We start from the raw sequence: 144,179 nt of genomic DNA on the forward strand, positions 1-144,179 counted from the left end.
TATATAGAGTTCGCCAGGCCCCTCCAGCCCTCAGTAATGCAAGGTTTAAAGTACATTAAGACTGGGGGTTACTGGTAACGCCCCTAATAAAGTGCTAGGATGACCATAAAAGCTACTTAATGATCGACCGTTTGCGTGCAGGGTGACTTTAGATCTCCTGGCAGTCGAGTGGTTGGAATTTGGTCGAGTGATTGCTTCGTGGTCTAGTGTCTTGAATCTGTCGAGTGGGATACCTCCAAGTCGATTGAAAGGTGACTTCTTCTAGGGATGTCCTTGGGTAGGGTACTTAGGACAGGTCCATGCCCCTATCCTAGGTACATAGCTTCATCAGCAGCCACGTAAAACTTGCAACAACAAAGTAGAGGATATCTAACTTGTTTTTATAGGGCATGTTGTGATGTGATATGGTCAAGACATGATGCTAAATTTTATTGTATGAGATGATCATGTTTTGTAACACAGTTATCGACAACTGGCAGGAGCCATATGGTTGTCGCTTTATTGTATGAAATGCAATCGCCATGTAATTGCTTTACTTTATCACTAAGCGGTAGCGATAGTCGTAGAGGCAATAGTTGGCGAGATGACAACGATGCTTCCATAGAGATCAAGGTGTCAAGCCAGTGACGATGGTGATCATGACGGTGCTTTGGAGATGGAGATCAAAGGCATGAGATGATGATGGCCATATCATATCACTTATATTGACTGCATGTGATGTTTATCCTTTATGCATCTTATTTTGCCTAGTTCGGCAGTAGCATTATAAGATGATCTCTCACTAAATTTCAAGGTATAAGTGTTCTCCCTGAGTATGCACCATTGCTACAGTTCGTCGTGCCGAGACACCACATGATAATCGGGTGTGATAAGCTCTACGTTCACATACAACGGGTGCAAGCCAGTTTTGCACACGCAGAATACTCAGGTTAAACTTGACGAGCCTAGCATATGCAGATATGGCCTCGAAACATTGGAGATCGAAAGATCGAGCATGAATCATATAGTAGATATGATCAACATAGTGATGTTCACCATTGAAAACTACTCCATCTCACGTGATGGTCGGACATGGTTTAGTTGATATGGATCACGTGATCACTTAGATGATTAGAGAGATGTCTATCTAAGTGGGAGTTCTTAAGTAATTTGATTAATTGAACTTTAATTTATCATGAACTTAGTACCTGATAGTATTTTGCATGTCTATGTTGTTGTAGATAGATGGCCCATGCTGTTGTTCCATTGAATTTTAATGTGTTCCTAGAGAAAGCTAAGTTGAAAGATGGTGGTAGCAACTACACGGACTGGGTCCGTAACTTGAGGATTATCCTCATTGCTGCATAGAAGAATTACATCCTGGAAGTACCGCTAGGTGACAAACCCGCTACAGGAGCAACGCCAGATGTTATGAACACCTGGCAGAGCAAAGCTGATGACTACTCGATAGTTCAGTGTGCCATGCTTTACGGCTTAGAATCGGGACTTCAACGACGTTTTGAACGTCATGGAGCATATGAGATGTTCCAGGAGTTGAAGTTAATATTTCAAGCAAATGCCCAGATTGAGAGATATGAAGTCTCCAATAAGTTCTACAGCTACAAGATGGGGGAGAATAGTTCTGTCAGTGAACATATACTCAGAATGTCTGGGTACCACAACCACTTGAATCCACTGGGAGTTAATCTTCCTGATGATAGTGTCATTGACAGAGTTCTTCAATCACTACCACCAAGCTACAAGAGCTTCGTGATGAACTATAATATGCAAGGGATGTGTAAGACAATTCACGAGCTCTTCGCAATGCTAAAGGCTGCAGAGGTAGAAATCAAGAAGGAGCATCAAGTGTTGATGGTCAACAAGACCACCAGTTTCAAGAAAAAGGGTAAAGGAAAGAAGGGGAACTTCAAGAACAACAGCAAGCCAGTTGTTGCTCAAGTGAAGAAACCCAAATTTGGACCTAAGCCTGAGACTGAGTGCTTCTACTAGAAAGGAACTGGTCACTGGAAGCGGAACTGCCCCAAGTATTTGGCGGAGAAGAAGGATGGCAAAGTGAAAGGTATATTTGATATACATGTTATTGATGCGTACCTTATTAATGCTCGTAGTAGTGCATGGGTATTTGATATTGGTTCAGTTGCTAACATTTGCAACTCGAAAGAGGGGCTACGGATTAAGCGAAGATCGGCTAAGGACGAGGTGACGATGTGCGTGGGAAATGGTTCCAAAGTCGATGTGATCGCCGTCAGCACGCTACCTCTACATCTACCTTCGGGATTAGTATTAGACCTAAATAATTGTTATTTGGTGCCAGGGTTGAGCATGAACATTATATCTGGATCTTGTTTGATGCGAGGCGGTTATTCATTTAAATGAGAGAATAATGGTTGTTCTATTTATATGAGTAATATCTTTTATGGTCATGCACCCCTGATGAGTGGTCTATTTTTACTAAATCTTGATAGTAGTGATACACATGTTCATAGTATTGAAGCCAAAAGATGCAGAGTTGATAATGATAGTGCAACTTATTTGTGGCACTTCCGTTTAGGTCATATTGGTGTAAAGCGCATGAAGAAACTCCATTCTGATGGACTTCTGGAATCACTTGATTATGAATCACTTGGTACTTGCGAACCATGCCTCATGGGCAAGATGACTAAAAGGCCATTCTTCGGAACAATGGAGCGAGCAACAGATTTGTTGGAAATCATACATACTGATGTATGTGGTCTGATGAATATTGAGGCTCCCGGCGGGTATCGTTATTTTCCCACCTTCACAGATGATTTGAGCAGATATGGGTATATCTACTTAATGAAACATAAGTCTGAAACATTTGAAAAGTTCAAAGAACTTCAGAGTGAAGTGGAAAATCATCATAACAAGAAAATCAAGTTTCTATGATTTGATCGTGGAGGCGAATATTTGAGTTATGAGTTTGGACTTCATTTGAGACAAGCGGAATAGTTTCGCAACTCACGCCACCTAGAACACCACAGATTAATGGTGTGTCCGAACATCGTAATCGTACTTTACTAGATATGGTGCGATCTATGATGTCTCTCACTGATTTACCGCTATCGTTTTGGGGTTATGCTTTAGGGACAACTGCATTCACGTTAAATAGGGCACCATCTAAATCCGTCAAGACGAAAATTTATGAACTGTGGTTTGGCAAGAAACCCAAGTTGTCGTTTCTTAAAGTTTGGGGCTGCGATGCTTATGTGAAAAAGCTTCAACCTGATAAGCTCGAACCCAAATCAGAGAAATGTGTCTTCATAGGATACCCAAAGGAGACTGTTGGGTATACCTTCTATCACAGATCCGAAGGCAAGGTATTCGTTTCTAAGAATGGATCCTTTCTAGAGAAGGAGTTTCTCTCGAAAGAAGTGAGTGGGAGGAAAGTAGAACTTGACAAGGTAATTGTACCTTCTCCCTTATTGGAAAGTAGTTCATCACTGAAATCAGTTCCAGTGATTCCTACACCAATAAGTGAGGAAGCTAATGATGATGATGATCATGAAACTTCTGATCAAGTTACCACCAAACCTCGTAGGTCAACCAGAGTAAGATCCGCACTAGAGTGGTACGGTAATCCTGTTCTCGAAGTCATGTTACTTGACCATGACGAATCTACGAACTATGAGGAAGCGATGATGAGCCCAGATTCCGCAAAATGGCTTGAAGCCATGAAATCTGAGATGGGATCCATGTATGAGAACAAAGTGTGGACTTTGGTTGACTTGCCCGATGATCGGCAGGCCATAGAGAATAAATGGATCTTCAAGAAGAAGACCGACGCTGATGGTAATGTTACTGTCTACAAAGCTCGACTTGTTGCGAAAGGTTTTCGACAAGTTTAAGGAGTTGACTACGATGAGACCTTCTCACCCATAGCGATGCTTAAGTCCGTCCGAATCATGTTAGCAATTGCCGCATTTTATGATTATGAAACTTGGCAAATGGATGTCAAAACTGCATTCTGTAATGGATATCTTAAAGAAGAGTTGTATATGATGCAACCAGAAGGTTTTGTCAATCCAAAAGGTGCTAACAAAGTGTGCAAGCTCCAGCGGTCCATTTATCGACTGGTGCAAGCCTCTCGGAGTTGGAATATACGCTTTGATAGTGTGATCAAAGAATATGGTTTTATACAGACTTTTGGAGAAGCCTGTATTTACTAGAAAGTGAGTGGGAGCTCCGTAGTATTTCTGATATTATATGTAGATGACATATTGTTAATCGGAAATGATACTGAATTTCTGAATAGCATAAAGGATACTTGAATAAGAGTTTTTCAATGAAAGACCTCGGTGAAGCTACTTATATATTGGGCATCAAGATCTATAGAGATAGATCAAGACGCTTAATTGGACTTTCACAAAGCACATATCTTGATAAAGTTTTGAAGAAGTTCAAAATGGATCAGGCAAAGAAAGGGTTCTTGCATGTATTACAAGGTGTGAAGTTGAGTCAGACTCAATGCCCGACCACTGCAGAAGATAGAGAGAAAATGAAAGGTGTTCCCTATGCTTCAGCCATAGGCTCTATCATGTATGCAATGTCGTGTACCAAAGCTGATGTGTGCCTTGCTATAAGTTTAGCAAGGAGGTACCAAAGTAATCCAGGAGGGGATCACTGGACAGCGGTCAAGAACATCCTGAAATTCCTGAAAAGGACTAAGGATATGTTTCTCGTATATGGAAGTGACAAAGAGCTCATCGTAAATGGTTACGTTGATGCAAGCTTTGACACTGATCCGGATGACTCTAAGTCACAAACCGGATACGTGTTTTTATTAAATGGTGGAGCTGTCAGTTGGTGCAGTTCCAAGCAGAGCGTCATGGCGGGATATACGTGTGAAGCAAAATACATAGCTGCTTCGGAAGCAGCAAATGAAGGAGTCTGGATGGAGGAGTTCATATCCGATCTAGGTGTCATACCTAGTGCATCGGGTCCAATGAAAATCTTTTGTGACAATACTGGAGCAATTGCCTTGGCAAAGGAATCCAGATTTCACAAGAGAACCAAGCACATCAAGAGACACTTCAATTCCATCCGCGATCAAGTCAAGGAGGAAGACATAGAGATTTGCAAGATACATATGGATCTGAATGTTGCAGACCCGTTGACTAGGCCTCTCTTATGAGCAAAATATGATCAACACCAAGACTCCATGGGTCTTAGAATCATTACAATGTAATCTAGATTATTGACTCTAGTGCAAGTGGGAGACTGAAGGAAATATGCCCTAGAGGCAATAATAAAGTTGTTATTTATATTTCCTTATATCATGATAAATGTTTATTATTCATTCTAGAATTGTATTAACCGGAAACTTAGTACATGTGTGAATACATAGACAAACAGAGTGTCACTAGTTTGCCTCTACTTCACTAGCTCGTTGAATCAATGATGGTTATGTTTCCTAACCATAGACATGAGTTGTCATTTGATTAACGGGATCACATCATTAGAGAATGATGTGATTGACTTGACCCATCCGTTATCTTAGCACGATGGTCGTTTAGTTTGTTGCTATTGCTTTCTCCATAACTATACATGTTCCTATGACTATGAGATCATGCAACTCCCGAATACCGGAGGAACACTTTGTGTGCTACCAAACGTCACAATGTAACTGGGTGATTATAAAGGTGCTCTACAGGTGTCTCCGATGGTGTTTGTTGAGTTGGCATGGATCAAGATTAGGATTTGTCACTCTGATTGTCGGAGAGGTATCTCTGGTCCCTCTCGGTAATGCACATCACTATAAGCCTTGCAAGCAATGTAGCTAATGAGTTAGTTACGGAATGTAGCATTACGGAACGAGTAAAGAGACTTGTCGGTAATGAGATTGAACTAGTTATTGAGATACCGACGATCGAATCTAGGGCAAGTAACATACCGATGATAAAGGGAACAACGTATACCGTTATGCGGTTTGACCGATAAAGATCTTCATAGAATATGTAGGAACCAACATGAGCATCCAGGTTCCGCTATTGGTTATTGACCGGAGATGAGTCTCAGTCATGTCTACATAGTTCTCGAACGCGTAGCGTCTGCACGCTTAACGTTCGGTGACGATCGGTATTACGAGCTTACGTGTTTTGATGTACCAAAGTTAGTTTGGAGTCCCTGATTTGATCACGAACATGACGAGGAGTCTCGAAATGGTCGAGACGTAAAGATAGATATATTGGAAGCCTATATTTGGACATCGGAATGGTTCCGAGTGGTTCGAGCATTTTTCCGAAGTACTGGGAGGTTACCGGAACCCCTCGGGGAGTATATGGGCCTTATTGGGCCTTAGTGGAATAGAGGAGAGGGAAGGGAGGGGGGCGCGCCCCCAAGCCCAATCCGAATTGGGAGGGGGGTCGGCCCCCCTTTCCTTCCTCCCTCTCCCCTCCTTCCTTCCTCTCCTACTCCTACTTGGAAGGGCTCCTACTTCTACTAGGAAAGGGGTGAATCCTACTCCCAGAGGGAGTAGGACTCCCCCAGGGCGCGCCATAGAGAGGGTCAGTCCTCCCCTCCTCCACTCCTTTATATACGGGGGAGGGGGCACCCCATGGACACACAAGTTGATCATTGATCTTTTAGCCATGTGCGGTGCCCCCCTCCACCTTAATCCACCTCAGTTATATCGTAGTGGTGCTTTGTCGAAGCCCTGTTCCGGTAGCATCATCATCACCATCATCATGCCGTCGTGCTGACAAAACTCTCCCTTGAAGCTCTACTAGATCGTGAGTTCACGGGACGTCACCGAGCTGAACGTGTGCAGATCACGGAGGTGTCGTACATTCGGTACTAGGGATTGATCGATCATGAAGACGTACAAGTACATCAATCGCGTTGTCATAACGCTTCCCCTTACGGTCTACGAGGGTACGTGGACGACACTCTTCCCTCTCGTTGCTATGCATCACCGTGATCTTGCGTGTGCGTAGGAATTTTTTTGAAATTACTGCGTTCCCCCACACCCAGAAGGGTTTAAACCCGTGAACATCGAATCATATGATGGCACAATAGATCCTGCAGTATGGATCGAGGATTTTCTTCTCCACATTCACATGGGTCGCGGCGATGTTCTACATGCCATCAAATACCCCCCCTCCTAAAACTTAAAGGACCAACTCGGCACTGGTTAAATAGCCTCCCAGAAAAATCTATTGGAAGCTGGGAAGACTTGGAAGCCGCCTTTAGAGACAACTTCCAAGGCACGTATATCCGGCTCCCAGACGCCGATGACCTTAGTCATATAGTCCAGCAGCCTGGAGAGTCGGCCAGGAAATTCTGGACCAGGTTCCTAATTAAAAAGAACCAGATTGTCGACTGTCCGGACGCCGAAGCCCTAGCAGCCTTTAAACACAGCATGGGCGACAAATGGCTTGCCCGGCACCTCGGCCAAGAAAATTCGAAGTCCATGGAAGCTCTTACAGCACTAATGACCCCACTTTTGCGCGGGCGAAGATAGCTGCCTAGCCCATAGTAGCAACAGTACTAGCGACCCCGGCACTTCTGAAGCCAGAAACGACAACGGAAGGCCCCGACGCAACAAACATAAGCGTCGAAGCAACAATGATAATACAGAGGATACGTCGGTCAACGCCGGATTCAGTGGCTCCAAATCCGGTCAACGGAGGAAGCCATTCAAAAGAAACAAAGATGGTTCATCACGCCTAGACTGAATACTTGATCGACCTTGCCAGATCCACGGCACTCCGGACAAGCCTGCCAACCATAACAACAGAAGCTGTTGGGTCTTCAAACATGCCGGCAAGTTAAAAGCCGAACACAAGGAGAAAGGGTCGCCCAGCGAGGAGGACAATGAGGAGCCTCCCCACCGAACATAGGGGGCAGAAGAAATTTCCCCTCGAGGTCAAAATGGTGAATATGATATACGTTACTCACATCTCCAAGCGGGAGCACAAACGCGCGTTAAGGGACGTCTACGCGATCGAGCCAGTCGCCCCAAAATTCAATCCATGGTCATCCTGCCCAATCACTTTTGATCGCAGAGACCATCCGACCAGTATCTATCACGGAGGCTCGACCGCACTAGTCCTCGACCCAATTATTGATGGATTCCACCTCATGCGGGTCCTCATGGACGGCGGCAGTAGCCTTAACCTTCTCTATCAGGACACAGTCCGCAAAATGGGTATTGATCCTTCAAGAATCAAGCCAACAAAAACCACCTTTAAGGGAGTAATACCTAGTGTAGAGGCCCGTTGCACGGGCTCAATCACACTGGAGGTTGTCTTCGGTTTGCCGGAAAACTTCCGAAGCGAAGACTTGATCTTCGACATCGTCCCTTTCCGCAATGGCTACCACGCGCTGCTCGGACGAACCGCGTTTGCTTGCTTCAACACGGTCCCACATTATGCCTATCTCAAACTCAAGATGCCCGGACCCTGCGGTGTTATAACAGTCAATGGAAACAGAGAACGCTCCCTCCGCACTGAGGAGCACACCGCGGCCCTGGCAGCGGAAGTACAGAGCTGCCTTATCATACCAAAAAATGCATCAGCAGTCAAGCCCCCGGACACTATCAAATGAGTCTAGACTACCCTGCAGCACGACAGTCCAGCTCGTCAGGGGCTCGACTAGCAATTCGGCCTCCGTCCCAGACCCAACCAAATTGCGCCACATGTACCACACATACATCATTACGCGTTGAAGATACCATGGGCAAAGATGGAGGCATAGTAAAGATAAAGTCCAGAATACGGCTCGACCCTATCGGCACCCTCATATTTCTTTTTTCTTATTTTTATTTTTCCAGGTTCCTTACAACCCACATCACCTTTCGACGGTACCAAGGGCCCATTTTCTAAGCCCCTCATGAAAACCCGATCGTTGAATCCTTTCAAAGGACAATACGCCAAGGAGAAAAGCAGTGTAGACATGTGGCAGAATATCTAAAGGATCTTTAAAGATCACTGCTTCCTTCTTTAGGACCCGTACACAGCTTTCCCTTGTGCTCGGCATGTAAAATAGCCTCGATGCTTACCGCATTATTTGTAAAAATACGTTTTGACATATCAATCAGACTATAATGGAAACAGTTTCTCGCCCAACCTATTCGATACTGGCTTATTTCTTAACCTGTATTCCCTTTTCTTCGTCTGATCGCCATGTACACCTCGGTACAACTTAAATCTCCAGGGGCTCTATCCGGCCATGTACACTCCTTTAAAATAATTCTGAACACCTCTATAGTACAATTCGGCGTCACGAATATAGCACTATATGCATCGGCCCCGAATCGTGTCTTTGGTCAATAGTTGGGTTGTTCAACTCCTGTGGTTGCTGCCTTACGTTCCGCTCGTTCGGCTAAGGCAGTAAAGGGAGAACTACTGCAATTGTATTTCCGGTTTATCTGGATAAACACCTCAGTAGAGAAATCCAAAAACTGACTGTCATGGTGCGGCGAGAGCTGGTCAGCTATTCGGAGACCAATTACAAATCTCTTACATTTTTCCCCTTTACGCGAAGGACCGGTCTTCACCCGGTCAAGCATCTACAACACCCAAGTTCGGATAATCGAATAATACCAGGAGCTGCGCCTACAATCTCATTGTAAAACTCTTATGGCTAAGTGAGAGCGATAAATCCACATAGTCTGATTGCCTGGTTCGCTGCACTAACACCTCCTTCAAGGACCAAATTGATGGGTTGAAAGTGCGTTATATCGACTAGAGGGGGGGGGTGAATAGGCGATTTTTATGAAAGTCTTCAGAACATAGAAGTTTTGAAGATAAACGATAAAATTAAACCTATTACCATGCAACGGAAGGTAGACTACACTAGGCAAACCATAGTCAAGTATTCAATGAAGTGAAAGCATAAAGACTAATAGCAGCTAGGTAGTAAGGATCAGGTAGGAAGATATGGTGAAGCCAAACAGAACATGCAGTCACTCAGTGAAGACAAATGATAGTGCAAACATACAATGACTTCACAAGGAGTAACAGTAAGTAAAGTGAAGTGAAGATGAGACCAGTGACTCATTGAAGACAATGATTTGTTGGACCAGTTCCAGTTGCTATGACAACTGTACATCTGGTTGGAGCGGCTAGGTATTTAAACCTTAGGACACACAGTCCCGGACACCCACTCCTCACCGTATTCTCCTTGAGCTAAGGTCACATAGACCTCGCCCAATCACTCTGGTAAGTCTTCAAGGTAGACTCCCAAACCTTCACAGACTTCGTTCACTGGCAATCCACAATGTCTCTTGGATGCTCAGAACGCGACGCCTAGCCAGCTGGAGGATGCACAGTCCTCAAGTGTAATAAGTCTTCAGATCACACAGACAAGAAGACTTAAGTGATGCCCAATTCTCTCTGGCTCTGGTGGTTAGGGATTTATCCTCGCAAGGAATTCTCTCTCAAAGGCTTCGAGGTGGGTTGCTCTCAAATGACAAAAGCCGTACTTTCAATCTAAGCAGCCAACCATTTATGGTTGTAGGGGTTGGCTATTTATAGCCACTTGGCAACCCGACCCTATTTGTCTGAAATGACCCTGGGTCACTAAGGAACTGACACGTGTTCCAACGGTCAGATTTCAAACTCACACGGCAACTTTACTTGGGCTACAAGCAAAGCTGACTTGTCCGACTCTGGACAAGATCTGCTCTCATAGTCTTCACTCGAAGACATAGGTTTTTGGTTTAGGCATCACTTCAGTCATTCTGACTGGTTCTCTTGGACCCCACTTAGCAGTATGGTGGTTCCTATGACTCAACACAAAAGAAAAAGAACTACGAAAGATCTAAGTCTTCGAGCTCCATAGGCTTCATATAGTGTCTTCACTTGTCATAGTTTTCAATGTGAATATCTTCATATACCACCTTTGACTTCAATGTCTTCATACATTTTTAGGGGTCATCTCTGGTAGTAAAACCGAATCAATGAGGGACTTCTACCTGTGTTATCCTGCAATTCTCACAAACACATTAGTCCCTCAACTAGGTTTGTCGTCAATACTCCAAAACCAACTAGGGCTGGCATTAGATGCACTTACAATCTCCCCCTTTCTGGTGATTGATGACAAACTAGTTGAAGTTTTCAACGGGGAATATAATCTGTGAAATTGTAAAGGATAAGTAATTGTCTTCATAAGTTGCAAGGGCTCCCCCTGAAGATGTGCATATAAGTTAATTTGCTTTTGGAATGCAAATGCACATGGCAGGTTGTACTTGTGGAGATCCACTTCAACTTATGATGACAATCCACTATGCATGTGAAAGTATATGAAGATAATGACATGCATAATGGAAAATGGACGTCTGCAGAATGAGCTAAGTGCGGAATTTATCGTCGCACATGCGGAATTTATCTTCGCAAAACAAGGTGGCAAATAAGTAGCAGACGACCATCTAGTTTAAGTGTTACAACTCATAAGAACCAAATGTAGCAAAAACGAGAGTTGTAAGCACGAAGAAAAATATAAGGCACCCGACCATATGGACCCGCTTGAAGACTATCAATCTCATATGCTTCTCCCCCTTTTGTCAGTAATGACCAAAAAGGTTTGAAGACATAGAGCCTCTACTCGTTCCCATGAGGAGTAGGTGAAGTAGCAGGGTTGTTGGTGTTGTTTGGCGGTGCAGAAGAGCTTGGAGGTGCTGAAGGAGGTGGCGGTGAAGTAGCATCGTCTTCTTCCTCAATAATTCTGGCAGTCACTATGGCAGCAGAGGAAGAGAACTCAGAGTCTTCAAGGGATGGAGTTCCTAGCAGCACAGCCCTTCGAGGAGGTGTGGAGTCAAACTTGAATCTCTCAGTGAAGCCATCCTCTTGAAGATCAGCTTCAGAACACATCATTGTGAGCCCTTTCCATGTGCGGCGACAGGTTTCATGGGCAACGAAAGCATTCTTGGTGGCAAGATTTCGAGTGCGATTAACATCCACCAAGAGGCTTTTCATCTGACGCTTAAGCCAGTCATGATGCCTATCCTGTTTCTGATGTAGAGCCACAAGAAGCTCTCGGTCGTTGAGAACACGAGTGCGCTTCTTGGGTCTTGGAGCAGTGGCACTGTCAGTGGCTTCAGTGGAAGCAGGGTGTGGTGCACGTGTAGTGCCAGCCAAAGGATACACCCGAGAAACTGCTTCAGCGCCTTCAACGTTCTGAGTAAAACTCTGATGTTCTGCATTCTGAAGACTTAGAGGTTGCTTGGCAGGCTCAGAATAAATGGCTTCAGTAGACATGTCCACGTCAGGCAAGAAGATCCGACGGTTGAGGGCTGAGGGCTGATACGAGATGGCGGAGTGTAGCTTGATCAGCCGCATGACCCAAGGGGCGTAGAACTTCAAACCAAACAGATCAATGCCTGATGCAGCAAGTTGGCGTATGAAGAAGTCCTGTGCATTGAAGCATTTTCCATGAAGTATATAGAAGACCATAGTCTTCATTGCACCCTGAAGCTTGGCATTTGGAGAGTGCCCTTTGATAGGCCAGAGAGTTTGCCTGATGATGTGATAGATGGTTCTTGGCAGATACTCAAGGTCTTCAACGAAGAACTCTGTGGGATAAGCAGCATCTTGGGGCAATGGCTTCATCATGCTGAGCATCTGACTCATATCAGGTTCTGGCCGCTGAAAGATGCTCTCAATAGCTTCAGCATGCAGCTGACAGCCTTGCTCGAAGAGATCGCCAGGAGTGGGCAAGCCAGTGAGCTCAGTGACGTCAAATGCATTGGCTTCATGATGAACGTTGCCAGTCATCCACTCCAGGACCCAAGTCTTTGGATCTCTGCTATACCCTCTGATGTGAAGTGTGGCATAGAATTGAAGCAGCAGCTCTTCATTCCAATGCTCTTCGTCAGTAATGAACGGCAGCAGTCCAACTTCCTTGAAGCAATCTAAAGCTTCTTCCAGACAGGGCAGACTAGCTATAGCTTCAACGTCAAGGCGCTTGTGTGGGAAGATGCGACCTTGGTTGTACAGAATGCAAGAGTAATAGCTTCGCTGAGGATAGCTCCAGAACAGATCAGATGATATCCTTTCCCTTGAGTAGGGGTTCCTGGAGCTATTGAAGAACGTGTTGTCTGCCCTGAAGCCATTGATGTTGAAGGAGCCAGGTGCTGATGCAGGACCTGGAAACCTTGGTAGTCTTGGGATTGGCTTCTGGACCTGAGGCCTGTGCTCAACATGATAGTTGAATTGGGGACCGGCAGCAGACTCAGGAACAGAAGTGGCGGGATCAGTGGCTTCGCTGTCTTCTGAAGCTTTTGCCGGGGAGGGCTCCACATTATCTTCATTGGTGGTTGTGGCAGCCTCACGATTTTCATCCTCCACTTGACTAGCTGGAGGGTCGGCCACAAGCACATTCTCCTAGAGAACTGCTTCTTGATGGGACAGGGGAGTGGGATTTTGTGGGACTCCTTCTTCTGCGGCTGATGCAGCCGGAATGTCTTCAGCAGAGACTTGAGGTCTTGTACCTTTGCGAAGCCTGCGGAACGCAGGCGACGCCTGTGGAGTTGGTGTGGGCTAGGACTCATAGTCTTCTTCCTCTTGTGGGCGATCCGCCCATGAAGCATCCTGTGCAATTGGCGTCAGTGGACGACCAATGCTGATGAGTTCACTGTTTTCATGCTGAGGAAGGACTGCATCATCTTCTACATTGTCATGTTGACCAATGTCTTCAGCAGCGATGGGATCAGCTGCTGGAATGTCTTCAGCTTCATGAGCCTCTGTCGAAGCAGGCTCATGAATTGTCAGTTGTCGTTCCGCTTCAGGATAGACCATAGAAATGGGTTCAACTACCAAGGGCTCTGTGGAAGCAGCCCGAGCTTTCTTGGTCTTCCTCTTCTTCTTGGAGGGGGCAGTAGGAGAGGCTTCAGAGTGTTTCCTCTTCCTGGCTTCAGCCTTAGCAGTCCTTGTCTTCTTGAGCTTTGAAGCTGTTGACCGGCTTTTTGGCTTCGAGCCAGTCAGTCTAGTTGGGAAGACAATCGGAACTGCTTCTTGCCTTGGTGCATCAGGTTCAGCCGTAGTAGGCTTCTTCTTCTTCTTTGCGGCCATCCTGGGGTCGATGCCAGGACGCCCAAGTGCCTTGCGCTTCTCAGCCTCATTATAGGCATGCACACATCTGTCAGCCAGAGTCTTCATGCGCTCACGCGAACCCTGAGCTTCTGCACGCTTCTTCACAAAGGCTTCCTTGAGCTCGTGCATCATTGTCTTGAAGTTCTTCACTTCTTGCACGCTGAGCTTGTCCATATGCTTCTTGAACTGAGCCTTTTCATAGTCAATCTTCTGCTTCAGTTCAACAATGCGCTGGGCAATAGCAAGTTCTGAAGCAATGGCGCCTTGGAAGGCGACACTGAGGCCAATGGGTAGCTGCAGATCTTCAAAGCTGATGTTTGGCGTGTCAAACCACTTGTCAATGAAGTTGTGGATGATGGTGACATCAAAGAGAGGCAGATCATTGAAGATTTCTGCTTCTTCTTTGCTCTTGATGAGTTGCTCAAGAGCATCATCTGCAAGATCTTCATCACTTGACAAATCAATGTCGTCATTGCGCAGAATGGCAGCAGCTGTTAGCTCTTTGCCAGTGTGAGACAGAGGCATCTTGGCCTTCTGGGGCTTGGAGACGCGTGATAAGTCTTCAGACTACACACTGTCTTCAGGAGGTGCGGTTGCCAGTGGCTTCGCCCTTGAGACTTTTGGTGAAGGGGCAGGCTTTGAATCTTTTGGCTTCTTCAACTGCTTTGGCTTCGGCACTGCAGGTGCGTCATCAGACTCAGTGTCAGCTGCAGGCTCATTTACTGCAGTCCCTTGAACCAAGATGTAGGTGATGAGGCCTTCCAGGTTGGCGAAAGGACCAATGACATTGGGTTCTGCATGTCATGTGCCATCTGCCCTTGGAGATGAGGGACCAGGGTTGAAGTCTAACCCAAAAGTCTTCTTGTTCTGCTTCGCTGAGTTCTAAGCAAACTGGAAGTTGCGCTTGAACAGATTGTCGTCATGACACCATAGCAGTGACGACGAGTGTGCATCAGCAGGCTGTGGTCCACGGACCATGCATGGATAGAAGCCTTGAGCAATGGCTTCATCTCTGGACCTGGGTAGAAGATTCTTGAATAGGATGTCTCCCCACGGTCTCTTGATGGCGTTTTTCTCAGCATACTCCTGGGTCACAAATCTGTATTTGAACCATTGTTCTGCCCAATATCTTCGAATCCATTGGATTCGGGTCTTGCGCTGACTGTAATCCTCTTCAGGATCTGTCTTGTACATTTCTGAGAGTTCATCTGGCAGATCTCTGGAGGTCTCGCCACGACGCTTTCTGCCACCCTTCCTTGCTGCTTTCTCTGAAGCCATAAACTTTAACTTGAAAGGCTTCAAGAAGTTCAAAGGCTTCAAAGGTTTTCGTTTGCTGGACCAACAGGAACTGGCTTCGGGAGAATTTATGTGATGCTGTAAGAATTCTGCAAATGAATGCAGACTATGAGAACCAAAGGATTCTCCCACAGACATGTACCTGTGACAGCATTAAGGTGCAAGGGAAGGGGAAGAGGTCATATGCATTCTCAGAAGATTTTGAAGATAAATTAGTTTAGAAGACATTGACCTCATCGTGCGAAGACATTCACTCATAGATAAGAAGTTGGTTCCAGATTTGTATGAATCCACAGATCAGTACAAGTGAGGAATCTAACTACTTTGTGAAGCACAAGTGAATATACTAGGCATGTTATGAGATGCAGTATGAGAGAGATCTAGCTTGTGTGAAGAAACTGCCTGTGGTAGAAAGTGACAAATCCATAGGATCAGTGGTGCTGTAAAAAGAGGAAGTTTTATTTACCACACTAAGAACTGCTAGACGGAGTGTAAGATGAGGCCGAGCAGTTCGATCTTCTGTGCCCTAACTTGGCGATGGAGGACACCTACGGCGACGGCGGAGAGGACGATGTCCGCGGTCGGTGTGAAGACGGCGTCGGAGAGGTTGCGACAGCGAAGCGCTTCGTCGCCGACGTCGTCGAGGGCTAGCAGTGGCGCTAAGGTTCATGCGAGGGTGGAAGAAGAGATAATGACTGCTGTGAGTGTGTATTTATAGGCACAGGGGCGGCACTGTGCTATTACACAGGTGCCCCTGGCGATTCGCATCTGAGGAACACGTGGCCATTATGCGGAATTTTGGGGTTTGTTCCACGTCCCACGCACGCCTGGATTGTTGGGTGGTCGTTCCTACTTCTCCGGATTTCATGTGGAGGAATGAGCATTAAACACGGACTTAATGGTTGTCTCTGTATCTTCTGCTGACAAGGACGCAGAGAAGACATTCGACAGTTTCAATAGAATGCATATGACTTGGGGAGATAGAGTTTGAGATAGAAAGAATAGAGAGGTTAGGGTCCGATCACATTCACTTAGTTCAAAAGATTCAACACGAAGACATAGCTATAAGTGAATGCTGTAGAGGACAAAACACTAGCATATATATATATATATATATATCTATAATCAACATAGTGAAGATAATCATGAAAATATGTTGAGATCGAAGCCAAACCAAATGTGAAGACATTGCAAGGTAACGCCATGAGTGAAACACTTCAAAATAAAATGTTTGGTGGTGGCGTTACCCTCCGTATAGGAAGTATTAGACCCAGACACGGTGCACAATTATCGTGGTGCTCCCAAGTCAAATTACACATTAATGTATTCACACTTAGAATGTATGTCTTCATTGATTGAAGATATACTTTACTTCATGTGTTGCACATCTAAGTCATCAATATGCATAAGGGTTAGGATGCGTGCCTGATCACAGGACATTTGAGGATTCCAGGATATTTAGCTCACACCGTAACTTGCAAAACCTATTCTCATCCAAGGGCTTGGTGAAGATATCTGCCAATTGCTCTTCAGTGTTGACGTGTATGATATCAATGTCTTCCTCCACAACATGATCTCTGAGAAAGTGATGACGAATTTCAATGTGCTTTGTCTTCGAGTGCTGAACTGGGTTGTTGGCAATCTTGATGGTGCTTTCGTTGTCGCAGTAAAGTGGCACTTGCTTCAGATGAATGCCATAGTCCTTGAGTGTTTGCTTCATCCACAGAAGCTGAGCGCAGCAAGATCCAGCAGCAATGTATTCAGATTCAGCAGTGGAGAGAGATACACAGTTCTGCTTCTTTGAAGACCAACAGACAAGTGATCGTCCCAGAAAGTGACATGTGCCTAATGTAGACTTGCGATCAACTTTGTCACCAGCATAATCAGCATCCGAGAATCCAACCAGATCAAACTCTGAGCCCTTTGGATACCATAATCCTAGAGTTGGGGTGTGAGCCAAATATCGAAGAATTCGCTTCACAGCTAAGTGATGCGACTCCTTTGGTGCCGCTTGAAATCGAGCACACATACAAACACTAAGCATAATATCTGGCCTAGATGCACATAGATAAAGTAAAGAACCAATCATGGAGCGGTATACCTTTTGATCGAACTCTTTACCATTGTCGTCAGGACCCAGATGATGTTTGGCTGGCATTGGTGTTGTGAAGCCTTTGCAGTCTTGCATACCAAACTTCTTCAGGCAATCTTTGAGATACTTCTCTTGAGATATGAAGATGCCCTTGCGTTGTTGTCGTATTTGAAGACCGAGGAAGAACTTCAGCTCCCCCATCATGGACATCTGATATTGCTCTTGCATCATATATCCAAACTCTTCACTATACTTCTGATTAGTGCAGCTGAAGATAATGTCATCCACATATATTTGGCACACAAACAGTTCACCATCATATGTCTTTGTGAAAAGAGTGGGATCTAGGGAACCAGGTATGAAGCCTTTGCTCTTCAGGAAGTATTTGAGTGTGTCATACCAGGCCCGAGGGGCTTGTTTGAGGCCATATAGTGCCTTGTTGAGCTTGTATACCATGTTAGGATGTTTTGGATCTTCAAAGCCAGGTGGTTGTGCAACATACACTTCTTCTTCAATCTTGCCATTGAGAAAGGCACTCTTCACATCCATTTGATATAGAAGTATGTTATGATGATTTGCATAGGCCAGCAGTATGCGTATGGCTTCAAGTCTAGCCACAGGAGCAAATGTTTCATCGAAGTCAATGCCTTCCACTTGAGTATATCCTTGAGCAACGAGACAAGCTTTGTTTCTGACAACTTGACCATGCTCATCTTGCTTGTTGCGGTATATCCATTTGGTGCCTATTATATTGTGCTTCCGTGGATCAGGACGCTTAACCAGTTCCCATATATTATTCAGCTCAAACTGTTGAAGCTCTTCTTGCATAGCTTGAATCCATTCAGGTTTCATGAAGGCTTCTTCAACTTTCTTGGGTTCTGCAATTGAGACGAATGCGAAGTGCCCATAGAAATTTGCTAGCTGAGTTGCCGTTGAATGAGTGAGTGGACCAGGTGCATTGATGCTATCAATTATTCTTTCAATCTGCACTTCATTGGCAACACGAGGATGTACAGGGTGAAGACTTTGCTCTTGCTGTTCATTGTCGTTGTTGGAAGGAATGTCTTCAGGCTGAGCTTTGTCTTCATGTTGATCAGGTGCTGAAATGATAAGTTCTTCTTCAGGATGAGCTTCAGAAGGTATAATTTCTCCAGTTCCCATTAGCTTGATTGATTCACTGGATGGAACTTCATCTAGCACATTTGGCAGCTGCTCTCTTTGTGAACCGTTGGTCTCATCGAACCGCACATCCACTGTTTCAACCACTTTGTAATGAAAGAGATTGAAGACTCTGTAGGAGTGCGAATCCTTTCCATATCCAAGCATAAAACCCTCATGTGCTTTTGGTGCAAATTTTGAGGTGTGATGTGGGTCCTTGATCCAGCACCTTGCGCCAAATACTCTGAAGTAACTGACATTTGGCTTCTTGCCAGTAAGGAGCTCATAAGATGTCTTGTTCAGTAGGTTGTGAAGATAAACACGATTGATTTTATGGCATGCTGTATCAATGGCTTCGGGCCAGAATTTTCTTGGGGTCTTGTATTCATCTAGCATCGTTCTGGCCATCTCAATTAGTGTTCTGTTCTTGCGTTCGACGACGCCATTCTGCTGTGGCGTGTACGGGGCTGAGAATTCATGTGTGATGCCCAAGGTATCAAGATATGTATCAAGGCCAGTGTTCTTGAATTCAGTGCCATTGTCACTTCTGATGTGCTTTATCTTGGCGCCAAAATTGTTCATAGCTCGATTGGCGAAGCGTCTGAATACATCCCGCACTTCAGTCTTGTAAAGGATTATGTGCACCCAAGTATATCTAGAATAATCATCAACAATAACGAAGCCATGGAGGCAAGCAGTAGTAGTTAGAGTTGAGTAATGAGTGGGACCGAAAAGATCCATGTGAAGCAGTTCGAAGGGTCGAGTAGTGGTCATGATTGTCTTCGAGGGATGTTTGGCCCTCGTCATATTCCCTGCTTCACAGGCACCGCATAAGTGGTCTTTCTTGAACTTGACGCCCTCGATGCCTATGACATGCTTCTTCTTCGCAAGGGTGTGGAGGTTCCTCATGCCAGCATGTCCAAGCCTCCGATGCCAGAGCCAGCATTCTGAAGCCTTTGCTAGAAGACATACTGCAAGCTGTGACCCTGCTGAGAAATCTACCATGTACAAATCATCTTTTCGATACCCTTCAAACACTAGAGACTTGTCAGATTCCATTAGTACAAGGCAACGATATTTTCCAAACATTACGATCATGTCCAAATCGCAAAGCATTGAGACAGACATTAAGTTGAAGCCAAGGGATTCAACAAGCATGACTTTATCCATGTGTTGATCCCTTGAGATTGCAGCTCTACCTAGACCCAATACCTTACTTTTACCAGTGTCAGCAAATGTGATGTGGCTCTTGTCGGATGGACGTAAGGTTGAGTCCATAAGAAGACTTCTTTTGCCAGTCATGTGATTTGTACACCCACTGTCAATAATCCATTCTGAAGACGCTGGTGTCGTACCCTACAGTGCAGTTAGGGGGATAGGCTTCACCAAGAGCATTGTGAAGCAAAAACATTTGACGAACCAGTGGGTTATGAAAGCTTAGATCCAGGTTAGGACTAATAGGGAGAGTAGCAAGCGATTCAGGTACGAAGTACATAGTAAGACCATTTGGGCATTTGATCTTGCGCCCTACAAGATGTTTAAGGTCCCCAGCAATAGCGTCAGACGATTTTGGCTTTCTGCTGGAGACCTTTCCTTGCAAAAGAGAGTTAAGCTTTCTTAGCCACCCACATCTTCAAGGGTGGCTTAGAAGCAATAAGTCCAAGTGCAGCATCTGAGAATTTTGGCTTTGAAGCCCTAGCAATCAGTCTTGCAGGCGGACAATAGAACTCATAAGAATAAGCAAAATAGTTCTTGGTCTTATGAACATGGCGGTTTGATGAACCGCTCTCATATTCATATGCCTGAGTATGGTTTCCCTACAAAACATTTGCGTTAGTGCGACTCAGGTGAGTCCTCTGTCTGTATGAAGCCTTTGGACCGTATGAAGCCTTTGGTCTGAGGTTTGTCTTCTTCACGTGAGGTGTCATGATGACATTCACAGGAAGACTCTCCAGACACCTTTTCGGAACCCAGATCTTCTTCATAGGCGGTCCATTTCTACAGTTAGTACCAATGTACCTGGCAAATACTTCACCATTCTGATTCTTAAACAGTATATAGTTTGCATCAAAGGATTCATCAATGATAATGGGGTTAGCACAAGTGAAGCCAGATAGATTGGATGGATCTGCCGAAGGTTCCTTTGCAGCAACCCACATGGTTTTGGGGTACTGCTCAGGTTTCCAGTAAGAGCCATCTGCATTCATTTTCCTTATGAACCCTACACCCTCTTTCCTAGGGTTTCGGTTCAGAATCTGCTTTTTCAGGACATCACATAGCGTCTGATGCCCTTTAAGACTTTTGTACATCCCTGTTTCAAGCAATGTCTTCAACCTAGCATTCTCATCAGCAATAGCGGTGGTATCCTCAGCAGAGGGGTTAGTACCACATCAACAGTTGAGGATATTGCAACAGCAGTAGCAGTAGAACATTCAGCAACAGAAATAGCATTATCACGCTCAATGCATTTAATACATGGTGGTTCAAATCCTTCCTGAGCGGGACTGATCTGTTTGGCGCGAAGTGACTCGTTTTCCGTTTGAAGATCTTCATGAACCGCTCTCAATTTCTCAAGATCTTGCTTCCTTTGAAGATAATCATAGGAAAGATTTTCATGAGTTGTTGAGAGAGTTTCATGACGACTTTCAAGTTCCTGATACTTAACGTGAAGATTTTTTATGTCTTCAATTAAGGATTCAGATCGAGTCATTTCAGCACCTAACAGATCATCGCTTCTGTCTAACAGTTTTTGAATATGTTCCATAGCTTTCTGTTGTTCAGTTGCAATTTTAGCAAGTGTTTTGTAGCTAGGTTTTGAACCACAATCAGAGTCATCGTCACTAGATGTTTGATAGTGAGTAGTGTGTGTGTTTACCTTGGCACCGCGTGCCATGAAGCAGTATGTAGAAGCGGAGTAGTCCTTGTCATTTGCATCGGTGTCGGTGATGAAGTCATTGTCTTTAGTGTTGAAGATGGACTTGGCAACGTATGCTGTAGCCAGACTTGCGACGCCTGAGTCGGATTCCTCCTCAGACTCCACCTCCGCCTCCTTAGAAGCAGACTCCTCCTCTGAATCCATTTCCTTGCCAACAAACGCACGTGCCTTGCCAGATGAGCTCTTCTTATGTGATGAAGACTTTGAGGAAGACTTGGAAGAAGACTTTGAGTATTTCTTCTTCTTCTTCTTGTCGTCAGAGTCATATTCCTTGCTCTTCTTCTTCTTTTTGTTCTCATTGTTCCACTGTGGACACTCAGAGATGAAGTGGCCAAGTTTCTTGCACTTGTGACATGTTTTCTTCTTGTAGTCATGAGCAAGAGATTCATCATTCCTTGAACTTGATCGGGAAGACTTTCTGAAGCCTTTCTTCTTGGTGAATTTTTGGAACTTCTTAACAAGCATAGCAAGTTCCCTTCCAATGTCTTCAGGATCATCAGAACTACTGTCAGATTCTTCTTCAGATGAGGAGACAGCTTTTGCCTTCAAGGCACGAGTTCGCCCATAGTTTGGACTGTAGATATCTCTTTTCTCCGAAAGCTGAAACTCATGTGTGTTGAGCCTCTCAAGTATGTCAGACGGATCGAGTGTCTTGAAATCAGGACGTTCTTGAATCATCAGGGCCAGGATGTCAAACGAACTATCAAGTGATCTCAGAAGCGTCTTGACAACTTCATGTTTGGTAATCTCAGTGGCGCCGAGGGCTTGAAGCTCATTTGTGATGTCAGTGAGTCGGTCAAATGTGTGCTGGACATTCTCATTGTCATTTCGCTTGAAGCGGTTGAAGAGGTTGCGAAGGACACTGATTCTCTGATCTCTCTGGGTTGAGATGCCTTCATTGACCTTGGAGAGCCAGTCCCAGACCAGCTTGGATGTCTTCAAAGCACTCACACGGCCATACTGTCCTTTGGTCAGATGACCACAGATGATATTCTTGGCAGTAGAGTCCAGTTGAACGAATTTCTTGACATCAGCAGCAGTGACACCTTCTCCAGCCTTGGGAACGTCGTTCTCGACGACATACCATAGGTCGACGTCAATGGCTTCAAGATGCATGCGCATGTTATTCTTCTAGTAGGGATATTCAGTTCCATTGAAGACGGGGCACGCAGCGAAGACTTTAATTATCCCTGCAGTCGACATAGCTAAAACTCCAGGTGGTTAAACCGAATCACACAGAACAAGGGAGCACCTTGCTCTGATACCAATTGAAAGTGCGTTATATCGACTAGAGGGGGGGGTGAATAGGCAATTTTTATGAAAGTCTTCAGAACATAGAAGTTTTGAAGATAAACGATAAAATTAAACCTATTACCATGCAGCGTAAGGTAGACTACACTAGGCAAACCATAGTCAAGTATTCAATGAAGTGAAAGCACAAAGACTAATAGCAGCTAGGTAGTAAGGATCAGGTAGGAAGATATGGTGAAGCCAAACAGAACATGCAGTCACTCAGTGAAGACAAATGATAGTGCAAACATACAATGACTTCACAAGGAGTAACAGTAAGTAAAGTGAAGTGAAGATGAGACCAGTGACTCGTTGAAGACAATGATTTGTTGGACCAGTTCTAGTTGCTGTGACAACTGTACGTCTGGTTGGAGCGGCTAGGTATTTAAACCTTAGGACACACAGTCCCGGACACCCAGTCCTCACCGTATTCTCCTTGAGCTAAGGTCACATAGACCTCGCCCAATCACTCTGGTAAGTCTTCAAGGTAGACTCCCAAACCTTCACAGACTTCGTTCACCGGCAATCCACAATGTCTCTTGGATGCTCAGAATGCGACGCCTAACCGGCTGGAGGATGCACAGTCCTCAAGTGTAATAAGTCTTCAGATCACACAGACAAGAAGACTTAAGTGATGCCCAATTCTCTCTGGCTCTGGTGGTTAGGGCTTTATCCTCGCAAGGAATTCTCTCTCAAAGGCTTCGAGGTGGGTTGCTCTCAAACGACAAAAGCCGTACTTTCAATCTGAGCAGCCAACCATTTATGGTTGTAGGGGGTGGGCTATTTATAGCCACTTGGCAACCCGACATGATTTGTCCGAAATGACCCTGGGTCACTAAGGAACTGACACGTGTTCCAACGGTCAGATTTCAAACTCACACGGCAACTTTACTTGGGCTACAAGCAAAGCTGACTTGTCCGACTCTGGACAAGATTCGCTCTCATAGTCTTCACTCGAAGACATAGGTTTTTGGTTTAGGCATCACTTCAGTCATTCTGACTGGTTCTCTTGGACCCCACTTAGCAGTATGGTGGTTCCTATGACTCAACACAAAAGAAAAAGAACTATGAAAGATCTAAGTCTTCGAGCTCCATAGGCTTCATATAGTGTCTTCACTTGTCATAGTCTTCAATGTGAATATCTTCATATACCACCTTTGACTTCAATGTCTTCATACATTTTTAGGGGTCATCTCTGGTAGTAAAACCGAATCAATGAGGGACTTCTACCTGTGTTATCCTGCAATTCTCACAAACACATTAGTCCCTCAACTAGGTTTGTCGTCAATACTCCAAAGCCAACTAGGGGTGGCACTAGATGCACTTACATGGGTCAAGTGTGTTCAGATGCTTTTCTGAATACCCGAGTACTACCTATGTGGGCGCTGAAGCCGACGACTGGCTGATACGTCTCCAATGTATCTATAATTATTGATTGTTCCATGCTATTATATTACCTATTTTGGATGTTTATGGGCTTTATTATACACTTTTATATTATTTTTGGGACTAACCTATTAACCGAAAGCACAGTGCAAATTGCTGTTTTTTTCCTATTTCAGTGTCTCACAGAAAAGGAATATCAAACAATCCAAACGGAATGAAACCTTCATGAGGATATTTTTTGGAATAAACATGATCCAGGAGACTTGGAGTGGATGTCAAGGAAGCAGCGAGGCGACCACGAGGTAGGGCGGCGCGCCCCCCACCCTCGTGGGCCCCTCGCAGCTCCACCGACCTACTTCTTTCACCTATATATACTCTTATACCCTGAAAACATCCAGGGGAGCCACAAAACCACTTTTCCACCGCCGCAACCTTCTATACCCGTGAGATCCCATCTAGGGACCTTTTCCGGCGATCTGCCGGAGGGGGATTCGGTCACGGAGGGCTTCTACATCAACACCATAGCCTCTCCGATGATGTGTGAGTAGTTTACCACAGACCTGCGGGTCCATAGTTATTAGCTAGATGGCTTCTTGTCTCTCTTTGGATCTCAATACAAAGTTCTCCTCGATGTTCTTGGAGATCTATTCGATATAATTCTTTTTGCGGTGTGTTTGCCGAGATCCGATGAATTGTGGGTTTATGATTAAAGATTATCTATGAACAATATTTGATTCTTCTCTGAATTCTTATATGCATGATTTGATATCTTTGCAAGTCTCTTCGAATTATCAGTTTGGTTTGGCCTACTAGATTGATCTTTCTTGCAATGCGAGAAGTGCTTAGCTTTGGGTTCAATCTTGCGGTGTCCTTTCCCAGTGACAGCAGGGGCAGCAAGGCACGTATTGTATTGTTTCCAACGAGGATAAAAAGATGGGGTTTATATCATATTTCTTGAGTTTATCCCTCTACATCATGTCATCTTGCCTAATGCCCTACTTTATTCTTATGAACTTAATACTCTAGATGCATGCTAGATAGCGGTCGATGTGTGGAGTAATAGCAGTAGATGCAGAATCGTTCCGGTCTACTTGACACGGACGTGATGCCTATGTTCATGATCATGCCTAGATATCATCATTGCTATGCGCTTTTCTATCAATTTCTCGGCAGTAATTTGTTCACCCACCGTAATATATGCTATCTTGAGAGAAGCCACTAGTGAAACCTATGGCCCCCGGGTCTACTTTACATCATATAAGTTTCTGATCTACAATTCTAGTTTACTATTTATTTTGCAATCTTTACTTTTCAATCTATACAACAAAAATACCAAAAATATTTATCTTATTATCTCTATCAGATCTCACTTTCGTAAGTGACCGTGAAGGGATTGACAACCCCTTTATCGCGTTGGTTGCGAGGTTCTTGTTTGTTTGTGCAGGTACTAGGTGACTTGCATGTAGTCTCCTACTAGATTGATACCTTGGTTCTCAAAAACTGAGGGAAATACTTACGCTACTTTGCTGCATCACCATTTCGTCTTCAAGGGAAAACCTACACATGCTCAAGAGGTAGCAAGAAGGATTTCTGGTGCCGTTGCCGGGGAGATTTGCACCAAGTCAAGTCAAGATTTGGTCTCCTGTCAACTAGCCATTTCTGGCGCCGTTGCCGGGGAGATCTACGCCCAAGTCAAGACATACCAAGTACCCATCACAAACTCTTATCCCTCGCATTATATTATTTGCCATTTGCCTCTCGCTTTCCTCTCCCCTACTTCACCCTTGCCGTTTCATTTACCTCTTTTCCGTTTGCCCTTTTTCCGTTCGTCTCTTTTTGCTTGCCTCTTGTGTGTCTGGTTTCCCTGATGGACTTGCCTAAAAACGTTGATCCTCACCTTAGAAGGTTGGAAGAAATTCAGAACAACGTTAGAAGCTTTATGTCTTTGCAATTTGAGCATAATAATTTCTTCAGAAACAAGCTTAAAGAACAAAAAAGTTTTATGGAGTACATGAATAAAGAGCTAGATGATATGTCTAAGGAATTTTATGGTTTGAAATCTCTGTTTGCCAATATGAATCTTAATAAAGATGGGACTGGAGATGAGTCAAATTTAGTTAGAAGGCATCCCAATGATTCGGAGTTTTTAGATCTTGATGCAAAAATTGATAAAAGTGGGATTGAAGAGGTCAAAAATTTACATAGCAATGAACCCACTATTTTGGATTTCAAGGAATTTAATTATGATAATTGCTCTTTGATAGATTGTATTTCCGTGTTGCAATCCGTGCTAAATTCTCCTCATGATTATGACCAAAACAAAGCTTTTACTAAACACATCATTGATGCTTTAATGCAATCCCATAGAGAAAATCTTGAACTAGAAGTTTCTGTTCCTAGAAAACTTTATGATGAGTGGGAACCTACTATTAAAATTAAGATTAAAGATCATGAATGCTATGCTTTATGTGATTTGGGTTCTAGTGTTTCCACGATTCCAAAAACTTTGTGTGATGTGTTAGGTTTCCGTGAATTTGATGATTGTTCTTTAAATTTGCATCTTACGGATTCCACCATTAAGAAACTGCTACCTCTTGAGCACTGCGTTGGTTTTCCCTTGAAGAGGAAAGGGTGATGTAGTAAAGTAGCGTAAGTATTTCCCTCAGCTTTTGAGAACCAAGGTATCAATCCAGTAGGAGACTACACGCAAGTCCCTCGTACCTACACAAACAAATAAGAACCTCGCAACCAACGCGATAAAGGGGTTGTCAATCCCTTCACGGTCACTTACGAGAGTGAGATCTGATAGAGATAATAATAATAAGATAAATATTTTTGGTATTTTTATGATGTAGATTTCAAGTAAAGATTGCGAAAAAAATAGATTGGAAACTTATATGATAAAAGATAGACCCGGGGGCCATATGTTTCACTAGTGGCTTCTCTCAAGATAGCATAAGTATTACGGTGGGTGAATAAATTACTGTCGAGCAATTGATAGAAAAGTGCATAATTATGATAATATCTAGGCATGATCATGTATATAGGCATCACGTCCACGACAAGTAGACCAAAACGATTCTGCATCTACTACTATTACTCCACACATCAACCGCTATCCAGCATGCATCTAGAGTATTAAGTTCATAAGAACAAAGTAATGCATTAAGCAAGAGGACATGATGTAGAGGGATAAACTCAAGCAATATGATATAAACCCCATCTTTTTATCCTTGATGGCAACAATACAATACGTGCCTTGCTGCCCTTGCTGTCACTAGGAAAGGACACCGCAAGATTGAACCCAAAGCTAAGCACTTCTCCCATTGCACGAAAGATCAATGTAGTAGGCCAAACCAAACTGATAATTCGAAGAGGCTTGCAAAGATAATTAAATCATGCATATAAGAATTTAGAGAAGAACCAAATATTGTTCATAAATAGTCTTGATCATAAACCCACAATTCATCGGATCTCGACAAACACACCGCAAAAAGAGTTACATCGAATAGATCTCCAAGAAGATCGAGGAGAACTTTGTATTGAGATCCAAAGAGAGAGAAGAAGCCGTCTAGCTAATAACTATGGACCCGAAGGTCTAAGGTAAACTACTCACACATCATAGGAGAGGCTATGGTGTTGATGTAGAAGCCCTCCGTGATCGATTCCCCCTCCGGCGAAGCTCCGGAAAGGCCCCAAGATGGGATTCCTTGGGTACAGAAGGTTGCGGCAGTGGAAATAGGGTTTGGTGGTGCTCCTGGATGTTTTCGGGGCATATGGGTATATATAGGAGGAAGAAGTAGGTCGGTGGAGCTACGAGGGGCCCACGAGGGTGGGGGGCACGCCCATGGGGGGAAGGCGCACCTCCCTGCCTCATGGCCTCCTCGTTGATTTCTTGCCGTCTACTCCAAGTCCCCTGGATCATGTTTGTTCAAAAAATAACTCTCCCGAAGGTTTCATTCCGTTTGGATTCCGTTTGATATTCCTTTTCTACGAAACACTGAAATAGGCAAAAAAACAACAATTTGCACTGGGCCTTGGGTTAGTAGGTTAGTCCCAAAAAATAATATAAAAGTATATAAATAAGCCCATTAACATCCAAAACAGATAATATAATAGCATGGAACAATAAAAAATTATAGATACGTTGGAGACGTATCAAGCATCCCCAAGCTTAATTCCTGCTCGTCCTCGAGTAGGTAAATGATAAAAATAGATTTTTTTGATGTGGAATGCTACCTAGCATAATTCTCAATGTAATTTTCTTTATTATGGCATGAATATTCAGATCCGAAAGATTCAAGACAAAAATTTAATATTGACATAAAAACAATAATACTTCATGCATACTAACTAAGCAATCATGTCTTCTCAAAATAACATGGCAAAAGAAAGTTCATCCCTACAAAATCATATAGTTTGGTCATGCTCCATTTTCGTCACACAAGAATGCTCTCATCTTGCACAACCCCGATGACAAGCCAAGCAATTGTTTCATACTTTAGGTATCTCAAACTTTTTTCAACTTTCACGCAATACATGAGCGTGAGCCATGGATATAGCACTACGGGTGGAATATAATAATTATGATGGGGGTTATCTGGAGAAGACAAAAAGGAGAAAGTCTCACATTGACGCGACTAATCAACGGGCTAGGGAGATTCCCATCAATTGATGTCAATGCAAGGAGTAGGGATTGCCATGCAACGGATGCACTAGAGCTATAAATGTATGAAAGCACAACAAAAGAAACTAAGTGGGTGTGCATCCAACTTGCTTGCTCACGAAGACCTAGGGAATTTGAAGAAGCCCATTGTTGGAATATACAAGCCAAGTTCTATAATGAAAAATTCCCACTAGTATATGAAAGTGACAAAACAAGAGACTCTTTATCATAAAGATCCTGGTGCTACTTTAAAGCACAAGTGTGGAAAAAGAGGATAGTAGCATTGTCCCTTTTTATTTTTATTTTTGGGCATTTTTTATTTGGCCTTTATTTTATTTATTTATTTGGGACAATGCTCTATTAATGATGATCATCACACTTCTATTTATTTACAATTCAATGATTACAACTCGATACTAGAACAAAATATGACTCTATATGAATGCCTCCGGCGGCGTACTGGGAAAGGCAATGAATCAAGAGTGACATGTATGATAAATTATGCATGGTGGCTTTGCCACAAATACGATGTCAACTACATGATCATGCAAAGCACTGTGACAATGATGAAGTGTGTCATAAATGAAACGGTGGAAAGTTGCATGGCAATATATCTCGGAATGGATATGGAAATGCCATACTAGGTAGGCATGGTGGCTGTTTTGATGAAGATATAAGGAGGTTTATGTGTGATAGAGCGTATCATATCATGGGGTTTGGATGCATAGGTGAAGTTTGCACCAACTCTCAAGGTGAGAAAGGGCAATGCACGGTACCGAAGAGGCTAGCAATGATGGAAGGGTGAAAGTGCGTATAATCCATGAACTCAACATTAGTCATAAAGAACTCATATACTTATTGCAAAAATATGCAAGTCATCAAAAACCAAGCACTACGCGCATTCTCTTAGGGGGATAGATTGGTAGAAAAAGACCATCGCTTGTCCCCGACCGCCACTCATAAGGAAGACAATCAAAGAACACCTCATGTTTCAAATTTGTTACACAACGGTTACCATACGTGCATGCTATGGGACTTGCAAACATCAACACAAGTATTTCTCAAATTCACAACTACTCAACTAGCACAACTTTAATATCACCATCCTCATATCTCAAAATAATTATCAAGTATCCAACTTCTCATAGTATTCAACACACTTTTTATGCAAGTTTTTATTATACCGATCTTGGATGCCTATCATATTAGGACCAATTTTATAACCAAAGAAAATTACCATGTTGTTCTAAAGGACTCAAAATAATATAAGTGAAGCATTAGAGACCAATAATTTCTATAAAATAAAACCACCACCGAGCTCTAAAAGATATAAGTGAAGCACTAGAGCAAAATTATCTAGCTCAAAAGATATAAGTGAAGCACATAGAGTATTCTAATAAATTCCAATTCATGTGTGTCTCTCCCAAAAGGTGTGTACAGCAAGGATGATTGTGGTAAAATAAAAAGCAAACTCAAATCATACAAGAAGCTCCAAGCAAAACACATATCATGTGGTGAATAAAAATATAGCCTCAACTAAAGTTACCGATGGAAGAAGACAAAAGAGGGGATGCCTTCTGGGGTATCCCCAAGCTTAGGATTTTGGTTGTCCATGAATTTTACCTTGGGGTGCCTTGGGAATCCCCAAGCTTAGGCTCTTGCCACTCCTTATTCCATAATCCATCAAATCTTTACCCAAAAGTTGAAAACTTCACAACACAAAACTCAACAGAAAATCTCATTAGCTCCTTTAGTATAAGAAAACAAACCACCACCTAAGGTACTATAATGAACTCATTCTTTATTTATATTGGTGTTAAACCTACTGTATTCCAACTTCTCTATGGTTCATAACCTCCTATACTAGCCATAGATTCATCAAAATAAGCAAACAACACGCGAAAAACAGAATCTGTCAAAAACAGAACAGTCTGTAGTAGTCTGTAGGTTTTGAATACTTTTGTAACCCCAAAAATTCTGAAATAAATTGCTGGACGTGAGGAATTTATCTATTGATCATCTGCAAAAAGTATCAACCTAATCGCACTCTCCAGTAAAAAAATGGCAGCAAATCTCGTGAGCGCTAAAGTTTCTGTTTTTTACAGCAAGATCGCAAAGACTTTCCCCAAGTCTTCCCAAAGGTTCTACTTGGCACAAACACTATTTAAAATCATAAAACCACATGTAAACAGATGCTATATGAATGATTTATTACTAAGAAGAACCAAAAAGCAAGAAACAAAAATAAAATTGGACAAGCGCTATCGTTTAACGCCCCTAGCTAGGCATTGATAATTTCAATGATGCTCACATGAAAGACAAGAATTGAAGCACAAAGAGAGCATCATGAAACACGTGACAAACACATCTAAGTCTAACATACTTCCAATGCATAGGCATCTTATAGGCAAACAAATTATCATAGCAAGCAAAAACTAGCATATGCAAGGAAGCGGAAAGAAACAATAGCAATCTCAACATAACAGACATAATTTAGTAACATGAAAATTTCTACAATCATATTTTCCTCTCTCATAATAATTACATGTGGGATCATAAGAAAATTCAACAAAATAGCTATCACATAAAATATTTTCAACACGATCCACATGCATGCAAAGTTGACACTCTTCCAAAATAGTGGGACTGACATTAACTAAAGTCATGACCTCTCCAAACCCACTTTTATCAAAAATTTCATAAGAATGAACATTATCCAAATATGTGGGATCTAAAGTTGACACTCTTCCAAACCCACTTTCAGTATTATTGCAAACATTATTATCAATCTCATATTCATCATGGGGCTTAAATAAATTTTCAAGATTGTAAGAAGAATCACCCCAATCATGATCACTGCAACAAGTAGTGGACATAGCAAAACTAGCATCCCCAATCTTAGGGTTTTGCATATTATTAGCACAATTTACATTCATAGAATTTATAATAACATCATTGCAACCATGCTTTTCATCGAAGGAACTATCAAGTATGGGTGCAATAGCAACGACCTCATGTTTAACATAAGGAACTATAGCAAATTCATCTTCATAGATATTGGCATCATGGCCACAAGAATAGAAAGCATCATGTTCATCAAGGGATATTTCAATCAAATCATCGGAATCATAATTATCTATAGATTCATGCATATCATTATTTTCTTCCGAAGCAACGGTCATTCTTTCAATAAATTCTTTGACATAGACATTATGAGCATAGTTTTCATAGCAATATTTAAGTATGTCAAAATTTTCAGATTTGTAGAGAGTAATATCATACTTTTCAATCAAAGAAGCAACTTCATAATCACCCTTAAAAGTAACAAATTCTTCAATTTGTTCAATATCATAGTAACTATAAACACCCTTTGCATAAGAAGATAAGATTTCATTTTCATTAAACTCACATAGGTAGGGAAGGTGTTTTTTAGGGTTCTTAGAGCAACAAGTAAAACCACAAATTTCACAAAGATTCCAAGCATAACACAACAATCTGTTTATTTGATTCCATAAGAGTTTCCCTTTTTCAGACAAACGGTGACGCACAAAATGAGCATGCTCATCTAAAGATTTCCCATCAACCAAGCTAGTTGGGGTTTCAGCATGAGTGCATAAGGATCAAAGATGATCCAAGTAGAACACTTTAAGTGGATTCATATAAATAGATTTTTAGCAAGCAAAGATGCAAGAAAATAGAAGGCATGTGGAAACACAAAAGAAAAGACATACGAGAAGAGGGCGAAGAAAAGGCAAAGGTGAAGTGGGGGAGAGGAAAACAAGAGGCAAATGGCAAATAATGTAATGCGAGGGATACGAGTTTGTGATGGGTACTTGGTATGTCTTGACTTGTGGTAGATCTCCCCGGCAACGGCGCCAGAAATCCTTCTTGCTACCTCTTGAGCACTGCATTGGTTTTCCCTTGAAGAGGAAAGGGTGATGCAGTAAAGTAGCGTAAGTATTTCCCTCAGTTTTTGAGAACCAAGGTATCAATCTAGTAGGGGACTACACGCAAGTCCCTCGTAACTACACAAACAAATAAGAACCTCGCAACCAATGCGATAAAGGGGTTGTCAATCCCTTCACGATCACTTACGAGAGTGAGATCCGATAGAGATAATAATAATAAGATAAATATTTTTGGTATTTTTATGATGTAGATTTAAAGTAAAGATTGCGAAATAAATAGATTGGAAACTTATATGATAAAAGATAGACCCGGGGGCCATAGGTTTCACTAGTGGCTTCTCCCAAGATAGCATAAGTATTACGGTGGGTGAACAAATTACTGTCAAGCAATTGATAGAAAAGTGCATAATTATGAGAATATCTAGGCTTGATCATGTGTATAGGCATCACGTCCGCGACAAGGCGACCGAAACGATTCTACATCTACTACTATTACTCCCCACATCGAAAGCTATCCAACATGCATCTAGAGTATTAAGTTCATAAGAACAGAGTAATGCATTAAGCAAGATGACATGATGTAGAGGGATAAACTCAAGCAATATGATATAAACCCCATCTTTTTATACTCGATGGCAAAAATACAATACGTGCCTTGCTGTCACTGGGAAAGGACACCGCAAGATTGAACCCAAAGCTAAGCACTTCTCCCATTGCAAGAAAGATCAATCTAGTAGGCCAAACCAAACTGATAATTCGAAGAGATTTGCAAAGATAATTAAATCATGCATATAAGAATTCAGAGAAGAACCAAATATTGTTCATAGATAATCTTGATCATAAACCTCCAATTCATTGGATCTCGACAAACACACCGCAAAAAGAGTTACATCGAATAGATCTCCAAGAAGATCAATGAGAACTTTTTATTGAGATCCAAAGAGAGAGAAGAAGCCATCTAGCTAATAACTATGGACCCGAAGGTCTGAGGTAAACTACTCACACATCATCGAAGAGGCTATGGTGTTGATGTAGAAGCCCTCCGTGATCGATTCCCCCTCCGGCGGAGCTCCGGAAAAGGCCCCAAGATGGGATCTCTTGGGTACAGAAGGTTGCAGCGGTGGAAATAGGGTTTCATGGCGCTCCTGGATGTTTTTTGGGGTATATGGGTATATATAGGAGGAAGAAGTAGGTCGGTGGAGCTACAAGGGGCCCACGAGGGTGGGGGGCGCGCCCAGGGGGCAGGCGCGCCTCCCTGCCTCGTGGCCTCCTCGTTGATTTCTTGACGTCTACTCCAAGTCCCCTTGATCACGTTTGTTCCAAAAATAACTCTCTCGAAGGTTTCATTCTGTTTGGATTCCGTTTGATATTCCTTTTTTGAGAAACACTGAAATAGGAAAAAAAACAGCAATTTGCACTGGGCCTTGGGTTAGTAGGTTAGTCCCAAAAAATAATATAAAAGTGTATAAATAAGCCCATTAACATCCAAAACAGATAATATAATAGCATGGAACAATCAAAATTATAGATATGTTGGAGACGTATCAGAAACCTATGGGAAGGATTAATGATGTTCTTATTGTTGCAAATAGGAATTATGTGCCCGTAGATTTCATTGTTCTTGATATAGATTGCAATCCTACATGTCCTATTATTCTTGGTAGACCTTTCCTTAGAACGATTGGTGCAATTATTGACATGAAAGAAGGAAATATTAGATTCCAAATTCCGCTAAGGAAAGGCATGGAACACTTTCCTAGAAAGAAAATTAAATTACCTTATGAATCTATTATGAGAGCCACATATGGATCGCATACCAAAGATGATAATACCTAGATCTATTCTTGTTTTCATGCCTAGCTAGGGGCGTTAAACGATAGCGCTTGTTGGGAGGCAACCTGATTTTATTTTTGTTCCTTGCTTTTTGTTCATATTTAGTAAGAAATAAATCATCTATCCTCTGTTATGATTGTGTTTTTTATGTTTTAATTAGTTTTTGTGCCAAGTAAATCCTTTAGGATCTTCTTGGATGATTGTTATTTGATCTTGCTGAAAAAAACAGAAAGTATGCACTAACGAGAATAATTTTAATTTTTAACCAGAGAGCGATAAAATACTGATTCCAATTGTAGTAGGTCAATACGAAAATTATTTAGGATTTCCTAATTTTAATTTTTAACCAGAGAGCGATAAAATACTGATTCCAATTGTAGTAGGTCAATACGAAAATTATTTAGGATTTCCTAATTTATCAGTATTTTTGGAGTTACATAAGTATTCGAAACCTACAGATTACTACAGACTGTTTTGTTTTGACAGATTCTGTTTTTCGTGTGTTGTTTGCTTATTTTGATGAATCTATGGCTAGTATCGGGGGGTATGAACCATAGAGAAGTTGGAATACAGTAGGTTTAACACCAATATAAATAAAGAATGAGTTTATTACAGTACCTTAAAGTGGTGGTTTGTTTTCTTATACTAACGGAGCTCATGAGATTTTCTGATGAGTTTTGTGTTGTGAAGTTTTCAAGATTTTGGGTAAAGATTTGATGGATTTTGGAACAAGGAGTGACAAGATCCTAAGATTGGGGATTACCAAGGCACCCCAAGGTAAAATTCAAGGACAACCAAAAGCCTAAGCTTGGGGACGCCCTGGAAGGCATCCCCTCTTTCGTCTTCATCTATCGGTAACTTTACTTGAGGCTATATTTTTATTCACCACATGATATGTGTTTTGCTTGGAGCATCTTGTATGATTTGAGTCTTTTCTTTTTAGTTTACCACAATCATCCTTGCTGTACACACCCTTTGGGAGAGACACACATGTATCGGAATTTATTAGAATACTCTATGTGTTTCACTTATATCTTTTGAGCTAGATAATTTTGCACTAGTGCTTCACTTATATCTTTTTAGAGCACGGTGGTTGTTTTATTTTATAGAAATTATTGATATCTCATGCTTCACTTATATTATTTTGAGAGTCTTTTAGAATAGCATGACAATTTGCTTTGGTTATGAAATTAGTCCTAATATGATAGACATCCGGGATGGGTATAATATAAAATTTCATATAGAGTGCATTAAATGTTATGAGAAGTTTGATTCTTGATAGTTGTTTTGAGATATAAAGGTGGTAATATTAAAGTTGTGCTAGTTGAGTAATTATGGAATTGAGAAATACTTGTGTTGAAGTTGGCAAGTCCCGTAGCATGCACGTATGGTAAACATTGTGTGACAAATTTGAAGCATGGGGTGTTCTTTGATTGCTTTCCTTATGAGTGGCGGTCGGGGACGAGCGATGGTCTTTTATTACCAATCTATCCCCCTAGGAGCATGCGCGTAGTGCTTGGTTTTGATGACTACTAGATTTTTTTCAATAAGTATATGAGTTCTTTATGACTAATGTTGAGTCCATGGATTATATACACTCTCACCCTTCCATCATTGCTAGCCTCTTCGGTACCGTGCATTGCCCTTTCTCACCTCGAGAGTTGGTGCAAACTTCACCGGTGCATCCAAACCCAGTGATATGATACGCTCTATCACACATAAGCCTCCTTATATCTTCCTCAAAACAGCCACCATACCTACCCATTATGGCATTTCCATAGCTATTCTGAGATATTTTGCCATGCAACTTTCCACCGTTCCATTTATTATGACACGCCCCATCATTGTCATATTGCTGTGCATGATCATGTAGTTGACATTGTATTTGTGGCAAAGCCACCTTCATAATTCTTTCATACACGTCACTCTTTATTCATTGCATATCCCAGTACACCGCCGGAGGCATTCACATAGAGTCATATTTTGTTCTAAGTATCGAGTTGTAATTCTTGAGTTGTAAAGTAAATAAAAGTGTGATGATTTTCATTATTAGAGCATTGTCCCATGTGAGGAAAGTTCTTCTAAAAAAAGATAAAGTCCATAAAAAGGAGAGGCCCAAAAAAATGAGAGAAAAAGAGAGAAGGGGCAATGTTACTATCCTTTTTCCACACATGTGCTTCAAAGTAGCACCATGATCTTCATGATAGAGAGTCTCTTATGTTGTAAATTTCATATACTAGTGGGAATTTTTCATTATAGAACTTGGCTTGTATATTCCAACAATGGGCTTCCTCAAATGCCCTAGGTCTTCGTGATCAAGCAAGTTGGATGCACACCCACTTAGTTACTTTTGTTGAGCTTTCATATACTCATAGGTCTAGTGCATCCATTGCATGGCAATCCCTAGTCCTTGCATTGACATCAATTGATGGGAATCTCCATAGCCCGTTGATTAGCTGCGTCAATGTGAGACTTTCTCCCTTTTTGTCTTCTCACACAACCTCCATCTTCATATTCCATTCCACCCATAGTGCTATATCCATGGCTCGCACTCATATATTGCGTGAAAGTTAAAAGAGTTTGAAAAGACAAAAGTATGAATCAATTGCTTGGCTTGTCATCGGGGTTTTGCATGATGGAAAAAATTTTTGTGATGAAAATGAAGCATGGCAAAACTATATGGATTTGTAGGGATGAGCTTTCTTTGGCTATGTTATTTTGATAAGACATAATTGCTTGGTTAGCATTGCTTGAAGTATTATTATTTTTATGTCAATATTAAACTTCTGTCTAGAATCTTTCGGATCTAAGCATTCAAGAGAAATACATTGAAAATTATGTTAGGTAGCATTCCACATCAAAAATTCTGTTTTTATCATTTACCTACTCATGGACGAGCAGGAATTAAGCTTGGGGATGCTTGACACGTCTCCAACGTATCTATAATTTTTGATTGTTCCATGCTATTATATTATCTGTTTTGGATGTTTATGGGCTTTATTATACACTTTTATATTATTTTCGGGACTAACCTATTAACCGAAAGGCCAGTGCAAATTGCTGTTTTTTTTGCCTATTTCAGTGTTTGGCAGAAAAGGAATATCAAACAGAATCAAACAGAATGAATCCTTCGTGAGGATATTTTTTGGAACAAACGTGATCCAGGAGACTTGGAGTGGACGTCAAGGAAGCAGCGAGGCGGCCATGAGGCAGGGCGGCGTGCCCCCCACCATCGTGGGCCCCTTGCAACTCCACCGACCTACTTCTTTCGCCTATATATACTCTTATACCCTAAAGACATCCAGGGGAGCCACGAAACCACTTTTCCACCGATCCAACCTTCTGTACCCGTGAGATCCCATCTTGGGACCTTTTCCGGTGATCTGCCGGAGGGGGATTCGATCATGGAGGGTTTCTACATCAACACCATAGCCTCTTCGATGATGTGTGAGTAGTTTACCATGGACCTTCGGGTCCATAGTTATTAGCTAGATGGCTTCTTCTCTCTCTTTGGATCTCAATACAAAGTTCTCCTCGATGTTCTCGGAGATCTATTCGATGTAATTCTTTTCGCAGTGTGTTTGCCAAGATCCGATGAATTGTGGGTTTATGATTAAAGATTATCTATGAACAATATTTGATTCTTCTCTGAATTCTTATATGCATGATTTGATATCTTTGCAAGTCTCTTTGAATTATCAGTTCGGTTTGGCCTACTAGATTGATCTTTCTTGCAATGGGAGAAGTGCTTAGCTTTGGGTTCAATCTTGCGGCGTCCTTTCCTAGTGACAGCAGGGGTAGCAAGGCCGTATTGTATTGTTGCCATCGAGGATAAAAATACGGGGTTTATATCATATTGCTTGAGTTTATCCCTCTACATCATGTCATCTTGCCTAATGCATTACTCTGTTCTTATGAACTTAATACTCTAGATGCATGCTGGATAGCGACCGATGTGTGGAGTAATAGTAGTAGATGCAGAATCGTTTCGGTCTACTTGACACGGACGTGATGCCTATGTTCATGATCATGCCTAGATATCATCATAACTATGCGCTTTTCTATCATTTGCTCGGCAGTAATTCATTCACCCACCGTAATATATGCTATCTTGAGAGAAGCCACTAGTGAAACCTATGGCCCAGGGTCTACTTTACATCATATAAGTTTCCGATCTACAATTCTAGTTTACTATTTATTTTGCAATCTTTACTTTTCAATCTATACAACAAAAATACCAAAAATATTTATCTTATTATCTCTATCAGATCTCACTTTCGTAAGTGACCGTGAAGGGATTGACTACCCCTTTATCGCATTGGTTTCGAGGTTCTTGTTTGTTTGTGCAGGTACTAGGTGACTTGCGTGTAGTCTCCTACTGGATTGATACCTTGGTTCTCAAAAACCGAGGGAAATACTTATGCTACTTTGCTGCATCACCCTTTCCTCTTCAAGGGAAAACCAACGCATACTCAAGAGGTAGCACTAGACAACTCTCAGATACCATAAACGGCCGCACAGGAGGAAATGAATTTGAGGCAAAATAAGCAACATATTATACATCAGCCTTGTTTCATAATACAAAAGTTTGGACAAGAGGGATACATTCATTCAAAAATAATGTCTTTCGAGCATTGGCCCTCTACAATGCGGGATCCTTCGAGGACGTCGTCAAAATACCACTCCGGCATATGGTGCTCTTTGCCCGCGGGTGGTCCCTCGGTGACGGCATTCATATTCACCCACTGCACTTTGACATGGGCGAAGGCCATCCATGCACCTTCGATGCATACCGACCTCTTCACGACATCGAGCCGGGGGCAGGCACTGACCAGCCGCTTCATGAGCCCGAAGTAGCTGCTAGGTATGGGTTCGACGGGCCAAAGATGGATTATAACATTCCTCATGGCCAATCCAGCCACCCTATGCAATTCGGCCAACTGCTTCAGTTGATCGCTGAGGGGCACGGGATGCTCTGGCGCAAGATACTGCGACCAGAACAACTTTTCCATCACGCTCCCCTCTTCGGCTCGGAAGGACTCCGCAGCATCAGCAACACTCCGGGGCAGGTCTGCAAATGCTCCTGGAGAACACCAAATCCGGGTCAGCAAGATATACTTTCTTTTCACAAATTTGCTTTGCATGTTAAAAGCCTTACCCACCGCAATCTGCTTTGCTTCTTGGATCTCCCGACAGGCGCTTTGGGATTCGGCCAGGGCCTCCTGTGCACTTTGGAGGGCCTTAGCAAGTTCAGAATTTTGATCCGAAATCTTGCGCTCCAAGGACTCACATTTGCTTATAGCATCCTTGAGCTCTTGCCGGACTTCCTCCACTCTTGATTCATGTTTCAGGCGAGCGGCTCGTGCCTCTTCCGCCTCCTTCTTGGCTTTGGCCAGCGCGCTCTTGAGGGTCTCAACCTCAGACGCGTCAGCTATGAACATAACTATAACACTCATTTAGATAACAAATCAGAGCTGATCTCATTTCTGACGTGTTTCAGTATCACATACCTTGCTTTTCCTCTAACTTCCGCCTTAGCTTGGACGCTTCAGCGGCATGGGAAGCTGACGCCTGCATCGCAACTTGTTTGTTCAAATAGATATGTATGTTAATCTCCTGTGCAAGTTATTAGATCCTTTGTTCGGCCTTTCTTCGCAAACACCGAACAGAGTCTCATGGGCTACTATCTATACACAGGCATTCCTCTTATATAGCTAAAAGGCATCATATCACATACCTGCAAGCCTCTCAGAAGGCTAGTGTAGGCCTCGTTCAACCCGCCTTTTGCGGACCGAACCTTTTCAATCACTGTAACCATAAGGGTACGATGTTCTTCCACAATGGTAGCGCTCTGAAGCGCTCCCACCAGAGTGTCCGGCGCCTCCGGATTGGCAGAGGTCGCCGGTGGGGTGGGCGTGCCCCCTTCTTTCGAAGGAGGCTACTCATATGACTCCGGAGCCATGTGGGTCTCCGGAATGACATTTGGTTGGGGGCCAAATTGGACGTGGCCCCCCGTCTCTAGTCTCCATGGGGGTCGGCTCCCCCATGTTCTCGGCAGTAGGGATATCACCCTTTGGCGCTGTCTTGGCGGCCTCCCGCACTTCTCCCTGTCCCAGAAGGGTTCTTCGGGACAACACCTCAGTGTTATCCGTAGGAGTGGGGGGGCGGGGTGGCCGGTGGGGGTGACTCGCTCTCCATCATGTTCGGACCCAGCGAGTTCCTAGAAGATGAGGATCACTGGGGAGGTGACGAGCCGGACTGCAGCACGCAATTCAACGTGTTACAACCACAAGGCAAAAAGCTGGATATATATACAGTACCTTCCAATACTTACGATCCGGCTAGGGGCTTTGGCCTGGGGCGCCACTCATCGGCGTCCGTCTTGGAATCATCCGTAGGGGAGGTTCTCCCTTTCTTGGACGCTTCCGCATCTAGATCCACGGAAGCTGCCCTCTTCTTCTTTCTCCCCTTAAGGGGGGAGTTGCTTTCTTCCTCCTCCTCTTTGTTGGGGAACATAGCAATAATTCAAAAAATTCCTACGTTTCACCAAGATCAATCTAGGAGATGCTAGCAATGAGAGAGAGGGAGTGCATGTTCATACCCTTGAAGATCGCTAAGCGGAAGCGTTACAAGGAACACGGATGATGGAGTCGTACTCGCGACATTTCAAATCGCGGAAGATCCGATCTAGCGCTGAATGGACGGTGCCTCCATGTTCAACACACGTACAGCCCAGGGATGTTTCCTCCTTCTTGATCTAGCAAGGGGGAGGAGAAGTTGAGGGAGAGCTCCGACATCACGACGGCGTGGTGGTGGAGCTTGGAGTTCTCCGGCAGGGCTTCGCCAAGCACTATGGAGGAGGAGGTGTTGGAGAGGGGAAGGGCTACACCAGGGAAAGGGTACGGCATCCCTCCCACACCCTCTCTATTTATGTGGTGAAGGGAGAGGGGGCCGCCCCCTAGATGCATCTAGAGGGGGGCGACGGCTAAGGGTGGACTTGCCCCCCAAGTCAGGTGGGAGGCGCCTTGGGCCCTTGGGGGGGGGGGCGCACCAGCCCACCAGGGGCTGGTTCCCACCCTTGTTCAGCCTACTTGGCCCACCGGGGCAGGTTGCCCCACCCGGTGGACCCCTGGACACCTTTCGGTGGTCCCCGTACAATACCAATAACCCCCGAAATTATTCCGGCGACTGAAACTGGACTTGCCATATACAATTCTTCACCTCTGTACCATTTCAGAACCCCTCGTGACGTCCGGGATCTCATCCGAGACTCCGAACAACCTTCGGTAACCACATACTATTTCGGATAACTACTCTAGCATCACCAAACCTTAAGTGTGTAGACTCTACGGGTTCGGGAACCATGCAGCCATGACCAAGACATCTCTCCGGCCAATAACCAATAGCGGGATCTGGATACCCATGTTGGATCCCACATGTTCCACGATGATCTCATCGGATGAACCACAATGTCGAGGATTCAATCAATCCCGTATACGATTCCCTTTGACTATTGGTATGTTACTTGCCCGAGATTCGATCGTCGGTATCTCTATACCTCGTTCAATCTTGTTACCGGCAAGTCTCTTTACTCGTTCCATAACGCGTGATCCCATGGCTAACTCCTTAGTCACATTGAGCTCATTATGATGATGCATTACCAAGTGGGCCCAGAGATACCTCTCCGTCATATGAAGTGACAAATCTCAGTCTCGATTCGTGCCAACCCAACAGACACTTTCAGAGATACCTGTAGTGCACCTTTATAGCCACCCAGTTGCGTTGTGACGTTGGGTACACCCAAAGCACTCCTACGGGATCCGGGAGTTGCACAATCTCATGGTCTAAGGAAACGATACTTGACATTAGAAAAGCTCTAGCAAACGAACTACACGATCTTGTGCTATGCTTAGGATTGGGCCTTGTCCATCACATCATTCTCCTAATGATGTGATCCTGTTATCAACGACATCCAATGTCCATGGTCAGGAAACCATGACCATCAATTGATCAACGAGCTAGTCAACTAGAGGCTTACTAGGGACATATTATGATCTATGTATTCACACATGCATTACAGTTTCCGGTCAATACAATTATAGCATGAACAATAGACAATTATCATGAACAAGGAAATATAATAATAACCACTTTATTATTGCCTCTAGGGCATATTTCCAACAGTCTCCCACTTCCACTAGAGTCAATAATCTAGTTACATTGTGATGAATCGAACACCCATAGAGTTCTGGTGTTGATCATGTTTTGCTCATGGAAGAGGTTTAGTCAACGGATCTGCGACATTCAGATCCGTATGCACTTTACAAATATCTATGTCTCCATGATGAATATATTCACGAATGGAGTTGAAGCAACGGTTCATATGCCTGGCTTCTTATGAAACCTGGGCTCCTTGGCAAGGGCAATAGCTCTAGTGTTGTCACATAAGATAGTCATCGGGCTCGACACATTGGGAATGACTCCTAGGGCGGTGATGAACTCCTTCATCCAGACTGCTTCCTGTGTTGCCTCTGAGGTAGCTATGTACTCCGCTTCACATGTAGATGCCGCCACGATGCTTTGCTTGCAACTGCACCAGCTGACTACCCCACCATTCAAAATATGCATGTATCCGGTTTGTGACTTGGAGTCATCCAGATCTGTGTCGAAGCTAGCATCGACGTAACCCTTTACGACGAGCTCTTCATCACCTCCATAAACGAGAAACATATCCTTAGTCCTTTTCAGGTACTTTAGGATATTCTTGACTGTTGCCCAGTGTTCCATACTAGGATTACTTTGGTACCTCCCTACCAAACTTACAACAAGGTTCAAATCAGGTCTGGTACACAACATGGCATACATAATAGACCCTATGGCTGAGGCATAGGGGATGCCACTCATCTTTTCTCTATCTTTTGCCGAGGTCAGGCATTGAGCTATGCTCAATCTCACACCTTGCAATACAGGCAAGAACCCCTTCTTGGACTGATCCATATTGAACTTCTTCAATATCTTGTCAAGGTATGTGCTTTGTGAAAGACCAATGAGGCGTCTCGATCTATCTCTATAGATCTTGATGCCTAATATGCAAGCAGCTTCTCCAAGGTCCTTCATTGAAAAACACTTATTCAAGTAGGCCTTTATGCTTTCCAAAATTTCTATATCATTTCCCATCAACAGTATGTCATCCACATATAATATGAGAAATGCTACAGAGCTCCCACTCACTTTATTGTAAACACATGCTTCTCCATAAGTCTGCATAAACCCAAATGCTTTTCATCAAAGCGAATGTTCCAACTCCGAGATGCTTACACCAGCCCATAGATGGAGCGCTGGAGTTTGCATACCTTGTCAGCATTCTTAGGATCGACAAAACCTTCCGGCTGCATCATATACAATTCTTCCTTAAGGAAACCATTAAGGAATGCTGTTTTGACGTCCATTTGCCATATATCATAATCATAGAATGCGGCAATTGCTAACATGATTCTGACGGACTTCATCTTCGCTGCGGGTGAGAAGGTCTCATCGTAGTCAACCCCTTGAACTTGTGGATAACCCTTAGTGACAAGCCGAGCCTTATAGATGGTCACATTACCATCCGCGTCAGTCTTCTTCTTAAAGATCCATTTATTCTCTATGGCTTGCCGATCATCGGAAAAGTCTGTCAAAGTCCATACTTCGTTTTCATACATGGATCCTATCTCGGATTTCATGGCTTCAAGCCATTTGTTGGAATCCGGGCCCGCCATCGCTTCTTCATAGTTCGAAGGCTCACCATTGTCTAACAACATGATTTCTAGGACAGGTTGCCGTACCACTTTGGTGCGGGACGTGTCCTTGTGGACCTACGAAGTTTAGTAGCAACTTGATCCGAAGTTTCATGATCTTCATCATTAACTTCATCTTTAGTCGGTGCAGGCACCACAGAAATATCTTCCTGAGCTGTGCTACTCTCCAGTTCAAGAGGCAGTACCTCATCGAGTTCTACTTTCCTCCCACTTACTTCTTTTGAGAGAAACTCTTTCTCTAGAAAGGATCCATTCTTGGCAACAAAGATCTTGCCTTCAGATCTGAGGTAGAAGGTATACCCAATAGTTTCCTTAGGGTAACCTATAAGACGTATTTTTCTGACTTGGGTTTGAGCTTTTCAGGTTGAAGTTTCTTGACATAAGCATCGCATCCCCAAACTTTCAGAAACGACAGCTTAGGTTTCTTTCCAAACCATAATTCATATGGTGTCGTCTCAACGGATTTCGACGGAGCCCTATTTAAAGTGAATGCGACAGTCTCTAAAGCATAACCCCAAAATGATAGCGGTAGATCGGTAAGAGACATCATAGATCGCACCATATCCAATAGAGTGCGATTACAACGTTCGGACACACCATTTCGCTGAGGTGTTCCAGGCGGCGTGAGTTGTGAAACAATTCCACATTTCCTTAGGTGCGTGCAAAACTCATGACTCAAGTATTCTCCTCCATGTTCTGATCGTAAGAACTTTATTTTCTTGTCACGTTAATTTCTACCTCACTCTGAAATTCCTTGAACTTTTCAAAGGTCTCAGACTTGTGTTCCATTAAATAGACATACCCATATCTACTTAAGTCATCAACAAGGGTGAGAACATACGATAGCCACTGTGAGCCTCAACGTTCATTGGACCGCACACATCAGTATGTATGATTTCCAATAAGTTGGTTGCTCGCTCCATTGTTCCGGAGAACGGAGTCTTAGTCATTTTTCCCATGAGGCATGGTTCGCACGTGTCAAATGATGCATAATCAAGAGACTCCAAAAGTCCATCTGCATGGAGTTTCTTCATTTGTTTGACACCAATGCGACCAAGACAGCAGTGCCACAAGTATGTGGGACTATCATTATCAACCTTACATCTTTTGGCATTCACACTATAAATATGTGTAACATCACGTTCGAGATTAAACAAAAATAAACCATTGACCATTGGGGCATGACCATAAAACATATCTCTCATATAAATGGAACAACCATTATTCTTGGATTTAAATGAGTAGCCATCTCACATTAAACGAGATCTAGATACAATGTTCATGCTCAAAGCTGGCACTAAATAACAATTATTGAGGTTTAAAACTAATCCCGTAGGCAGATGTAGAGGTAGCGTGCCGACGGCGATTCGACCTTGGAACCATTCCCGACGTGCATCGTCACCTCGTCCTTCGCCAGTCTCCGCTTATTCCGCAGCTCCTATTTTGAGTTACAAATATGAGCAACCGCACCGGTATCAAATACCCAGGAGCTACTACGAGCGCTGTTAAGGTACACATCAATAACATGTATATCACATATACCTTTGGTGTTGCTGGCCTTCTTATCCACTAAGTACTTGGGGCAGTTCCGCTTCCAATGACCATTTCCCTTGCAATAAAAGCACTGAGTCGTGGGCTGGGTTCCATTCTTCGGCTTCTTCCCAGCAACTAATTTACTAGGCGCGGCAACTCCCTTGCCGTCCTTCTTGAAGTTCTTCTTACTCTTGCCTTTCTTGAAACTAGTGGTTTTATTCACCATCAGCATTTGATGTTCCTTTTTGATTTCCACCTCCGCTGACTTCAGCATTGAATATAACTCAGGAATGGATTTCTCCATCCCTTGCATATTGTAGTTCATCACAAAGCTCTTGTAGCTAGGTGGAAGCGACTGGAGGATCTTGTCAATGACCGAGTCATCTGGAAGATTAACTCCCAGCTGAGACAAGCGGTTGTGCAATCCAGACATTTTGAGTATGTGCTCGCTGACATAACTGTTTTCCTCCATCTTACAACTGTAGTACTTGTCAGAGACTTCATATCTCTCGACCCGGGCATGAGCTTGGAAAACCATTTTCAAGTCTTGGAACATCTCATATGCTCGGTGTTGCTCAAAACGCTTTTGGAGCCCCGATTATAAGCTGTAAAGCATGCTGCACTGAACCAGGGAGTAATCATCACTACGTGACTACCAGGCATTCATAACGTCTTGAGTTGCTGGGAAAATGGGTGCGTCACCTAGCGGTGCTTCAAGGACATATGCTTTCTTGGCAGCTATGAGGATGATCCTCAGGTTACGGACCCAATCCGTATAGTTGCTACCATCGTCTTTCAATTTGGTTTTCTCTAGGAACGCGTTGAAGTTGAGGGCAACATTAGCGTGGGCCATTTGATCTACAAGACATATTGTAAAGACATTTTAGACTAAGTTCATGATAATTAAGGTCATCTAATCAAATTATTTAATGAACTCCCACTCAGATAGACATCCCTCTAGTCATCTAAGTGATACATGATCTGAATCGACTAGGCCGTGTCCGATCATCACGTGAGACGGACTAGTCATCAACAGTGAACATCTCCATGTTGATCGCATCTACTATACGACTCATGTTCGACCTTTCGGTCTCTTGTGTTCCGAGGCCATGTCTGTACATGCTAGGCTCGTCAAGTCAACCTAAGTGTTTCACATGTGTAAATCTGGCTTACACCCGTTGTATGTGAACATTAGAATCTATCACACCCGATCATCACGTGGTGCTTCGAAACAACGAACCTTCACAACGGTGCACAGTTAGGGGGGACACTTTCTTGAAATTTTAGTGAGGGATCATCTTATTTATGCTACCTTCGTTCTAAGCAAATAAGATGTAAACATGCCAAACATCACATGCAAATCATAAAGTGACATGATATGGCCAATATCATCTTGCGCCTTTGATCTCCATCTTCGCGGTGCGGCATGATCACCATCGTCACCGACATAACACCATGATCTCCATTATCGTGTCTTCATGAAGTTGTCTCGCCAACTATTACTTCTACTACTATGGCTAACGGTTAGCAATAAAGTAAAGTAACCACATGGCGTTTTCATTGACACGCTGGTCATACAATAAATTAAGACAAATCCTATGGCTCCTACCGGTTGTCATACTCATCGACATGCAAGCCGTGATTCCTATTACAAGAACATGATCAATCTCATACATCACATATATCATTCATCACATCCTTTTTGGCCATATCACATCACATAGCATACCCTGCAAAAACAAGTTAGACGTCCTCTAATTGTTGTTGCATGTTTTACGTGGCTGCTATGGGTTTCTAGCAAGAACGTTTCTTACCTATGCAAAAGCCACAATGGTGATATGTCAATTGCTATTTACCCTTCATAAGGACCCTCTTCATCGAATCCGATCCGACTAAAGTGGGAGAGACAGACACCCGCTAGCCACCTTATGCACCAAGTGCATGTCAGTTGGTGGAACCAGTCTCACGTAAGCGTACGTGTAAGGTCGGTCCGGGCCGATTCATCCCACAATGCCGCCGAATCAAGATAAGACTAATAACGGTAAGCAAATTGAACAAATCATCGCCCACAACTACTTTGTGTTCTACTCGTGCATAGAATCTACGCATAGACCTAGCTCATGATGCCACTGTTGGGGAACGTAGCAATAATTCAAAAAATTTCCTACAAGTCACCAAGATCAATCTAGGAGATGCTAGCAACGAGAGAGAGGGAGTGCATCTTCATACCCTTGAAGATCGCTAAGCGGAAGCGTTACAAGGAACACAGATGATTGAGTCGTACTCGCGGCGATTCAAATCGCGGAAGATCCGATCTAGCGCCGAACGGATGACGCCTCCGCGTTCAACACAAGTACAGGTTGGAGACGTCTCCTCCTTCTTGATCCAGCAAGGGGTGAAGAGAAGTTGAGGCAGAGCTCCGGCAACACGGCGGCGTGGTGGTGGAGCTTGCAGTTCTCCGGCAGGGCTTCGCCAAGCACTACGGAGGAGAGGAGGGGAGGTGTTGGAGAGGGGAAGGGCTACGCCAAGGAAGGGGTACGGCAGCCCTCCCACCCCCTCTCTATTTATAGGGTGAAGGGAGAGGGGGGCGGCGCCCCTAGATGCATCCAGAGGGGGAGGGGGCGGCCAAGGGGGGGACTTCCCCCCAAGTCAGGTGGGAGGCGCCCCCACCCCCTAGGGTTTTCAACCCTAGGCGCCTTGGGCCCTGGGGGGGGGGGCACCAGCCGACTAGGGGATGGTTCCCACCCTTGTTCAGCCCACTTGGCCCACCGGGGCAGGTGGCCCAACCCGGTGGACCCCTAAACACCTTTCGGTGGTCACGGTACAATACCGATAACCCCCGAAATTATTTCGGCGACTGAAACTGGACTTCCCATATATAATTCTTGACCTCCGGACCATTCTAGAACTCCTCGTGACATCCGGGATCTCATCCGGGACTTCGAACAACCTTCGATAACCACATACTATTTCCCATAACAACTCTAGCGTCACCGAACCTTAAGTGTGTAGACCCTACGGGTTCGGGAACCATGCGGACATGACCGAGACATCTCTCCGGCCAATAACCAACGACGGGATCTGGATACCCATGTTGGCTCCCACATGTTCCATGATGATCTCATTGGATGAACCACGATGTCGAGGATTCAATCAACCCCGTATATGATTCCCTTTGTCTATCGGTATGTTACTTGCCCGAGATTCGATCGTCGGTATCTCTATACCTCGTTCAATCTCATTACCGGCAAGTCTCTTTACTCGTTCCATAACGCATGATCCCGTCGCTAACTCCGTAGTCACATTGAGCCCGTTATGATGATGCATTACCGAGTGGGCCCAGAGATACCTCTCCGTCATATGGAGTGACAAATCCCAGTCTCGATTCGTGGCAACCCAACAGACACTTTCAGAGATACCTGCAGTGCACCTTTATAGCCACCCAGTTATATTGTGATGTTTGGTATTCCCAAAGCACTTCTACGGTATCTGGGAGTTGAATGATCTCATGGTCTAAGGAAACGATACTTGACATTAGAAAAGCTCTAGCAAACGAACTACACGATCTTGTGCTATGCTTAGGATTGGGTCTTGTCCATCACATCATTCTCCTAATGATGTGATCCCGTTATCAACGACATCCAATGTCCATGTCAGGAAACCATGACCATCAATTGATCAACGAGCTAGTCAACTAGAGGCTTACTAGGGACATATTACGATCTATGTATTCACACATGTATTATGATTTCTGGTCAATACAATTATAGCATGAACAATAGACAATTATCATGAACAAGGAAATATAAGAATAACCACTTTATTATTACCTCTAGGGGCTAGGTCTTGGAAATCTAGCCCATAGTAAAACATGAGACCGCGGACGAAAGTATGAAGGGGAAATCCTAGTCGACGAAGGAAATGGGGGATGGATACTGCCCCCTCTTTGGACTTCGGAGTGGGGACAATCTGCTTTTCGGCAGGAAGCCGGTGGGTGATTTCCTTGGCTAGGTACCCCGCTTCCCGGAGCTCCTGGATGTTCCCCTCCGTGACGTAGGAGGCCATCCATTTGCCCTGCGCTCCAAATCCGGACATGGCTGGAATGTTTGCGGGGGACGAAAAAGGTTGAGACTTGGGTGTTGGAGCTCGAGGGTGGATAGGCTGAGGAGGAAGAAGGCATGGGGTAAAAAAGGTGGATCCTTATCTCCTTATAAAGCAGTGAATATCATGCGCCCCCCCACGAGCCTTAAAACTCGCCTATTCCCAAGGGGTCGTGCGAACGACACGGTTGGCTTTTCCCAAACCCGTATTGATGAGAATCCCGCAATAAGGGGACATGATCTCTATTTTGACAAGACGTGTCACCGGAGGCTGCGTCCCGAAACGCGAAGCAGGAGGTCAAAAAATCATTCGAAATAATGAAGTGGCCAGACGTATCTTCGCCAGTAAAACTCTCAGTAAAGACATATCGTGTTCTTTGATTTAGTATTATGCCCTTGTGGTAGTGGGCTGTAACTGTTAAACAAATCCAGATATAGTTCTTGATGTATCAACTACGTTGAAGTGTTCGAAGGAGGAACCCGCCTTGCAATGCCGAAGACAATCTGCGTGCCGGAAATATCGTCATTGAAGTTTGGTTCATGGGCTAATGAGGGAGTCCTGGATTAGGGGGTCCTTGGATGTCCGGGCTATGTGACGTGGGCCAGACTCATGGTCCATGAAGATATAAGATGGAAGGCGTTCTCCCATGTCCGGATGGGACTCCCCTTGGCGTGGAAGGCAAGCTTAGCATTCGGATATGAAGATTCCTTCTCTGTAAACCGACTCTGTAGAACCCTAGCCCCCTCTGGTGTCTGTATAAACTAGAGGTTAGGTCCGTAAAGGCAATCATAATCATACAGGCTAGACATCTAGGGTTTAGCCATTACGATCTCGAGGTAGATCAACTCTTGTAACCCCTATACTTATCAAAGTCAATCAAGCAGGAAGTAGGGTATTACCTGAAGGAAATATGCCCTAGAGGCAATAATAAAGTTGTTATTTATATTTCCTTATATCATGATAAATGTTTATTATTCATGCTAGAATTGTATTAACCGGAAACTGAGTACATGTGTGAATACATAGACAAAACAGAGTATCCCTAGCATGCCTATACTTGACTAGCTCGTTAATCAAAGATGATTAAGTTTCCTGACCATAGACATGTGTTGTCATTTGATGAACGGGATCACATCATTAGAGAATGATGTGATGGACAAGACCCATCCGTTAGCTTAACATAATGATCGTTTAGTTTTATTGCTATTGCTTCCTTCACGACTTATACATATTCCTCTGACTATGAGATTATGCAACTCCCGAATACCGAAGGAACACTTTGTGTGCTATCAAATGTCACAACGTAACTGGGTGATTATAAAGATGCTCTACGGGTGTCCCCGATGGTGTTTGTTGAGTTGGCATAGATCGAGATTAGGATTTGTCACACCGTGTATCAGAGAGGCATCTCTGGGCCCTCTTGGTAATGCACATCACTATAAGCCTTGCAAGCAATGTGACTAATGAGTTTGTTGCGGGATGTTGCATTACGGAACAAGTAAAGAGACTTGCCGGTAACGAGATTGAACTAGGTATGATGATACCAACAATCGAATCTCGGGCAAGTAACATACTGATGATAAAAGGAACAACGTATGTTGTTATGCGGTCTGACCGATAAAGATCTTCGTAGAATATGTAGGAACCAATATTAGCATCCAGGTTCCGCTATTGGTTATTGACCGGAGATGTGTCTCGGTCATGTCTACATAGTTCTCGAACCCGTAGGGTCCGCACGCTTAACGTTCGATGACGATACATATTATGAGTTATGTGATTTGATGTACCGAAGGTTGTTCGGAGTCCCGGATGAGATCACGTACATGACGAGGAGTCTCAAAATGGTCGAGACATAAAGATTCATATATTGGAAGGTTACATTCGGACACCGAAATGGTTCGGGTCATTTCAGATAAGTTTTGGCGTACCGGGGGTTACCGGAACCCCCTCCGGGAAGTTATTGGGCCTTATGGGCCTAGTGGTGGAAGAGAAGAGACAGGCCAAGAGGTGGCGCAAGCCCCCTAGCCCAAACTGAATTGGACTAGGGCTAGGGGGGTCGCCCCCCCTTTCGTTCTCTTCTTCCTCTCCTTCCTTCTTCTCCTACTTGGACTAGGAAAGGGGGAAACGTACTCCTACTAGGAGTAGGAATCCCCCCTTGGGCGCTTCCCTTGAAGCCGGCCCTCCTCCTCCTACCCTCCTTTATATACGGGGAAGGGGGCACCCCATAGATACACAAGTTGATCTTTAGCCATGTACGGTGCCCCCTCCATAGTTTTCCACCTCGGTCATATTGTCGTAGTGCTTAGGCGAAGCCCTGCATCGGTAACTTCATCATCACCGTCAACACACCGTCGTGTTGACGGAACTCACCCTCGGCCTTAGCTGGATCAAGAGTACAAGGGACATCACCGAGCTGAACGCGTGCAGATCACGGAGGTGCCGTGCGTTTGATACTTGATCTGTTGGATCGTGAAGATGTTCGACTACATCAACTGTGTTACTAAACACTTCCGCTTTCGGTCTACGAGGGTATGTAGACACACTCTCCCCTCTCATTGCTATGCATCTCATAGATAGATCTTGCGTGGTCATAGGAATTTTTTTGAAATACTGCGTTCGCCAACAGTGGCATCCGAGCCAGGTCTATGCGTAGATGTTATATGCACGAGTAGAACACAAAGAGTTGTGGGCCATAATAGTCATACTGCTTACCAGCAATGTCTTACTTTGATTCGGCGGTACTGTTGGATGGAGCGGCCCGGACCGACATTACATGACCACGTTCATGAGACTGGTTCTACCGACGTGCTTCGCACATAGGTGGCTAGCGGGTGTCTGTTTCTCCAACTTTAGTTGAATCGAGTTTGGCTATTCCCGGTCCTTGTTGGAGGTTAAAACAACACACTTGATGAAAAATCGTTGTGGTTTTGATGCATAGGTAAGAACGGTTCTTGCTAGAAGCCCGTAGCAGCCACGTAAAACTTGCAACAACAAAGTAGAGTACGTCTAACTTGTTTTTACAGGGCATGTTGTGATGTGATATGATCAAGACATGATGAGATATAAATTGTTGTATGAGATGATCATGTTTTGTACTCCCTCCGTCCCATAATATAAGAGCGTTTTTTGACACTACACTAGTGTCAAAAACGCTCTTATATTATGGGACGGAGGGAGTAATGATACGTCTCCAATGTATCTATAATTTTTGATTGCTCCATGCTATATTATCTACTATTTTGGACATTATTGGGCTTTATTATCCACTTTTATATTATTTTTGGGACCAACCTATTATCCACTTTTGTATGATTTGAGTCTTTTCTTTTTAGTTTACCACAACCATCCTTGTTGTACACACCTTTTGAGAGAGCCATACATGATTTGGAATTTGTTAGAATACTCTATGTACTTCACTTATATCTTTTGAGTTATATAGTTTTGCTCTAGTACTTCACTTATATCTTTTAGAGCACGGTGGTGGATTTGTTTTATAGAAACTATTGATCTCTCATGCTTCACTTAGATTATTTTGAGAGTCTTAAATAGCATGGTAATCTGGTTAAATAATCCTAATATGCTAGGTATTCAAGAGTAAAAAAATTCTTATGAGTGTTTTGAATACTAAGAGAAGTTTGATGCTTGATGATTGTTTTGAGATATGGAGGTAATAATATCAAAGTCGTGCAAGTTGAGTAGTTGTGAATTTGAGAAATTCTTGTGTTGAAGTTTGCAAGTCCTGTAGCATGCACGTATGGTAAACGTTTTGTAAATTTTTTGAAACATGAGGTGTTCTTTGATTGTCCTCCTTATAAGTGGCGGTCGGGGACAAGCGATGGTCTTTTCCTACCAATCTATCCCCCTAGGAGCATGCGCGTAGTGCTTGGTTTTTGATGACTTGTAGATTTTTGCAATAAGTATGTGAGTTCTTTATGACTAATGTTGAGTCCATGGATTATACGCACTCTCACCCTTTCATCATTGCAAGCCTCTTCGCTACCGTGCATTTCCCTTTCTCACATTGCGAGTTGGTGCAAACTTCGCCGGTGCATCCAAACCCCGTGATATGATACGCTCTTTCACACATAAACCTCCTTATATCTTCCTCAAAACATCCACCATACCTACCTATTATGGCATTTCCATAGCCATTCCGAGATATATTGCCATGCAACTTTCCATCATTCCGTTTATCATGACACATTCATCATTGTCATATTGCTTAGCATGATCATGTAGTCGACGTAGTATTTGTGGCAAAGCCACCGTTCATAATTCTTTCATACATGTCACTCTTGGTTCATTGCATATCCCGGTACACCGCTGGAGGCATTCATATAGAGTCATCTTTTGTTCTAGCATCAAGTTGTAATCATTGAGTTGTAAATAAATAGAAGTATGGTGATCATCATTTTCTAGAGCATTGTCCCAAGTGAGGAATTAAAAAAAGGAGAGAAAGGCCATAAAAAGAGAAGGCCCTAAAAAAAGAGAGAAGGGACAATGCTACTATCCTTTGCCACACTTGTGCTTCATAGTAGCACCATAATCTTCATGATAGAGAGTCTCTTGTTTTGTCACTTTTATATACTAGTGGAAAATTTTCATTATAGAACTTGGCTTGTATATTCCAACAATGGGCCTCCTCAAGTTCCCTAGGTCTTCGTGAGCAAGCAAGTTGGATGTACACCCACTTAGTTTCTTTTATTGAGCTTTCATACATTTATAGCTCTAGTGCATCCGGTGCATGGCAATCCCTACTCCTTGCATTAACATCAATAGATGGGCATCTCCATAGCCCATTGATTAGCCTCATTGATGTGAGACTTTCTCCTTTTTTGTCTTCTCCACATAACCCCCATCATCATATTCTATTCCACCGATAGTGTTATGTCCATGGCTCGCGCTCATATATTGTGTGAAAGTTTATAGGTTTGAGATTACTAAAGTATGAAACAATTGCTTGCCTTGTCATCGGGGTTGTGCATGATGAGAGCATTCTAGTGTGACGAAAATGGAGCATGACTAAACTATATGATTTTGTAGGGATGAACTTTCTTTGGCCATGTTATTTTGAGAAGACATAATTGCTTAGTTAGTATGTTTGAAGTATTATTATTTTTATGTCAATATGAACTTTTATCTTGAATCTTTTGGATCTAAATATTCATACCACAATTAAGAAGAATTACATTAAAATTATGCCAAGTAGCACTCCGCATCAAAATTATCTTTTTTGTCATTTACCTACTCGAGGATGAGCAGGAATTAAGCTTGGGGATGCTTGATACGTCTCCAACGTATCTATAATTTTTGATTGCTCTATGCTATATTATCTACTGTTTTGGACATTATTGGGCCTTATTATCCACTTCTATATTATTTTTGGAACTAACCTATTAACCGGAGGCCCAGCCCAGAATTGCCATTTTCCCCCTATTTTAGAGTTTCGCAGAAAAGGAATATCAAACGAAGTCCAAATGGAATGAAACCTCCGGGAACGTGATTTTCGAAGCGAACATGATCCAGGAGACTTGTACCCTACATCAAGAAATAAAGGAGGAAGCCACAAGGTAGGGGCCGTGCCTACCCCTAGGCACGCCCTCCACCCTCGTGGGCCCCCTGTTGCTCCACCGACGTACTCCTTCCTCCTATATATACCTACGTACCCCCAAACGATCAAAGACGGATCCAAAACCCTAATTCCACCGCCGTAACTTCCTGTATCCACGAGATCCCATCTTGGGGCCTGTTCCGGAGCTCCACCGGAGGGGGCATCCATCACGGAGGGCTTCTACATCAACACCATAGCCCTCTGATGAAGTGTGAGTAGTTTACTTCAGACCTTCGGGTCCATAGTTATTAGCTAGATGGCTTCTTCTCTCTTTTTGGATCTCAATACAATGTTCTCCCCTCTCTTGTGGAGATCTATTCGATGTAATCTTCTTTTTGCGGTGTGTTTGTTGAGACCGATGAATTGTGGGTTTATGATCAAGACTATCTATGAACAATATTTGAATCTTCTCTGAATTCTTTTATGTATGATTGGTTATCTTTGCAAGTCTCTTTGAATTATCAGTTTGGTTTGGCCTACTAGATTGCTCTTTCTTGCAATGGGAGAAGTGCTTAGCTTTGGGTTCAATCTTGCGGTGTCCTTTCCCAGTGAAAGTAGGGGCAGCAAGGCATGTATTGTATTGTTGCCATCGAGGATAACAAGATGGTTTTTTTATCATATTGCATGAATTTATCCCTCTACATCATGTCATCTTGCTTAAGGCGTTACTCTATTTTCATGAACTTATAACTCTAGATGCATGCTGGATAGCGGTCGATGAGTGGAGTAATAGTAGTAGATGCAGGCAGGAGTCGGTCTACTTGTCTCGGACGTGATGCCTATATACATGATTATACCTAGTATTCTCATAACTATGCTCAATTCTTTCAATTGCTCAACAATAATCCGTTCACCCACCGTAAAATACTTATGCTCTTGGGAGAAGCCACTAGTGAAACCTATGCCCCCCGGGACTATCTTCATCATATTAATCTTCCAATACTTAGTTATTTCCTTTGCTTTTATTTTACTTTGCATCTTTATCACAATAATACCAAAAATATTATCCTATCATATCTATCAGATCTCACTCTCGTAAGTGACCGTGAAGGGATTGGCAACCCCTTATCGCGTTGGTTGCGAGGAGTTATTTGTTTTGTGCAGGCACGAGGGACTCGCGCGTAGCCTCCTACTGGATTGATACCTTGGTTCTCAAAAACTGAGGGAAATACTTATGCTACTTTGCTGCATCATCCTTTCGTCTTCAAGGAAATCCAACGCAGTGCTCAAGAGGTAGCAAGAAGATTTCTGGCGCCGTTGCCGGGGAGTCTACGCAAAAGTCAACATACCAAGTACCCATCACAACCCTTATCTCCCGCATTACATTATTTGCCATTTTCCTCTCTTTTTCCTCTCCCCCACTTCACCCTTGCCGTTTTATTCACCCTCTCTCTCTCTCTCTCTATCCTCCCTCTCTTTCTCTATTTGCCTCTTTTTGCCCGCTTGCTTTTTGTTTGCTTGTGTGTTGGATTGCTTGCTTGTCTCGATGGCTCAAGATAACACTAAAACTGTTTGACTTTACCAATACCAACAACAATGATTTTATTAGAACTCCGATTGCTCCTCTTACCGATGCTGAATCTTGTCATGAAAGATCCGTTTTCCGGCCTTCCTAGTGAAGATGCCGCTACCCATCTGAATACCTTCGTTGATTTGTGTGATATGCAAAAGAAGAAAGATGTGGACAACGATATTGTTATGTTGAAGCTATTTCTTTTTTCGCTTAGAGATCGTGCTAAAGCTTGGTTTTCGTCTTTGCCTAAAAATAGTATTGATTCTTGGAACAAGTGCAAAGATGCTTTTATCTCTAAGTATTTTCCTCCCCCTAAGATCATCTCCCTTAGAAACGATATTATGAATTTTAAGCAACTTTATCATGAACATGTTGCACAAGCTTGGGAGAGGATGAAATTAATGATACGTAATTGCCCCACTCATGGTTTGAATTTGTGGATGATTATACAAATTTTTTATGCCGGATTGAATTTTGCTTCTAGAAATCTTTTAGATTCGGCCGCGGGAGGCACTTTTATGGAAATCACTTTAGGATAAGCTACTAAACTGCTAGATAATATTATGGTTAATTATTCTCAATGGCATACTAAAAGATCTACTAATAAAAAGGTGCATGCGATAGAAGAAATTAATGTTTTGAGTGGAAAGATGGATGAACTTATGAAATTATTTGCTAGTAGGAGTGTTTCTTCTGATCCTAATGATATGCCCTTGTCTACTTTGATTGAGAACAATAATGAATCTATGGATGTGAATTTTGTTGGTAGGAATAATTTTGGCAACAACGCGTATACAGGAAATTTTAATCCTAGGCCTTATCTAGTAATCCCTCTAATAATTATGGTAATTCCTACAACAATTCTTATGGAAATTATAATAAGATGCCCTCTGATTTTGAATCTAATATTAAAGAATTTATTACTTCGCAAAAGAATTTCAATGCTTTGATTGAAGAAAAATTGCTTAAGATTGATGATTTGGCTAGGAACGTTGATAGAATTTCTCTTGATGTTGATTCTTTAAATCTTAGATCTATTTCTCCTAAGCATGATATCAATGAGTCTCTCAAAGCCATGAGAATTTCCATTGATGAGTGCAAAGAAAGAACCGCTAGGATGCGTGCTAAGAAAGATGCCTTTATAAGAGCATGTTCTTCTAGTTCCTATGGAAATATAGATGAACATTTAAAAGTTATTGATGTCTCCCCTATTAAATCATTGTTTTGCAATATGAATCTTGATAATGATGGGACTGAATATGATCCACCTTTACCTAGAAGGCGTTCCAAAAATTCAGAGTTTTTAGATCTTGATGCTAAATTTGATGAAAGTGGGATTGAAGAAATTAAAACCCTAGATGTTGCTAAACCCACTATTTTGGATTTCAAGGAATTTAATTATGAAAATTGATCTTTGATTGATTGTATTTCCTTGTTGCAATCCGTGCTAAATTCTCCTCATGCTTATAGTCAAAATAAAGCATTTACTAAACATACCGTTGATGCCTTGATGCAATCTTATGAAGAAAAACTTGAGTTGGAAGTTTCTATCCCTAGAAAACTTTATGATGAGTGGGAACCAACTATTAAGATTAAGATTAAATATCATGAGTTCTATGATTTATGTGATTTGGGTGCTAGTGTTTCCACGATTCCAAAGACTTTGTGTGATTTGTTAGGTTTCTGTGATTTTGATGATTGCTCTTTAAACTTGCACCTTGCGGATTCCACTATTAAGAAACCAATGGGGAGAATCAATGATGTTATTATTGTCGCAAATAGGAATTATGTGCCCGTATGTTTTATTGTTCTTGACATAGATTGCAATCCTTCATGTCCTATTATCCTTGGTAGACCTTTCCTTAGAACGATTGGTGCAATTATTGATATGAAGGAAGTAAATATTAGATTCCAATTTCCATTAAGGAAAGGCATGGAACACTTTCCTAGAAAGAAAATTAAATTACCTTATGAATCTATTATGAGAGCCACTTATGGATTGCCTATCAAAGATGGCAATACCTAGATCTATCCTTGCTTTTTATGCTTAGCTAGGGGCGTTAAACAATAGTGCTTGTTGGGAGGCAACCCAATTTTATTTTTATACCTTGCCTTTTGCTCCTGTTTAGTAATAAATAATTTACCTAGCCTCTGATTTGGTTGTGTTTTTGGTGTTTAATTAGTGTTTGTGCCAAGTAGAACCGTTGGGAAGACTTGGGGAAAGCTTGATATCTTGCTGTAAAAAAACAGAAACTTTAGCGCTCACGATAAATGCTGCCATTTTTATTTGGAAAGTGCTATTTAGTTAATTCTTTTTTTGCATATGATTAATAGATAAATTCCTCACATCGAGCAGTTTATTTTAGAATTTTTAGGGTTCCAGATCTTGCGCTAGTTACAGATTACTACAGACTGTTCTGTTTTTGACAGATTCTATTTTTCGTGTGTTGTTTGCTTATTTTGATGAATCTATGGCTAGTAAAATAGTTTATAAACCATAGAGAAGTTGTAATACAGTGGGTTTAACACCAATATAAATAAATAATGAGTTAATTATAGTAACTTGAAGTGGTCTTTTGTTTTCTTTCGCTAACGGAGCTCACGAGATTTTCTACTTTAAGTTTTGTGTTGTGAAGTTTTCAAGTTTTGGGTAAAGATTTGATGGATTATGGAACAAGGAGTGGCAAGAGCCTAAGCTTGGTGATGCCCATGGCACCCCAATATATTCTAAGGACACCTAAAAGCCAAATCTTGGGGATGCCCCGGAAGGCATCCCCTCTTTCGTCTACTTCTATCGGTAACTTTACTTGGGGCTATATTTTTATTCACCACATGATATGTGTTTTGCTTGGAGCGTCTTGTATGATTTGAGTCTTTTATTTTTAGTTTACCACAATCATCCTTGTTGTACACACCTTTTGATAGAGCCATACATGATTTGCAATTTGTTAGAATACTCTATGTACTTCACTTATATCTTTTGAGTTATATAGTTTTGCTCTAGTACTTCACTTATATCTTTTAGAGCACGGTGATGGATTTGTTTTATAGAAACTATTGATCTCTCATGCTTCACTTAGATTATTTTGAGAGTCTTAAATAGCATGGTAATCTGCTTAAATAATCCTAATATGCTAGGTATTCAAGAGTAAAATTTTTCTTATGAGTGTTTTGAATACTAAGAGAAGTTTGATGCTTGATGATTGTTTTGAGATATGGAGGTAATAATATCAAAGTCGTGATAGTTGAGTAGTTGTGAATTTGAGAAATTCTTGTGTTGAAGTTTGCAAGTCCTGTAGCATGCACGTATGGTAAACGTTTTGTAAGTTTTTTGAAACATGAGGTGTTCTTTGATTGTCCTCCTTATGAGTGGCGGCCGAGGACAAGTGATGGTCTTTTCCTACCAATCTATCCCCTAGGAGCATGCGCGTAGTGCTTGGTTTTTGATGACTTGTAGATTTTTGCAATAAGTATGTGAGTTCTTTATGACTAATGTTGAGTCCATGGATTATACGCACTCTCACCCTTCCATCATTGCAAGCCTCTTCGCTACCGTGCATTGCCCTTTCTCACATTGCGAGTTGGTGCAAACTTCGCCGGTGCATCCAAACCCTGTGATATGCTACGCTCTTTCACACGTAAACCTCCTTATATCTTCCTCAAAACATCCACCATACCTACCTATTATGGCATTTCCATAGCCATTCCGAGATATATTGCCATGCAACTTTCCATCATTCCGTTTATCATGACACATTCATCATTGTCATATTGCTTAGCATGATCATGTAGTCGACGTAGTATTTGTGGCAAAGCCACCGTTCATAATTCTTTCATACATGTCACTCTTGGTTCATTGCATATCCCGGTACACCGCTGGAGGCATTCATATAGAGTCATCTTTTGTTCTAGCATCAAGTTGTAATCATTGAGTTGTAAATAAATAGAAGTATGATGATCATCATTTTCTAGAGCATTGTCCCAAGTGAGGAATTAAAAAAAGGAGAGAAAGGCCATAGAAAAAGAGAAGGCCCTAAAAAAAGAGAGGATGGACAATGCTACTATCCTTTGCCACACTTGTGCTTCATAGTAGCACCATAATCTTCATGATAGAGAGTCTCTTGTTTTTTCACTTTTATATACTAGTGGGAATTTTTCATTATAGAACTTGGCTTGTATATTCCAATAATGGGCCTCCTCAAGTGCCCTAGCTCTTCGTGAGAAAGCAAGTTGGATGCACACCCACTTAGTTTCTTTTGTTGAGCTTTCATACATTTATAGCTGTAGTGCATCCGGTGCATGGCAATCCCTACTCCTTGCATTAACATCAATCGGTGGGCATATCCATAGCCCATTGATTAGCCTCGTTGATGTGAGACTTTCTCCTTTTTTTTCTTCTCCACATAACCCCCGTCATCATATTCTATTCCACCCATAGTGCTATGTCCATGGCTCGCGCTCATATATTGTGTGAAAGTTTATAGGTTTGAGATTACTAAAGTATGAAACAATTGCTTGGCTTGTCATCGGGGTTGTGCATGATGAGAGCATTCTTGTGTGATGAAAATGGAGCATGACTAAACTATATGATTTTGTAGGGATGAACTTTCTTCGGCCATGTTATTTTGAGAAGACATAATTGCTTAGTTAGTATGTTTGAAGTATTATTATTTTTATGTCAATATGAACTTTTATCTTAAATCTTTCGAATCTGAATATTCATACCACAATTAATAAGAATTACATTAAAATTATGCCAAGTAGCACTCCACATCAAAATTATCTTTTTTATCATTTACCTACTCAAGGACGAGCATGAATTAAGCTTGGGGATGCTTGATTCGTCTCCAACGTATCTATAATTTTTGATTGCTCCATGCTATATTATCTACTGTTTTGGACATTATTGGGCTTTATTATCCACTTTTATTTTATTTTTGGGACTAACCTTTTAACTGGAGGCCCAGCCCAGAGTTGCTGTTTTTTGCCTATTTTAGAGTTTCGCAGAAAAGGAATATCAAACAAAGTCCAAACGGAATGAAAATCTTCGGGAACATGATTTTCAGAATGAACATGATCCAGGGGACTTGGACCCTACGTCAAGAAATAAATGAGGAAGCCATGAGGTAGGGGGCGCGCCTCCCCCCAGGCACGCCCTCCACCCTCGTGGGCCCCCTGTTGCTCCACCGACGTACTCCTTCCTCCAATAGATACCTACGTACCCCCAAACGATCAAAGACGGAGCCAAAACCCTAATTCCACCGCCATAACTTTCTGTATCCACGAGATCCCATCTTGGGGCCTGTTCCGGAGCTCCGCCGGAGGGGGAATCCATCACGGAGGGCTTCTACATCAACACCATTGCCCTCCGACGAAGTGTGAGTAGTTTACCTCAGACCTTTGGGTCCATAGTTATTAGCTAGATGGCTTCTTCTCTCTTTTTGGATCTCAATACAATGTTCTCCCCCTCTCTTGTGGAGATCTATTCGATGTAATCTTCTTTTTGCGGTGTGTTTGTTGAGACCGATGAATTGTGGGTTTATGATCAAGACTATCTATGAACAATATTTGAATCTTCTCTGAATTATTTTATGTATGATTGGTTATCTTTGCAAGTCTCTTTGAATTATCAGTTTGGTTTGGCCTACTAGATTGATCTTTCTTGCAATGGGAGAAGTGCTTAGCTTTGGGTTCAATCTTGCGGTGTCCTTTCCCAGTGACTGTAGGGGCAGCAAGGCACGTATTGTATTGTTACCATCGAGGATAACAAGATGGGTTTTTAATCATATTGCATGAATTTATCCCTCTACATCATGTCATATTGCTTAAGGCGTTACACTATTTTCATGAACTTAATACTCTAGATGCAAGCTGGATAGCGGCCGATGAGTGGAGTAATAGTAGTAGATGCAGGCAGGAGTCGGTCTACTTGTTTCGGACGTGATGCCTATATACATGATCATACCTAGATATTCTCATAACTATTCTCAATTCTGTCAATTGCTCAACAGTAATTCGTTCACCCACCGTAAAATACTTATGCTCTTGAGAGAAGCCACTAGTGAAACCTATGCCCCCCGGGACTATCTTCATCATATTAATCTTCCAATACTTAGTTATTTCCTTTGATTTTTACTTTGCCTTTATTTTACTTTGCATCTTTATCACAAAAATACCGAAAATATTATCCTATCATATCTCACTCTCGCAAGTGACCGTGAAGGGATTGACAACCCCTTATCGTGTTGGTTGCGAGGAGTTATTTGTTTTGTGCATGTACGAGGGACTCGCGCGTAGCCTCCTACTGGATTGATACCTTGGTTCTCAAAAACTGAGGGAAATACTTACGCTACTTTGCTGCATCATCCTTTCCTCTTGAAGGAAATCCAGTGCAGTGCTCAAGAGGTAGCAAGTAACAGTTATCGGCAACTGGCAGGAGCCTTATGGTTGTCGCTTTATTGTATGAAATGCAATCACCATGTAATTGCTTTACTTTATCACTAAGCGGTAGCAATAGTCGTAGAAGTATTAGTTGGCGAGACGACAACTATGCTACGATGGAGATCAAGGTGTCAAGACGGTGACGATGGTGATCATGACGGTGCTTTGGAGATGGAGATCAAAGGCACAAGATGATGATGGCCATATCATATCACTTATTTTGATTGCATGTGATGTTTGTCCTTTATGCATCTTATTTTGCTTAGTACGACGGTAGCATTATAAGATGATCCATCACTAAATTTCAAGGTACAAGTGTTCTCCCTGAGTATGCACCATTGCTATAGTTCGTCGTGCTAGACACCACGTGATGATCGGGTGTGATAAGCTCTACGTTCACATACAAGGGGTGCAAGTCAGTTTTGCACGTGCAGAATACTCTGGTTAAACTTGATGAGCCTAGCATATGCAGATATGGCCTCAGAACACTGAGACCGAAAGGTCGAACATGAATCATATAGTAGATATGATCAACATAGTGACGTTCACCATTGAAAACTACTCCATCTCACGTGATGATCGGACATGGTTTAGTTGATATGGATCATGTGATCATTTAGATGACTAGAGGGATGTCTATGTAAGTGGGAGTTCTTAAGTAATTTGATAAATTGAACTTTAATTTATCATGAACTTAGTCCTAATAGTTTTGCATATCTATGTTGTAGATCAATAGCTCGCGTATAGCTCCCCTGTTTTATTTTGATATGTTCCTAGAGAAAAATAAGATGATAGTAGCAATGATGCGGACTGGGTCCGTGATCTGAGGATTACCCTCATTGCTGCACAGAAGAATTATGTCCTTGATGCACCGCTAGGTGACAGACCTATTGCAGGAGCGGATGCAGACAGTATGAACATTTGGCAAAGCTCGGTATGATGAGTACTTGATAGTTTAGTGCGCCATGCTTTACAGCTTAAGACCGGGACTTCAAAAACGTTTTGAACACCAAGGAGCATATAAGATGTTCCAATAGCTGAAATTGGTATTTCAGACTCATGCTCGAGTCGAGAGGTATGAGACCTCTGGCAAGTATTTTGCCTACAAGATGGAGGAGAATAGCTCAACCAGTGAGCATGTGCTCAGAATGTCTGAGTACTACAATCGGTTGAATCAAGTGGGAGTTAATCTTCCAGATAAGATAGTGATTGATAGAGCTCTCTAGTCACTATCACCAAGTTACTGGTACTTCGTGATGAACTATAATATGCAAGGGATGACGAAAACGATTCCCCGAGCTCTTCGCAATGCTGAAACCGGCTGAAAGTGCTAGTGATCGACTAGAGGGGGGGGGTGAATAGGCGATTTTTATGGAAGTCTTCAAAACATGGAAGTTTCGAAGACAAACGATAGAAATAAACCTATTACCATGCAGCGGAAGGTAGACTACACTAGGTAAACCATAGTCAAGTATGCAATGAAGTGAAAGCGCAATGACTAATAGCAGCTAGGTAGTAAGGATCAGGTAGGAAGATATTGTGAAGCTAATCAGAACAAGTAATCACTCAGTGAAGCCAAATGGTGATGCAATCGTACAATGACTTCACAAGGACCAACAGTAAGTAAAGGGAAGGGAAGGATGAAACCAGTGACTCGTTGAAGACAATGATTTGTTGGACCAGTTCCAGTTGCTGTGACAACTGTACGTCTGGTTAGGGAGGCTGAGATTCAACTCAGAAGACCTCGTCTTCACCTTATTCCCCTTGAGCTAAGGACACTAGTCCTCGCCCAATCACTCTGGTAAGTCTTCAAGGTAGACTTCCAAACCTTCACAGACTTCGTTCACCGGTGATCCACAATGACTCTTGGATGCTCAGAACGCGACGCCTAACCAGCTGGAGGATTCACAATCCTCAAGTGTAATAAGTCTTCAGATCACACAGACAGGAAGACTTAAGTGATGCCTAACACTCTTTGTCTCTGGGTGGTTAGGGCTTTATCCTTGCAAGGAATTCTCTCTCTCAAAGGCTTCGAGGTGGGTTGCTCTCAAATGACAAAAGCCGTACTCTAACTCTGAGCAGCCAACCATTTATGGTTGTAGGGGGTGGGCTATTTATAGCCACTAGGCAACCAGACCTGATTTGTCCGAAATGACCCTGGGTCACTAAGGAACTGACACGTGTTCCAACGGTCATATTTCAAACACACACGACAACTTTACTTGGGCTACAAGCAAAGCTGACTTATCCAACTCTGGACAAGATTTGCTCTCATAGTCTTCACTCGAAGACATAGGATTTGGTTAAGCATCACTTCAGTCATTCTGACTGGTTCTCTTGGACCCCACTTAACAGTATGGTGGTTCCTATGACTCAACAAAGAAGAAAAAAACCGACAAGAGAACTAAGTCTTCGCGCTCCATAGTCTTCATCCGATGTCTTCTCTTGTCATAGTCTTCAATGTGAATGTCTTCACATACCACCTTTGTCTTCAATGTCTTCTTACATTTTTAGGGGTCATCTCTGGTAGGAAAACCGAATCAATGAGGGACTTCTACCTGTGTTATCCTGCAATTCTCACAAACACATTAGTCCCTCAACTAGGTTTGTCGTCAATACTCCAAAACCAACTAGGGGTGGCACTAGATGCACTTACAATCTCCCCCTTTTTGGTGATTGATGACAAACTAGTTGAATTTTTCAACGGGGAATATAGTATGTGAAATTGTAAAGGATAGGGAATTGTCTTCATAAGTTGCAAGGGCTCCCCCTGAAGATGTGCATATAAGTAATTTGCTTTTGGAATGCAAATGCACATGGCAGGTTGTACTTGTGGAGATCCTCTTCAACTTATGATGACAATTCATCATGCATGAAAAGTATGTGAACATAATGACATGCATAATGAAAAATGGACGTCTGCAAAATGATCTAAGTGCGGAATTTATCGTCGCACATGCGGAATTTATCATCGCATCACAGAATAGCAAATAAGTAGTAGACGACCATCAAGTTTAAGTGTTACAACTCAAAGAACCAAATGTATCAAAACGAGAGTTGTAAACACTAGGCAAAATATAAAGCAACCGCCCATATGGACCCGCTTGAATACTATCAAACTCATATGATTCTCCCCCTTTTGTCAGTAAGGACCAAAAAGGTTTGAAGACATAGAGCGTCTACTCGTTCCCATGAGGAGTAGGTGAAGCAGCAAGGTCGTCGGTGTTGTTAGGCGGTGCAGACGAACTCGGGGCAGTGTCGATGCGTGCAGAAGTAGGGGGCGGTGAAGTAGCATCGTCTTCGTCATCGATCACTCTGGCATTCACAGTTGCTGCGGAGGAAGAGAACTCAGAGTCTTCAAGAGACGGAGTTCGTCGCAGCACAGTCCTTCTTGGAGGTGTTGAGTCAAACTTGAAGCGTTCAGAGAAGCCATCCTCTTGAAGATCATCTTCAGAACACATAAGCGTCAGCCCTTTCCATGTACGCCGACAGGTTTCATGGGCAATAAAGGCATTCTTGGTGGCAAGATTGCGAATCCTGTTTACGTCCACCAAGAGGCTTTGCATTTGGCGCTTCAGCCAGTCATGATGCCTATCCTATTTCTGATGAAGGGAAACCAGAAGCTCTCGGTCATTGAGAACACGGGATCGCTTCTTGGGCCATTGGGCAATGGTGCTGTCAGTGGCTTCAGTGAGGGCACGGTGAGGTGCACGTGTAGTTCCAGCCAGAGGATAAACATGAGAGACTGCTTGAACTCCTTCAATGTTTTGAGAGAAGCTTTGATTCTCAGCATTCTGAAGACTAAGAGGCTCCTTGGCAGGCTCTGGATAGATGGCTTCAACTGACATATCAACGTCAGGCAGAAAGATCCGATGATTGCGAGCAGAGGGCTGATAGGTGACAGCTGAGTGTAGTTTGATCAGCCGCATTATCCATGGAGTGTAAAACTTCAAGCCAAAGAGATCAGATCCTGATGTAGCAAGTTGGCGAATAAAGAAGTCTTGTGCATTGAAGCTTTTGCCATAAAGAATATGAAAGACCAACGTCTTCATTGCGCCTTCTAGCTTGGCATGTGGAGAATGTCCTTTGATGGGCCAGAGAGTTCGCCTTATGATGTGATAGATAGTACGTGGCGGATACTCAAGGTCTTCAACAAAGAACTCCTTAGGATATTCAGCATCTGGAGGCAAAGGCTTCATCATGCTAAGCATCTGACTCATATTGGGCTCAGGCTTGTGGAAGATGCTTTCCATAGCAGCACTGTGAAGCTGACAACCAGGTTCATACAAATCTCCTGGAGTGGGCAGGCCAGTAAGCTCAATGATATCAAAGGCTGTGGCTTCATGATGAACATTGCCAGTCATCCACTCAAGGACCCAAGTCTTCGGATCCCTGTTGTAGCCACGGATATGAAGAGTGGCATAGAATTGGAGCAGCAATTCTTCGTTCCAGTGCTCTTTGTCGGTGACGAACGGCAACAATCTAGACTCTTTGAAGCAATCCAGAGCTTCTTCCAAGCAAGGCAGACCAGTTGTGGCTTCAGTGTCAAGACGCATATGTGGGAAAATGCGACCTTGATTATACAAAATGCATGAGTAATAACTGCGCTGCTGATAGCTCCAGAACCGATCAGAAGATATTCTTGCCCTTGAGTAGGGGTTCTTGGCGCTATTGAAGAAGGTGTTGTGTGCTTTGAAGCCATTGTTATTGAACGATCCAGGTGCAGATGCAGTGCCTGGAAACCTGGGCAACCTTGGTATTGGCTTCTGAACCTGAGGCCTGTGCTCAACGTGATAGTCAAACTGAGGACCAGCAGTAGGCGGAGGAGTCAGAAAAGGCCATTTGACAGTGACAAGTTGGCCATAGTTGAATGCTTGATCGATAGTGTGTGGCCTTGGTGGCGGAACAGGAGCAGTGGCATCAACAGAGGCGTCAGGCTGCACATCTGTTGCAGTTGCATCATTGGCTTCATTGGCCTCTGGCACTTTGGTTGGTGCAGGCTCCACATTTGCTTCAGCCATGACTACGTCATTGGCTTCATTTGTGTTGGTGGTGGCTGCCTCAAGATTCTCAACCTCCACTTGATGAGATGGAGGGTCGGGCACATACACGTTCACTTCAGGAACAACTTCTTCAGAGTTTGGGGGTGTAGGGACACGATCTTCTTCTTGTTTGTCATCGGCCGATGCAGCCGGATTGTCTTCAGCACCTTTGGCTTCAGACTCAGAGACAGTCACAGTAGGAGTGGCATCTGGAAACACTTGACGTGCAACAGATTGGTGGTGCGCTTCTCCTTCTGGAACGCTCGGAAGAGGGACTTGAGACCTTGGTCCTTTGCAAAGCCTGCATAGCGCTGGCGACACCTGTGGAGATAGAGTTGGTTGGGCCTCAAAGTCATCCTCTTCTTGCACTGATGGGGTTGCTTGGGGAGAGCTTGGAGTGTCTTGTCTCTATGGGTGATCAGCCCATGATGCATCCTGAGCAGTTGGCGTCAGAGGACGACCAATGCTGATGAGTTCGCTGTGCGTAAGCACAGGAGATGATACCAGTTGGTGCTTGATCTGAGGAAGGACTTCATCATCTTCAACATTGTCATGGTGACCAATGTCTTCAGCAGCAGTGGGGTCAACTGCTGGAATGTCTTCAGCATCAGGAGCCTCTGTGGAAGCAGGCTCATGAACAATCAGTTGGCGCTCATGGTGTTCAGATGTAGGGCGAACCATTGAGATAGGTTCAACAACTAAGGGCTCTGTGGGAGCAGCCCGATCCTTCTTGGTTTTGCGCTTCTTCTTAGAGGGAGCGACATCAAAAGCTTCAGGATTTTTCCTTTTTCTGGCTTCAGCCTCGGCAGTCCTCGTCTTCTTCAGTTCTGAAGCGGTTGACCTGACCTTTGGCTTCGAGCCAGTCATGCTGCTTGGGAAGACTATGCGAGGTTCTTCCTGCCTTGAAGGTGCAGATTGGTCAGTTGAGGGCTTCTTCTTCTTTGCAGCCATTCTTGGGTCGATGCCAGGACGACCAAGAGCCTTGCGCTTCTCAGCCTCATTGTAGGCTTGCACACACTTGTCAGCCAGGCTCTTCATGCGTTCACGAGAACCTTGAGCTTCTTCACGCTTTTTGAGAAAGGCTTCCTTGAGCTCGTGCAGCATAATCTTGAAGTTTTTCACATCTTGCACGCTGAGCTTGGCCATGTGCTTCTTGAACTGAGCTTTCTCATAGTCGATCTTTTGCTTCAATTCAACGATGCGCTGAGCTAGAGATAGCTCAGAAGCAATGGCGCCATGGAAGGCGACACTGAGGCCAATTGGAAGTTGCAGATCTTCAAAGCTGAGGTTGGGTGTGTCAAACCACTCATCAATGAAGTTATGGAGGATTGCCACATCAAAGAGAGGAAAATCATTGAAGATCTCTGCTTCTTCCTTGCTCTTGATTAGTTGCTCAAGAGCGCCATCTGCAAGCTCTTCATCACTGGACAGATCATTGGCATCATTGCGCAGAATAGCAGCAGCAGTCAGTGCCTGATCAGTATTCTTTCTCATCTCAGTCTTCTTGGAGATACGTGAGAGATCTTCAGACTGCACACTGTCTTCAGGAGGTGCAGTAGCCAGTGGCTTCGCCCGTAAGATTTTTGGTGCTGAGGCAGACTTTGAAGCTTTAGCCTTCTTCTGCTTCTGCGGCTTCGGTGGTGCAGGTGCTTCGTCAGATTCAGCATCATCTGCAGTTTGAGCCACAACTGCCCCTTGAACCATAATATGAGTGATGAGAACTTCTAGGTTGTAGAAGGGCCCAACCAGATTGGGTTCAGCTTCTCGTGTGCCATCGGCACGTGGCGCAGAGGGGCCTGGGTTGAAGTCTAATCCCAATGACTTCTTGTTTTCCTTGGCTGAGTTCTGTGCAAACTGATAGTTGCGCTTGAAGAGATTGTCTTCGCGACACCATAACAGAGAGGATGGGTCGGCATTAGCAGGCTGAGGTCCACGAAGCGTGCATGGGTAAAAGCCTTGAGCAATAGCTTCGGACTGTGATTTGGGCTGAAGACCTTTGTATGTGATATCTCCCCATGGTCCCTTGATGGCACTCTTCTCAGCATATTCGTTGGTGACGAATCTGTACTTGAACCATTCCTCTGCCCAATGTCTTCAAATCCATTGGATTCGGTTCTTGCGTTCTCCATAGGTTTCTTCTGGATCTGACTTGTATTGCTCATATAGATCTGGTGGCAGGTCCTTAGCAGTGTTTCCACGACACTGTCTGCCTCCCTTCCTTGTAGATTTCTCTGTAGCCATGAACTTCAAACTAAATGGCTTCAACACGTTCAAAGGTTTCAAAGGCTTCCGCCTGCGGGTCAAACAGGAACTGGCTTCGGGAGAATTTATATGATGCTGTAAGAATTCTGCACATGAATGCAGACTATGAGGACCAAGGGATTCTCCCACGGACATGTACCTGTGACAGCATTAAGGTGCGAGGGAAGGGGAAGAGGTCATATGCATTCTCATAAGATTTTGAAGATAAATCAGTTTAGAAGACATTGACCTCATCGTGCGAAGACATTCACTCATAGATAAAGTGTTGGTTCCAGATTTGTACGAATCCACGGATCAGTACAAGTGAGGAATCTAACTACTTTGTGAAGCATAAGTGAACATACTAGGCATATTATGAGATGCAGTATGAAATAGATCCAACTTGTGTGAATAGAAACTTCTTGTGGCAGAAAGTGATGAATCTATAGGATCAAAGGGGCCATAAAAAGGAAGTTTTATTTACCACACGAAGAACTGCTAGACAGAGTGGAAGAGGAGGCCGAGCAGTTCGATCGTCCGTGCCCTAACTTGGCGACGGAGGACACCTACGGCGACGGCGGAGAAGATGATGTCTGCGGCCGGCGTGAAGACGGCGTCGGAGAGGTCGCGGCAGCTAAGCGCTTCGTCGCCGGCGTCGTCGAGGGCTAGCGGTGGTGCTAGGGTTTGTGCGAGAGTGGAAGAAAGGATAATGACTGTGGTGAGGCGTGTATTTATAGGGATAGGGACGGCACGGTGTTATTACACAGGTGCCCCTGGCGATTCACATCTGAAGGACACGTGGCCATCATGCAACATATTGGAGGTTGTTCCACGTTCCCACGCACGCCTGGATTGTCGGGTGGTCGTTCCTACTTCTCCGGGTTTCAGGTGAAGAAATTAGCATTGAAAACAGACTTAATGTTTGTCTCTGTAGCTTCTGCTAACAAGGACATGGAGAAGACATTCGACAGTTTCAAGAGAATGCATATGATTTGGACAGATAGGGTTTGAGATAGAAAGCATAGAGAGGTTAGGGTCTGATCACATTCACTTAGTTCAAAAGATTCAACAAGAAGACATAGCTATAAGTGAATGCTGTAGAGGACAGAACACTAGTATATATATATGAGAAAGACAATCAAATCAACATAGTGACGATAATCATGAAGACAAGTTGAAAATGAAGACAAACAAAGTGTGAAGACATAGCAAATGTAACACCTTAGGTAAAACACTTCAAACAGAAGAATTTGGTGGTGGCATTACCCACCGTATAGGAAGTATTAGACCCAGACACGGCGCACAATTATCATGGCGCTCCGAAGTCAAATTCCACATTAATGTATTCACACTTAGAATGTAAGTCTTCATTGATTGAAGATATACTTTACTTCGTGTGTTGCACATCTAAGTCATCAATATGCATAAGTGTTAGGATGTGTGCCTGATCAAAGGACATTTGAGGATTCCAAGATATTTAGCTCACACCGTAACTTGCAAAATCTCTTCTCATCCAAGGGCTTGGTGAAGATATCTGCCAATTGCTCTTCAGTGTTGACGTGTATGATATCAATATCTTCCTTCACAACATGATCTCTGAGAAAGTGATGACAAATTTCAATGTGCTTTGTCTTCGAGTGCTGAACTGGGTTGTTGGCAATCTTGATGGCGCTTTCGTTGTCGCAGTAGAGTGGCACTTGCTTCAGATGAATGCCATAGTCTTTGAGTGTTTGCTTCATCCACAGAAGCTGAGCGCGGCAAGATCCAGCAGCAATGTATTCAGATTCAGCAGTGGAGAGAGATACACAATTCTACTTCTTTGAAGAGCAACATGCAAGTGATCGTCCCAGAAAATGACATGTGCCTGATGTAGACTTGCAATCCACCTTGTCACCAGCATAATCAGCATCCGAGAATCCAACCGGATCAAACTCTGAGCCCTTTGGATACCATAATCCTAGTGTTGGGGTGTAAGCCAAATATCGAAGAATTCGCTTCACAGCTAAGTGATGCGATTCCTTTGGTGCCGCTTGGAATCAAGCACACATGCAAACACTAAGCATAATATCTGGCCTAGATGCACATAGATAAAGTAAAGAACCAATCATGGAGCGGTATACCTTTTGATCGAACTCTTTACCATTGTTGTCGGGACCCAGATGATGTTTGGCTGGCATTGGCGTCGTGAAGCCTTTGCAGTCTTGCATCCCAAATTTCTTCAGGCAATCTTTGAGGTACTTCTCTTGAGATATGAAGATGCCGTTGCGTTGCTGACGTATTTGAAGACCGAGGAAGAACTTCAGCTCACCCATCATGGACATCTGATATTGCTCTTGCATCATATATCCAAACTCTTCACTGTATTTCTGATTGGTGCAGCCGAAGATAATGTCATCCACATATATTTGGCACACAAACAGTTCACCATCATATGTCTTCGTGAAGAGAGTGGGGTCGAGGGAACCAGGTTTGAAGCCTTTGCTCTTCAGGAAGTCTTTGAGTGTGTCATACCAAGCCCAAGGGGCTTGTTTGAGGCCATACAGTGCCTTGTTGAGCTTGTACACCATGTCAGGATGTTTTGGATCTTCAAAGCCAGGCGGTTGTGCAACATACACTTCTTCAATATTGCCATTGAGAAAAGCGCTCTTCACATCCATTTGATATAGAAGAATGTTATGATGATTTGCATAGGCCAGCAGTATGCGTATGGCTTCAAGTCTAGCCACAGGAGCAAATGTTTCATCGAAGTCAATCCCTTCAACTTGAGTGTATCCTTGAGCAACGAGACGAGCTTTGTTTCTGACAACTTGACCATGCACATCTTGCTTGTTGTGATATATCCATTTGGTGCCTATTATATTGTGCTTGCGAGGATCAGGACGCTTAACCAGTTCCCATACATTATTCAGCTCAAACTGTTGAAGCTCTTCTTGCATAGCTTGAATCCATTCAGGTTCCATGAAGGCTTCTTCAACTTTCTTGGGTTCAGATATTGAGACGAATGCGAAGTGCCCACAGAAATTTGCTAGCTGTGTTGCCCTTGAACGAGTGAGTGGACCTGGTGCATTGATGCTATCAATTATTCTCTCAATCTGTACTTCATTTGCAACACGAGGATGTACAGGACGAAGATTTTGCTCTTGCTGATCATTGTCATCGTTAGAAGGAATGCCTTCAGGCTGAGCATTGTCTTCAGGTTGATCATGTCTTCAGGTTGATCAGGTGCGGAGATGATAAGTTCCTCTTTAGGCTGAGCTTCAGAAGGTATGATTTATCCAGTTCCCATAAGTTTGATTGATTCACTGGATGGAACTTCATCTAGCACATTTGGCGGGTGCTCTCTTTGCGAGCCGTTAGTCTCATCGAACCGCACATCCACTTTTTTAACCACTTTATAGTGAAAAAGGTTGAAGACTCTGTAGGAGTGCGAATCCTTTCCATATCCAAGCATAAAGCCTTCGTGTGCTTTTGGTGCAAATTTTGAAGTGTGATGTGGATCCTTGATCTAGCACCTGACACCAAATACTCTGAAGTAACTGACATTTGGCTTCTTGCCAGTAAGGAGCTCATAGGATGTCTTGTTCAGAAGCTTGTGAAGATAAACACGGTTGATGATATGGCATGCAGTATCAATGGCTTCAGGCCAGAATTTTCTTGGAGTCTTGTATTCATCAAGCATCGTCCGAGCCATCTCAATAAGTGTTCTGTTCTTGCGTTCGACGACGCCATTCTTCTGTGGCGTGTATGAAGCTGAGAATTCATGTGTGATGCCCAAAGTATCAAGATATGTATCCAGGCCAGTGTTCTTGAATTCAGCGCCATTGTCACTTCTGATGTGCTTTATCTTGACGCCATAGTTGTTCATTGCTCGATTGGCGAAGCGTCTGAAGACATCCTTGGCACCACGTGCCATGAAGCAGTAGGTAGGAGCGGAGTAGTCCTTGTCATTTGCTTCGGTGTCGGTGATGAAGTCATTGTCTTCAGTGTTGAAGATGGACTTGGCAACGTATGCTGTAGCCAGACTTGCAATGCCAGAATCAGACTCCTCCTCAGACTCCACCTCCGCCTCCTCAGAAGCGGACTCCTCCTCTGAATCCATTTCCTTGCCAAAAAACGCACGTGCCTTGCCAGATGAGCTCTTCTTGTGTGATGAAGACTTTGAGGAAGACTTGGAAGAAGACTTTGAGTATTTCTTCTTTTTCTTGTCGTCAGAGTCATATTCCTTGCTCTTCTTCTTCTTCTTCTTGTTCTCATTGTCCCACTGCGGACACTCAGAGATGTAGTGGCCAGGTTTCTTGCACTTGTGGCATGTTCTCTTCTTGTAGTCATGAGCAGAAGCTTCATCATTCCTTGAGCTTGATCATGAACACTTTCTGAAGCCTTTATTCTTGGTGAATTTTTGGAACTTCTTCACAAGCATAGCAAGCTCCTTTCCAATGTCTTCAGGATCATCAGAACTGCTGTCAGATTCTTCTTCAGATGAGGAGACAACTTTTGCCTTCAAGGCACGAGTTCGCCCATAGTTGGGACCGTAGATGTCTCTTTTCTCAGAAAGCTGAAAGTCATGTGTGTTGAGCCTCTCAAGTATGTCAGACGGATCGAGTGTCTTGAAATCAGGACGTTCTTGAATCATCAGGGCTAGGGTGTCAAACGAGCTGTCAAGTGATCTCAGGAGTGTCTTGACGACTTCATGCTTGGTGATATCAGTGGCGCCGAGAGCTTGAAGCTCATTTGTGATGTCAGTGAGTCGATCAAACGTAAGCTGGACATTCTCATTGTCATTTCTCTTGAAGCGGTTGAAGAGGTTGCGAAGGACACTGATTCTCTGATCTCTCTGGGTTGAGACGCCTTCATTGACCTTGGAGAGCCAGTCCCAGACTAGCTTAGATGTTTCCAAAGCACTCACGCGGCCATACTGTCCTTTGGTCAGATGACCACAGATGATGTTCTTGGTAGTGGAGTCCAGTTGAACGAACTTCTTGACATCAGCAGCGGTGACACCTTCACCAGCCTTGGGAACGCCATTCTTGACGACATACCATAGGTCGACATCAATGGCTTCAAGATGCATGCGCATCTTATTCTTCCAGTAGGGATATTCAGTTCCATCGAAGATGGGGCAAGCAGCGGAGACCTTAATTATCCCTGCAGTCGACATAGCTAAAACTCTAGGTGGTTAAACCGAATCACACAGAACAAGGGAGTACCTTGCTCTGATACCAATTGAAAGTGCTAGTGATCGACTAGAGGGGGGGGGTGTGAATAGGCGATTTTTATGAAAGTCTTCAAAACATGGAAGTTTCGAAGACAAACGATAGAAATAAACCTATTACCATGCAGCGGAAGGTATACTACACTAGGTAAACCATAGTCAAGTATGCAATGAAGTGAAAGCGCAATGACTAATAGCAGCTAGGCAGTAAGGATCAGGTAGGAAGATATTGTGAAGCCAATCAGAACAAGTAATCACTCAGTGAAGCCAAATGGTGATGCAATCGTACAATGACTTCACAAGGACCAACATTAAGTAAAGGGAAGGGAAGGATGAAACCATTGACTCGTTGAAGACAATGATTTGTTGGACCAGTTCCAGTTGCTGTGACAACTGTACGTCTGGTTAGGGAGGCTGAGATTCAACTCAAAAGACCTCATCTTCACCTTATTCCCCTTGAGCTAAGGACACCCAGTCCTCGCCCAATCACTCTGGTAAGTCTTCAAGGTAGACTTCCAAACCTTCACAGACTTCGTTCACCAGCGATCCACAATGACTCTTGGATGCTCAGAACGCGACGCCTAACCGGCTGGAGGATTCACAGTCCTCAAGTGTAATAAGTCTTCAGATCACACAGATAGGAAGACTTAAGTGCTGCCTAACACTCTTTGGCTCTGGGTGGTTAGGGCTTTATCCTCGCAAGGAATTCTCTCTCTCAAAGGCTTCGAGGTGGGTTGCTCTCAAACGACAAAAGCCGTACTCTAACTCTGAGCAGCCAACCGTTTATGGTTGTAGGGGGTGGGCTATTTATAGCCACTAGGCAACCCGACCTGATTTGTCCGAAATGACCCTGGGTCACTAAGGAACTGACACATGTTCCAACGGTCAGATTTCAAACACACACGGCAACTTTACTTGGGCTACAAGCAAAGCTGACTTATCCAACTCTGGACAAGATTTGCTCTCATAGTCTTCACTCGAAGACATAGGATTTGGTTAAGCATCACTTCAGTCATTCTGACTGGTTCTCTTGGACCCCACTTAACAGTATGGTGGTTCCTATGACTCAACAAAGAAGAAAAAAAATGATGAGAGATCTAAGTCTTCGCGCTCCATAGTCTTCATGCGATGTCTTCTCTTGTCATAGTCTTCAATGTGAATGTCTTCACATACCATGTTTGTCTTCAATGTCTTCTTACATTTTTAGGGGTCATCTCTGGTATGAAAACCGAATCAATGAGGGAATTCTACCTGTGTTATCCTGCAATTCTCACAAACACATTAGTCCCTCAACTAGGTTTGTCGTCAATACTCCAAAACCAACTAGGGGTGGCACTAGATGCACTTACACCAGCGAAGGTAGAAATCAAGAAAAGCATCAAGTGTTGATGGTTACCAAGACCACTAGTTTCAAGAAAAGGGGCAAGGGAAAGAAAGGGAACTTCAAGAAGAATAGCAAGCAAGTTGCTGCTCCCGTGAAGAAGCCCAAAGCTAGACCCAAGCCTGGAACTGAGTGCTTCTACTACAAAGGAAGTGGTCACTGGAAATGGAACTACCCTAGATACTTGGCGGATAAAGAGGATGGCAAAAGTGAACAAAGGTATATTTGATATACATGTTATTGATGTGCACTTTACTAGTGTTTATGGCAACCCCTAGGTATTTGATACTGGTTCAGTTGCTAAGAATAGTAACTCGAAAAACAGGAGTTGCGAGATAAACAAAGACTAGTTAAGGACGAGGTGACGATGTGTATTGGAAATGATTCCAAGGTTGAGAAGATCACCATCACACACTCCTTTTACCTTCAGGATTAGTGTTGAACCTAAAATAAGTGTTATTTGGTGTTTGTGTTGAGCATGAATATGATTGGATCATGTTTATTGCAATACGGTTATTCATCTAAGTCAAAGAATAATTGCTGTTCTGTTTACATGAATAAAACCTTCTATGGTCATACACTTAATATAAATGGTCTATTGAATCTCGATCGTAGTGATACACATATTCATAATATTGATGCCAAAAGATGCAAAGTTGATAATGATAGTGCAACATATTTGTAGCACTGCCATTTAGGTCATGTTGGTGTAAAGCGCATGAAGAAACTCCATGTAGATGGACTTTTGGAATCACTTGATTATGAATCATTTGATGCTTGCGAACCATGCCTCATTGGCAAGATGACTAAGACTCCATTCTCCGGAACAATGGAGCGAGCCACTGACTTATTGGAAATAATACATATCGATGTATGCAGTCTGATGAGTGTTGAGGCTCGTGGCGGGTATCATTATTTTCTAAACCTTCACAGATGATTTGAGCAGATATGGGTATATCTACTTAATGAAACACAAGTCTTAAACATTTGAAAAGGTTCAAAGAATTTCAGAATGAACTGGAGAATCATCGTAACAAGAAAATAAAGTATCTACAATCTGATCGCAGAGGCGAATTTTGAGTTATGAGTTTGGCCTTCATATAAAACAATGTGAAATAGTTTCACAACTCACGCCACCTAGAACACCACAACATAATGGTGTGTCCAAATGTCGTAACCATACTTTATTGGATATGGTGCGATCTATGATGTCTCTTACCAATATACCACTATCGTTTTGGGGTTATGCATTAGAGACATCTGCATTCACATTAAATAGGGCACCATCTAAATCCGTTGAGACGACACCATATGAACTATGGTTTAGCAAGAAACCTAAGCTGTCATTCCTTAAAGTTTGGGGCTGCGATGCTTATGTGAAAAAGCTTCAACCTGATAAGCTCAAACCCAAATCGGAGAAATGTGTCTTCATAGGATACCCAAAAGAGGCTGTTGGGTACACCTTCTATCACAGATCCGAAGGCAAGATATTCGTTGCTAAGAATGGATCCTTTCTAGAGAAGGAGTTTCTCTCGAAAGAAGTGAGTGGGAGGAAATTAGAACTTAATGAGGTAATTGTACCTTCTCCCGAATTGGAAAGTAGTTCATCACAGAAATCAGTTCCAGTGATTCCTACACCAAACAGTGAGGAAGCTAATGATGATCATGAAACTTCAAATCAAGTTACTGCCGAACCTCGTAGGCCAACCAGAGTACGGTCCGCACCAGAGTGCTATGGTAATCTTGTTCTAGAAGTCATGTTGCTAGACCACGACGAATCTACAAACTATTAGGAAGCGATGATGAACCCAGATTCTTGGAAATGATTTGAGGCCATGATATCTGAGATGGGATCCATGTATGAGAAAAAAGTATGGACTTTGATTGACTTGCCCAATGATCGGCGAGCCATTGAGAATAAATGGATCTTCAAGAGGAATACAAACGCTGGTAGTAGTGTTACTATCTACAAAGCTCGACTTGTTGCAAAAGGTTTTTGACAAGTTCAAGGAGTTGACTATGATGAGACTTTCTCACTCGCAGCGATGCTTAAGTTTGTGTGAATCATGTTAGCAATTGCCGCATTTTATGATTATGAAATATGGCAAATGGATGTCAAAACTGCATTCCTTAATGGATATCTTAAAGAAGAGTTGTATATGATGCAACCAGAAGGTTTTGTCGATCCTAAAGGTGCTAACAAAGTCTCATCATAGTGGGATCAAAGCATATGCTTATGGAGGTGACAAAAACTTCGTCGTAAAGGGTTACGTCGATGCAAGCTTTGACACTGATACAGATGGCTCTAAGTCTTAATCTGGATACATATTGAAAGTGGGAGCAATTAGCTAGAGCAGCTCAGTGCAGAGCATTGTAGACATAGAAAATTTGCAAAATACACACGGCTCTGAATGTGGCAGACACATTGACTAAACTTCTCTCACAAGCAAAACATGATCACACCTTAGTACTCTTTGGGTGTTAATCACATAGCGGTGTGAACTAGATTATTGACTCTAGTAAACCCTTTGGGTGTTAGTCACGTGGAGATGTGAACTAATCACATAAAGATGTGAACTATTGGTGTTAAACCACATGACGATGTGAACCAGATTATTGACTCTAGTGCAAGTGGGAGACTGAAAGAAATATGCCCTAGAGACAATAATAAAGTTGTTATTTATAATTCCTTATATCATGATAAATGTTTATTATTCATGCTAGAATTGCATTAACCGGAAACTTAGTACATGTGTGAATACATAGACAAAACAGAGTTTCCCTACTATGCCTCTACTTGACTAGCTCGTTAATCAAAGATGGTTAAGTTTCCTGACCATAGACATGTGTTGTCATTTGGTGAACGGGATCACATCATTAGAGAATGATGTGATGGACAAGACCCATCCGTTAGCTTAGCATAATGATCGTTTAGTTTTATTGCCATTGCTTTCTTCATGACTTATACACATTCCTCTGACTATGAGATTATGCAACTCCCGAATACCGGAGGAACACTTTGTGTGCTATCAAACGTCACAATGTAACTGGGTGATTATAAAGATGCTCTACAGGTGTCTTCGATGGTGTTTGTTGAGTTGGCATGGATAGAGATTAGGATTTGTCACTCCGTGTATCGGAGAGGTATATCTGGGCCTCATGGTAATGCACATCACTATAAGCCTTGCAAGCAATGTGACTAATGATTTAGTTGCGGGATGTTGCATTACGGAACGAGTAAAGAGACTTGCCAGTAACAAGATTGAACTAGGTATGATGATACCGATGATCGAATCTCGGGCAAGTAACATACCGATGACAAAGGGAACAACGTATGTTGTTATGCGGTTTGACCGATAAAGATATACGTAGAATATGTAGGAACCAATATGAGCATCTAGGTTCCGCTATTGGTTATTGATCGGAGATGTGTCTCGGTCATGTCTACATATTTCTCGAACCCGTAGGGTCCGCATGCTTAACGTTCGATGACGATATGTATTATGAGTTATGTGATTTGATGTATCGAAGGTTGTTCGGAGTTCCGGATGAGCACGGACATGACGAGGAGTCTCTAAATGGTCGAGACATAAAGATTCATATATTGGAAGGTTACATTTAGACACTGGAATGGTTCGGGTCGTTTCGGATAAGTTTCAGAGTACCGGGGGTTACCGGAACCCCCTCCGGGAAATTATTGGGCCTTACAGGCCTAGTGGTGGAAGAGAGGAGGTAGGCCAAGAGGTGGCGCATGCCCCCTAGCCCAAACCGAATTGGACTAGGGCTAGGGGGCCGCCCCCCTTTCCTTCTCTTCTTCTTCTCCTTCCTTCTTCTCCTACTTGGACTAGGAAAGGGGGAAACCTACTCCTACTAGGAGTAGGAATCCCCCCCTAGGGCGCGCCCCTTGAGGCCGGCCCTCCTCCTCCTCCCCTCCTTTATATACGTGGGAGGGGGGCACCCCATAGACACACAAGTTGATCTTTAGCCGTGTGCGGTGCCCCCCTCCACAGTTTTCCACCTCGATCATATTGTCGTAGTGCTTAGGCGAAGCCCTGCGTCGATAACTTCATCATCACCGTCAACACGTCGTCGTGCTGACGGAACTCACCCTCGGCCTCACCTGGATCAAGAGTATGAGGGACGTCACCGAGCTGAACATGTGCAGATCACAGAGGCGCCGTGCATTCGGTACTTGATCGGTTGGATCGTGAAGACGTTCGACTACATCAACCGCGTTACTAGCGCTTCCGCTTTCGGTCTATGAGGGTACGTAGACACACTCTCCCCTCTCGTTGATGTGCATCTCCTAGATAGATCTTGCGTGATCGTAGGATTTTTTTTGAAATACCGCATTCCCCAACATTACCTCCATTAAGAGGGCCCGAACCTGGGTAAACATCGTGTCCCTGTCTCCTGTTACCTTCGATCCTAAGACACATAGTTCGGGACCCCCGACCCGAGATCTACCGGTTTTGACACCGACACCCCCTCTTTCCTTCTCCCCTCTTCCTCCTTCCCTCCTTCTCCTACTTGGAATAGGAAGGGGGGGGGCGAATCCTACCTGGACCGGGAGTCCAACTAGGATTCCCCCCTTTGGCGCGCCCTCCCTTGGGCCGGCCTTCTCTTCTCCCCTCCTTTATATACGTGGGAGGGGGGCACCCCAAAGGCACACCAAGTCTTCTCTTAGCCGTGTGCAGTGCCCCCTCCACAGTTACACACCTCGGGCATATTGTCGTAGTGCTTAGGTGAAGCCCTGCGCTGGTAGCTTCACCATCACCGTCAACACGCCGTCGTGCTCACGGAACTCTCCCTCGTCCTCAACTGGATCAAGAGCTCTAGGGGCATCATCGTGCTGAACGTGTGCTGAACACGGAGGTGCCATACGTTTGGTGCTAGGATCGGTTGGATTGTGAAGATGTTTGACTACATCAACCACGTTACTAAACGCTTCCTCTTTCGGTCTACGAGGGTACATAGACACACTCTCCCCTCTCATTGTTATGCATCTCCTAGATAGATCTTGCGTGATCGTAGGAAAAAAGTTGAAATACTACATTCCCCAACAGTGGCATCCGAGCCAGGTCTATGCGTAGATGTTATATGCACGAGTAGAACACAAAGAGTTGTGGGCGATAATAGTTATACCGCTTACCACCAACATCTTACTTTGATTCAGCGGTATTGTTGGATGAAGCGGCCCGGACCGACATTACATGACCGTGTTTATGAGACTGGTTCTATCGACGTGCTTCGCATACAGGTGGCTGGTGGATGTCTGCTTCTCCAACTTTAGTTGAATCGAGTTTGACTATGGCCGTTCCTTGTTGAAGTTTAAAACAACACACTTGATGAAAAATCATTCTGGTTTTGATGCGTAGGTAAGAACGGTTCTTGCTAGAAGCCCGTAGCAGCTACGTAAAACTTGCAACAACAAAGTAGAGGACGTCTAACTTGTTTTTGCAGGGCATGTTGTGATGTGATATGGTCCAGACGTGATGGGATATAAATTGTTGTATGAGATGATCATGTTTTGTAAAAGTTATCGGCAATCGGCAGGAGCCTTATGGTTGTCGCTTTTGTATGAAATGCACTCGCCATGTAATTGCTTTACTTTATTACTAAGCGGCAGCGATAGTCGTAGAAGCAATAATTGGCGAGACGATGATACGTCTCCAACGTATCTATAATTTTTGATTGTTCCATGCTATTATATTATCCATCTAGGATGTTTTATATGCATTTATATGCTATTTTATATGATTTTTGGGACTAACCTATTAGCCTAGAGCCCAGTGCCAGTTTCTATTTTTTCCTTTTTTTGAGTATCGCAAAAATGGAAAACCAAATGGAGTCCAATTGACCTGAAACTTGACGGAGCTTATTTTTGGACCAGAAGAAGGCCATGGAGTAAAAGAGTTGGGCCAGAAGAGTCTCGGGCTACCCACGAGGGTGGGGGGGGGCGCCCACCCCCCTGGGCGCGCCTCCCTGTCTCGTGGACAGCCCGGAGACCCTCCTGACTTGTTCTCGACGCCAAAACCTCTTATATATACAGAAATTTCCAGAAAGAAACCTAGATCGGGAGTTCCACAGCCAGAAGCCTCTGTAGCCACCGAAAACCAATCTAGAGCCGTTTCAGCACCCTGCCAGAGGGGGGAATCTCTCTCCGGTGGCCATCTTCATCATCCCGGCATTCTCCATGACGAGGAGGGAGTAGTTCTCCCTTGAAGCTGAGGGTATGTACCAGTAGCTATGTGTTTGATCTCTCTCTCTCTCTCTTGTGTTCTTGAGTCAGCACGATCTTGATGCATCGCGAGATTTGCTATTATATTTGGATCTTATGATGTTTCTCCCCCTCTACTCTCTTGTGATGAATTGAGTTTTCCCTTTGAAGTTATCTTATTGGATTGAGTCTTTAAGGATTTGAGAACACTTGATACATGTATGTCTTGCATGTGCTTATCTGTGGTGACAATGGGATATCACCTGGTCCACTTGATGTATGTTTTGGTGATCAACTTGCGAGTTCCGTGACCTCGTGAACTTATGCATAGGGGTTGGCACACGTTTTCGTCTCGACTCTCCGGTAGAAACTTTGGGACACTCTTTGAAGTTCTTTGTGTTGGTTGAATAGATGAATCTGAGATTGTGTGATGCTTATCGTATAATCATACCCACGGATATTGAGGTGACATTGGAGTATCGAGGTGACATTAGGGTTTTGGTTGATTTGTGTCTTAAGGTGTTATTCTAGTACGAACTCTTGAATAGATCGATCAGAAAGAATAACTTTGAGGTGGTTTCGTACCCTACAATAATCTCTTCGTTTGTTCTCCGCTATTAGTGACTTTGGAGTGATTCTTTGTTGCATGTTGAGGGATAGTTATGTGATCCAATTATGTTATTATCGTTGAGAAAACTTGCATTAGTGAACGTATGAACCCTAGGCCTTGTGTCCTAGCATTGCAATACCGTTTGTGCTCACTTTTACCACTTGCTACCTTGCTTTTTTATATTTTCAGATTACAAAAACCTATATCTACCACCCATATTGCACTTGTATCACCATCTCTTCGCCGAACTAGTGCACCTATACAATTTACCAATGTATTGGGTGTGTTGGGGACACAAGAGACTCTTTGTTATTTGGTTGCAGGGTTGCTTGAGAGAGACCATCTTCATCCTACGCCTCCCACGGATTGATAAACCTTAGGTCATCCACTTGAGAGAAATTTGCTACTGTCCTACAAACCTCTGCACTTGGAGGCCCAACAACGTCTACAAGAAGAAGGTTGTGTAGTAGACATCAGACGACAACGATGGTACGATGGAGATCAAGGTGTCAAGCCGGTGACGATGGTGATCATAACGGTGCTTTGGAGATGTAGATCAAAGGCACAATATGTTGATGGCCATATCATATCACTTATTTTGATTGCATGTGATGTTTATCTTTTATGCATCTTATTTTGCTTAGTACGACAGTAGCGTTATAAGATGATCCCTCACTAAATTTCAAGGTATAAGTGTTCTCCCTGAGTATGCACCGTTGCTACAGTACGTCAAGCTCTTTTCTGGCACCGTTGCCGGGGAGGTTAGCATTTGAAGGTATATCTTTAGATCTTGCAATCAAATCTTTTTGTTTCTTGTTTTATCACTAGTTTAGTTTATAAAAGAAAACTACAAAAAATGGAATTGAGGGTACCTCATATGCTTCATCTTTTTAATATCTTTCATGAAAATAAGGATTCCGATAATTGCGCCAAAGTGTTAGAAGAAGAATGCATTAGAATGTTTGGCACTAAATCTTTGAATGATGAGCATGGTTGCAATGTTATTAGTATGAACTCTTTGAATATCCATAGTACTAATGATGATTGCACTAGTCATGATGAAAATGTCTCTTATAAGCATGTCAACTTTTGTTGAGTGCATAGAGTTTGCAAGTAGACACCAAATAGGGAAGATAGGTTTTGCAAGAGGCATAAGTATTTAGAAACTAAATGGTTGCAAGAAAGGCTAGACGCTTGTGCTGAAGATTTAAAATTTCATTGCCATCCTTGTGAAATTTTCAATGAACGTGATCATTTAAATATCCAATGCAAATTGTTTCATGATCGAATCGTGTCAAAAAATTGTGTTGACTTGATTTCCCTTGCACATCATAATGAACTTAGTTTGCTTCTGGGTTATGAAGAAATGAAACATATAACTAAGGATATTCCAGAATTTTCCCTTGATAAATTTCTTGATTTTGATCTAGAGGAAATTTATATGTATTATGCGGTGAATTGCATTGAGAATCCTTATATTGCCAATTACATAAAGTCTAGAAAACAAACAAAAGATGAAGAGAATACTAATGAAAGGGAAGAGACTTCCCAATACCCTCCTATTATTTCTTATGATGAATCAGGTAACGAGGAGGAGCCTTCTATTCAACCAATCTCATTAATAAGGAGCTCCAAAAGGAGGGTTAAACCCATTCTTAAGGTGAAGAAGAAAAAGAAAAGACAGAGAAGTAAAGGTAAAAATGTATCTCTCCCAAATGATGTTTCTCCTATTACTCATCGTGATGATGATAATTGTTACACTATTGGTGCTATCGATACTATTAATGATGAGAGTGATTATGCTTATGATATGAAAAGGCCCAAGCTTGGGGATGCTATGTTTGATGAGAATGACATGTTTGAAAATGTATTTGCTGCAATTAATGTTTGTCCCAAGCTTGGGGATGCTATGATTAATGAAGATGATATTTTTAGTCTCCGAAGTTTTGATGAGCAAATTTACTATGATGATAGCATGCCTCCTATTTTATGATGCTTATATTTATGAAAGTGGGTTTGGAAGAGTGTCAACTTTAGTAAGTAATGATCCCACTATTTTGGAGGGTGTTGAATCTTATTGTGACAATTATGAAAGTGGATTTGGAGAGGTCATGACTTTATTTAGTAATGATTCCACTATCTTGGAAGAGGTTTCAATCGATTATGATGAGAACAAAGTTGCTACTTATGATAATTATTGTGATGATACGTATGCTATAAAAAGTAGTGATGATTATATTAAAACTCTTTTAATGTGGAAACAATTTGTAGTATTCGAGTTTCTTATGATACTCCCACTATTCGGAATGAGAAGAATCTTGCTTATGTGGAGAGTAGTAATTTTTCTATGCTTGTAGATCATGAAAAGAATGCTTTATGTGATGGTTATATTGTTGAATTTATTCATGATGCTACTGAAAATTATTATGAGGGAGGAACATATGCTTGTAGGAATTGCAATAATACCAAGTTTCCTCTAATATGTGTTGAAAATCTTGAAGCTATGCTTGCTTTGCCTTCCTATGCTAGTTGATTATTGCTCCCATAAGTTGTTTGCTCACAAAATCCCTATGCATAGGAAGTGGGTTAGACTTAAATTTTCTAGTCATATTCTTCATGATGCTCTCTTTATGTTTCAATTCTTATCATTTATGTGAGCATCATTGAAATCATCATGCCTAGCTAGGGGTGTTAAACGATAGCGCTTGTTGGGAGGCAACCCGATTTTATTTTTGGTCCTTGCTTTTTGTTCCTGTTTAGTAATAAAGAACTTATCTAGCCTATGTCATTATTGAGTTTTTATGTTTTAATTAGTGTTTGTGCCAAGTAGAACCTTTGGGAAGACTTGGGGAAAGTCTTTGCGATCTTGCTGTAAAAAACAGAAACTTTAGCGCTCACGAGATTTGCTGCTATGTTTTACTGGAGAGTGCTACTTAGTTGATTCTTTTTGAAGATGATTAATAGATAAATTCCTCACGCCCATCAATTTATTTTAGAATTTTTGGGGTTCCAAAAGTATACGTTTGATCCAGATTACTACAGACTGTTCTGTTTTTGACAGATTCTGTTTTGTATGCGTTGTTTGCTTATTTTGATGAATCTATGAGTAGTATCGGAGGGTACAGGACCATAGATGAGTTGGAATACAGTAGATATTACACCAATATGAATTTATAATGAGTTCACAACAGTACCTAAGCGGTGATTTATTTTCTTATACTAACGGAGCTTACGATTTTTTGTTAAGTTTTGTGTTGTGAAGTTTTCAAGTTTTGGGTAAAGATTCGATGGACTATGGAATAAGGAGTGGCAAGAGCCTAAGCTTGGGGATGCCCAAGGCACCCCAAGGTAATATTCAAGGACAACCAGGAGCCTAAGCTTGGGGATGCCCCGGAAGGCATCCCCTCTTTCGTCTTCGTTCATCGGTAACTTTACTTGGAGCTATATTTTTATTCACCAGATGATATGTGTTTTTCTTGGAGCGTCATTTTATTTGCTTTTGTTTTACTTGCTTTTTAAGAAAATACCAAGATCTGAAATTATTAAGTGTTAGAGAGTCTTCACATAGTTGCATAATTATTCGACTACTCATTGATCTTCACTTATATCTTTTTAGAGCATGATGGTAGTTTTATTTTGAAGAAATAGATGAACTCTCATGATTCACTTATATTATTTTGAGAGTCCTAAACAGCATGGTAATTTGCTTTGGTTATGAATTTAGTCCTAATATGATGGGCATCCAAGAAGGATATAATAAAAACTTCCATATAAAGTGAATTGAATACTATGATAAGTTTGATACTTGATAATTGTTTTGAGATATAAAGGTGGTAATATTAGAGTTGTGCTAGTTGAGTAATTGTGAAATTGAGAAATACTTGTGTTGAGGTTGGCAAGTCCCATAGCATGCACGTATGGTAAAAGTTGTCTGACAAATTTGAAGCATGGGGTGTTCTTTGATTGCTTTCCTTATGAGTGCTGGTCGGGGACAAGCGATGGTCTTTTCCTACCAATATATCCTCCTAGGGGCATGCGGAGTAGTACTTTGCTTCGAGGGCTAATAAACTTTTGCAATAAGTATATGAGTTCTTTATGACTAATGTGAGTCCATGGATATTACGCACTCTCACTCCTCCATCATTGCTAGCCTCTTCGGTACCGTGCATTGTCCTCTCTCGCCTTGAGAGTTGGTGCAAACTTCGCCAGTGCATCCAAACCCCGTGATACGGTAAGCTCTATCACACATAAACCTCCTTATATCTTCCTCAAAACAGCCACCATACCTACCTATTATGGCATTTCCATAGCCATTCCGAGATATATTGCCATGCAACTTTCCACCGTTCCGTTTATTATGACACACATCATCATTGTCATATTGCCTTGCATGATCATGTAGTTGAGATCGTATTTGTGGCAAAGCCACCATGCTTAATTTTTCATACATGTCACTCTTGATTCATCGCACATCCCGGTACACCGCCGGAGGCATTCACATAGAGTCATATTTTGTTCTAAGTATCGAGTTGTAATTCTTGAGTTGTAAGTAAATAAAAGTGTGATGATCATCATTAGAGCATTGTCCCATGTGAGAAAAGGATGATGGAGACTATGATTCCCCCACAAGTCGGGATGAAACTCCGGACGAAAAAAAGAGGCCAAGAAAAAAATAGAAAAAAGAGAAGGCCCAATTAAATAAATAAAAGAGAGAAAAAGAGAGAAGGAACAATGTTACTATCCTTTTTCCACACTTGTGCTTCAAAGTAGCACCATGATCTTCATGATAGAGAGTCTCTTATTTTGTCACTTTCATATACTAGTGGGAATTTTTCATTATAGAACTTGGCTTGTATATTCCAATGATGGGCTTCCTCAAATGCCCTAGGTCTTCGTCACCAAGCAAGTTGGATGCACACCCACTTAGTTTCTTTGATGAGCTTTCATATATTTATAGCTCTAGTGCATCCGTTGCAAGTCAATCCCTACTCCTCGCATTGACATCAATTGATGGGCATCTCCATAGCCCGTTGATTAGCCGCGTCAATGTGAGACTTTCTTCTTTTTTGTCTTCTCACATAACCCCTATCATCATACTCTATTCCACCCATAGTGCTATGTCCATGGCTTGCGCTCATGTATTGCGTAAGGGTTGAAAAGGATGAAACGCGTTAAAAAGTATGAACCAGTTGCTCGGCTTGTCATCGGGGTTGTGCATGATGGGAGCATTTTGTGTGACGAAAATGAAGCATGGCCAAACTATATGATTCTCTAGGGATAAGCTTTCTTTGGCTATGTTATTTTGATAAGACATAATTGCTTGGTTAGTATGCTTGAAGTATTATTATTTTTATGTCAATATTAAACTTTTGTCTTGAATCTTATGGATCTGAATATTCTTTCCACAATAAATAAAATTACATTTATAATTATGTTAGGTAGCATTCCACATCAAAAATTCTGTTTTATCATTTACCTACTCGAGGACGAGCAAGAATTAAGCTTGGGGATGCTTGATACGTCTCCAATGTATCTATAATTTTTGATTGTTCCATGCTATTATATTATCCATCTAGGATGTTTTATATGCATTTATATGCTATTTTATATGATTCTTGGGACTAACCTATTAACCTTGAGCCTAGCGCCAGTTTCTGTTTTTCCTTGTTTTTGAGTATCGCAGAAAAGGAAAACCAAATGGAGTCCAATTGACCTGAAACTTGACAGAGCTTATTTTTGGACCAGAAGAAGGCCATGGAGTAAAAGAGTTGGGCCAGAAGAGTCTCGGGCGGCCCACGAGGGTGGGGGGCGTGCCCACCCCCTGGGCGCGTCTCCCTGCCTCCTGGACAGCCCGGAGACCCCCCTGACTTGTTCTCGATGCCAAAACCTCTTATATATACAGAAACTTCCAGAAAGAAACCTAGATCGGGAGTTACGCCGCTAGAAGCCTCCATAGCCACCGAAAACCAATCTAGACCCATTCTGGCATCCTGCCGGAGGGGGGAATCCCTCTCTGGTGGCCATCTTCATCATCCCGGCGCTCTCCATGACGAGGAGTGAGTAGCTCTCCCTCGTGGCTGAGGGTATGTACCAGTAGCTATGTGTTTGATCTCTCTCTCTCTCTCTCGTGTTCTTGAGTCGGCACGATCTTGATGTATCGCGAGCTTTGCTATTATATTTGGATCTTATGATGTTTCTCCCCCTCTACTCTCTTGTGATGAATTGAGTTTTCCCTTTGAAGTTATCTTATCGGATTGAGTCTTTAAGGATTTGATGTATGTCTTGCATGTGCTTATCTGTGGTGATAATGGGATATCACGTCATCCTCTTGATGTATGTTTTGGTGATCAACTTGCGAGTTCCGTGACCTCGTGAACTTATGCATAGGGGTTGGCACACATTTTCATCTTGACTCTCCAGTAGAAACTTTGGGGCACTCTTTGAAGTTCTTTGTGTTGGTTGAAAAGATGAATCTGAGATTGTGTAATGCTTATCGTATAATCATACCCACAGATACTTGAGGTGACATTGGAGTATCTAGGTGACATTAGGGTTTTGGTTGATTTGTGTCTTAAGGTGTTATTCTAGTACAAACTCTTGAATAGATTGATCAGAAAGAATAACTTTGAGGTGGTTTCGTACCCTACAATAATCTCTTCGTTTGTTCTCCGCTATTAGTGACTTTGGAGTGACTCTTTGTTGCATGTTGAGGGATAGTTATGTGATCCAATTATGTTATTATTGTTGAGAGAACTTGCACTAGTGAAATTATGAACCCTAGGCCTTGTTTCCTAGCATTGCAATACCGTTTGTGCTCACTTTTACCACTTGCTACCTTGGTGTTTTTATATTTTCAGATTACAAAAACCTATATCTACCATCCATACTGCACTTGTACCACCATCTCTTCGCCGAACTAGTGCACCTATACAATTTACCATTGTATTGGGTGTGTTGGGGACACAAGAGACTCTTTGTTATTTGGTTGCAGGGTTGCTTGAGAGAGACCATCTTCATCCTACGCCTCCCACGGATTGATAAACCTTAGGTCATCCACTTGAGGGAAATTTGTTACTGTCGTACAAACCTCTGCACTTGGAGGCCCAACAGCGTCTACAAGAAGAAGGTTGTGTAGTAGACATCAGACGACAACGATGGTACGATGGAGATCAAGGTGTCAAGCCGGTGACGATGGTGATCATAACAGTGCTTTGGAGATGGAGATCAAAGGCACAATATGTTGATGGCCATATCATATCACTTATTTTGATTGCATGTGATGTTTATCTTTTATGCATCTTATTTTGCTTAGTACGACAGTAGCGTTATAAGATGATCCCTCACTAAATTTCAAGGTATAAGTGTTCTCCCTGAGTATGCACCGTTGCTACAGTTCGTCGTGCCGAGACACCACATGATGATTGGGTGTGATAAGCTCTATGTTCACATACAACGGGTGCAAGCCAGTTTTGCACGTGCAGAATACTCGGGTTAAACTTGACGAGCCTAGCCAATGCAGATATGGCCTCGGAACACTGAGACCGAAAGGTCGAACGTGAATCATATAGTAGATATGATCAACATAGTGATGTTCACCATTGAAAACTACTCCATCTCACGTGATGGTCGGACATGGTTTAGTTGATATGGATCACGTGATCACTTAGATGATTAGAGAGATGTCTATCTAAGTGGGAGTTCTTAAGTAATTTGATTAATTGAACTTTAATTTATCATGAACTTAGTACCTGATAGTATTTTGCATGTCTATGTTGTTGTAGATAGATGGCCCATGCTGTTGTTCCATTGAATTTTAATGTGTTCCTAGAGAAAGCTAAGTTGAAAGATGGTGGTAGCAACTACACGGACTGGGTCCGTAACTTGAGGATTATCCTCATTGCTGCACAGAAGAATTACGTCCTGGAAGCACCGCTAGGTCCTAGACCCGCTGCAGGAGCAACGCCGGACGTTGTGAACGTCTGGCAGAGCAAAGCTGATGACTACTAGATAGTTCAGTGTGCCATGCTTTACGGCTTAAAACCGGGACTTCGAAGACGTTTTGAACATCATGGAGCATATGAGATGTTCCAGGAGTTGAAGTTAATATTTCAAGCAAATGCCCGAATTGATAGATATGAAGTCTCCAATAAGTTCTATAGCTGCAAGATGGAGGAGAATAGTTCTGTTAGTGAACATATACTCAGAATGTCTGGGTACCACAACCACTTGACTAAATTGGGAGTTAATCTTCCTGATGATAGTGTCATTGACAGAGTTCTTCAATCACTACCACCAAGCTACAAAAGCTTCGTGATGAACTATAATATGAAAGGGATGGATAAGAAAATTCCCGAGCTCTTCGCGATGCTAAAGGCTGTGGAGGTAGAAATCAAGAAGGAGCATCCAGTGTTGATGGTTAACAAGACCACTAGTTTCAAGAAAAAGGGAAAAGTGAAGAAGGGTAACTTCAAGAAGAACGACAAGCAAGTTGGTGCTCAAGTGAAGAAGCCCAAGTCTGGACCTGAGCCTGAGACTGAGTGCTTCTACTGCAAAGGGACTGGTCACTGGAAGCGGAACTGTCCCAAGTATTTGGCGGATAAGAAGGATGGCAAAGTGAAAGGTATATTTGATATACATGTTATTGATGTGTACCTTACTAATGCTCGTAGTAGCGCCTAGGTATTTGATACTGGTTCTGTTGCTCATATTTGCAACTTGAAACAGGGGCTACGGATTAAATGAAGATTGGCAAAGGACGAGGTGACGATGCGTGTCGGAAATGGTTCCAAGGTCGATGTGATCTCTATTGGCACGCTACCTCTACATCTACCTTCAGGATTAGTTTTAGACCTGAATAATTGTTATTTGGTGCCAGCGTTGAGCATGAACATTATATCTGGATCTTGTTTGATGCGAGATGGTTATTTATTTAAATCAGAGAATAATGGTTGTTTTATTTATATGAGTAATAACTTCTATGGTCATGCACCCTTGATGAGTAGTCTATTTTTTTTGAATGTCGATTGTAGTGTTACACATATTCATTATATTGAAGACAAAAGATGCAAAGTTAATAATGATAGTGCAACTTGTTTGTGGCCTGCTGTTTAGGTCATATTGGTGTAAAGCGCATGAAGAAACTCCATGCTGATGGGATTTTGCAATCACTTGATTAAGAATCACTTGATGCTTGCGAACCATGCCTCATGGGCAAGATGACTAAAACTCCATTCTCCGGAACAATGGAGCGAGCCACAGACTTATTGGAAATAATACATATTGATGTATGCGGTCCGATGAGTATTGAGGCTCGTGGCGGGTGTCGTTATTTTTTGACCTTCACAAATGATTTGAGTATATATGGGTATATCTACTTAATGAAACATAAGTCTGAAACATTTGAAAAGTTCAAAGAATTTCAGAGTGAAGTGGAAAATCATCGTAACAAGAAAATAAAGTTTCTACGATCTGATCGCGAAGGCGAATATCTGAGTTATGAGTTTGGTCTTCATTTGAAACAATCCAGAATAATTTCGCAACTCACGCCACCTGGAACCTCATAGCGTAATGGTGTGCCCGAACATCGTAACCGTACTTTATTCGATATGGTGCGATCTATGATGTCTCTTACCGATTTACCATTGTCATTTTGGGGTTATGCTTCAGAGACGGCCGCATTCACATTAAATAGGGCACCATCTAAATCTGTTGAGACGACACCATATGAACTGTGGTTTGGCAAGAAACCTAAGCTGTCGTTTCTTAAAGTTTGGGGCTGCGATGCTTATGTGAGAAAGCTTCAACCTGATAAGCTCGAACCCAAATCGGAGAAATGTGTCTTCATAGGATACCCAAAGGAAACTGTTGGGTACACCTTCTATCACAGATCCGAAGGCAAGATATTCATTGCTAAGAATGGATCCTTTCTAGAGAAGGAGTTTCTCTCGAAAGAAGTGAGTGGGAGGAAAGTAGAACTAGATGAGGTAATTGTACCTTCTCCCTTATTGGAAAGTAGTTCATCACAGAAATCAGTTCCAGTGATTCCCACACCAACCAGTGAGGAATTTAATGATGATGATCATGAAACTTCTGATCAAGTTACTACTGAACCTCGTAGGTCAACCAGAGTACGATCCGCACCAGAGTGGTATGGTAATCCTATTCCGGAGGTCATGTTACTTGACCATGACGAACCTACGAACTATGAGGAAGCGATGATGAGCCTAGATTCCGCGAAATAGCTTGAGGCCATGAAATCTGAGATGGGATCCATGTATGAGAACAAAGTGTGGACTTTGGTTGACTTGCCCGATGACCGGCAAGCCATAGAGAATAAATGGATCTTCAAGAAGAACACTGATGCTGACGGTAATCTTACTATCTACAAAGCTTGACTTGTTGCGAAAGATTTTCGACAAGTTCAAGGAGTTGACTATGATGAGACCTTCTCACCCGTAGCAATGCTTAAGTCTGTCCGAATCATGTTAGCAATTGCCGCATTTTATGATTATGAAATTTGGCAAATGGATGTCAAAACTGCATTCCTTAATGGATATCTTAAAGAAGAGTTGTATATGATGCAACCAGAAGGTTTTGTCAATCCAAAAGGTGCTAACAAAGTGTGCAAGCTCCAGCGATCCATTTATGTACTGGTGCAAGCTTCTTGGAGTTGGAATGTACGCTTTGATAGTGTGATCAAAGCATATGGTTTTATACAGACTTTTGGAGAAGCCTGTATTTACAAGAAAGTGAGTGGGAGCTCTGTAGCATTTCTAATATTATATGTGGATGACATATTATTGATTGGAAATAATACAAAATTTCTGGATAGCATAAAAGGATACTTGAATAAGAATTTTTCAATGAAAGACCCCGGTGAAGCTAGTTATATATTGGGCATCAAGATCTATAGAGATAGATCAATACGCTTAATTGGACTTTCACAAAGCTAATACCTTGATAAAGTTTTGAAGAAGTTCAAAATGGATCAGTCAAAGAAACGATTCTTTCTTGTGTTACAAGGTGTGAAGTTGAGTCAGACTCAATGCCCGACTAGTGCAGAAGATAGAGAGAAAATGAAAGGCATTCCCTATACCTCAGCCATAGGTTCTATCATGTATGCAATGCTGTGTACTAGACCTGATGTGTGCCTTGCTATAAGTTTAGCAGGGAGGTACCAAAGTAATCCAGGAGTGGATCACTGGGTAGCGGTCAAGAACATCCTGAAATACCTGAAAAGTACTAAGGATATGTTTCTCATTTATGGAGGTGACAAAGAGCTTGTTGTAAATGGTTACGTCGATGCAAGATTTGACACTGATCCGGATGACTCTAAGTCACAAACCGGATACATATTTATATTGAATGGTGGAGCTATCAGTTGGTGTAGTTCCATGCAGAGCGTCGTGGCGGGATCTACGTGTGAAGCGGAGTACATAGCTGCATCGAAAGCAGCAAATGAAGGAGTCTGGATGAAGGAGTCCATATCCGATGTAGTTGTAATACCTAGTGCATCGGGTCCAATGAAAATATTTTGTGACAATATTGGAGCAATTGCCTTGGCGAAGGAATCCAAATTTCACAAGAGAACCAAACACATCAAGAGATGCTTCAATTCCATCCGCGATCAAGTCAAGGAGGGAGACATAGAGATTTGCAAGATACATACGGATCTGAATGTTGCAGACCCGTTGACTAAGCCTCTCTCATGGGCAAAACATGATCAGCACCAGGACTCCATGAGTGTTAGGATCATTACTATGTAATCTAGATTATTGACTCTAGTGCAAGTGGGAGACTAAAGGAATTATGCCCTAGAGGCAATAATAAAGTTATTATTTATATTTCCTTATATCATGGTAAATGTTTATTATTCATACTAAAATTGTATTAACCGGAAACTTGGTACATGTGTGAATACATAGACAAACAGAGTGTCCCTAGTATGCCTCTACTTGACTAGCTCGTTAATCAAAGATGGTTAAGTTTCCTAACCATAGACATGTGTTGTCATTTGATGAACGGATCTCATCATTAGAGAATGATGTGATGGACAAGACCCATCCATTAGCTTAGCATAATGATCATTTAGTTTTATTGGTATTGCTTTCTTCATGACTTATACATGTTCCTCTAACTATGAGATTATGAACTCCCGAATACCGGAGGAACACCTTGTGTGCTATCAAACATCACAACGTAACTGGGTGATTATAAAGATGCTCTACAGGTGTCTCCGATGGTGTTTGCTGAGTTGGCATAGATCGAGATTAGGATTTGTCACTCCGTGTATCGGAGAGGTATCTTTGGGCCCTCTCTGTAATGCGCATCACTATGAGCCTTGCAAGCAATGTGACTAATGAGTTAGTTACGGGATGAAGCATTACGGAATGAGTAAAGAGACTTGCCGGTGATGAGATTGAACTAGGTATGATGATACCTGTCGGATCACGGGTTCCGGCAAACCCTCAAGGTTTGAACACTGGGGTGCGCGCTAAGGTTTCCTCCCTACCGATCCATGCCCTAGCTCTCTAAGATCTCGCGGATGAACTCGAAAAACTTGCAACACAAAGACACAAGATTTATACTGGTTCGGGCCACTGTTGTGGTGTAATACCGTACTCCAGTGTGGTGGTGGTGGATTGCCTCTTGGGCTGATGATGAACAGTACAAGGGGAAGAACAGCCTCCTGAGGATGAGGTGTTCTTGTGCTTGGCGAACTTGTGTGGGTGAGATGCCTCTCAATCAGTTAGTTGCCCCTACTATGGTGGCTAGTTCTACTTATAGAGGCCCTGGTCCTCTCCCCAAATATTGAGCGGGAAGGGAGCCAACACCGGCCAATTTGAAAGGGACAGCTAGTACAAGCTATCCTAACAAAAGGTGGTCTTTGCCTGCAAAAGGCTCTGGTGATGACGCCGTCTTGGGCTCCATGGTGACCTCTGTCTTGCCGTCCTTATGGTCTTGGTCTCGTTGCACCAATATGGAAACCTTTGCTTGATGCCTCGGTACTCCGCGCCTGCGCTTGCCCCCTTGGCACCAAAGAGGAAACAAGGACGCTGCGCGTGCTGGCGCCCGCCTGGTCTCGATCGTCATGGCTCACGTCACGAGGACCTCGTGAGGTTTGCCTTGCCTTGATCTCTCCGCCCCTCATGAGCCTACCTGGCGAGGCCGCTCCTGAGGAGGTCTTGCGTCGTCCGCCTCGCGAGGCTTGGCCCCTCGCGAGGGTCTTGAATGCCTTGTCGATGAAGATGGGCCGTACAGACCTGCCAGATAAGCCACGCCGTGGGCCGCAGGCAGGCAAGTCTGGGGACCCCCGTTCCCAGAACACCGATAGTAGCCCGCGGGCCCAAGGCATGCTCGGGCTTGGCTTTGAGGCAAAGCCAAAGGTCAAGCGCGGAGCGCCGCGGGCCCCAGAAGCCTGCGGACTCGGTTGACGCGTGACGGTTGATTGGACGTGGGTGTCTCCGCTTCCCCATGCTGCCTCGGCCACTGCCCGACTTGACAACAAGGCTGGTGCGGACAGTGCTTGCCTTCATTGCTTCTTCCTTGCCTTGCTCCAGATCCCCTTTCTCGCTCCTTGCCGCTGAAACCTCCAGATCTGCTCCAACCTCGCTCCGCATCAGCGACCAATGGCGCCGTGATAGGTCAAGTCCTCCTCGGCACCGGCTTGGTTTGAGCCAGCCCTCGATGCGCCCAACGTCACGGAGAAGAACCTAGCCGCCACGCGCTTGCTGACGGTGGGGGAGAGCAACGAGAGGGGGAAGACGGAGCTCCAGCTTGCCTCCAACGAGCGGAGCCTGAGGGAAGCACCTTCTTCCCTTTCTTCACGAGAAGCATCGCCGCCGGGTTGGTTCCCCCCTTTTCTGATTTCTTTTTCGAGGTCCTCGACCACTTCGGGCTACAGGCGCTGCATCTCCATACCAACTCCATTCTTCTCTTGTCTATCTTCGCCTACTATTGTGAGGCGTACCTGGGTGTGATGCCGTCCGTGGCACTGCTGCGTCATTTCTTCTTCCTCCGCCTCACCGGCGGCCATATCTCCGGGTGCGCCAACTTCATTGCGGCCGGCCAGGCCAACTCGATCTCGAACACCGGGAAGAGGGTTGACAACATCAGGGCCAATGGGTCATGATGAGTGCCAAGTGCGTCCATCCATGCTTGGAACTACCGACGGAGGCACCCCCGTCTGACAAGGGGTGGTCTCGTGTAGAGCTCACCGACGAGTGGGCGTCGTCGGTGTTGGAGCAGATGAAGATCGATTTGAAGCCGGGCAATTCGAATGCGGCCAAGGTGATGGGGGCCATGCTCCTAAAGGAATTCTTGACGCTGCGCGTTGCTCCACTTCAAGCACGCACATGCCCTTTGTGGAAGCTTGGAGATGGAGAAGACAAGATTCGACTGAGCCCGGTGGCCTTGCCTGATGACGAGCTGACTGCAGTTCTACGCCTCTTGGTTGGGGATAACCAAGAGTACCCGCCGAGTGCCTTTGTTACTTTGTTCCATCGCAAGGACTGGGAGGAATTCGTTGCCACCAGGCCGACCTTTGACGCGTGTAGGCTGGTGCCGCTGGCGCTCGCTGGGGCCTCTGCAACGCCGAAGCCGGTGGAGGTGTCTTCTGACGAGTCCCACGGGGAGGAAGAGGGGGAGGAGGACTCGGAGGAGACCCCCGAGGGGATGGGGGAGAACTCCCCCTTGAGCAAGGCCGACATCCTCCGCCCTCTGCCAGACGGCGCAGAGGCCGACGTCCACCAGGAGGATAGGGAGCTGCCCCTCATCCCGACAAGGGGTAGATCGTCGCTGGTCTCTCGAGATGCTGCCTCCGACTTGGCACCGCCTGGGACCGGCTCCGGCCCTTCTACCGCGCCGTCTTCTGCCCCCGGAGCCCGTGTGCCCACTCCTCAGGCCCTGGCGCTTTCAGGTTTCAGGATCCTCAAGCGGAAGGTGGACTATGTCGTAGTGGATCAGTAAGTGCTTCGTGCTTCGTCTTGTTCCTGCTTGTACTTGCTATTTTCTGACATTCGCCCTTGGTTGATCAGGCCAGTGTCTTCAGTGAAGAAGAGGAAGGAGGATGCCATGGTCGTGCCCCCTCTGCAGAGGAGAGAGGTGACAGCACCCGCACCTCCCCAGCCCGGTCGCCCTCGCGAGGCCAAGAGGAGCATCGGCAGGATGAACCAGCCCCCGTGGCCCCGCTGGCTCCGGAAGTGCCGGCGTCCGGCTCGGCTGATGAGGTCCCAAGGGCTCTGGAGCCCTCGATCTTCTAGGCTCTGGTAACGACGTTGCCTCCTCCTCCTGCTGCGCCTATGGCCCCGAATTCTTCTGCTCCCTTCGTAGTCTTGGATCATGTCTTCTCGGGGATGGCCAAGCAGCGGGAAGACCTCCTAGGCGCGGACGCGCACCTACTGGCCGGGCACCTGGAGCTGGCCTTAGGCCGGCTTCACTCAGAATCGGCAGTTCGAGCATCGCTGAGCCAGGCCGCGATGGCCTCCGAGAGGGAGAAGCAGGCCGCCGCCAGAGCTGTGGCCGATCGCGAGGCTGTGCTGAAGGACGTCGAGGCCGCCCGCGACCACTGCCGAAAGCTGGAGGGTGAGCTGAAGAGCCTTCATGACGAGCGCGCAAAGGAAGCACGTGACTGCAAAGCGAAGGAGGAGGAGATGAAGGCTCGGGAGGACGCCATCAAGGGCCGCGATGCCGAGCTGAGGGAGCTGACGAAGGCGCAGGCCGCGGAGCGCAGCCGACTGGAGGAGCTGGAGCAGGAGGCGAAGGGGAGGGAGGCCGAGCTCGACGCCAAGGCGAAGGTCCTGGTGGAAGACCGCGCGGCCTTCTCGCTTCTTGAGAAGAGGTCTAGCGTGGCGCTGAAGTCACTGTACGAGAAGGGCCTGGAGAAGCCGCTGACCACCGACGAGGATGGCCCTACTCAGCTGCTTCCCCACTTGGTGAAGGCACTTGAGGAAGTCGTGGAGGGCATCGGTCCCATGGCTGAGGCAGAGGCTCGTGTCCCTTTAGCTGCGCTAACGCGTGTCTTCAGCCATCTGTACCTTCGCGACCCCAATGCTCGTCTCGACGAGCTGCTGGAGCATGTAGCTGATGAGCATTGTGCAGCCGCCGCCGCAGCCGTGAAAGGTAAGGTGGAGGCCCTGCTGAAGAAGTTCTGTGGCTTCGTCCTCGCGCCCTCGACCGGCGATGCAGCTAGCGGTGTAGGTGAAGACGACGCTACCAAGGGAGGAGCACCTTCTGCAGGCGATGGCAGTGTCGAGGGGTGACCTGCGGCTGCTTTCCTGTTTCATTCTTGCAATATGCATCAGGCCTCGTGGAGGCGTTAAACTTTCATTTGATATTGTGAGAACAATATGCCTTGTAATATTTGCTTCGAGATTTTGCGATTTTCTTCCTATTTGCTTTGTGTTCTGCGTCAGCAGAGCCCGGCCCCGCGCATACCTCAATCGCCGTTGGGCCGACCGGAGACCAGGACGGACCAAGGAGTGAGGGGCTACGTGACCAGTTAGGCTCCTGAGTCGCGATGCTCAGGAGTCCCCCTTGACTCGCAAACAGCTTACAGGGAGAGTACGCGAGGATAGGTTAATGTTCTACGTCGGCGGAGCCCGGCCCCGCACATACCTCAACCGCCGTTGCACCGACTGAAGACCAGGACGGACCAAGGAGTGAGGGGTTACGTGACCAGTTAGGTTCCTGAGTCGCGATGCTCAGGAGTCCCCCTTGACGTGCAAGCAATCTCTATACCTTTGCCCTCGCCGAGGCTCGGCGAGGGAGGGGCGTGCAACGACCAGGTCCTGGAGACCTGGTTGGGTGGTGTGCGCTTGGGCATGACCCGAGCGCAGCCCCCAGGTCCGGGAGACCTGGTTGGGTGGCGTATGCTTGGGCGTGACCCGAGCGTAGCCCCCGTGCCCAGCCCCCTCGCGCGGCTTTCCCGAGGGGAGGCATTGCGGTGAGGCCGGACGTTGAGATCTAGGGCTCCCTGAGGTTGGTATGACCGTGAAGCCGCCCTTAGTTGTTTATCACCAGCGCGGAGCATAGTGCTTCTGCTTGTGCACGGGCATAGACGCTCCTCGGCAGTGTCGACGGCCAGCACGGAGCATCGTGCTTCCACTTGTGCGTGGGAGGGGGGCTCCCTCTACGGAGAGCCCCCAGGGCATGTATAGCCCCGCCCTGACACGTGGCTTGCACGACAGGGCTGGACGAGGTGTATCTGGGCACTCGTGAGCCAGTGCAGGACTCATGAGGCCCTACCTCAAGGTGGGTTGCGCCTGGTCTTGGTTCTTGTTCGCTGTGCTAGCCCTGCGAGGTGGTCAGACAACCTGCACCGAGAGAATCTCCTGAGGTTATCGCGTGAGAAAGCCAAGCACCAACGACCCCAGGAGGTGACATAAACGGGGCCGGCCCGCCAGACAGAGCTCAGCCATTGGATTTATCGATGCTGCAGCGACGGACCCGAGCACAGACACCGTGCTCAACTTACTCACGCGAAGGGTCCTGAAGAAAGACAACCGGTGCGTGGTCCCCATGATGGGTGGCGATTGAGCAAGTAGTAATCATAGGTAGATTAAACCTGAGAGTAGCAGGCTTAAGCAAGTGCATGGGAGATAAGTGCCGCTGGGTCAGGCCCGAGCGGCTTGGGGATGATGCAGCCCGAGGGGCGCCCCCAACAAGGTAAACTAAAGACATAAAAAGGGATACATGCCACACGGACCCACACGGCCTGGGAATGATGCAGCCCGAGGGGCACTCCCAGCTAAATGAACTTGGAAAACGCTAGCTGGTTATGTTGACGAAGGAGAGTTGGGGCAGCTGAAGGTGCGCAGCAAAGGGGTTGCTCCTCACGAGTCGCCGGGGCCCTGAGCCTCGGGAGGCTCTGGGGGCTCGGGTGGTTCCTTGAGGACCGTCTCCATCTCCATCTGGACGGCGTGGTGCCTGGCCTCCTGAGCTGCTAGGATGCGCCGCAAGTTGTGCTAGTAGGCGGACGACATGCTCGGCAGGCCAAAGGGCATGTGAACGTAGCTGTGCGGTGGGCCCTCGCAGCATCCCACGTGCGAAGGGTAGAAAAGCTCCTGAGAAGCGGCCCTGTTGAGCCCTCGGACATCGATGCAGACGCGCAGCCCGGCATCCTTGCCTGGATGGGAAGCTGCGCCTCATGAGCGGTGGTCGCCACGCATGGCCCTTGCGTCTTGCAATTCCTGGGTGGTCTTGGTGATGAACTCCTGAACGGTGGGCGATCCTTGCCCTGTGCCCTCCTGAGGGAAACGTGCCGCGAAGCACGCCTCCAGGTGGTGCCCAAGAGCTCCCTCGTGATGTGGGCAAGGTCTGAGGCCTTCCAGAAGAAAGCCCCCGAGCCCTGCCCGAGAAGGGCGCCGGGCGCACCTTCCTATGCGATGGAGGGAGGCGCCCCTGGAGCGGGCGCTGATCTTGACGAGGCTCCGGCTATGACGCCACCCTCCTGGGGTCCTGCATGTTGTAGCTGCTTCTTCTTCTTGGGGGTGGCCTCAGGAGGGCCCTCGCCCTTGCTGTCGGGGTCGTCGATTGCTGCAGCTTGGAAGGCACGCTCGAGGGAGCACACCGCATCTCTTTCTTCACATGGGACCGTGATGATCCCGCCGCTTCCCGACATCTTGAGGACATTGTAGCCGTGATGGGTCACCGCCATGAACTTAGCCAGGGCTGGGTACCCGAGGATGGCATTGTACAGCAGACGGATGTGCGCGACGTCGAAGTCGATGAGCTCGGTGCGGTAGTTCCTGCGTTCTCCGAAGGTGACAGGGAGGCGGACCTGCCCTATCGGTGTGCTGGAACCGTCGGTCACTCCTGAGAAAGGCTTGGTAGGCTGAAACTGGTCATATGGCACTTGGAGGTTGTCGAACGTGTCGATGGACATGACGTTGAGCCCTGCACCGCCGTAGATGAGGGTCTTGGTAACATGCACGTTGCTGATGACTGGGGAGCAAAGCATCGGGACGGCGACAGCAGTAGCTGCGCACTTGAGCTGATCTGCCGGGTTGAACGTGATGGAGCACTGGGACCATCTGAGCGGGCGTGTGGCTTCGAGCTCGGACTGTATTCACTTCACGAGCAAACTGCTTGAAGATACGCTGCGAGGCTGGGGCCTGGGTTCCGCCCAAGATGCAGGCGATAGCGCGTGGTTCCTGGAAGCCCCCAGCCCCCTCCTCTTGATGATGTTCATCATTCCTTCTTCGCTGTGGCGGCAGTGGAGGGAGTCCGGTGTTACCTTGAGGACGATCCTCACGAGGCTGATCCCTCCAGGCACCCTCGCGAGGCTGATCCTGCCAGTGGTCCTCGCGAGGCCGGTCGCGCCACTCCTGGCGCGGGCCACGGTCGTCCCAGCGTCCGCCACCATGTCCTCCTCCTCGGCCGTAGCCCTGGTCTCCGCGCTCGGGGCGTCGACCGAAACGTCCTTCGCGAATGGCTCTGAGCTCTTGACAATCGCTTGTGTTGTGCGTATTCAGGTTGTGGAAGGCGCAGAACGGACGACTGCTCTTGGATGACTCTGGTTGGTCTCTGCCACGCTTGGTGTCTAGTTCCGCTGCGAGCATGGCTGCTCCCTTGCGATTCACGTCCTTGGCCTTGGTCTTCTTCTCCTCTGGGTCCGTAGCAGGGAGCTCGAGGAGGGAGAGGTGCCCCTCCTCAGCTCTAGCACACTTGGTCGTGATGTTGAACAGCTCTAGGGTCGTGCACAACTCTTCATGGATGGCGAGCTCCTCCATCATCTTGACGTCACGAACACCATCGGAGAATGCTGAGACGATGGCATCGTCGGTCACCTTGGGATCTTGGTCTGTGCACTGATAAAGCACTGCATGTACTTCTGCAGGGTCTCTCCTGGTTGTTGCTTGGAGCGGCGCATGTCACCCGCGACCAGGGGCGGTCGCGAGTGCCCTGGAAGTTGGCGATGAAGCAGTTGCGCATTTCGTCCTAGGAGGAGATTGAGCCTGGAGGCAGGTTCAGGAGCCAGGAGCGGGCGCCCTCCTTGAGAGACATGGGAAACCAGTTCGCCATGACTTTCTCGTCGCCGTTGGCCACTTTGATGCTCAGCTCGTAGAGCTATAAGAACTCCGCGGGGTCGGGGGTGTCGTCGTAGCGAGGAGGCAGATCCGGCTTGAACTTGCCCGGACAGGCGACGCTACGCAGCTCAGGGGTGAAAGCGCGGCAGCCGCCTGTGGTCACCGGGGCCCGCCCTGGGGGTGGAGCTTGGTCTTGATGGGGTCCGCGCCCTGCCTCTACAGGTGGCGCGCGGTCTTGCTGCCGCAGCCGGTCCTGGCGCGGTGGCGGGAGGAGCGGCGGAGTGTTTTCTTGCAGTTAAGCGACTTCTTGGCAGCTTCTTTCTTCACGCGCGGGCACGGGACGCGGCGGGTCATGTCGTGGTGCTGCACGCCTTGGCGCCAGGGCGCCGTCCTGGGGCAGAGGTGGTGGAGGCGCTCCGTGAGCTACATCGCCCGTAGCGGGCGGAGGGCGAGGCGGAGAGAGGGACGACGAAGGGGAGCCCCCTGCGGCGCGAACAAGCTCGGCGATGCGGTCGAGCCAGTCCTCGTAGAGTTCGTCGACTGGGCGGTAGCGCAGGAGCTCGTGCGCCATGAGGAGCGCGGCTCGTGCGTACGTGCGAGGGCGACATGCATGGGAAGAAGAACCGGCCGGGGTCAGCGATGGAGTGGCGGTGCGGCCGTCCCGCCGCACCGAGGGGTGCAACGAGGATGCTTGATGCTCGTTCCCCGCCGGGCCGGTGGCGGCGTTGATGGCAGGCGACGGGGAACGACGAGGTGGCCCGCCGACGGGATCCGTCTAAGCGATGCGGGTGGTGAGGGCAGCCCGGCGCTCAGCACGAGCGCGGCGCGCGTCTGGCATGGAGACGGCGGAGTAACGGGACGCGGGGCGGCAGAAGGAAGCTTCGGCACACCCCTACCTGGCGCACCAAATGTTGGATCACGGGTTCCGGCAAACCCTCAAGGTTCGAACACTGGGGTGCGCGCGAAGGTTTCCTCCCTACCGATCCACGCCCTAGCTCTCTAAGATCTCGCGGACGAACTTGACAAACTTGCAACACAAAGACACAAGATTTATACTGGTTCGGGCCACCGTTGTGGTGTAATCCCGTACTCTAGTGTGGTGGTGGTGGATTGCCTCTTGGGCTGATGAACAGTACAAGGGGAAGAACAGCCTCCTGAGGATGAGGTGTTCTTGTGCTTGGCGAACTTGTGTGGGTGAGATGCCTCTCAATCAGTTAGTTGCCCCTACTATGGTGGCTAGTTCTACCTATAGAGGCCCTGGTTCTCTCGCCAAATATTGAGCGGGAAGGGAGCCAACAACGGACAATTTGAAAGGGGACATCTAGTACAAGCTATCCTAACAAAAGGTGGTCTTCACCTGCAAAAGGCTCTGGTGATGACGCCGTCTTGGGCTCCATGGTGACCTCTGTCTTGCCGTCCTTCTGGTCTTGGTCTCGTTGCACCAATATGGAAACCTTTGCTTGATGCCTCGGTACTCCGCGCCTGCGCTTGCCCCCTTGGCACCAAAGAGGAAACAAGGACGCTGCGCGTGCTGGCGCCCGCCTGGTCTCGATCGTCATGGCTCATGTCACGTGGACCTCGCGAGGTTTGCCTTGCCTTGATCTCTCCGCCCCTCATGAGCCTGCCTGGCGAGGTCGCTCCTAAGGAGGTCTTGCATCGTCCGCCTCGCGAGGCTTGGCCCCTCGCGAGGGTCTTGAATGCCTTGTTAATGAAGATGGGCCGTACAGACCTGCCAGCTCAGCCACGCCATGGGCTGCAGGCAGGCAAGTCTGGGGACCCCCGTTCCCAGAACACCGACAATACCGACGATCGAATCGCGGGCAAGTAACATACCGATGACAAAGGGAACGACGTATGTTGTTATGTGGTTTGACCGATTAAGATCTTCATAGAATATGTAGGAACCAATATGAGCATCCAAGTTCTGCTATTGCTTATTGACCGGAGATGTGTCTCAGTCATGTCTCCATAGTTCTTGAACCCGTAGGGTCCGCACGCTTAATGTTCAATGACGATTTGTATTATGAGTTATGTGATTTGATGACCGAAGTTTGTTCGGAGTCCTAGATGAGATCACGGACATGATGAGGAGTCTCAAAATGGTCGAGAGGTAAAGATCGATATATTGGCAGGTTATATTTGGACACCGGAATGGTTCCGAAGTGTTTCGGCTATTTTCTGGGGTACCAGGAGGTTACTGGAACCCCTCGGGGAAGTAGTGGGCCTTAATGGGGTTTAGGGGAAAGGAGAGAAGGGCCTCAAGGGGTGTCCGCGCCCCCCCCCCATGGTTGGTCCGAACTGGACTAGGAGGGGGCGGCTGTCGGTGTCAAAACCGGCGGATCTCGGGTAGGGGGTTCCGAACTGTGCGTCTAGGATCAATGGTAAGAGGAGACGGGGGACACGATGTTTGCGCAGGTTCAGTCCCTCTTGATGGAGGTAAAACCCTATGTCTTGCTCTTGTTTATATTGATGGAGTATCAAGTACAGAGTTGATCTACCTCGAGATCATATGTTGTGGTCTAAAACCCGAGGGTATGATGAGTAATGTCATAATGATCTATCGACTAGCCTGGCCTCGGCTTATATAACATACCAGAGGCCTAGGATAACAAGAGTCCTAGTCGAATACGTCGATGGAGAGGAGTCCTTGTCTTGATCACCAAGTCTTGTGGAATCTTCCTCGTATATGTCTTCGGCTGTCCGAACTGGCCCATGAGTAAACGACCATGGGGGTCCTCGGCCCAATCCAATTGATCGGGAGGCGATGTGGTGAGTACCCCCTAGTCCAGGACACCGTCAGTAGCCCCCTGAACCGGTCTTCAAGTTGGGGACGCTCCTAGGTTCTTCCAAACTATTCTTCTTCTTTGGTCGTCGGTCTTGATAACAGGTTCAACAAATCTTCCCATCTTCTATCTTTAGGATTGCCGAGCTAAATCTGAAGATCTCACACATCGAGTATCCGAGGAGCCCTTTAAGTCTTCGGCCTTTATCAATGCCTTGTTATTTTTATGCCACACCTCAGGTTTGAAGTTGTTCTCGGGCGGCAGCGTCCTCTTGCGTCCGAGCTCCTACGCCGGACTGCATTCGAGGTATCTTTTGCAGCCGAGCACCAACGCTGGACCACTTTCCGAGCTCCAACACCGGAATGTATCCGAGCTCCAACGCCAGACTATGTCCAAGCTCAAACACCGTACTGTATCTGGGCTCCAACACCGGACTATATCCGAGGTGTCATAAATCACCTTGATTCAAAAAAGTTGAAGGAGTTTAGCCGAGCTTAATGCCGGAAATGCCCTCTATGGAGTCAGCCACTCGCGCATGAGCTTTATGCCGGACTGCTTCTGAGGTGGTGCACCACCCCAACTGTGGGCCGATTTTTGTCAATATTTCTGATTGGTGCAATTTATTCTCTGTCGAGATATATAGCCAGTAGCCCTCAAGGTGTGTATCGGTCTAAAACCCGACATGCACCTGAAGGATGACATAAGACCACTGATCCCAGTAGCCGTTGAGACTCAGGCTGATTTGCAAATTCGGTCTGAGGATCAACTCCTAGCTCAGCAGAATACTTCGGGACATAAAAAGCGGTGTGCAGTGTCCTCGAGACTCAGGTTCGGTGCGGCAATGGATTGCCAATGCAGTAGCCCCCGAGACACTGGTCGGGTGGCAACACCAGATCAGGGGATCCATGTGCCCTTTTAATATTAGTAAATGATAAGCCCGAAGCTCAGTAGCCCCCGAGCCTTAATGCAGGCACGGGTGGCCGAATTAAGGATCGATATCCAGAGTAAAATCACAAATTATGTGTAATGATTCTATGTATCCAAGTACTTTACATCATTAATGCTCGGATCCGCAATGTACAAAACTTTGTTGACCGACCATCGGCTTCAACCTCTTCGGCCAGTAGCCAAGGAGTGTTTGCCTACTTTATAAAGCCTTTATGAGGGCAAAGATTTACGACAAACAAGGCAATCTAGCCATACGGTTTTATAAACAAAGGTACGTAGAGAGATATGTTATATTACTGTTTAACATAAGAAATGTCTTCCAAAGAAAATAGTCCCGCTATCAGTTCCTTTCTTTGGGTTGTCATGCTAAGCATGATCATGAAACCTCAGCTCTAATGTAAGAGCAAAATATTGAGGATTTAGTTTGGGAGGCCAGTTACTAGCCCCCGGTAGTGTTCGGCGACAGTCGAGGTCAAGCCGTAAACACTTCGGCCAATGTTATGAATGGCCCGTCATTTAACACATGGTGACCTCTATCGATCTTATAGTTTAACATAGTCATCGGATCGCTGACCAGTTTGCGCTTATTGTGACAGTCAGTTTTTGGCTTTCTCCACTGAGGCGCTTAACCATGCTAGCTGGAAGCACAATCGCGGTGGTTCTCCCTTTGCGCACCTAGCCGAACAAAGCGGAACGTAGGAGGCAAGCACAGGAGCCGGGCAACCCAACTATTGACCGAAGAGACAATTCGAAACTGATGCATATATAGCAATATCCGAGAATGTTTTTGGCGAATCTCTAAAGGTGTCTAGTGTTGCACTGCGAGACTTATGCTGAAAACACACAAATAGTTTAAAAGTGCCATAAGCTTGGAAAACCAAAAAACGTTAGTAAAAACTTGACGTCCGAACAAGATCAAGTGTTTGGTGCCAATCCGAAAATTGGAAAAAAAATTGTGCTTCTGTCGTGCTTTAACATGACATACCCGGTCTCAAGACTTCACGCGGGTCAGCCTACGGCTTCAAGCTCATTATCCCAAAGGCGGAGTACTTCTCCGAGGTCAGTTTAGCAAATTAAACTTGAGCGGCTTTTAGAGAGAAGACAGGCCATCCGGCTATTGACCATACACTCGAGTCGAAAAAGGAGTGGTAGAAAAAGACTTTGCAACGACCAAGAAGAAAACACATTTACTATAAAACAACTCATATAAATTTTAAGAGCCCCCAAGTGACTTGGGTAAAAGAATTTTATGTATAATGATTGTATGTACGGAAGTACTTATATCATATCTGTGTTCACCCGAACTTTAAACGCGTCTTAACCGACCGTCGGCTTCTCCCTCTTCGGCCAAGGGTAGAAAAGTGTCATGTACTCCACCTGTCGAGAGTATCGACGGTGTTTTCGATGACCAGGCAATCAGGCCATAAGGCTGTAACAGACAAAGCGCGCTCAGAGAACTTATGCTATATTACTAACGAAGTGTAAGAAGCATCTTCGAAGAAAATAGTACCTCCACCGATACCTTTCTTCGGTTGCTCATTGTTACTATGAGACTTGTGCAATAGATTTTTTGTACTCATGAGTTCCGTTGTGTGCCGGCCATAATTGAAAACAATAAGAGCGCTAGCTTTCGGCTTCACCCAGTCTGAGGTACTAACTTGGATGACCCGGTAGTAATAATCGCAGAGGTGCTCCCTTTACTCCCTAGCCGAACAATCGGGAACGTAGGGGTAAGCACAGGAGCCAGGCAACCCAGCTTGCCAAACACTTAAGTCAACATGGTGCATATTGTGGCGTAATACACGGACAAGGAACGAAGCTGTACAAGTATAATCATATGCAAGAGGAAAGGCTTCATAAAGGAAGCCCCTAAATAAACGGGGTATTTGAATTTGTGTGTCACAAACAAAGGTTGGACAAGGAATTTTGTCACAAACAACTTTTTTCGAAAAAAGTATAATGCTTGGTTGAACTGAACAAAATTTAAAACTGAAAGTTTTTGAGCATGAAAGCGACTTAGCTGGTTATGTGCTCGATGTTGATGACGCATGCCGAGATTGTGGCGGGATGAGATCCCAGCCCCCATGCCGGTCCCGAGATGTCCGAGTAAAGAGCTCGGCTTGATTAAGTGGCGACGCAACATAGTCGATGGGCAAGGTGAAAACCCCAGTCCGACCGCGGCGACGGTGTAGGCCAGCAGTGTGACGCCGAAGCCCCCAGCATGTGTTAATGAAGTGATGATGAAACCCCTGGTCAGCCGAGGTGACGTGGTACATCGGTACGCCGAGGTGACAGCGTTGCCTGGCCCGGATTATCTACCTGTGCACAGAAAATTGTGCAAGCCGGAGATAATAGGAATATTAAAAAAATTCTTGCATAATTAATAATTTACGCAAATTGAGTAATAAAAGAAATATGGCCTGTGCGCCGAACACTCGATGATGTAGAGCTCTCTCGGCGATGCCGAAGTCCCCGAGGCAACCGAACACGTTGGTACGGCAATACGACCAACATGGTGATCACACGAGCCGATTTACGTCGATTGGGATGACGGCGTCGGCTTGCGGAAGAGACCACGTGACGCAGTCGAAGTCGATCACCTACACATGTAAAATAGTGCGGTCCAAAAAGGATAATTGCTTTTCGCAAAAAATAATGTATTGAAAGAGATGTGGCCTGGCGCCGAAGTCATGTCGATGTAGGGCGTCGGCGTGACGCGGTGAAGGCGTGCCAAGCCCGAATTCGCAGGCCGGTGTGAGTTCCGGATGCGGCATTCACCGAACTGTATACGGAAACTGACCAAACCACTACACCACCGTTGTTAATGCGGCCACCATTTGATAGACCTGTGTATAGATGATGAAACAAACCGGAGTAATAATTCCTTGGAAAAAATAAACCCAAGCAAGAAAAAATACTAGGATTAATAGCACCTGGTTTGTCTGTTGTAGCAATCTGAAGAAAGGTTACTCCCAAACATGGGACTCGATCCGCACACCCATTGCCTGATGGGTGATGAAGCGGTGGCATGGCGATGCTGGCAAAGGTTGGCTCACCGAGGAAAAGCCCGTGGTCCAGCTAATGTGATGAAGCTGGTCGGCTGGTGACGCCGAAGTCTCCGAAGTAAGTTGATGTAGAGATGGTGAAGCCCTCGATCTAGCGTAGGGGACGGAGCAGGTCGGTAAGGAGATGTTGCAGCTGCCGTGTCAGCCGAGGTGTTGAAGCAGTTCGGCGTGATGGACATCGGCTTGAAGAAGCAACAGTGCGGCCATGCCGACGCAGGTCATAACTAGTGACGTGGTCAATGCCGGTTTGATGAATTGACCATGCGGCGATGCCTGTGTGCCCGTTCCGTGTAATCCGTGGGGCGGCGATGTTGGTGATGATTTATCCTTATTGATTCCGAACTCTTGTTCGCTCGCCGAGGTGATGATCCGAAGAAGTTAAGCTCGGCTCAAAAGGCGACAACGTGTCTAGCGCAGGTCGGCAGCCATGGAGCAATATTGCCGGACTGGTTTGACACCAGCATGATAGTGAAGATTACCTCAGAGGAGGCTTAAAATTTTATGGCCACGTGTTTAAAAACAATGCACAATACCACAGGAGAAAATTCCTCCAGCATGATAGTGAAGATTACCTCAGAGGAGGCTTAAAATTTTATGGCCACGTGTTTAAAAACAATGCACAATACCACAGGAGAAAATTCCTTTAAGAAGGTTGTCCCATATCACGTTCATAAAGAAACATGAATTCGGTCGGATCCGTATTCGCGCAGGAAACAGACCCGAAAAGTGATGCACTAATCAGAAGGTTTCCGGAGTTTGGATGGTCGGATCGAGCTGAAATTTTGAGGGGTGTTAGATATAGGAATTACACAGCCGATAAACGGTTGGATATTCCAAAGGATGTCCAAGCTAGGTGCCGGAGACCACGCCCTAAACTCGTCCAGATTCCCGTCCAGATTTGACACGGCTCTAGTATATTGTAGATTGCCGGAGATTCCTCCATCAGAACTCGACGGAATTTTGCATGGTTATTGTACACTCAATTACGCACAATTACATTGAAGGGATCGTCAAAGCGATCCTCGAAGAGGTGGCGGCAGCGAATACAAGTTCGCTGTTCGAAAAAACAGCACGGTCGCCCGAGGGCAATGTTGACGTTGAGCCCCCGAGCTCCATGGATGATTCCTCCATGATCTTGATAGATATCGGAGTAGATGTTGATGAAGGCCCTTGTTCAAACATGATGATTGAAGATGGAGCGCGGTCCTCGGTCGAGCCAAGGTGACTAGTCGAGCCGGCGATGAAGATGTCGGCATCGCAGTTGACCTGCGGGCGAGCCATTGATCCTTTGCCAATCACACAGCGGAACTCTCAATGAAAGCACCAATGTCGGTGTCAAAACCGGTGGATCTTGGATAGGGGGTTCCGAACTGTGCGTCTAGGATCGATGGTAACAGGAGACGGGGGACACGATGTTTACCCAGGTTCGGGCCCTCTTTATGGAGGTAAAACCCTACGTCCTACTCTTGTTTATATTGATGGAGTATGAAGTACAGAGTTGATCTACCTCAAGATCATATGTTGTGGTCTAAAACCTGAGGGTATGATGAATAGTGTCATAATGATCTATCGACTAGCCTGGCCTCGGCTTATATAACATACCAGAGGCCTAGGATAACAAGAGTCCTAGTCGAATACGTCGATGGAGAGGAGTCCTTGTCTTGATCACCAAGTCTTGTGGAATCTTCCTCGTATATGTCTTCGGCTGTCCGAACTGGCCCATGAGTAAACGGCCATGGGGGTCCTCGACCCAATCCAACAGATCGGGAGGCGATGTGGTGAGTACCCCTAGTCCAGGACACCGTCAGCAGCGCCCCCCCTCTTTCCTTCTCCCCTCTTCCTCCTTCCCTCGTTCTCCTAGTTGGAATAGGAAGGGGGGGAATCCTACTTGGAACGGGAGTCCAAGTAGGACTCCCCCCTTTGGCGTGCCCCCTTGGGCCGGCCTCCTCTTCCCCCCTCCTTTATATACGTGGGAGGGGGGCACCCCAAAGGCACACCAAGTCTTCTCTTAGCTGTGTCCGGTGCCCTGCTACCTCTTGAGCACTGCGTTGGATTTCCCCGAAGAGGAGAGGATGATGCAGCAAAGTAGCTTAAGTATTTCTCTCAGTTTTTGAGAACCAAGGTATCAATCCAGTAGGAGGCTACGCGCAAGTCCCTTGTACCTACACAAAAACAATAGCTCAACGCAACCAACGCGCTTAGGGGTTGTCAATCCCTTCACGGTCACTTACGAAAGTGAGATCTGATAGAGATGATAAATAATATTTTTTTGGTATTTAGGGTATAGAGATGCAAGGTAAAAAGTAAAAGCAAAGTAAAAGCAAAGCAAAGCTATAATAAAGTGATGGACATTGATATGATGAGAAAGAGACCCGGGGGCCATAGGTTTCACTAGTGGCTTCTCTCAAGAGCATAAGTATTGTACGGTGGGTGAACAAATTACTATTGAGCAATTGACATAATTGAACATAGTTATGAGAATATCTAGGTATGATCATGTATATAGGCATCACGTCTGAGACAAGTAGACCGACTCCTGCCTGCATCTACTACTATTACTCCACTCATCGACCGCTATCCAGCATGCATCTAGAGTATTAAGTTAAAAACAGAGTAACGCCTTAAGCAAGATGACATGATGTAGAGGGATAGTTTCATGCAATATGATAAAACCCCATCTTGTTATCCTCGATGGCAACGATACAATATGTGCATTGCTGCCCCTTCTGTCACTGGGAAAGGACACCGCAAGATCGAACCCAAAGCTAAGCACTTCTCCCATGGCAAGAACAACCAATCTAGTAGGCCAAACCAAACTGATAATTCGAAGAGACTTGCAAAGATAACCAATCATACATAAAAGAATTCAGAGAAGATTCAAATATTATTCATAGATAGACTTGATCATAAACCCACAATTCATCGATCTCAACAAACACACCGAAAAAAGAAGATTACATCGAATAGATCTCCACGAGAGAGGGGGAGAACATTGTACTGAGATCCAAAAAGAGAGAAGAAGCCATCTAGCTACTAACTATGGATCCGTAGGTCTGAAGTAAACTACTCACACTTCATCGGAGGGGCTTGGATGATGATGTAGAAGCCCTCTGTGATCGATGCCCCTTCCGGCGGAGCTCCGGAACAGGCCCCAAGATGGGATCTCGTGGATACAGAAAGTTGCGGCGGTGGAATTAGGTTTTTGGCTCCGTCCCCAATCGTTTGGGGGTACGTAGGTATATATAGGAGGAAGAAGTACGTCGGTGGAGCTTCGAGGGGGCCATGAGGCAGGGGGCGTGCCCTAGGGGGGCGCCCTCCACCCTCGTGGCCGCCTCATGGCTTTCTTGACGGAGGGTCCAAGTCTCCTGGATCTTATCTGAGGAGAAAATCATGTTTCCGAAGGTTTCATTCTGTTTTGATATTCTGTTTCTCCGAAACACTGAAATAGGCAGAAACAACAATTCTGGGCTAGGCCTCCGGTTAATAGGTTAGTACCAAAAATAATATAAAAGTGGAAAATAAATCCCAATATAGTCCAAATCAGTAGATAATATAGCATGGAGCAATCAAAAATTGTAGATACGTTGGAGACGTATCAAGCATCCCCAAGCTTAATTCCTGCTCGCCCTCGAGTTGGTAAATGATAAAAACAGAATTTTTGATGCGGAGTGCTACTTGGCATAATTTTAATGTTATTCTTCTTAATTGTGGTATGAATATTCAGATCCAAAAGATTCAAGACAAAAGTTCATATTGACATAAAAATGATAATACTTCAAGCATACAAACTAAGCAATTATGTCTTCTCAAAATAACATGGCCAAAGAAAGTTCATCCCGACAAAATCATATAGTTTAGTCATGTTTCATTTTCTTCACCCAAGAATGCTCTCATCATGCACAACCCCGATGACAAGCCAAGCAATTGTTTCATACTTTAGTGATCTCAAACCTAGAAACTTTCACGCAATATATGAGCGCGAGCCATTGACATAGCACTATGGGTGGAATAGAATATAATGAGGGGGTTATGTGGAGAAGACAAAAAAGGAGAAAGTCTCACATCAACGAGGCTAATCAATGGGCTATGGAGATGCCCACCGATTGATGTTAATGCAAGGAGTAGGGATTGCCATGCAACAGATGCACTAGAGCTATAAATGTATGAAAGCTCAACAAAAGAAACTAGTGGGTGTGCATCCAACTTGCTTGCTCACGAAGACCTAGGGCACTTGAGGAGGCCCATTGTTGGAATATACAAGCCAAGTTCTATAATGAAAAATTCCCACTAGTATATGAAAGTGATAACATGAGAGACTCTCTACTATGAAGATCATGGTGCTACTTTGAAGAACAAGTGTGGTAAAAGGATAGTAACATTGTCCCTTCTCTCTTTTTCTCTCATTTTTTGGGCCTTTTCTTTTTTATGGCCTTTCTCTTTTTTTGGGCCTTCTCTTTTTATGGCCTTTTTTTATTCCTCACTTGGGACAATGCTCTAATAATGATGATCATCACACTTCTATTTATTTACAACTCAATGATTACAACTCGATACTAGAACAAAGATGACTCTATATGAATGCCTCCGGCGGTGTACCGGGATATGCAATGAACCAAGAGTGACATGTATGAAAGAATTATGAATGGTGGCTTTGCCACAAATACCATCTCAACTACATGATCATGCTAAGAAATACGACAATGATGAATGTGTCATGATGAACGGAATGATGGAAAGTTGCATGGCAATATATCTCGGAATGGCTATGGAAATGCCATAATAGGTAGGTATGGTGGATGTTTTGAGGAAGATATAAGGAGGTTTATGTGTGAAAGAGCGTATCATGTCACGGGGTTTGGATGCACCGGCGAAGTTTGCGCCAACTCTCAATGTGAGAAAGGGCAATGCACTGTATCGAAGAGGCTAGCAAGGATGGAAGGGTGAGAGTGCGTATAATCCATGGACTCAACATTAGTCATAAAGAACTCACATACTTATTGCAAAAATCTACAAGTCATCAAAAACCTCGGCACTACGCGCATGCTCCTAGGGGGATAGATTGGTAGGAAAAGACCATCGCTCGTCCCCGACTGCCACTCATAAGGAAGACAATCAAATAACACCTCATGTTTCAAATTTGTTGCATAACGTTTACCATATGTGCATGCTACGGGACTTGCAAACTTCAACACAAGTATTTCTCAATTTCACAACCACTCAACTAGCACGACTTTGATATTATTACCTCCATGTCTGAAAACAATCATCAAGCATAAAACTTCTCTTAGTATTCAACACACTCATAAGAAAGTTTTATTATTAATCTTGCATACCAAGCATATTAGGATTTTAAGCAAATTACCATGCTATTAAGACTCTCAAAATAATCTAAGTGAAGCATGAGAGATCAATAGTTTCTATAAAACAAATCCACCACCGTGCTTTAAAAGATATAAGTGAAGCACTAGAGCAAACTTATAAAACTCAAAAGATATAAGTGAAGCACTAGAGTAAAACTATAGAGCTCAAAAGATATAAGTGAAGCACATAGAGTATTCTAACAAATTTCAAATTATGTATGGCTCTCTCAAAAGGTGTGTATAGCAAGGATGATTGTGGTAAACTACCAAGCAAAGAATCAAATCATAAAAGACACTCCAAGCAAAACACAAATCATGTGGTGAATAAAAATATAGCTCCAAGTAAAGTTACCGATAGAAGTAGACGAAAGAGGGGATGCCTTCCGGGGCATCCCCAAGCTTTGGCTTTTAGGTGTCCTTAGATTATCTTGGGGGTGCCATGGGCATCCTGTAACATCCCAAATTTTCAATTTGGAATGTTATACATTAGATCATCACTGCATATCATATTTTATTTTGCATTTTGGTTGATCCTAGAAATTCTACGCAACTCAATGACGCACGGAGAGAGTTGGGGATTTCGTTATTTTCATATTTGAGTTTTCTCAAATTTTGAGAATAGGATCATTTGATTTTATTTATTTTATCATCAATTATTTCTATTACAAAAATATGAGAGAGGGAATAAAATGGCTTTCCGAAAATAAGGAAATATTGAGGATTTAATAATAAAATCAAATAATATTTTATTTCGGAGTTTTTCGGTGTTTTATTTGAATTTAGGAAAAATGTGCGTTTTTCAAAATTGCATTTAGGTGCCAAATAAATGTTCACCTTGTGCGGCTTGATTTTAGAAGCCCGCGAAAATTTATTTCAGAATTTTTGGAGTCTGTTTAGTATTTCTTTTTATTTTTCTTCCGAGCGGAATTATTTAAAAAAAACGAACCGACCTAACGGGCCGTGTTCGACTAGGACTCCGGCCCGACTAGGGTTTATAAGCCGGGGCAGCCCACCCGGGGGAAACCCTAGCCCAGCCGCCCGACCCCGCCCCAGCCGCCACTTGCGCCGCCACCGCCGCCCGCCGCAGCGCCGCCTCGCCGCCGCCGCCCGCCGGATTCCGCCGCCGAGGTTCGCTGCCGCCTCGACTTCCGTGCCAACGGTTTTTTTTAGAAAAAAAATCGGTTTTCGTCGGTTTTTTTAGTTTCGTTTTTTTAAATAGATCGGTTTTTCCGGTTTATTTAAATAGCAAGCGTTCGTCGTTTTTCTTTTTCTCGGATTAAATCCGCGATTTTTCTGATCGCGATTCCTGATCCGATTTTTGTTTTAGTATAACTTTTCGCTCGTTTATCGGAATCGGGCGATTCAAGCGCCTAGAGTTTCGTCTCGAAACCATCTATCCGTTTAACCAACTTAAACAAGACTTTTCTACTGTAAATTTTGCCCTGGATCCAGATTACTAGAACGAAGTTGTTTTCTTTCGCCGTTTGACTTTCGTTGCTTCGTTTGATTTGATTCTTTTTGCCAACCGGAGTTCTTAAGTTGAACCTTCTGGTTAGATCTCTTATCTGAGTTTTACCTATGCATTAGATGAGTACTTATTGTATGCTTGTTTGTTTGTCTGCGATAGAATACCTGGAGTGCGCCGCTTGTTACTTCGAATCATTAGGTTTCGTGGATCATCAGCAAGGCAAGTAACACTTTGATCATACCTTTTTTTTACTACCCAGTTTTATTGCATTAGATCAATCCTCACACATTGCATGATTAGGATCTAATTAAATTGTGGGATGGGAAGTAGATGAGGTAGTACCTATTACCTGTTATTATCAAACCTTTGGGAGTTACTTCTGCGTTTGCTTGTTATGCCATGATATGCTAGTAGATGTGGATTGGGTGAGTGATATCCATGACAGATGTGAGTTTTGTTAATTAATGGTTTATCTAAGGTGGCAACTTAAACACACATCTGGGTGGATTGAGGCACCTGGGTATTCCAGGACTTGCCTGTTTTCTTTTGGACCGCCACCCAGGCTCAAAAGGATCATGAGACTATTCATACTAGAAACTTCCGTGTGCAGCCACAAGCTATTATGAGCTCTAGCATAGTTGACTAAGTTGTGCGAACTCTTACAGTGGTAGACTAGCAGATGTAGGGGATGTAGGTGGTATGGTCTACCCGATCGTAAGGTGCTAGCGCTTCTGAAAGACTATGTCTCGGTCATCCGTCTTCTCAAACACCATGTAGTGCGAGAAACCAAACGGAGGCGATCGAGTCTTGTGGGGAAAAGTGCGCAAACCTCTGCAGAGTGTAATAAACTAATCTTGATTAACCGTGTCCCCGGTTATGGACATCTTGAGTATCTAGTACTTGGATTTTCATGTGAATCTCAACATGTTACTCTAAATTAATATCGTTGGGTTTTAATGTTGATGCTTAATTGGGATTGAGAATGCTGTCAACCATTCTCAATGTTTAACCACTACCATGATAGTTAAATAAATTTATTCCTTTGAAGTAGGGAAAAATTGGCTTTATGCAAAACTGTAACCATAGATCTTTCCACCAGCCAAATATGCATATAGTATAGCTGTTTCATTCCATTACTCGCTATGTGTTACATTGCCAGCATATTCCATGTGCTGACCCATTTCGGGCTGCAACGTTAATGTTGCAGACTTTTCAGACGACGATTAAGGAGTTTTTAGGTCGTGGTTCTATACTCAGTGATGCCATTGGAGTTGATGGACTCACTTATCTTCCAAGCCTTCCACTGTTATCGTTATTAGATGGCCTTAAGCCATATTTATTGTAATAAGTTCTCTTTTGAGACACTCGATGTAATAAGTGTGTGATTGCTACTCTGCTATAAATCCTCCGAGTACTGTGTGGTGTCAGCATTACTGATCCAGGGATGACACCGGAGCACAGAGATCAGACCGTTTGAGGTCTGGTCGCTACAGAGATGGTATCAGAGCACACGCTGACTGTAGGACACGACCACTAAGCTAAAAGACCTAGATCACTTTTCACTCTCTTCTCTTCTGACTTCTCATCTTTTCTACTCTTTAGGATGGCGGATGCAAGGAACAAGTTCACACAACCGGATGAAGATACACCCTTTGGACGACACTTGAAGGAAGTCACTAGATACCTGAACATAGGAGTACCAAGCTTCACGGGAACCTACAATGCCACTTTACCTGAAGAAGAGCGCTGGATGATTCAAGTTCAAGTTCTAGGAAGGACGTTCATGCCAGTCACTGAGCCCATAGAGTTTTCTTTTGATGCACTAACTTGGAGTCTAGGAAAGAGCATGGCAGCTCACATCGCCATGGGACGCATTGGAGAAGTCTACCGCAAGGATCTCAAGGATACTATCTACCAGATTTGTGGACGCCGAGATGAGCACTGGGAGATGATCAGCACCAGGACGGATAGGTCAATCGCAGCTTTTATCCAGGAGTTAAATCAGCACATTCGACGACAGGAGAACCAGATGTGCGTCGACATGATAGATCTGAAGAAGGCTAAGACAAGAATCAAGGAACTGGAGGAAGAACTAAAGGCTACACGTGAAGATTATGAAGAGGAAATTGAAGTATTGGTGGAGAAGAATGACGACCTGATCAAGAAGATTGGAATATTTATGGGAGGCCCTACGCCAGTAGATGAAGACGAAGAACCCCAGGAGATTAGCCCGGAAGACTACATCATCATCGACGGCACCGACTCGGAACCAGATAGTAGCGATGATGACTATGCTGATGAAGCTGGAGCAGATATCATGGAGTCTGCAACCGAAGAATATTTCTAGTAGACCCCCCCATTAGTAGTAGTAGTCCACCATGTAAATATAGTAGTCCGAGCACTTTTGCGATAGTTAGATTGATTGTATGCCCTTGTTTGATTGATTGAAGTGAATTGTTTGCTTTTGCCTCATGTGCATATGGGTAGTGTTTTCTCTTTAGACCCCCTCTATTCTTATATCTCATCTTTTCTAAACTCTCAGATGCCTCCGAGACGTGACCCTGGATTTGCCTTTCCACTGGAGCTGACCCAGTTGATCCAGCAGCAAAACACATTGATGCAGTTGCTAGTCCAGAATCAGAATCAAGGGAACAACAACAACAACCCACCACCACCACCACCTGTTGACCACTTAGCCCGTTTTCTTAAGCTGAATCCGCCGGTGTTTTCCACTAGCACCGAGCCGATAGTAGCAGATGATTGGCTCCGCAAGACAGCTAGGGAGTTGACCACAGCAGGATGCACATATGCGGAGAAGGTGAAGTTTGCCTCACATCAGCTAGAAGGACCTGCAGCATCATGGTGGAGGAATTTCACAGCCACTTTCCCAGTTGACACTGTCACATGGGACCAGTTTCAGCAGGCTTTTCGTACTTCCCATGTTTCAGCAGGAGCTATGGCCATGAAGAAGCGTGAGTTTCGCAACTTGCGCCAAGGAGGACAGACAGTTGGCCAGTATGTGGAGGAATTGTAACATCCCAAAATTCTAAATTTTGGAATGTTATAAACACATAGATAGATTGATTGATTGTTTGATTGATTGCGTGAATTGAGTGAAATTCGAATTCTTTTTGAAAGTTAAATGAGAGGGAATAAAAGGACTTTCCCAAACTTTCATATTGGTTTTCTGATCTTCTTGAATTCAAATTCTTTTCAACACAAAACCCCGGAGAGAAGATGACATGACTTCTTTCATTTATTTAAATGACAAGGGGTGTTGAAAATATTTGAATTTCATTTGAAAATATTTCCAATTCAGAAACTTTAAGCAACTCAATCATTTTCACGAGAGAAGATAAAATGACTTCTTCAAATTATGAAATATGAGTTGGGAGTTTCAAAGAATTAAATTCAAAGTTCTTTTGAATTTATTTTTCAAATTGGAATACATTAGATCATCATGCATATCCTATTTTCTTGCATTTTGGTCGATCATAGAAATTTCACGCAACTCAAGGACCTTCGGAGAGAGTTGGAGATTTCGTTATTGAGAGTTTTCTCGAATTTGAAAAGAGGGTCATTTGATTTATTTATTTCATCTTCAATTATTTTTCCGACGTCAAAAATATGAGAGAGGGAATAATATGACTTTCCCAAAATATAGGAAAAATGAAGGTTTAATAAATAGATCAATTTTTTTTCCGGTGTGTGTTTGTTTTTCTTTGGTTAGGGAAAATGCGCGTTTTTGAACATTTTATTTTAGGCCCGGAGAAAAGTTCATTTTGTTCGGCTCATTTTTAGGAGTCGGGGAGAATTTACTTTATTAGTTTTGGAGTCCGGTAGATTTTGTTTTTCTGTGTTTTTCCGAGCGCGGAACCGTTTAAAAAAAAACTCAGCGCCTTGGGCCAAAGGCCCAAGCCGCCGGCCGACCAGCCAAGGCCAAGGCCATCGCCGCGCCGCGCGCGTGCCCAGGCTCCAGGAGCCGCCGCCTCTGTCTTTTGGAAGTCCTAGTAGGACTTTTGTCCTACTTCCGTATATTGCTTTTCTATTTCTAGATCTTTTCCTTCCCTCTTTTCTATTCCTATTCCTAGTCTAATTTCTTGTCCCCTATCCAGAGTAAACCCCCCCTCCCTAATATAAATACCCAAGCACCCCCCCTCTAAATCATCAAACCCAAAGCCTAGAGCTCCACCCCACCCCGCGCCCCACACCCCACGCCGCCGCCGCGCCTTGCCTACACCGCCGCCGCGCCACCCCTCACCCGCCGCCTCGCCCGCCGCCTCACCCGCGCCGCCGCCCTTGTGCATCGCCGCCGCGCCCAACGCCGCCATACACCGCCACCGCCGCCATGCGTCACCGCGCCGCCGCCGCCCTACGTCAACGCCACCGTCGCCGCCGTTCGCCGGAGGTACCGCGCCGCGTCTCTTCTTTCCCTCGGTTCGGTTTATCTTATAAACCGTTCCGATTCTTTTCTTCTCTACCGATTCGTTTTCTCTCTGATTCTTCGCCAAACCGTTCCGGTTTTCTAGATCGGTTTTCGATCTTCTTTCGGACCGTTCGTTTCAACGAACGTGATCACCGATTATCCCCGGTTAATGACGCCCGTTCATTTAACCGTTCTTCATTTTCTTTCTCGTCGGATTTATTCCGCGTTCTCTCCGATCGCGATCTCAGATCCGATCTTCTTTCTAGTCTTTCTTCTCGCTCGTTTATCGGAATCAGGTGATTCAAGCGCCTGGAGTTTCGTCTCGAAACCGCCGTTCTGTCTAATCAACTTGAACAAGCTTTTGCTACAGTAAAATTTGACCTAGTTTCAACTTGCTAGAACCGAGTTGTTTTCTTCCGCCGTTTGTTTTCCGTCGTTTGTTCGGTTCGTTCTTTCTTTGCAACCGGAGTTCTTAAGTTGAACTATCTGGTTCGTTCTCTTGTTCGAGTTTTACTTGTGCATTAGATGAGTACTTATTGTGTGGTTACTATTGCTTGCCTATGATAGATTGACCGGAGTGTGACGAGTAGATCTATCAAGAGTTTTGAGTGCGCATCATCTTCATCAACATTGCAGGCAAGTTCACACTTTGATCATACCTTTTCTACAACTCAGTTTTATTGCATTAGATCAATCCTCACACATTGCATGATTAGGATCTAATAAACTGTGGGATGGGAAGTAGATGAGGTAGTACCTATTACCTGTATTATTATGAAACCTTTGGGAGTTACTTCTACGTTTGCTTATTATTATGCCATGCTATGCTAGTAGACGTGGCTTGGTTGAGTGATATCCATGACAGATGTGAGTTTGATAATTTTAATGGTTTATCTAAGGTGGCAACTTAAACACACATCTGGGTGGATTGAGGCACCTGATGTCTATCAGGACTTGCCTGTTTTTTTTTTGGACCGCCACCCAGGCTCAAAGGGATCATAAGATAATTCATGCTAGAAACTTCCGTGTGCAGCCACATGCTACTATGGGCTCTGGCATAGTTGACTAAGTTGTGCGAACTCTTACGGGGTGGACTAGCAGATGTAGGGGTTGTAGGTGGTACGGTCTACCCCACATGTAAGGTGCTAGCGCTTCTGAAAGACTGTGTCTCGGTCATCCGTCTTCTCAAACACCATGTAGTGCGAGAAACCAAATGGAGGCGATCGAGTCTTGTGGGGAAAAGTGCGCAAACCTCTGCAGAGTAACAAACTAATCATGATTAGCCGTGTCCCCGGTTATGGACAACTTGAGTATCTAGTACTTGAATATCATTGTGAATCTCAACATGTTACTTCTAATTAATGTTGTTGGGTTTTAATTATTTTTAATTGGGATTGAGAATGCTGTCCACCATTCTCAATGTTTAACAACCACCATGATAGTTAAATAAACTTATTCCTTTGCAGTAGGGAAAAATTGGCTTTACGCAAAAAACTTATAACCATAGAGCTTTTCCACCAGCCAAATATGCATATAGTAATAGCCATCGTTCATCATTCTCTATGGTGTGAATTTGCCAGTACATTCAATGTACTGACCCGTTTCGGGCTGCAACGTCTCATGTTGCAGGTTTCTTACGACGAGTAAGTGATACGTTAGGGTTACGAATTCTACACTCAACTTTGCCGTTGGTGTTGATGGGAAACCACAACCTTGTTGCTTCCGCTATATGGATTGAGGTAATAGTATTTACGCTACTTTATACATGTGATTTACCTCTGTTATAAATCCTTCGAGTACTGTGTGTGTCAGCATACTGATCCAGGGATGACACATAAGCACAGAGACTTGATCCATTTGGGTCGGGTCGCTACAAGATGGTATCAGAGCACATGTTGACTGTAGGACGTGACCCTAGAAATTCGCAAGCCCATAGCAAAGATTTTTCTCTACAATTTTCCCTTTCAAAAAGATCTTTTACCTCTCTTCTCTTCTGAGCTTATTCAAAAATTCCCTTTAGTGAGACCATACCCCCTTTCCCTTTTGACCACCCTAAGATTTGACTGATGAGACCATTCCAAGATGTACAAGATATCGGACAACCGAGACCATTCGGAAGGAAGGGGATTTTACCATACATTATGATAATGGAAACTACAACGGTTGAAGACTCCGAAGACTAGGAGAATCTGAAGGCTCTGAAGAATCCCTAGATTTGTATGGCCTAGGAAGGCTACCCTTATGGAACTTGGAAGACTATGGAAGCTGTCAATACCCGAGATCAAGGTGTATGGGAGAAAGACCGAAACAAGGAGCATGAGAACTCAAAGTTCTGTTAAGAAAAACCCTAAGGCAGAAGATATCAACTGTGGAGAGATAGCTCATGGAAATGACAAGAGCAGAAACATGGTTATCCGTGATGTCATCGCCCGCTGATGCTACTGTCACCGTGCTGAGTTAAGGATGCATTTCTTCAGAATGGATTTGATGGAAGAAGGCTGATGGAGCACCTAATAGTAAGATGAAGTTTTAACCTTAGCCGGTGTAACACCAGGGTCTGGAGTAGTACATCAAGAAGTTTAAGGTGGAGCTACAAGAAGCCGTATTTTGACAAGGAGCATTTCGTGAAGAACTCAGGAACCAAAAGCTGAAAATAGCCAATTTGGAGGAGCTACAACCTCGAGATACCGGAGATTTATCAGGAACGGAAGGACAGTATGACCATGGCTCATGCCAAGGATGTTGAAACCCAGAAGTTTGAAATGCAACTCCAGAATATTCAAGGATGTCATGAGAGACTTCGCGTCAACAGAGTTGATCTGGCGAAAGGACTTGAGAAAGATCAAGCACGACCGAAAGAAGCCATTGGAGGCATTAACAAGGCTTGAAGAGTTTGGAGACGTTGAAGATTTATTGACCTTTAGAAGACCAAACCCCTGTTATATACCTACGTTAGATGCGACGATTGTGAGCTGTCACTTGTTTGATATTTTTCGACAGCCACAACAAAAATCTGTCTTTTCAAAACTGTTGTTTGCATTTTGTGTATCCCTCTCTATCTCTCTTATCTCACCCTAAACCCACATGGACCCAATAGAGGATGAATGAAGATGAGCTTATATTTTCTGGACCGATGAGTCAATTGGAGACGGACCGATGGATTCAGAACATGGAGGATCATATGGAGAACAACCCTATAGTCGGAAAGGATATGGCCCAGCATGCTCTTCAATGCTTTGAAAGAGGTGCTGCTACTTGGTGGAGGATGTACCAAACCATCAATGGATGGCAAGGAGTAACCACTTGGAAAGAATTTAAGTTGACTTTGCTAAAGTCTCAGTTTGTGTACCAGAAGTTGAAGCCTTATGGAAAGGATATGAGGAAACCATGTGCATGCAAGATTTGTGGAGAAATCAGACACACCCATAAAGAACACGAGGATGAATGCCCTAATTGTGAAGGAAGTCACCCAGCTGAAGAATGCCCAACTAGGCAGATCACTTGTTTCTTGTGTGAAGGGACTACCCACTACCCTGCACAGTGTCACATTTACCCCTTGGTACAAAGAACCATCCAGCAGAAGGAAGAAGCAATGAAAGGAGCCCTAATGGAAAATTTAGAAGAACCTGCGATGAAGGAAGAGGTGGAGGACACACCGAAAGAGGAACCAATTAAACCCTGCACCAAGTCTTGCTATTCATGTGGAGAAGAAGGACACGTATCTCAAAACTGTATGAAGGGGGATCTAGTAGAATTCCCGACAGAGGAAGTAGAATATGACCCACAGGAAATAGAAGCCATGATTGGAATGGAAAGGTCCAGGAAAAGAAACCGATTGGAGCCCAGAAGGAACCTGAGTCATATCATCTGTTACAAATGCAAGGAGTCAGGGCACTACCTCAGCAATTGCCCGCAAATGGAGCCAAGGACCCAAGTAGGCTATATAATCACAAGGAAACCTCGAAACTTGCCCGAAGTAATATGTTTCCGTTGTAATGGAGCATGGCACTTTGCCAGAGGTTGTCCGAAGGAGAAGGAGACTTGTGATAAATAGTTGAGTTTGTAACAGAAGTAATATAGTAGTGGTAGTGAGAACATTTTCTTTTATATAGAGGTATTGAGTTGAGGCATGTAATGGAAAAACAGGAGATTGTAATGATTTGAGAATTAATAAAGTTAGCCTCGTTGGTACTGATATGGATTTTATGAGTTGCTACTCTATGAAGGAGGATTTTGACCATTTTTGAGGATAAGAGAAATATGGTCTATGGAAGATTTGTGCATTTTAAGGGTGGTAGTACCCTGTAAGAACCTTTGACCCCCAGAAAGGATAAAGATACTCCACTGCGTGGATTTTGGACAAAATGAATACAAGTTTTGTCTCGATATGTGTGATGCCCCAAGAGTATGTGGGATGAAGTTGGAGACCGACAGTTGTTTGGACCAAATGTGATCAAGGAGTCAGAAGATAATGTTAAGTTGATTCGAGATAGGCTGAAGGTAGCTCAGTCCAGGCAGAAGAGTTATGTAGACTCACAAACTCAAGGAGGTAGTCTATGAAATTGGAGACAGAGCATGTCTTCATGTGTTCCCTCTACGAGGAGTTAAACGGATTGGAGTTAAGGGACAGTTAGCCCCGAGATTTGTAGGACCATACCGAGTTTTGGAGCGTATGGAGAAGTGGCCAACAAGTTGGAGTCACCTGAAGGACTGTCAGGAGTTCAAGATGTGTTTCACGTTTCCCAGTTGAAGAAGTGCCATGCAGAGATGGCCAATATTCCCCTGTAAGGACGCTTGACCCTGGAAAGGATAATGATGTGGAATATGGACTCCATAAGTATAAGTTTTTATCTCGGTATGAGGGATACCCCGAGGATGAAGAAATAAATTACTATTGGATATAAAGGAGGTATGATGTCGGAAATATGGATCAATGGAAACTCCACGATGAGTCAGAGTAATCATGTCCTAATATTGGTGCTAATAGAAGGAAGGAAGATGATACAATTGGATGGATTTAAGAATACTAGGAAATTGGAAGTTGGAATAATGAACAGTTGCCCGATGATAAGTTCAAGGACTATAAGTGATGAGATGGGCCATAACCCACAGGCCCTAGGACCTGCCAAGAAGCAAGCACATTCTTGCTGAAGGAAGGACCCTGGAGGAGGATATACCTTTGTCGATAGACGATCTTATAGGAGTAACGCAAAACCTGAGAGTTGTGAAGGAACGATAGATATTTGTCTGGCTTGCAGAATCCATGGATTATCCGAACTTAGTTCGTCGACAAGAGAAATTCTGCAATGCTTGTGAGGATGACCAAGTGTTAGTATGCGAGATTCGCTAAACTGTATACATGTTAATGATTTGGGTGCGGGATGGATTGATCACCATACCGACTTACTCTTATTATTCGCCTTGCTATATGGGATAGTAAATCTGAGTGACTTGCCTATAGTAGAGAGACGACGATATTAAACCTTGTTAAAACCTTAGAATGGTATAAGAATTTTCCCTTGTACACGGCAGCTTTTTGCCAACCGTAGGTTATACGGTGAGGATCAACCAAGACCCATTTCCTGCAGGAGAAACCATAAATTGTTGACCATCATGAGATATCGATAGTTGTTTAGTTTTGGCGCCAGACCCGTCAGCTAAGAAGACCCAATCTCGGAATAACCTTACCAAGAGGAAAGGACAGAAGAATTGAGGAAAAGGTTATGCCACTACCTGAAGAGCTCAGAGAAGAAATTTTCTCGAGGATTTGAGAAGACCGACGCTGTCAAGAATACGGATGGAGTATATGAGTATTGATGGAACAGTAACGATGTTTCTAAGGGTGGTAGCACCCCAGACCCCGGAGATGATTGATGGATTTTTTTTAGGAGACCCCAAACCCTAACCTATTTCTTGCTAGCCTCTCCGAATCTCGAGGACGAGATTCCTTTTAAGGGTGGTAGGTTTGTAACATCCCAAAATTCTAAATTTTGGAATGTTATAAACACATAGATAGATTGATTGATTGTTTGATTGATTGCGTGAATTGAGTGAAATTCGAATTCTTTTTGAAAGTTAAATGAGAGGGAATAATAGGACTTTCCCAAACTTTCATATTGGTTTTCTGATCTTCTTGAATTCAAATTCTTTTCAACACAAAACCCCGGAGAGAAGATGACATGACTTCTTCCATTTATTTAAATGACAAGGGGTGTTGAAAATATTTGAATTTCATTTGAAAATATTTCCAATTCAGAAACTTTAAGCAACTCAATCGTTTCCACGAGAGAAGATAAAATGACTTCTTCAAATTATGAAATATGAGTTGGGAGTTTCAAAGAATTAAATTCAAAGTTCTTTTGAATTTATTTTTCAAATTGGAATACATTAGATCATCATGCATATCCTATTTTCTTGCATTTTGGTCGATCCTAGAAATTTCACACAACTCAAGGACCTTCGGAGAGAGTTGGAGATTTCGTTATTGAGAGTTTTCTCGAATTTGAAAAGAGGGTCATTTGATTTATTTATTTCATCTTCAATTATTTTTCCGACGTCAAAAATATGAGAGAGGGAATAATATGACTTTCCCAAAATATAGGAAAAATGAAGGTTTAATAAATAGATCAAATTTTTTTTCCGGTGTGTGTTTGTTTTTCTTTGGATAGGGAAAAATGCGCGTTTTTGAAAATTTTATTTTAGGCCCGGAGAAAAGTTCATTTTGTTCGGCTCATTTTTAGGAGTCGGGGAAAATTTACTTTATTAGTTTTGGAGTCCGGTAGATTTTGTTTTTCTGTGTTTTTCCGAGCGCGGAACCGTTTAAAAAAAAACTCAGCGCCTTGGGCCAAAGGCCCAAGCCGCCGGCCGGCCAGCCAAGGCCAAGGCCATCGCCGCGCCGCGTGCGTGCCCAGGCTCCAGGAGCCGCCGCCTCTGTCTTTTGGAAGTCCTAGTAGGACTTTTGTCCTACTTCCGTATATTGCTTTTCTATTTCTAGATCTTTTCCTTCCCTCTTTTCTATTCCTATTCCTAGTCTAATTTCTTGTCCCCTATCCCAAGTAAACCCCCCCTCCCCAATATAAATACCCAAGCACCCCCCCTCTAAATCATCAAACCCAAATCCTAGAGCTCCACCCCACCCCGCGCCCCACACCCCACGCCGCCGTCGCGCCTTGCCTACACCGCCGCCGCGCCACCCCTCACCCGCCGCCTCGCCCGCCGCCTCACCCGCGCCGCCGCCCTTGTGCATCGCCGCCGCGCCCAACGCCGCCAACTTGCTAGAACCGAGTTGTTTTCTTCCGCCGTTTGTTTTCCGTCGTTTGTTCGGTTCGTTCTTTCTTTGCAACCGGAGTTCTTAAGTTGAACTATCTGGTTCGTTCTCTTGTTCGAGTTTTACTTGTGCATTAGATGAGTACTTATTGTGTGGTTACTATTGCTTGCCTACGATAGATTGACCGGAGTGTGACGAGTAGATCTATCAAGAGTTTTGAGTGCGCATCATCTTCATCAACATTGCAGGCAAGTTCACACTTTGATCATACCTTTTCTACAACTCAGTTTTATTGCATTAGATCAATCCTCACACATTGCATGATTAGGATCTAATAAACTGTGGGATGGGAAGTAGATGAGGTAGTACCTATTACCTGTATTATTATGAAACCTTTGGGAGTTACTTCTACGTTTGCTTATTATTATGCCATGCTATGCTAGTAGACGTGGCTTGGTTGAGTGATATCCATGACAGATGTGAGTTTGATAATTTTAATGGTTTATCTAAGGTGGCAACTTAAACACACATCTGGGTGGATTGAGGCACCTGATGTCTATCAGGACTTGCCTGTTTTTTTTTTGGACCGCCACCCAGGCTCAAAGGGATCATAAGATAATTCATGCTAGAAACTTCCGTGTGCAGCCACATGCTACTATGGGCTCTGGCATAGTTGACTAAGTTGTGCGAACTCTTACGGGGTGGACTAGCAGATGTAGGGGTTGTAGGTGGTACGGTCTACCCCACATGTAAGGTGCTAGCGCTTCTGAAAGACTGTGTCTCGGTCATCCGTCTTCTCAAACACCATGTAGTGCGAGAAACCAAATGGAGGCGATCGAGTCTTGTGGGGAAAAGTGCGCAAACCTCTGCAGAGTAACAAACTAATCATGATTAGCCGTGTCCCCGGTTATGGACAACTTGAGTATCTAGTACTTGAATATCATTGTGAATCTCAACATGTTACTTCTAATTAATGTTGTTGGGTTTTAATTATTTTTAATTGGGATTGAGAATGCTGTCCACCATTCTCAATGTTTAACAACCACCATGATAGTTAAATAAACTTATTCCTTTGCAGTAGGGAAAAATTGGCTTTACGCAAAAAACTTATAACCATAGAGCTTTTCCACCAGCCAAATATGCATATAGTAATAGCCATCGTTCATCATTCTCTATGGTGTGAATTTGCCAGTACATTCAATGTACTGACCCGTTTCGGGCTGCAATGTCTCATGTTGCAGGTTTCTTACGACAAGTAAGTGATACGTTAGGGTTACGAATTCTACACTCAACTTTGCCGTTGGTGTTGATGGGAAACCACAACCTTGTTGCTTCCGCTATATGGATTGAGGTAATAGTATTTACGCTACTTTATACATGTGATTTACCTCTGTTATAAATCCTTCGAGTACTGTGTGTGTCAGCATACTGATCCAGGGATGACACATAAGCACAGAGACTTGATCCATTTGGGTCGGGTCGCTACAGGAATTTAGTAAGTTAGCATGTTATGCCCCAGATGACGTCGCTACGGATGCAGCTAAGCAGGAGAAGTTTCTGGAAGGACTGAATGATGAGTTGAGCATGCAGTTGATGGTAGCAACCTTCAATAACTACCAAGAGTTGGTAGAGCGTGCTCTTATGATTGAAGGCAAGCAGCAGCAAATTGAGAATCGCAAGAGGAAGTATGGACAAGGAAAGTACACTTCAGGAGCTCAGCAGAAGCCATGTTTTACCCCTAGACCGGGAGGACATTTTCAGCATACCCATGGAGGAGGTAGCTCGCACAATCACAATGGCACCAAGAATGGTAATGGCAATGGAGGAAGCAATGCTCAGAACCGCACCAACCCATCAACCCCAGCCAAGAAGGACCTAAGCCAAGTCACCTGTTTTAGGTGTCAGAAGACTGGACATTATGCCAATGAATGTCCTGAAGGCCAAAATAGCAATGGAAGTTCTGGGAAGAAGCCGAACCCTTTCAACAGGGGACAGGTGAACCACGTTAGCGTGGAGGAGGTTGAAGCTCAGCCCGATGCAGTAATAGGTAAGTTTTTGGTTAAGTCATTTACTGCACTCGTTCTTTTTGATACTGGTGCATCACATTCATACATCTCAAGGAGATTTGTGGATAAGTATAACCTACCAACCCAAGCCCTTAGGTCACCCATGTTAGTAACCTCGCCCGAAGCAGAGTATATGGCTAGTCTATGGTGTGATCGGTTACCATTAAGGATTGGTAACTATGTTTTTCCCTCAGACCTAATAGTATTGGAATCCCAAGGATTGGATGTGATATTAGGCATGGATTGGTTATCAAAGTATGAAGGGAATATAGAATGTGCTAGTAAGTCAATTTTGCTTACCACCCCAGAAGGGAGAAGGATCAAGTATGTATCCCGACATGTGCCAAAGAGGACTCAAGTAAATTGCTTAACAGGAGTTATGCAGGAGGAAGTACCAGTGGTAAGAGATTTCCCTGATGTATTTCCAGAGGAGTTGCCAGGCATGCCACCGGATAGAGATATTGAGGTTTTAATTGAGCTATTGCCAGGCACAGGGCCAATATCAAAGAGACCATATAGGATGCCAGTAAAGGATTTGGTGGAAATTAAGAAGCAGATTAAGGAGTTACTGGATAAGGGATATATTCGCCCAAGTTCTTTGCTTTGGGGATCGCCAATACTACTAGTGGAAAAGAAGGATGGATCGTTAAGGATGGTTGTTGATTATCGAGGATTGAATGAAGTAACGATCAAGAACAAGTACCCACTACCAATGATCAACGATCTGTTTGATCGATTGCAAGGAGCTAAGGTATTTTCCAAGATCGATCTGCGATCAGGATACCACCAGTTGAAGATTCGAGAACAGGATATTCCGAAGACAGCTTTTACCACCAGGTATGGGTTGTACGAGTATACCGTTATGTCATTTGGTCTGACTAACACACCTGCATATTTTATGAACATGATGAACAAAGTGTTTATGGAGTTTTTGGATAAGTTCGTCGTAGTGTTCATTGATGATATCCTGGTTTACTCGAAGAACGAAGAGGAGCATAAGGAGCATTTGCGTTTGGTACTTGGAAAGCTCAGAGAACATCAATTATATGCCAAGTTCAGGAAATGTGAGTTTTGGTTGAAGGAAGTAGGATTCCTCGGACACGTTATATCTGGAGAAGGTATAGCAGTTGATCCCACTAAAGTTGATACCGTGACCAAGTGGGAAGCCCCAACAACAGTTGGAGAGATCCAGAGTTTTCTTGGACTCATAGGATACTACTAGAGATTTATTGAGAATTTCTCAAAGATTGCGAAGCCTATGACGGAGTTGCTGAAGAAAGATACCAAGTTCATATGGACAGAGGAATGTGAGGCTAGTTTCCAGGAGTTGAAGAAACGCTTAGTTACCTCACCAGTGTTGATTTTGCCAGACCAGACCAAAGATTATGAGGTGTCTTGCGACACTTCACGTCAAGGACTTGGAGCAGTGCTTATGCAGGAAGGGAGAGTTGTTTCATATGCCTCAAGACAACTGAAACCTCATGAGTTAAATTATGCTACGCATGATTTGGAGTTAGCAGCCGTAGTGCATGAATTGAAAACATGGAGACATTTTCTGATTGGAAATCATTGTGAGGTGTACACGGATCATAAGAGTTTGAAGTACATTTTCACCCAGAAGGAGTTGAATCTCAGACAAAAGAGATGGTTGGAGCTTATCAAGGATTATGATATGAAATTGCATTATCATCCTGGGAAGGCTAATGTAGTAGCTGACGCATTAAGCCGTAAGAGCCATGTCAATACGTTAATGACGGGAGAAATACCCAGGGAGTTAGCAGAAAATCTTCGTGAAGTATGTTTGGAAATGGTTCCGAGAGGCTATGTAGTAGCATTGGAGATTCAGTCAACTTTGATGGATAGAATCAGAGAAGCTCAGAAAACTGACAAAGAGATTGCCGCTATAAAGGAGAAACTAAGCAAAGGAAAAGCTAAAGGATTTCGTGAGGATGAGCACGACACCCTATGGTTTGAAGACCGTGTTTACGTGCCCAATGACCCTGAGATCAGGAAGTTGATTTTGCAAGAGGCACATGATTCACCGTATTAAATTCACCCAGGAAATACCAAGATCTATTTGGATTTGAAGGATATTTTCTGGTGGACCGGAATGAAGAAGGATATTGCGGAGTACGTAGCAGTTTGTGATGTATGCCAGAAAGTAAAGGCAGAGCATCAGAAGCCAGCAGGACTGTTACAACCATTGCCGATACCCGAATGGAAGTGGGATAAGTTAGGTATGGATTTTATCACGGGATTGCCCAGGACTCGTTTAGGCTATGACTCGATTTGTGTTATAGTCGATCGATTGACGAAAGTAGCTCATTTCATCCCAGTAAAGACCACTTACACCAGTGCTAAGTTGGCAAAGATATACATGACCAGGATCGTATGTTTGCATGGAGTTCCAAGGAGTATCATATCAGATAGAGGAACCCAGTTTACCTCAAACTTCTGGAAGCAGTTGCACGAAACTTTGGGTACCAGGCTAGAATTCAATACAACTTTTCATCCACAGACAGATGGACAGACCGAGAGAGTCAATCAGATTTTGGAGGATATGCTGAGAGCTTGTGCGCTAGATTATGGATCTAGTTGGGACGATAATTTGCCATATGCAGAGTTCTCTTACAACAACAGTTACCAAACTAGTTTAAAGATGGCCCCTTTCAAAGCTTTGTACGGAAGGAGGTGCAGGACACCGTTATCGTGGGACGAAGTTGGAGACCGCCAGTTGTTTGGACCTGACTTGATTAAAGAGTCTGAACAGAAGGTGAAGTTGATTCGCGATAGGCTCAAGGTAGCCCAGTCCAGACAGAAAAGTTATGCAGATTCTAAATGCAAGGAGACAGTTTACGAAGTCGGAGATAGAGCTTATCTTCGAGTATCTCCACTTCGAGGAACGAAGCATTTTGGAGTTAAAGGGAAGTTAGCGCCACGATTTGTAGGACCATATCGAGTTTTGGAACGTATGGGAGAAGTGGTCTACAAGTTGGAATTACCCGAAGGATTGTCAGGAGTTCATGATGTGTTCCACGTTTCTCAGTTAAAGAAGTGCCATGCGGAGATGGCTGACATACCTTTGAGAGACACAGTGCCATTGGAAACAATTCAGTTGGATAACGATTTGACCTACGAGGAGAAACCAGTTAAGATCCTCGAATTTGCCAGCCGAGTTACCCACAGCAAGGTTATCAAGTTTTGCAAAGTTCAGTGGAGCCACCACACAGAGGATGAAGCCACCTGGGAGCGAGAGGAAGACTTGCTCAAAGACCACCCTCACCTATTTTCTAGCCAACACGAATCTCGAGGGCGAGATTCATCTTAAGGGGGGTAGGTTTGTAACATCCCAAATTTTCAATTTGGAATGTTATACATTAGATCATCACTGCATATCATATTTTACTTTGCATTTTGGTTGATCCTAGAAATTCTACGCAACTCAATGACCCACGGAGAGAGTTGGGGGTTTCGTTATTTTCATATTTGAGTTTTCTCAAATTTTGAGAATAGGATCATTTGATTTTATTTATTTTATCATCAATTATTTCTATTACAAAAATATGAGAGAGGGAATAAAATGACTTTCCCAAAATAAAGAAATATTGAGGATTTAATAATAAAATCAAATAAGATTTTATTTCGGAGTTTTTTGGTGTTTTATTTGAATTTAGGAAAAAAAGTGTGTTTTTCAAAATTACATTTAGGTCCCAAATAAATGTTCACCTTGTGCGGCTTGATTTTAGAAGCCCGTGAAAATTTATTTCGGAATTTTTGGAGTCCGTTTAGTATTTCTTTTTATTTTTCTTCCGAGCGGAATTATTAAAAAAAAACGAACCGACCTAACGGGCCGTGTCCGACTAGGACTCCGGCCCGACTAGGGTTTATAAGCCGGGGCAGCCCACCCGGGGGAAACCCTAGCCCAGTCGCCCGACCCCGCCCCAGCAAACACCCGCGCCGCTGCCGCCGCCCGCCGCCGCCTCTCGCCGGATTCCGCCGCCGCGGTTCGCCGCCGCCTCGACTTCCATGGCAACGGTTTTTTTAGGAAAAAATCGGTTTTCGTCGGTTTTTTTAGTTTTGGTTTTTTAACTAGATCAGTTTTTCCGGTTTATTTAAATAGCGAGCGTTCGTCGTTTTTCTTTTTCTCGGATTAAATCCGCGATTTTCTCATCGCGATTCCTGATCCGATTTTCGTTTTAGTATAACTTTGCGCTCGTTTATCGGAATCAGGCGATTCAAGCGCCTAGAGTTTCGTCTCAAAACCCTCTATCCGTTTAACCAACTTAAACAAGATTTTCCTACTGTAAAATTTGCCCTAGATCCAGATTCCTAGAACAAAGTTGTTTTCTTTCACCGTTTGACTTTCGTTGCTTCGTTCGATTTGATTCTTTTTGCCAACCGGAGTTCTTAAGTTGAACCTTCTGGTTAGATCTCTTATCTGAGTTTTACTTATGCATTAGATGAGTACTTATTGTATGCTTGTTTGTTTGTCTGCGATAGAATACCCGGAGTGCACCGCTTGTTACTTCGAATCGTTAGGTTTCGCGGATCATCAGCAAGGCAAGTAACACTTTGATCATACCTTTTTTACTACCCAGTTTTATTGCATTAGATCAATCCTCACACATTGCATGATTAGGATCTAATTAAATTGTGGGATGGGAAGTAGATGAGGTAGTACCTATTACCTGTTATTATCAAACCTTTGGGAGTTACTTCTGCGTTTGCTTGTTATGCCATGCTATGCTAGTAGACGTGGATTGGGTGAGTGATATCCATGACAGATATGAGTTTTGTTAATTAATGGTTTATCTAAGGTGGCAACTTAAACACACATCTGGGTGGATTGAGGCACCTGGGTATTCCAGGACTTGCCTGTTTTCTTTTGGACCGCCACCCAGGCTTAAAGGGATCATGAGACTATTCATACTAGAAACTTCCGTGTGCAGCCACAAGCTATTATGGGCTCTAGCATAGTTGACTAAGTTGTGTGAACTCTTACAGTGGTAGACTAGTAGATGTAGGGGATGTAGGTGGTACGGTCTACCTGATCGTAAGGTGCTAGCGCTTCTGAAAGACTATGTCTCCGTCATCCGTCTTCTCAAACACCATGTAGTGCGAGAAACTAAACGGAGGCGATCGAGTCTTGTGGGGAAAAGTGCGCAAACCTCTGCAGAGTGTAATAAACTAATCTTGATTAGCCGTGTCCCCGGTTATGGACATCTTGAGTATCTAGTACTTGGATTTTCATGTGAATCTCAACATGTTACTCTAAATTAATATTGTTGGGTTTTAATGTTCATGCTTAATTGGGATTGAGAATGTTGTCAACCATTCTCAATGTTTAACCACTACCATGATAGTTAAATAAATTTATTCCTTTGAAGTAGGGAAAAATTGTCTTTACAAAAAACTGTAACCATAGAGCTTTCCACCAGCCAAATATGCATATAGTATAGCTGTTTCATTCCATTACTCGCTATGTGTTACATTGCCAGCATATTCCATGTGCCGACCCATTTCAGGCTGCAACGTTAATGTTGCAGACTTTTCAGACGACGATTAAGGACTTTTTAGGTCGTGGTTCTATACTCAATGATGCCGTTGGAGTTGATGGACTCACTTATCTTCCAAGCCTTCCGCTGTTATCGTTATTAGATGACCTTAAGCCATATTTGTTGTAATAAGTTCTCTTTTGAGACACTCGATGTAATAAGTGTGTGATTGCTACTCTGCTATAAATCCTCCGAGTACTGTGTGGTGTCAGCATTACTGATCTAGGGATGACGCCGGAGCACAGAGATCAGACCGTTTGAGGTCTGGTCGCTACACATCCCCAAGCTTAGGCTCTTGCCACTACTTGTTCCATAATCCATCAAATCTTTACCCAAAACTTGAAAACTTCACAACACAAAACTTAATGTAGAAAATCTCGTGAGCTCCGTTAGTGAAAGAAAAAAAAGACCACTTCAAGGTACTGTAATGAACTCATTCTTTATTTATATGGGTGTTATGACTACTGTATTCTAACTTCTCTATGGTTCATAAACTATTTTACTAGCCATAGATTCATCAAAATAAGCAAACAACACACGAAAAACAGAATCTGTCAAAAAACAGAATAGTCTGTAGTAATCTGTAGCTAGCTCAAGATCTGGAACCCCAAAAATTCTAAAATAAAATGCTGGACGTGAGTAATTTATCTATTAATCACTTGCAAAAATAATTAACTAAATAGAACTTTCCAAATAAAAATGACAGCAGTTCTCGTGAGCGCTAAAGTTTCTGTTTTTTACAGCAAGTTCAACAAGACTTTCCCCAAGTCTTCCCAACGGTTCTACTTGGCACAAACACTAATTAAACACAAAAAACACAACCAAAACAGAGGCTAGATAAATTATTTATTGAATAACAGGAAAGGATAAATATTGGGTTGTCTCCCAACAAGTGCTTTTCTTTAAATCCTTAAAGCTAGGCATTGATAATTTTAATGATGCTCACATCAAAGACAAGAACTGAAGCACAAAGAGAGCATCATAAAACAAGTGAAAAACACATCTAAGTCTAACATACTTCCTATGCATAGGCATTTTATAGGCAAAGAAATTGTCACCGCAAGCAAAAACTAGCATATGCAAGGAAGCGGAAAGAAACAATAGCAATCTCAACATAATGAGAGGTAATTTAGTAACATGAAAATTTCTACCACCATATTTTCCTCTCTCATAATAATTTCATGAGGGATCATAAGCAAATTCAACAAAATAGCTATCACACAAAATATTTTCAACACTATCCATATGCATGCAAAGTTGATACTCTTCCAAATAGTGGGATTAACATTAACTAAAGTCATGACCTTTCCAAACCCACTTTTATCAAAAATTTCATAAGATTGAACATTATCCAAATATGTGGGATCTAAAGTTGACACTCTTCCAAACCCACTTTCAATAATATTGCAAACACTATTATCAATCTCATATTCATCATGGGGTTTAAATAAATTTTCAATATCATAAGAAGAATCACCCCAATCATGATCATTACAACAAGTAGTAGACATAGCAAAACTAGCATCCCCAAGCTTAGGGTTTTGCATATTATTAGCACAATTGACATCAAGAGAATTTATAGTAAAATCATTGCAATCATGCTTTTTATTCAAAGATCTATCGTGAGTCGCTTCATAAAGTAATTCATCACACTTTTCAGATTCACGAATTTCAAGCAAAACATCATAAAGATAATCTAGTGCACAAAACTCACCAGCAATTGGTTCATCATAATTGGATCTCTTAAAAAGATTAGCAAGTGGATGAGGATTCATAAATCTTAGGTTCTCTGTTTAGTAATAAATAAACAACTAATCCAACCATACGAGCAAACAAGAAATGGGCAAAAAGAGGCAAATAGAGAAAGAGAGGGAGGATAGAGAGAGAGAGGGCGAATAAAACGACAAGGGTGAAGTGGGGGAGAGGAAAACGAGAGGCAAATGGAAAATAATGTAATACGGGAGATAGGGATTGTGATGGGTACTTGGTATGTTGACTTTTGCGTAGCCTCCCCAGCAACGGCGCCAGAAATTCTTCTTGCTACCTCTTGAGCACTGCGTTGGATTTCCCTGTAGAGGAGAGGATGATGCAGAAAAGTAGCGTAAGTATTTCTCTCAGTTTTTGAGAACCAAGGTATCAATCCAGTAGGAGGCTACGCGTGAGCCCTTGTACCTACACAGAAACAATAGCTCAACGCAACCAACGCGCTTAGGGGTTGTCAATCCCTTCACGGTCACTTACGAAAGTGAGATTTGATAGAGATGATAAATAATATTTTTGGTATTTTTGGTATAGAGATGCAAGGTAAAAAGTAAAAGAAAAGTAAAAGCAAAGCAATAACAAAGTGATGGAGATTGATATGATGAGAAAGAGACCCGGGGGCCATAGGTTTCACTAGTGGCTTCTCTCAAGAGCATAAGTATTCTACGGTGGGTGAACAAATTACTGGTGAGCAATTGACAGAACTGAGCATAGTTATGAGAATATCTAGGTATGATCATGTATATAGGCATCACGTCCGAGACAAGTAGACCGACTCCTGCGTGCATCTACTACCATTACTCCACTCATCGACCACTATCCAGCATGCATCTAGAGTATTAAGTTAAAAACAGAGTAACGCCTTAAGCAAGATGACATGATGTAGAGGGATAGTTTCATGCAATATGATAAAACCCCATCTTGTTATCCTCGATGGCAACAATACAATACGTGCCTTGCTGCCCCTTCTGTCGCTGGGAAAGGACACCACAAGATTGAATCCAAAGCTAAGCACTTCTCCCATGGCAAGAACAACCAATCTAGTAGGCCAAACCAAACTGATAATTCGAAGAGACTTGCAAAGATAACCAATCATACATAAAAGAATTCAGAGAAGATTCAAATATTATTCATAGATAGACTTGATCATAAACCCACAATTCATCGCTCTAAACAAACACACCACAAAAAGAAGATTACATCGAATAGATCTCCACGAGAGAGGGGGAGAACATTGTATTGAGATCCAAAAAGAGAGAAGAAGCCATCTAGCTACTAACTATGGACCCGTAGGTCTGAAGTAAACTACTCACACTTCATCGGAGGGGCTTGGATGATGATGTAGAAGCCCTCCGTGATCGATGCCCCTTCCGGTGGAGCTTCGGAACAGGCCCCAAGATGGGATCTCGTGGATATAGAAAGTTGCGGCGGTGGAATTAGGTTTTTGGCTCCGTCCCCGATCGTTTGGGGGTACGTAGGTATATATAGGAGGAAGAAGTACGCCGGTGGAGCTTCGAGGGGCCCACGAGGCAGGGGGCGCGCCCTAGGGGGGGTGTCCTAGGGGGGCGCCCTCCACCCTCGTGGCCGCCTCGTGGCTTTCTTGACGGAGGGTCCAAGTCTCCTAGATCTTATCTGATGAGAAAATCACGTTTCCGAAGGTTTCGTTCTGTTTTGACTCTGTTTGATATTCTATTTCTCCGAAACACTGAAATAGGCAAAAAAGAACAATTTCGGGCTGGCCCTCCGGTTAATAGGTTAGTCCCAAAAATAATATAAAAGTGGAAAATAAACCCAATATAGTCCAAAACAGTAGATAATATAGCATGGAGCAATCAAAAATTATAGATACGTTGGAGACGTATCATGCCCCCCTCCACAGTTACACACCTCGGTCATATCGTCGTAGTGCTCAGGCAAAGCCCTGCGCCGGTAGCTACATCATCACCGTCAACACACCGTCGTGCTGACGGAACTTTCCCTCGTCCTCAACTGGATCAAGAGCTCAAGGGACGTCATCATGCTGAACGTGTGCTGAACACGGAGGTGCCGTATGTTCGGTGCTAGGATCGGTTGGATCGCGAAGACGTTCGACTACACCAAGTGTGTTACTAAATGCTTCCGCTTTCGGTCTATGAGGGTATGTAGACACACTCTCCCCTCTCGTTGCTATGCATCTCCTAGATAGATCTTACGTTATCGTCGGAATTATTTTGAAATACTGCGTTCCCCAACAAATACATCATCAAGGTGATGCAAATATACCACCGGCCGCCGCCCGAGTAAAACAGCCACGTGTCGCGTGAATGCCAACCGCCAACTGAATCTTCACCCCAACCGCGTGACTGCCCTACCTCCCCCACCCACATCGCCACACCGCTCGCCCACCATACCCCGCTGCCGCCAGATCCGGCCTGCCCCCTCCCATCGCCGGATCCGCCGCTTCCTCGTCGCCGCACGTGTGGAGATCAACTCAATTTGCCTGAATCGAATCTGCATCGCCATCGCCACACCATCACTCGATTTAATGCAACTCCATTGTTCCACCGCACAGCCTCCGCGGCACTCTAACGCATCCCGTATCTGTAAATAAAACTACTGTTTGAAGAAAATTTGCGTGAATAAATATCTCCAACAAATTTTTTAGAATAAATGTACAGGATCATGTAAACTTGGCCCAAATTTCCTTCAAATTTAGGAGAAGTTTGCTTCCCATAAACTTTTGGCGGCAACATAACCGCTGAAATCCATTGCACCACTGCCGCCCCCGACAAAAGTAGCTTTCGCCCTAAAATTTACAATCATTTTGGTGCTTTACAGGAAGTTGTGTAGACAAAATGTTGGAGTTGATCTTAGTCACTTTCAACCTGATTCACCGCCTCATGCCCTTTAGAGCATCTACAACCGGACCCCTGGGCAGGCCGTCTCAAATGCCTGGGCAGGCCGCCCGGTCGCTGCCCGGTCAAATTTGGACCCAGTCCGAGCCCTTCCACATCCTCCCTCTATCGCTCCAGCGCTCTGCACATGCTCCGGCAGTCCACCATGGTCCAGAGCAAGATCACCTACTATGCCATGCTGACGCCGGAGCGCCGCTACGAGATCCAACAGCAGATATGGGCGAGGGAAGCCGCGTGCGCCGCTCGCATCACTACCGGGCTGCCTCCAGACTCGCCAGAGCCGGAGGAGGAGGAGGAGCAGCTGGGAGAAGAGGAGGAGGAGGATCTTTGGGAATGCGATAGAAAACAAATTTTTTTGGTACAACGAGCATGCCCGGCATCACTACGGAGATGTCAGACAAGGTTTGATCTGATCCGTACCGACTCGAAGCACAATGGAAGAAGATTCGGTGTATATCGTTGGCGCAGATCCCCGCAGCTAGAATTTACAACCTCCCAACCGCGAGGATAAATTCCCTCGCCGGAGAGCCCTTCGGGAGGTGGTCGGGCAGTCCCTCGGACGATGTCACGGACAGCCCTCCGGGAGGACCCTCGAAGCTCAAACGATAACTCGGACAACCCTTTGGGAGGACCCTCAAACAACCCCTCGGGCAAAAGATCAAAACTATGACCTCTCTACGGGGTTGCACACACTACAAAAAAAAGACACATCCGTGACATTTTGGGCCGAACGAAAAAAATTTCTGTCACACATATGACACTTCTATGACGATAATTGTGAAAAAACCCGGTATCATCATAGATGTGGTGGGCTCCGACTTCTACGACAAAATATCATGACAGAAAATGGGCTTTTCGTCCTGGGCGGGCCGGAGATGCAGCTGCATGACATTCTTTGGGCCGTCCATGACGGAAAAAACCGTGGTAGAAGCGAGGGGGAGGAAAATTTCGGGGAGTTCCCGGTTACGGTGGGAGGTCGGGGGCCGAGCGATGCGCGCTTCTCTCGTACACGTACGCGCGTGTGTGCGAGGCGTTGGCTCTAACTAAACCCGAGCGAGGCGTTGGCTCTAACTAAACCCGAGCGAGGCGTTGGGCTCTAACTGAACCCAAGCGATTGCACTGCAGGCTACGCATTACTGAACCCGAGCGATCGATCGATGGCTGTTAACTGAACCCGATCGAGCGATTCCTTCGCTACTGCTGCTAACTGAAGCCGATCGATGCTGCCTCTGGATGAACAGTGAGCGTTGCGGGGGGGGGGGGGGGGGGGTTGGATGAACAGTTCCCGGTGGGGGTGGATGAATAGGACCCCGTGATGTTGCCTCTGGAAGAACAGGACCCCGATCAATCGAGCCGGTTGGGGCTGGATGAACAGGACCCCATGGAGGGCTGGATGAATAGGACCACCCCGTGGAGGGCTAGATGAACAGTAGACGTTGGAGGGCATGATGAATAGTAGCCCGTGGAGGGGTGGTTGAACAGGAGCCCATGGAGAGGGCTGGTTGAACAGTAGCTGGTGGAGTAGCGCGCGGTGGAGGCTGGATGAACAGGAACCCGTGGATGAACAGTCGCAGGTGGAGGCTGGAGGAGGTCGATGATGGATGAACAGTAGCTCGTGGAGGCTGGAGGGGGTCGACGGTGGAGATGAACAGTATCCCGTGGAGTCCCGTTTTGCGGTACGCCACACCCCTCCCGATGAACAGGACCCCCGTTTCGACCGTAGCGCTCCAACACAAGTCCGTTTCCTCCGTTATGCGGTACGCCACACCCCTCCCAATGAACAGGACCCCCGTTTTGACCGTAGGAGGTCCGTTTCCTACGATTTGCTGTACGCCAGACCCCTCCCGATCAACAGGATCCTGTTTCGAACGTGGCCGTTCAAACACAAGGCCGTTTCCTCCGTTCTGCGGTACGCCAGGCCTCGTTTCCATCGCCTGTTCCGTCAAAGCCCTCCTGATGAACACGACACATTCCGTTGCCTCCCCATGAACACGATGCATTCCGTTGCCTCCCCATGAACACGACGACGACGCTGTTTCTCCGTTCCGACCCAGCCATGTACACGAGCCCTGGCCGTACGTATGTGCGAGTAGGCGTTTGAGACCCCGCCCGTATGTACACATACGTGGCCGTATTTTCTTTCTTGCACCCTGGCCGCTGTACGTACGTGTACATGCTATGTGCGCGCCTCTACTACGACACGTGCGCGCCTCTACATCCACTAGTATATATGTACGTACAT

Source organism: Triticum urartu, chromosome 5A, assembly GCF_056163025.1.
Source record: "Triticum urartu cultivar PI428250 chromosome 5A, HENAU_Tu73, whole genome shotgun sequence".
Lineage (NCBI taxonomy): Eukaryota > Viridiplantae > Streptophyta > Magnoliopsida > Poales > Poaceae > Triticum > Triticum urartu.